The sequence below is a fragment of the Octopus bimaculoides genome, chromosome 10, assembly GCF_046866305.1.
Source record: "Octopus bimaculoides isolate indiv1 chromosome 10, ASM4686630v1, whole genome shotgun sequence".
NCBI classification, from domain to species: Eukaryota; Metazoa; Mollusca; class Cephalopoda; order Octopoda; family Octopodidae; genus Octopus; species Octopus bimaculoides.
This window is the reverse complement of record NC_142937.1, coordinates 31,109,924-31,235,213: the sequence shown is the minus strand read 5'-3', so window position 1 is coordinate 31,235,213 and position 125,290 is coordinate 31,109,924. Positions and strand designations below refer to the sequence as shown.

Here is a 125,290-nt window from a genome sequence, read left to right as displayed (position 1 = left end):
GACATGAGAACACTGCCGCAGATCGATGAGCTGGGAACTGGAATGTCACTTGTCCACAAGGTGCCGTAGTTTTGCTACTAAAGATTTGTTTGTAGGATGGAAATTCTAGTAGCATTTCTCCGTTTACCTTCTCCTTCCCCGTCTCATTAAACCTTTCTCACTACCATTTCTGAAATTCTATCAGTCCACCTACATCTCATTTATGCTGAATGGAAGTTATTTACGTAATAATCACAATTACTTCAATTAAAATTTTGGGATATGTATTTTATAAGTTATTCCCATGTGGTCATTCTTCATGCTAGTAACAAACTATAGAATTTGAAGGAAGCTTATGCATTTATAAACGAAATTTACCTATGCATGGTCTCATGCTAGAAATTGTAGCCAAGCGCATTCAAATTTGTTCTTCATATAAAAATTGAAAGACAACGAAATATGAACAAAATTATTCAATTAGTGTTCTAGCATCATGCTAGAAAATAACAGCCAAGTACCCTGAAATTTGTATGTCCTAATGAAGGCAAACCCTCCAACTTTGTGATCCACTCCACAACACAGTCCGACAGCCGAGACGTGTGACTATCCCCACGTCCGCCTATGCAAACATAGGTGGTTCCACTTGTATCTATGGAAGTCATCTCGTCCTTGATAATGCATTTTTCTTAATTCAATTTAGTTCCTTCATCAAAAATCGATATTCGTGATGGTCGATCAATAAATTTTCGATTTTTTTTTATCGCTTTATGCTGACTTAGTAACATATCTATCGATCAGACTCATAGTTAAGAGAGCGACAACAAGCAGATAAAAATATTGTTGCAAATTCCAGAATAAATGTCAGTCATTCAAAATTAGTTTTTACTATTGAGTTATCTCCCTTCTACTGTTAAGCCAGAATCACATCGTCCCAAATTCACTCCAGCCATTAGCACATTGCCATTCTTGCTGAAAACGAAATTTCTTTCCCCTTTAGCTAAGTAAATTTTGCCATTTAAAGACAGAGTATTTTCTAAAAATGCTCTTTAGATGCTGTAGATTCTGATTATATCGAAATTTGTTGTGGAAAAACTTTTCCCAAGTACGTAGTAGAGGTGTACCATACCCAACCCTTTTCGACTTTTAAAAACGGAATCCGACGTTTCCGCAACGGAGATTCAGATTATGCAAAAGAATTAGTATTTCAAAATTTTAATTCGTCCTTCATTGTTTCATTTTACACATTTCTCAGAATTCTTTGGTAGGGATTCCTCGTAAATAAATACGAGAATTATGATTCTGTAAAGAAAAATAAGCTTTTTGTAAAGTTAATTTTTTTTTAAACTACACCTCTCCCCACCCGCCAGACTCATTCGTGCATGCATGGGTGATTTCCAACTCAACTAAGGAAATGAGCATATATGCGATCTCCACATGCTAGAAATAACAATTAAATCTCTTTTTGACTCCACACATTTCTTTTTCTTCTTTCCGCTTTCGACAATTTTGCAAAAGAAAAAGAAATAAAATTGAATTTAAATCCCTTTCCCATACTTTTTCCAAATTCCATTTTATTTCAAAGTAATATGGGAAAGCCGTTCTTTTTTTTTTATTTTGAGTGGAATCTAATTCATCTTCAACGTAAATACTTTCCCTTTTGTTAGAATTCAGACACATGTACACTAGATAGTAAAGTCTCGTGTTTTGTTATTTAATTTAATTTATCCATACATATATTGAACAGCTCGAAATAGCTGCGTGCAACGAATGAAAGAGACGTGTCTAAAAAAAAAAGTTAAGTCTATGAAATATACTCTTGTATATTTAAGAATTGGAATTTTGAAAAATGCAATTTCTTAAAGCCTTTATTTCCGCATTTGTCAACATGTAATTAAAAAAGATTTGGCTGTTATGTCTAGTAATTCCGAAAGATCGCCCCACAAATCTACCTAAGGATGTAGGGTGCCCTTCTTATGACAAACCCCGAGCAGACGACATTTGAAAGGCTTCAGTGTGGTCGTCCGATATGCCAGAAATAACAGCAAAGTCACCCTCAGGCCATTCACGGGGATGGTGCATTAGTGCCTTAACAGATACTTGTTTCTCTTTTCGTAAAATCATTGAGATTTTTTTTTGCCATGAAGTATGGTAAAAGTACGTTTGCGGGGCAAGTAGTGATTTTGTGGTCAATATGAAAACCTTCATCCAGACAATATAAAGATCTTCACCCTGGAACAAAAAAAAATTAACCAGCCTGGGGGATGTTAACAAGTGTATTGAAACGAATATGGAAAAAAATGCGCGTTGACGACCCTGGGGGTGGGGACGACATTTGGAAAATTCACAAGATCCGATAACTTCGGGTAAAATGGATATATATTGATTTTCTTTTGTTTTATGGAATCCCGTTTTTGGTTATGGAGGATCCGATTCAAAAAATAATTTCAAAAATCGCATTTTCAAAATTTCAATTCCCCCACCCCTCCACCTTCATTTTCAGGAAATTTCGTTTTTTGCGAAATACGAAGATTACGATTCTGACAAAAAATTTGTTTGTAAAATTTCAATTTTTCAAAATGCCTCCAGGCCTTCAAGCAGACTAGCCATATGCTAGAAATCACAGCCAAATTTCATACAATGTAATCAATCTCCTCACCTTTCTGCAAAGATTTCTTTCAGAGTAATTTCCCGCAGTAATGTGAGGACAAAGTAATTCATGTGAAATAGACAAAACAACCGTTCATTTTCGCTTTTAGACAGCGGGATGGCGAGCAGGGGAGGGGGGAATTTGGGGGTCGGAGATTTTCATAAATTTGAAATTCTTAGTCTCCTTATTTTCCTCGCAAAAATTTTAAGTTTTAAAAAAAGAAACCCACTTTAATTTCACATGAATTACTTTCTCATATTACTCTGGAAGAAATCTCCGCAGAAAGGTGAGTAGACTGATTACATTATCGCAGTTTTGAGATTTGGCTGTTATTTCTAGCATGTGGATAGCCTGCTTCAAGGCTTGGGGATTTTTTGTTGAAAAATTGTAATTTTACCAATATTTTTCTACCTATTTCGCAAAAAAAAAGAATTTCCGGAAAAAGTGAAAAATGAAAGGGGTGGGAGAGAACTGAAATTTTGAAAATTGTTTTCAGAATCGGATCCTCCATAGACCAAAAACGTGAAAAAAAAAAATCAATATATATCCGGTCAGTCTTTCCACCCATTTTACTATAAGTTACGACGGAAAAATCGGATCTTGTGAATTTTCCGAAAGTCCCCCCCAGCGCGCATTTTTTTTTTTTTCTTTCATGTTTTCTACATACTTATTAACACACAGGCTGTTTTTCCTTCTTTTGCTCCTAGGTGAAGATCTTAATATTGCCCGAATGTGGCCGAAGTCGCTATACCTACCTTTCCAGACATATCGGCAAATTTATGATGTCGAACATGCATAACCTACATCTATTTTCGTTGCATTCGGATTCCGAGACGCTAAATCGGACGAAAATTTAAACCTTTTTCTAAACTGTACTCTATATTTCCTGAGAAATCCACCCACTTTAAAACGTCTTAACATTACTTTCCCTTACATTTTTTACGGTTAATTCGTTAATCGCATAAATAGAAAATCGGAGGTTACAATCATGAGAATATAGGTGGCCCTTAAAAGGACCGTCTGATAGACAAAATCTAGAATAGATTTACTTGCTGCTGGTGTATTTGGTAACAGCCTTGGTACCTTCAGAGACGGCGTGTTTGGCCAACTCACCAGGGAGAAGCAGACGGACAGCAGTCTGCACCTCACGGCTACTGATGGTTGAACGTTTGTTGTAGTGAGCCAAACGGCTGGCTTCAGAAGCTATTCTTTCGAACAAATCGTTGACAAAACTGTTCATGATAGACATAGCTTTGCTGGAAATACCAGTATCGGGGTGGACTTGTTTCATTACTTTGTAGATGTAGATGGAATAACTTTCCTTCCTCTTCTTCTTGCGCTTCTTGTCTCCGGCGGGACGCGTAGCTTTCGCCTTCGAAGCCTTCTTGGCTCCTTTCGAAGCAGTTGCTGGTGCTGGTGGCATGATGTCACTGGCAGAGATTGACAATACAACCAACTCCACATCCACTCTATTTATAGCTGTCAAGTAGGCTCAGCAGATGAACATTTTTTCTAAACCCGCGCCGTTCATTTTCATTGGTGGAATTTGACGAGTGTATCACGTGACAAAAGCCCGCTTATTTTCACCTGCTTAGTGCAAATCTCGACTGCTGGAGCCTACTTGGCGGTATTTAAAGGCGAAAACCGCTTTTTTATTTCAATTATTCGCTGTTTTGTTGCAAATTAGTATCGAATCTCTAGAAAATGTCTGGTCGTGGTAAAGGAGGTAAAGTGAAGGGAAAGAGCAAGACCCGTTCATCCCGTGCTGGGCTTCAGTTCCCTGTCGGTCGTATCCATCGTCTTCTGCGTAAGGGAAACTATGCCCAACGTGTTGGTGCCGGAGCTCCAGTCTACTTGGCTGCTGTTATGGAATATTTAGCTGCCGAAGTGTTGGAATTGGCAGGAAATGCTGCCAGAGACAACAAGAAATCCAGAATTATTCCCCGTCATTTACAGTTGGCCATCCGTAACGACGAAGAATTAAACAAACTTTTGTCTGGAGTGACCATCGCCCAGGGTGGTGTTCTTCCCAATATCCAGGCTGTTCTTCTCCCCAAGAAGACCCAGAAGCCTTCTAAGTAAGCGCTTTCGGTGATTGCGTTTGACTTAATCTAACGGCCCTTTTCAGGGCCCTCTACATCATAATTTTAGTCTACTTACCGTTTATTTTATTTGCGATTCGATTCTTCATAGCCAGACATGATGCGTCATTCCGTAGATACAGCTTATGGTTATAACCTAGTGCTTCTTAACTATTTTATCTCTGGACGCCTTTGTTTACTTATATTCTGGCGGAATATTTGTATTCTTAACTAGCCAGTCATATCCTAATGACGATCATATTCATAGTGAAAATTTCGCCGAAAACAGTCGCAGTAATGAAAACAGAGATCCATAATTTCATGATTGCAGGCCCGGAATGTTTTTAATTTACTCACGGAGTTAGCCTTTAGATTATAAGAATTGTTATACAAAAAAAATTGTCGAAAAATGTCACGTAAAAAGAAATCTCCGAAAACAATCACAGTAATGAAATCTTGAATCCAATATATCGGGATTGGAATTCTGATCCAAGCACACCATATGCCCCTCGATTTTATTTCACCATACGGTTTAGTAAAATTTTGGCGAAGTTTCGGTTCAGGAATTCCCACATGAGCTGGATTTTTCCATGAACTGATTTTGGAATGCACTTAACCATGGGAGAAGGCTTTTGCAATTAAAAAAAACAGTATTTTCAGGCTGTCGTTTCTAGCACATCCCCCGACTACCTTCACGCTTTTCAGTATTGTTCGCCCCCTATACACATTCGTGCTATTAAACTTTTCCTTTCCATTGTTTAATAAAATATTGGAGAGACTGGGATTTAATTTTTTGCTTCAGTCAAAACTGAGAAAATCCTACTTATGTGGATGTCCTGATAGAAAACTTCTAAGATTTGTGACGAACGTCAGAGATATGTAGCACGTTGGAGATGATTTTTTTTTAACCTCCACCCCTTCTCCGGATCGGTTTTGTGGGCACTACACACTTAAAAACTATAAAAGCCCTTTTGGTAAAAAATATTTTCAGACGAAAAGGTGTGATTTAAAGGGAGATTTGGCTGTTTCTAGAATACCCAGTGACCAGCTTCCACGTTTCTGTCCCACTGACAAGTATTGATGTGTTTCAATATTTTCCTCCCCATTTCCACAAACTGCATAAACTAATGCTATTAAAACATATTTTGGGAGAAATTTATAGTTATCAACCTAACCGGTCATGGGATATGCTAGAAACAACAGCCAAATGTCTATTAAATCGCTCACTCTTTCGTCTATCGAAAAGGCTTCTATAGTTTTTAAAGTGCGTAGTCCGGAGAGCGGAAGGGGGTTAAAACATTTTTCGAGAAAATTATTTTTTTTACTAAAAAGATACTCCAGATCATTTTCAAGAGCACCGTGAAAGTCTGAAAAATTCGTCAAAACGGAGCAATACCAACTTATGTGTGCTACCTATCTCTGATGTCCACCAATTTTTTTCAACCCCACAAATCCTAGTATTTCCACATCGCTTTAAGACAGACAGTCCGAACCTGCAATTTGTTTATAATTTCTAACTAATTTCCAGATGAAAAGCTGTGATTTGAGGGAGATTTAGCTATTTTTAACATCCCACAAACATTTGATGTAATGATGCGGACGTAACACGGTAAGCAAGTAATTTTTAATTTTCACCCCCACCGCTCTAAGCGAGTGTGCGTAAGAAAACATTTGCTAACAGAAAAAGCATGCTATTAAATGGATTACCTTTTCGATAAGATATCAGAAGTTTTGACCTGTTACATGGTGTGCTTCAACCCAAAATCAATAGGCCGTGCACAAATTTTTAAAAGTTTTTAATTTGGAGTCGAAGTTATTTCTGAATTAAATATAATTGCAGATTCGGACTGTCTGAATTTTTAAAATGTGACTAAAAAATTCGAAAGAGTATGAATTTCAGTGTACAACACTAACATTTGGACCCTTAATATACTGTTGTGGGTCCCCAATTCATACTATTTTGCTTCCATGGACCCGAGTCGAGAAGCAGTTCAGATGCTTTATCAACAAATAGCTTTAATGTTTTTGCAAAATCAAAAGTAACCAGATTCTTGTACATGCTCTCCATGTTCGCACACCGGGAGCTTGAGGCTCGGCAGAGAAAAATTGCTAATTCTTCATGCAAATTTGGTAAAATACACTCCGGAGTCGAACAGATTATTTTCAATTAGAATTTAAGCGAACCAGCTATTTGGAATAGAGTTGCTAGTAATTGTAAACAGTTGACGCAATGCTCCCAGATAAAATGGACTAAGTTTAAACAGCGTATCAAATATTGATTTCAAATTACGGCAGAAGTCCCAGCATTCAAGGTGGGAGATGCCGATTACATAGATTCGAGTTTCAAGGAAAAGTCGGCGGAACTTAAACTCAGAACGTAGCGACGGACGAAATGCTGCTAAGCATTTCGCCGGGCGTGCTTATAACTCTGCCAGATCACCGCCTTACAATCATATAATGCGATCTAATGAAGATATGTCCATTGAAAGGGATAAAAAAAATGAAGCTGAAATTCAAAAGTTTTGGTTTAAGCATATCGAAGAGGGCGAGGTTGCTTACATTAAGATATGAATGGCCCTGAAAAGGGCCGGCATTTGTCGCTAGTCACGACCACGAAGTTACTTCCAGTTTAACCTCCGAATCCGTACAGAGTTCTACCTTGTCTCTTGAGAGCATAGACCACATCCATAGCGGTGACAGTCTTCCTCTTGGCATGCTCGGTGTAGGTGACAGCATCACGAATGACGTTCTCCAAGAACACCTTCAACACACCACGGGTCTCTTCGTAGATCAAACCAGAGATACGTTTCACACCACCTCGACGAGCCAGACGACGGATAGCGGGTTTGGTAATACCCTGGATGTTATCTCTCAACACCTTCCTGTGACGCTTGGCGCCTCCTTTTCCTAAACCTTTGCCTCCTTTACCACGTCCAGACATATTTCCAAATATTCAGCAATACAAAACTGCAATGACGTGTGATTCTAGTCGCTAGTATATATACACAGTACGCAGACGTAGCAGAGAACACTACGACTTGGAGATCACGTGCCTAAATCAGCGAATCACAGCAAAGCATTCAGCAGCAGCTGTTGTTTGGCGCTTTCTCTTTGTGTTGTGAGAGCATGTGTGAAGATTTTAGCGCCTGTTGTATATAACACTTTAGCGCCCAGACCCGAGTGTATATAAAGCGTGCCAGTTGCCGGCGCTTATTATTGACATCAGTATGGCTCGTACAAAGCAGACAGCACGTAAATCTACCGGAGGAAAGGCTCCTCGTAAACAACTTGCCACTAAGGCTGCCAGGAAGAGTGCCCCAGCAACTGGCGGTGTGAAAAAACCCCATCGTTACAGGCCTGGTACCGTAGCTCTGCGAGAGATCAGACGTTACCAGAAATCCACTGAACTTCTTATCAGAAAACTTCCCTTCCAACGTCTTGTTCGTGAGATCGCTCAGGACTTCAAGACCGATCTTCGTTTCCAGAGCTCTGCCGTAATGGCTTTACAGGAGGCCAGCGAGGCTTACTTGGTCGGTCTTTTCGAGGATACCAACTTGTGCGCTATCCACGCCAAGAGAGTGACCATCATGCCCAAGGACATTCAGCTTGCTCGCCGTATACGTGGTGAAAGAGCCTAAGTTGAAAATAGTAAAGCTACTGTCTTAGCCCAACGGCCCTTTTAAGGGCCTCTAAATTTTTTCGTAAAGTTCTACTATATCCTCATCATAATGGCTATGTTTCATGTTCTTGTATTATGAATGGTTTCTTTCAGCATTAAACTTCTTGATTCAATGGAGTGTAATTTTAAAATGTAGCAACTTCAGAAATTATATATACATCCGCAAACCACTTGGTTTTGGGTTCAGTCTTCTACTACAGCCTCGAGCCGTAAGTGGATTTGGTATTATGAATGGTTTCTTTCAGCATTAAACTTCTTGATTCAATGGAGTGTAATTTTGAAATGTAGCAACTTCAGAAATTATATATACATCCGCAAACCACTTGGTTTTGGGTTCAGTCTTCTACTACAGCCTCGAGCCGTAAGTGGATTTGATGAGCGAAAACTGAAAGAAGCCCATCGTATGTGTTTGTATTTGTCCCCCAACATCGCTTGACAACCGATGTTGGTGTGTTTACGGCCCCGTAAAAGAGACCGATAGAATAAGTGCTAGGCTTACAAAGTCCTGGGGGTCAATCTCGCCTAAATGCGGCGCTCCAGCATGGCCGCAGTCAAATAACAAATAAGTAAATGAAATAACAAGCCTTCAAGCAGACTATTCACATGCTAGAAATCACAGCCAAATTTCATACAATGTAATCAATCTCACCTTTCTGCAAAGATTTCTTTCAGAGTAATTTCCCGCAGTAATGTGAGGACAAAGTAATTCGTTAATTTTCACTTTTAGACAGGGGGATTTGGGGTCATAAATTTGAATTTGTACTTATTTTTTTCCAATCTCCGTATTTTCCTACGTAGATTGAAAAAGAAAATTCGATCGCAGTTTTGAGATTTGACTGTTATTTCTAGCATGTGAATAGCCTATTTTTACATCTTTTCCGTAATTTTTTTTTTTTTTTTTTTTTTGTGAAATACGTACAAAAATATGGAGATTATGATTCTGAAGAAAAAGAACACTCGGCTGTTTCCGTGACAAGTCGACAGGTCACAACAGGAACTGTCGACATGTGCCTGTTCTGTTTTTATGTATTTGTTTCCTTTTTGGAAATTTGCGGATTTCACATACACACATGAAGCAGGTTACAACAAATATTCAAGGCTTTTTGCTGGCATAATTTCGTTATTTCACAACACATAAATACATAAAACACACAGGTCACGAAGACATCACAAGTGAATTGTCGAGTTTTATCGAAGGATTGCCAAAAAGTTAGAAATAACAGCCAAATCTCACAAAACTGCGTTGACCACCTTTCTGCAAATATTTCGCACAGTAATATGACAAAGTGTTCATTCGAGAAAATATTGAAGCGGCTTGCTCCAAAAACAATGGATTTTTTGAAAACAAACTGCATTATTGCCACAAGTTGTTTATACATTCAATATGCTTTACTATTTTTACTTTTCTTTCAAGAGTTGAGAGATTTGGATGTTATTTCTAGCCTGTTTGTGCAGTCCAAGGCAGTAGAATCGGGAGGAAGGAGGAATTAAGATTATTTTTTTTCAGAATAAGTGAAAAAGAATGAAATTGTGGGTGCGGGTTAAATCTTCATAATTTTTCAGGATCGGAATCTCCTTAAGCTAAAACAGATACCGTAATAAAAAAATTTAAGCGTTTATATCTCCCATGTTATGAAAGCATAAACTTCCAGGAAGAAAATGCGATCGACTGAGATGTGGTTATGAATCGTTGCTTGCCTATAAAGCCCTGAAATGACCACGTACACTTGCATGTATTGAATAAATAAAATCGCAGACCAATATAAAGTCGAAAGTTTACAATCACGAAAATATAGGTGGCCCTTAAAAGGACCGTCTGATAAACAAAATCTAGAATAGATTTACTTGCTGCTGGTGTACTTGGTAACAGCCTTGGTACCTTCAGAGACGGCGTGTTTGGCCAACTCACCAGGGAGAAGCAGACGGACAGCAGTCTGCACCTCACGGCTACTGATGGTTGAACGTTTGTTGTAGTGAGCCAAACGGCTGGCTTCAGAAGCTATTCTTTCGAACAAATCGTTGACAAAACTGTTCATGATAGACATAGCTTTGCTGGAAATACCAGTATCGGGGTGGACTTGTTTCATTACTTTGTAGATGTAGATGGAATAACTTTCCTTCCTCTTCTTCTTGCGCTTCTTGTCTCCGGCGGGACGCGTAGCTTTCGCCTTCGAAGCCTTCTTGGCTCCTTTCGAAGCAGTTGCTGGTGCTGGTGGCATGATGTCACTGGCAGAGATTGACAATACAACCAACTCCACATCCACTCTATTTATAGCTGTCAAGTAGGCTCAGCAGATGAACATTTTTTTCTAAATCCGCGCCGTTCATTTTCATTGGTGGAATTTGACGAGTGTATCACGTGACAAAAGCCCGCTTATTTTCACCTGCTTAGTGCAAATCTCGACTGCTGGAGCCTACTTGGCGGTATTTAAAGGCGAAAACCGCTTTTTATTTCAATTATTCGCTGTTCTGTTGCAAATTAGTATCGAATCTCTATAGAAAATGTCTGGTCGTGGTAAAGGAGGTAAAGTGAAGGGAAAGAGCAAGACCCGTTCATCCCGTGCTGGGCTTCAATTCCCTGTCGGTCGTATCCACCGTCTTCTGCGTAAGGGAAACTATGCCCAACGTGTTGGTGCCGGAGCTCCAGTCTACTTGGCTGCTGTTATGGAATATTTGGCTGCCGAAGTGTTGGAATTGGCAGGAAATGCTGCCAGAGACAACAAGAAATCCAGAATTATTCCCCGTCATTTACAGTTGGCCATCCGTAACGACGAAGAATTGAACAAACTTTTGTCTGGAGTGACCATCGCCCAGGGTGGTGTTCTTCCCAATATCCAGGCTGTTCTTCTGCCCAAGAAGACCCAGAAGCCTTCTTCTAAGTAAGCGCTTTCGGTGATTGCGTTTGACTTAATCTAACGGTCCTTTTCAGGGCCCTCTACATCATAATTTTAGTCTACTTACCGTTTATTTTATTTGCGATTCGATTCTTCATAGCCAGACATGAAGCGTCATTCCGTAGATACAGCTTATATTTATAACCTAATGCTGCTTAACTATTTTATCTCTGGACGCTTTTGTTTACTGATCGTTTTCTGACGGAGCCTCTCTAGCTATTCAATGTTTAAAAATTTTTAATGTCCTTTTATTTCCTTAATCGTAGTTTGTAATGTCTACACCTACTGGTTTAAAAGCTGCCAGGCAGCGCAGCTTTTAAGCAACTGACCTTCAGTGTGAAGGTCTGTAAGCGGATCTCTGATTTGTTTTGGAGAATTTGTTGCAATTGCTTCCCCCAGTCATATCCCAATAATGATCATATTCGTCGTAAAAGTTCATATAGAAGATTTCGCCGAGAACAATCGCAGTGATAAAAACAAATCCAAAATTTCATGATTGCAGGTCCGGTGTGTTTTTAATTTACTCAAGAATTGTTATACAAAAAAATTTGGCGAAAAAGGTCACGTAAAAAAAAATCGCCGAAAGCACCCCATATGCGCCTCGATTTTGTGTCACGACGCTGGAATTCATACGATTTAGCAAAAAGTTTTGGCGCCCCAGCACGGCTGCCGTCTAATGACAGGAACATGTAAACTATATGTCTGGATGAGTTCAAATTAACCTCAGTATATCTAGGACTACATTCCGTCATTTTTTCTTTAAGATTGTAGACTGTAATTTGGGGGGAGGTATGCCGCTACTATTTCTAGCAGATCTAGTGACCACAAATATTGCAGGCGGTGTTTTTTTTAATTTACTCAAGAATTATACAAACAAATTTGTCGAAAAGGGTCACGTAAATAAAATCGCCGAAAACATCACAGTAATGAAATCTTGAATCCAATATATTTTTTTCTGATCCAAGCACACCATATGCCCCTCGATTTTGTGTCACGACGCTGGAATTCATACGATTTAGCAAAAAGTTTTGGCGAAGTTTCGCTTCAAGATGCTCACATGAACTAGATTTTTCTTCGTTTTAACGGATTTTTCCATGGACCGATTTTGGAATGCACTTAAGCATGGGAGAAGGCTTTTGCAGTTAAAAAAAACAGTATTTTCAGGCTGTCGTTTCAAGCACATCCCACGACTACCTTCATGCTTTTCATTATTTTTCGCCCCCTATACACATTCGTGCTATTAAAATTTTCCTTCCCATTGTTTAATAAAATATTGGAGACTGGGAATTAGTTTTTTTTGCTTCAGTCAAAACTGAGAAAATCCAACTTATGTGGATGTCCTGGACGAACGTCAGAGATAGGTAGCACACTTATGTTGGAATTTATCGGTTTTGACGGGGATTTAAGATTTTTCTTTCTTTTCACGGTGCCCTTCGAAATTATGTGGAAAATCTTCAAAAAAAGTAAACTCGAAAAATGATTTTTTTTTTTACCCCCCCCCCCCCTCTCCGGATCGGTTTTGTGGGCACTACGCACTTAAAAACTATAGAAGCCCTTTAGGTAAAAAAAATATTTTCAGACGAAAAGGTGTGATTTAAAGGGAGATTTGGCTGTTGTTTCTAGCATACCCAGTGACCAGCTTCCGCGTTTCTGTCTCACTGACAAGTATTGATGTCTTTCAATATTTTTCTCCCCATTTCCACACTAACTGCATAAACTCATATGCTATTAAAAAATATTTTGGGGGGAAATTTATGGTTTTTATTAACCTAACCGGTCATGGGATATGCTAGAAACAACAGCCAAATGTCTATTTGCGTAGTTCTCATAAAATCAGTCCGGAGAGGGGAAGGGGGTTAAAAAAACATTTTTCGAGAAAATTTTTAACTTGTGTCCGACGTCCACCAATTTTTTTCACTTTTTATCCCCACCCCATAAATCCTAGAATTTTCGAAAATATAAGTCATCGGTTTAAGACACAGACAGTCCGAACCTGCAATTTGTTAATAATTTCAAACTAATTTCCGGATGAAAAGCTGTGTGATTTAAGGGAGATTTAGCTATTTTTTACATCCCACACCTTCCTCGTTTTTTTGTAACTAACATTTGATGTAATGATGCGGACGTAACATGGTAAGCAAGTAATTTTTCATTTTCACCCCCACCGCTCCAAGCGAGTGTACGTAAGAAAACGTTTGCTAACAGAAAAAGCATGCTATTAAATGGATTACCTTTTCGATAAGATATCAGAAGTTTTGACCTGTTACATGGTGTGCTTCAACCCAAAATCAATAGGCCGTGCACTTTTAAAAAGTTTTTAATTTGGAGTCGAAAAATTTCTAGATTAAACAGAAATATAATTGCAGATTCGGACTGTCCGGATTTTTAAAACGTGATTAAAAAATTCGAAAGAGTACGAATTTCAGTGTATAACACTAACATTTGCAAAATAGAAACGTCATGAAGGGTTGGACCGTGGACCCGAGTCGAGCAGTTCAGATGCTTTATCAACAAGTAGCTTTAATGTTTTTGCAAAATCATAAGTAACCAGATTCTTGTACATGCTCTGCATGTTCGCTCACCGAGAGCTTGTATGTAGCTGTTATTTCGGCACTATCATGCTTATTAGCTGTCAGAAGTGAAAGCGCTCACTGCCTGCTAGTGAAGTATCTGCCTGTTGCTGGCCTGTCGATTCTTTGGCTACTGACAGCTAATACCATGACTGGCCGGAGCGAGCTATGTCTGTCTGTCTCTCTCTATCTATCTATCTATTACTCGAAAGTTCGCGCGTCCGCGCTAGCTAGTCGTTTGAGTAGAAAACACAAATTTAATTAGCAGTGAGCACTTTCACTTCTGACAGCTAATAGCATGATAGTGCCGTTATTTCTAGCATAAATGTTGTCTTGTGCTAAACTGAAGTAGCACCCACCCGTAACCATCATTTTTTAAAATAATTTTAAGGATTTTAACAAAATGAGTTGGAAGGTCGGCAGGGAAAAAAATTGCTAATTCTTCATGCAAATTTGGTAAAATACACTCCAGAGTTCGGAGTCTTACAGGTTATTCTCAATTAAAATTTAAACGTACCAGGTATTTGGAATATTGGAGTTGCTAGTAATTGTAAACACTTCACGCAATGCTCCCAGATAAAATGGACTAAGATTAAACAGCGTATCAAATATTGATTTCAAATTATGGCACAAGGCCAGCATTCAGGAGGTGGGAGATGAGTCGATTACAGATTCGTGTTTCAAGGAAAAGTCGACGGAACTTAGACTCAGAACGTAGCGACGGACGAAATGCTAAGCATTTCGCCGAGCGTACTAACTGCCAGATCACCGCCTTACAATCATATAATGCGATCTAATGAAGATATGTCCATTGAAAGGGATAAAAAAATGAAGCTGAAATTCAAACCAAATCTATTTAAGCATATCGAAGAGGGCGAGGTGGCTTACATTAAGATATGAATGGCCCTGAAAAGGGCCGGGATTTGTCGCTACTCTCGACCACGAAGTTACAAAGTTACTTCCAGTTTAACCTCCGAATCCGTACAGAGTTCTACCTTGTCTCTTGAGAGCATAGACCACATCCATAGCGGTGACAGTCTTCCTCTTGGCATGCTCGGTGTAGGTGACAGCATCACGAATGACGTTCTCCAAGAACACCTTCAACACACCACGGGTCTCTTCGTAGATCAAACCAGAGATACGTTTCACACCACCTCGACGAGCCAGACGACGGATAGCGGGTTTGGTAATACCCTGGATGTTATCTCTCAACACCTTCCTGTGACGCTTGGCGCCTCCTTTTCCTAAACCTTTGCCTCCTTTACCACGTCCAGACATATTTCCAAATATTCAGCAATACAAAACTGCAATGACGTGTGATTCTAGTCGCTAGTATATATACACAGTACGCAGACGTAGCAGAGAACACTACGACTTGGAGATCACGTGCCTAAATCAGCGAATCACAGCAAAGCATTCAGCAGCAGCTGTTGTTTGGCGCTTTCTCTTTGTGTTGTGAGAGCATGTGTGAAGATTTTAGCGCCTGTTGTATATAACACTTTAGCGCCCAGACCCGAGTGTATATAAAGCGTGCCAGTTGCCGGCGCTTATTATTGACATCAGTATGGCTCGTACAAAGCAGACAGCACGTAAATCTACCGGAGGAAAGGCTCCTCGTAAACAACTTGCCACTAAGGCTGCCAGGAAGAGTGCCCCAGCAACTGGCGGTGTGAAAAAACCCCATCGTTACAGGCCTGGTACCGTAGCTCTGCGAGAGATCAGACGTTACCAGAAATCCACTGAACTTCTTATCAGAAAACTTCCCTTCCAACGTCTTGTTCGTGAGATCGCTCAGGACTTCAAGACCGATCTTCGTTTCCAGAGCTCTGCCGTAATGGCTTTACAGGAGGCCAGCGAGGCTTACTTGGTCGGTCTTTTCGAGGATACCAACTTGTGCGCTATCCACGCCAAGAGAGTGACCATCATGCCCAAGGACATTCAGCTTGCTCGCCGTATCCGTGGTGAGAGAGCCTAAGTTGAAAATAATGAAGCTTACTGCTTTAGCCCAACGGCCCTTTTCAGGGCCTCTAAATTTTTTCGTAAAGTTCTACTAACCCTCATAATAATGGTATGTTTCAAGTTCTTGTTTCCTGAATTGTTTCTTTCAGCATTAAACTTCTTGATTCAGCCGAATGTAATTTTAAATGTGGCTCGGCAACTTCAGAAATATATATACATCCGCATAAACAAAAAGGTAGCTGGATCTTTATCAGAAAGATAGCCAGTCGGAAGTATCGATCCTAGAATCTTTTGGTCAAACCCTTTAGTTTGACCAATCTTTTTATGTGATTTTCAACCAGTACATGGAGTCAAGCCTAGGAGGTCTCTGCACATGCTAGAAATAACAGCCAAATCTATAAATTTTTTTTTTTTATAATTTCAAATAAAAACGAAAACGAAAATCGTGGTTGTAAAAAAATTATAAGTAAACAAAATATATTCAATCGAAAAATAAAATAGAATAGAATAACATAACTCAAGACTTTACTACTCAATGTGGATATTGTCTGAATTCTAACAAAATGGAAAGTATTTACTACGTTTGAATGACTGCTTCGGCGCCATAATTCTGTTAGACCTTCAATGGTCGAAGAAAGTTTAAAAGGTCACCTGATTCCCATTAATCTGTAAGTGCTGATTTTTCTGCCACAAAAAATTCTTCAAGGTGGTGCCGCAGTCCAATGACTGAAACAAGTAAAAAGATTTTTAGAAAATAATAATAATATCGTTCACGTGATAACAATGGCACTCTTCTTTTTTTTTTTTGCTTCTGTATACTTTCTGGAGGAGTTACCTCAATCCTATAAAATATTACCAAAAATGAAGTAGATTGACAAGTTTACTTTTTGAGCCTGTGGAAGGCGCGCTAGATGCCGAAATATTGTTCACTTGATAACAATGGCACTCTTCTTTTGTTTGCTAATAATAATAATAATAATAATAATTCGTTTTATTGGCCACAAGGGCTAATATCAATTAAAAACATGTAAGGACAAAGACAGGACGAAGGTTACAAAAGGTTTTGTCCGAAAAGGTAGGAAAGTTCGTCTAAACAGAGGAAGAAAATGGAGAAAGATAAATAAATAAATAGAACTCCCAAAGGGGGAGGCGCTTCGAAAAAGGAAAGGTTATACGTGGAAAAACCCATAAAACCACGGGAGCCTGGTCAGAAAAAATAAAGGGGTATAGAGCCCTTTCTCCTTTTACAAAACTTTTTTTTTATTTTTCTACAGGTGTATTCTCAGAATTGGTCCATTTATACTGGCCATTCTTCCAACAGTCACCCATCTTTCAACAAATTTGCTATGAGACAACACTTCCCTCTACTCTCATCTTCCTTTTCAAGTGGAACTTGAAAAAGTTGATGAGGCCTTGGCCAAAGAGGAAAGTGTCTGACTTTAGCTCTTTCAAACGGGTCCACCATATCACCTCTTTCGCTACAGCCACTAGGCATAGGAAAATTGCCTTGCCCTCCCGGTTAAAGGAGGTCGGTGGGTCAATCCTCACGATGGATTCAGCTGATAGCCGGATCCGTCCTACATGTGACAGTAGCTGTTCGATATTAACCCACAGGTCAGCAATACTCGGGCACTGGACGAGTGTGTGCAGAACGGTTTCGTCGTCCTGAGCGCACCTCGGGCAGGCCCAGTTGACGGCACTTCCATGCCGGAAGAGTTTATCTCGAACAGGTAGCGCACCTCGGTAGCACTGCCAGGCGAGGGACCTTTGGAAATTATCCATGGGCCCCGGCCCGAAAGTTCTCCCGAACAGACTGTTCAACTGATTATCTTCAACACCTAGAGTTTCCCCGAGAACGTCGTCGCACTTTTCCTCCACTAACCCTCTATAGAACGCTAGAGTGGAGCTACTACCGATCGCACTGCCCGCCTAACTGAGGGCGGTGAGAGCTTGGTGGCACTCGAGGTGCCAAGCGCCCTTTCTCGGTCTACGTTTGATCCAAGATTGCAGCTCTGTTAAAGAAACGAGCTGCGGAAAATCGCGTCTAACGAACGGCGACCACACCTGTTCACCATCCAGGAAACGCTTGAGATGTCATAGCCTGAGCGCATGTTTGCGCATCAGCAACCACGGCATGCCAAGGCCTCCGTTCAGTAGCTGTTGACAGCAGATGGAGCGCCTGACCAGTGGTACCTGACCCTTCCACAAAAAGTTGAAGAGCAAGCGTACTATCTTGGTTAACCAGCGGTCGGGACAAGGGACGACGGTCAAGCGATAATAGATGACGGATGCGATGTACGCATTCGCCACCTCCGCTCGACCTTTAAAGGAGAGCTTCCTCTCGGCCCATTTCTGGGTGAGGTTGGCCACCCTGTTCGTCACTTCTTCCCAGTTTTTCTCCAACTGGAGGTCTGGACCGAACCAGACCCCGAGCAGTTTAACGGGTCCGTCTGTCCAGCACCCTTCGACGCTGTTGGACGGCATGGACTTGCCCCTCCAGGTGCCCAGTTGCAACCCCACTGACTTTTCCGTGTTAATTTTCACACCTGTCACCGCTTCATACTCGTTTAGTGTCTCGCCAATCAGTTCAATATGCCTGTGGCTCGACACCATCACGGTGACGGCGTCGGCATAAGAAGACACGCTCCTCCCAAATCCCAGATTGCGTGGGACACCCCTCAAAGCCTCCAACTTCTGCAGTAATGGCTCGAGAGTCAATACATACAGAAGGGAGGAGAGAGGACATCCTTGGCGAACCAAATGCGAGATGTTGAACGGTTCCGATAGATGACCGTTCACCCGTATGACCGAGCAGATGCCGCTGTATAAAGCAGCTATCCACCCATGGAAGACCGGACCGAAGCCAGCTGCCAGGTATCGATGGTCGACCCTATCAAAGGCTTTAGACTGATCTAAATTGATCAAAGCACCACCTGCGCCAGCTTCGTTACCCACCCTCTCTATGATGTAGCTCATGAGATGGAGATTGTCGTGGATAGACCTGGTCGGCATGGCGCATGTCTGCACCTTGCTGATCAGTTTGCCCATGACAAGCGCCAATCTCTTGGCTAGCACCTTGGCCAAAATCTTCAACTCTGCATTGAGCAGTGTGATGGGCCTAAAGCTCCTTATAATGACCCCCTTGTTTGGGTCGATAAATACATTCCAGTAGTTATAGGTGCATGACGAACTTTCCCTTAAGATTTGAACAGATGGATAGAGAAAATAGGCATAAAACCCAGTTTAGTAGAGCTTAAGAAAACAGTGTTATTAGGGACAGCTAGGATACTTAGGAGGGTTCTTGGCATCTACATTCACTTGTTGTAGCCCAATGTTAGGAATTTTTCTTTTCCAACAGTCTAATCTGGCGCACATGTACACTTACATTGCACACACACACACACATACGCAAATCAACAGAGAGGGAGTAGAGTTTTTACAGACATTTCCATAGTGAGCAGAAAATCCAAAGTTTTAGACATTCTGTCTTCGGGGAAAAGTTGGCAAAACTAAAATGAAAAGAAATACAGCAGAGTTTTACATCTCTAAGCTAGACAAAAACTGGTTGTTTTTAATCTCACTCCTGTCGACTTCTTCCTGTTGAAGGACTCTCTCTGAAAAGTTGGATTTTCTACTCTCCATGACAATTTCACTGTACTCTTTCCATTCAATATAGTCTTGCCAACACAGACCCTTACCAATTTCTTTGGATTCTGTGAAGGCATTCAACCACATGTTCAACATCTTCACTCAAACTGCCACTTTATATGATATGTAATTATATTGACATGTGTTAATTATTATTTTTATTTAAATATTGTAATTTAAACAGTAATGAATCCTATTGATCAAAGGTAAAATCTGAAAACTCAAAAAGTTTTGTTTCCATCTTTTACAGATTTAACAATTGCAAAAAATTACAAAATTTTCCAAAATGGTAAATGGATTTACAAACCTTTTTCTCCTTTTAAACTAAACGCTGTCTTTTCGGTTCTGTTTCCTATTTTTTTCTTTCTCTCAAAGTTTTTTCTCACTCGGTTTTTTTTAAAACTTTTTCCAATCCGCTCGATTTCCTTTTAAGGAGCACCAACCACAACCATCACCATTTAATGACCTCCTTCCATGCTGGCATGACTTGGACAATTATAAAGGATCCAACAAGCTGCAGGACTGTGTCAAACGCCAATATTTGCTTTGGCATGGTTTCTATGGCTGATTATCTTCCATAATGCCAACCATTTCACAGAGTGTACAGGATGCATTTTCTCATCGCTCCTGCAACTAGGACTATGACAGTCATAATAATTGTGATTGTGGTTATGATATTCATCATCATCAACGTCATTTAGCATCCACATTCCATGCTGGCATAAGTTGGATGTTTTGACAGGATACCACAAGTCCCAGGACTATGTCAGGCTTCAGTGTCTGCTTTGGCGTGGTTTCTACATTTCAATGCCCTTCCTTACACCAATTTAGAGAGAGAGTGCCATATGATATTTTCATGGCATCACCACTGATGAAGTTATCAAGTAATTGGAAGGACGAAAGGAAAAATAAAAATATCACTTGAAGGAAGAGAGTAGGAGAGAGGTGGGTGGCTTTATATCAGGTGTGTTGAAAGGCTAAAATATGACAGAGACAAGAGCACAGGTGTGAAGGTAGATGGGAGTGGCTAGGAAGAAGATAAAAATGGTAGTGACAGGTAGACAATAGATCAGGGGAAGTGAAAAGGGAGGGGGTAGTGTGATAAGAGAGATGTAGGCAGAGGTGAATACAGTGAGTGATGAACAAGGATGGAGGTGCAGTTGATGAGTGGGGGGGGGCAAAGGTGAGAGAGAGAAGGCAGGGGGATGTTGTAGATGCAAGAGTGGTGGGGAGGTAGATGTAGAGGAGGGTACATAAGGGTGGCTATGAGAGGGTGTTGAGAATCACAGCAAACGCTTGAGGGGTTAAGATGAAGTATGGCTGAGGAGAGAGAAGGCACAGAGAGGATGTGATCAGTGAAAATAGTGTGGGAAAGGATAATGGAAATAAGGGAAAAAGTTGTTCTGGCAGAGGGTGGCGGTGGGGGAGTAAGTAGTAGTGGAAAGGAAATGGTGAGGAGTAATATGTGGTAATTTTGCTTCCAAATGAATACAGCCATATGTAGTGATGATGATGAAAAAATCCCTGAAAGAAATCAATGATATTGATTTATCTATTTACTTCAGGACCAGCTGTGTTTGGAGGGAACACAACCCTTCATATCGAAGTGCCAAATATGGAAAGAATTATTGTCTGGAGAAACAAGTATTATAATCTCGAATGTGACTGGACTTGTGATAGGAATGGCAGCCATGAAGTTAGCCATACTAAGAACGTTTCATCTCTTTCAATTCAAAATATCACTGAAAAAGATTTATCTTGGACTTTTTGAGACAGAAATCATTGCTCTCCAGAATTTACTTTGAAGATTAAAGGTAAGGAAATTACTTCTGCTAATAATAATTCTTTCTAAGTTTCATGTGGAAGAGGTTCTTTGATTGCATTAATTTGAGTATATTTGGCTGGTCCTTTATTTCATCAACCCCAAAGGGATGAAAGGCAAAGCTGACCTTAGCAGTATTTGAACTCAGAAGTGAAAGAGGCAGAAGAAATGCCACTGAACATTTTTTTCTGGTGCAGCAACAGTTCTATATTTAAGAGATGAGGAATTATGTACATTATTTACAATATTTACATTTGACGGATATTTGTCCTCATCTTGTTTGTTGTTAACACAACATTTCAGGTGATATACCTTCCAGCCTTCATCAGATGTCTTGGGGAAATTTCAAACCTGGGTTCCCATTCCTAAGGTATTTTTTGATGTTATTATTATTATTATTATCATCATCATCATTATTCAGGTCACTGCTTGGAATCGAAGTCAGAATCTTAGGGTTAGTAGCCCGCGCTCTTAACCACTACACCATATGCGTAGTGGTTAAGAGCACAGGCTACTAACCCCAAGATTCAGAGTTTGATTCCAATTTAAAATTACCACCTTTTTGCTTTCCCCATAGCCCTTAATATTTTCTCAACTGTTTTATCACCTCACAATTCTTTATACCAGCCACTTTCAATGCTATAATTTGTTAACATTTTGTTTGAGTCACCAAATTTAATTACACAAGAATGTTAGGAAGCCTTATACAGAGTTTGCAACTAAGTTAATAAATAGGAAAGTTTCAGTTTCTGTTTGAATAACGAGGAAATTAATTCTGTTTAAATAATGGGTAAATGTATATGCTGCCCCTAGTAAATGATGGACTGATCTGTTGACCATCCATTTTTGTGTTAAAAAAGTCAGTCCCCTTTGTTAATGCTACGTAACCTTTCTAAATGATGGACTGATCTGAAGGGGGCCATTTAATCAGTTAGACATAGTAGTCTAAGATAATTGTGTGTGTTAATCCTTTTCTTACCATATTTTTGTTGAAATGTATTGCCTTTGTTTCAATTAATTTTGGAAATAATAAAGAATTTAGTGAAATAACCTTGTCATTACTAAGTTAGTGTTTGGAACACAAGTTTATTTGAAGTTTTGATGGAAGGTTTTACTTTAGATCTCTTTAAAACAAGGAATTTGTACAATAAAAACAAAAGTAGTTTTGAGCAGGTTGGTACCAAAATGGTTCAGCCTGGTTGATATTACTATCTTTTATTAAAAACAAAAAGTTTGTTTTCTTGTTCATCTTTTGCAGATGAGGAAGCAGGAACCAGCATACCCATCTATGCCATAGTCATCCCTTCTATACTCGACCTTGTAGCCATCCTTTTCATAATCTTCTCTGTCATATTCAAATGGCCTCCTTACATTTGGATCAGGACCCGTGTCATCCAGTGTGTATGTCATGGGAAATACCAGAATCCACCAGAGGCATAAGAATTCTATGATTTGTGATTTTTTTCATGTTTTTCTTAAAGGAGAAATATTGAATATATTTATTAAAATTATATATATCCAGTATACCCATCTATGCCATAGTAATCCCTTCTATAATTGTCCTTGTAGCCTTTCTTTCCACAGCCTTCTTTGTCAATTGGATCAAAACTTGTATCATCCACGATCCACCGGATGTAGTATAAAAATGCTACTTTTTCTTACAATTAAAAACTAAAATTTTTTTTTAAATAATAACCTTGTTATTGTCATTTACAGTACATTGTGCTCAGATTGGCTAACTCAGAAAAATCTCAGGTTAAAATAATCACCTGATAGTGGTTGAGGGCTCATTTGAGCCACAATTTTAAGGACTATCAGCTGGGACCAAAATTATTTGTTTTTTCTTTGTATATAACCAAATCAGAGCATATCTCTGGGAAGTGTTAATCTTGTATTTTTTCTAAAAAACAAAAAAAAAAAAACAGAGAACAGCTTTTCATGAGTTATCTCATTTGTAGCTGTACATAGTAATGATCAGAAAGCATGTAAAGCTTCCATCAGTCTCCCTTTGTTAAAGCTTTAATTTCTTATAAAGAATAAAAGGTTTAGAATGGTACAACAATGCACTATAGAACAAAAAATGGACTATATACCTGTTGTAATTTTTTTATTCCTTACAAACAATACACAATGCTTCAAGCAAACTACAATACTCTCCTATCTTTAATTTCTTATTTTTAAGGGTTAATCTTTCATATGGCTCCATTTGATCCCATAATACTTTTCATTCTACATCCAAATGAGCCTGTTGGTTCATATGACAAATAGAAATTTTTCTAAAAGTTATGCAGAAACAAATTCAGAAGTGGAGGTCACATCTGAATATGACACTGGTGTCCCCTGTTACCATCACCATCATCGGTTAACGTCTGTTCTCCATGCTAGCATGGTTTGGACGGGTCGACTGGTGCTCCAGTCTGATCTGGCAGTTTTTACAGCTGAATACCCTTCCTCACGACAACTTCTCCAAGAGTGTAGTCGGTACTTTTTTTAAGGCATAAGGGCCAGATGGGGTTGGCATCGACCACAACCAGATGGTGCTTTTTACATGCCATGGAAGCCAGTCAAGGCTGCACTGGCATCATAATGTACATAATTCCTCATCTCTCAAATATAGAACTGTAAGATGACTCAAATACAGCATTTTTAAAAGCAGACTACACTAATTCAATATCTGTGTTGTCTGAGATACTTGTCACAGGTTGTTTGAAATGAGGTTAAATTGTCATTGTTCTTCAGCTTTGTCACTTCCACTTTTCCAAATGGTTGAGTGCAATTGTTATGAATAGGATTGCAGATAGTAAAATTCATCTTTGGTAATATCAGTCTATGGTCAGACCAGCACTCTTGCCAAGGAATGTGGTGCAAACAACAAGTTAATTTCCTATCTGATACCATACAAAGTGGAATCTTAGAGGCATATGTTCATAACATCCTGCAGGATAAAAGGTTGAAAATTCCATGTTTATTGCTATTATATGTGATTGCTCTGGAATAGAACACGAATCAGTTATTGTTATGTTTCTGAAAACGAGGATGTCCACGAAGATTTTCTCCTGGAAAACTTCATCGCAAAAACAAGCGAGTAAAGAAAAATTGGCAAAACTACAGTTGTATTACTCTCATCACTACACACACACACACACACTGACTTTGTTGCCTCATAATTTCCAGAAAAAAAATGGACATTTAAAAAAAAAAATTAAAGTTATATGGAAAGAAAATGTCAGGTTGTGAGAATCCTCTCTTCAACACCTAGGAAACATTTTTTTTCCAGCAAATCTTTACATACACTCTATTTACAAGATCAAAGCAATTATTTTTTGAAAGTTTTGTTAAAAGGTATCCATTTTCCCGGAAGTTATGAGGCAACAAAGTCGGTGGGGTATACACCTATACAAGAATTTAGAACATTTCCAGCCACTACTGCTATGTCCACGACATGTCACTTTTAGGTCATTTGGCTATTAAAGAACATTTTATTAACAATCTACTGTAGTACAGCACTCCTGCATTTTTCTGTAATTTTCTTTCTCTCTCTTCTTTCCCTACTCCTACTTCTCCTCTGCCTTCATCTTCTCTTTCTTCTTCTTTTTACTCACCCCCCCCCCCACCCTCGCTCAGCTGCTCCTACTTAAAATGTTTGTGTTTGTATGTGTGTGTGTGCATAATTGAAATGAAATAGAGATTGTATGACTCTGAAAATAAAAAAAAACTGACACTATCCTAATTCTGTTTGATTATGTGTGTGTCATGTGACCTTGAGAAGTATGTGAATGCTTGGATGTGGTTATTCAGTACCTCATTTCATCCTTTATTTAAATAGCAATTAACCGTCATTATAAACGGCACGGAGTCAACTAATAAACAAATAAATAGAATTATGAAAACGGACTATATGTAATTTGAACCTTTCCCCCCCTTATTTATTAATTTTTTTTTTTTACGGAATCCCACGTTTTAGGCTATGGAGATTCCGATTCTGAAAAAATAATTTTTGAAAAATTTCAATTCCCCCCCTCCCCACCAAGCAGGCTATTTACATGCTAGAAATAACAGCCAAATCTCACAAAACTAGTGTTAGGGTTAGGTTTACCCTGTGGATCTATATAAAAACCGGGGGGGGGGGGTCGAAATTTTGAAAATTTTTTTCCGGAATTGGATTCTCCATGGTCTGAAACATAGGATTCCGTAAAAAAAAACAAAATTTAAAAGGGGGGGTATACCCAGATTACATATACTCCATCTCCACCGGGTTCCGTTTATATCTCACATGTTATAAAAGCATAAATTACCAGGAAGAAAATGGGATCGACTGAGATGTGGTCATCAATCGTTGCTTGCCTATAAAGCCCTTTATTCTCTTTACCCTACCTCGGCAATCAAAAGGTCGTTTTTCTTTCAGGAGCGTAACGACCACGTACACTTGCATGTAGTGAATAACTAAAATCGCAGACCAATATAAAGTCGAAAGTTTACAATCACGAAAATATAGGTGGCCCTTAAAAGGACCGTCTGATAAACAAAATCTAGAATAGATTTACTTGCTGCTGGTGTACTTGGTAACAGCCTTGGTACCTTCAGAGACGGCGTGTTTGGCCAACTCACCAGGGAGAAGCAGACGGACAGCAGTCTGCACCTCACGGCTACTGATGGTTGAACGTTTGTTGTAGTGAGCCAAACGGCTGGCTTCAGAAGCTATTCTTTCGAACAAATCGTTGACAAAACTGTTCATGATAGACATAGCTTTGCTGGAAATACCAGTATCGGGGTGGACTTGTTTCATTACCTTGTAGATGTAGATGGAATAACTTTCCTTCCTCTTCTTCTTGCGCTTCTTGTCTCCGGCGGGACGCGTAGCTTTCGCCTTCGAAGCCTTCTTGGCTCCTTTCGAAGCAGTAGCTGGTGCTGGTGGCATGATGTCACTGGCAGAGATTGACAATACAACCAACTCCACATCCACTCTATTTATAGCTGTCAAGTAGGCTCAGCAGATGAACATTTTTTATAAATCCGCGCCCTTCATTTTCATTGGTGGAAATTGACGAGTGTATCACGTGACAAAAGCCCGCTTATTTTCACCTGCTTAGTGCAAATCTCGGATGCTGGAGCCTACTCGGCGGTATTTAAAGGCGAAAAGCACTTTTTATTTCAATTATTCGCTGTTTTGTTGCAAATTAGTATCGAATCTCTATAGAAAATGTCTGGTCGTGGTAAAGGAGGTAAAGTGAAGGGAAAGAGTAAGACCCGTTCATCCCGTGCTGGACTTCAGTTCCCTGTCGGTCGTATCCACCGTCTTCTGCGTAAGGGAAACTATGCCCAACGTGTTGGTGCCGGAGCTCCAGTCTACTTGGCTGCTGTTATGGAATATTTGGCTGCCGAAGTGTTGGAATTGGCAGGAAATGCTGCCAGAGACAACAAGAAATCCAGAATTATTCCCCGTCATTTACAGTTGGCCATCCGTAACGACGAAGAATTAAACAAACTTTTGTCTGGAGTGACCATCGCCCAGGGTGGTGTTCTTCCCAATATTCAGGCTGTTCTTCTCCCCAAGAAGACCCAGAAGCCTTCTTCCAAGTAAGCGCTTTCGGTGATGGTATTTTTGGCTTAATCTAACGGCCCTTTTCAGGGCCCCTCATTTTCTATGCATAGTCTTCTTGCCGGTTTTATTTGCGATTGGTTTGTTTTCCTATCTAGCATACTAGGAATCCGTTACTCTTGTTTTTAAATCCAGATTACCGAAGGGGTCTTATCGTGGCCACTACAATTATTTTCTGATAGTTATTTCTTAGATGCTAAGAGTGTTAGGGGTAGGGGGCCTTACAGTAACCCGATACGGCATCAATGGAGAAGAGCAGACAAGCGGTGCATTGACATGGACAACATTGTTCCTCGCAGCTTGTCCAAATTGCACAGCCTGTACTGGGGGGAGCCTTTGTCTCCTTTTCGCACAGCGGCCACCCATTACTTTATGTTTAGGATGCCCACATCAGTTGCACTCTAATCCGTCTTGACGGATCTTACTATTTTGTTCACCACCGACTTAGAAAGGATTATTTCAAAATTTTCTCTCTGGACCGATTTAGGCCTATTTTTTGGCACGGTGGGAAAGGGCTTTTCGAGTAAAATATTTCTAATGATTTAAGGGTGATTTGGCTGTTACTAGCACATGCTTCGGTTCTTTGTCCCTACGTGCATTGATATTTTTCAGCTGTAACTTAGGCAAACGAACGGGAGAGGACTTTCGGTTAGTATCTTTCAAAGCTTTTCGGTAAGGAAAAAGTGATTTAAGGGAGATTTAGTTGTCGTTTCTTTCTCGCTCGCCATGTATTGATGTTTTTGAATTTTTTTTTTCAATCCTACTCCCTGCCCCTGATTGTTTTAAATTTAAGATATTGGAGAGCCTGGGGGTCATTTCTGGCATTTATCCAGTGACTTTTTAAAAATAGGTATGTATAAGAATTTTAAATAGCATACTTTTCTGTTAAAAAATGTTTTTCTTGGCCTCTGGTACTATTCAAGAAAAGTGGTCCCGTTCCGCGCTAGCGAGTCGTGACTAGTCGATCCTACGACTACCTAGCGTGAATCGGTCTTTCAAAATCTAGTTGTTCTATGGTATCAGTACATGAGGGACATTACAAGTTATTATCTTTTGCGTAACTCCTACCAAATTGGTGCACTTGGGCACATCGTAGAAATAGATAAATCTGTGGTGTGCAAGCGCAAATACAACGGAGGATGGGATAGAGAGGATAAAAATAGGTTTTTAGTCTTTAGACCGTTCTTCTGAAACTCTTCTACCACTTATTAAAAAATTTATCAAACCAGGGACGACTAATATATTCTGATTGTTGGAGTGCGTACAATGGGATTACTGAAATAGATGTGACACCAAAATACACCCTGGAAGAACGTAAAACGACGTTTTAAGAGTAAGATGGAGTATGTCTGTCTCTCTACCTATCTATCTATTACTCGAAAGTTCGCGCGTCCGCGCTAGCTAGTCGTGAGTAGAAAACACAAATTTAATATAAAAACATATTTCCTGAAAAGGTGATTTAAAGGGAGATTTGGCTATTGTTTCTAGCATATCCCATGACCTTCTTTCTCACACTGACAAGTATTGATGCCTTGCAATATTTTTCTTCCCATTAATTGCATAAATTCGTTTTATGCTATTAGAAAATGTTTTTGAAAATTTATGATTTTTATCAATCTTAAAACATTACCGGTCATGGGATATGCTAGAAACAACAACCAAATGTCCCTTAAATCACTCACCTTTCCGTCTGAAAATATGTACTTTTTTTTTTTTTTTCTCACCGAAAAGAATTCAATAGTTTCTAAGTGCGTAGCGCCCACAAAATCGGCCCGGAGAGGAAAAGATCGTGGGTTTACAAAAAAACCATTGGGAAATATTTTTTGTCAAAAATATGCTCCAGATCATTTCCAAGGGCAACGTGAAAAAAAAAGTTTGAAAACTCCCCGTCAAAACAAATTGCAACTTATATGGGCGATCTAGCCCTGACGTCCGCCCACGCACGATGTGTGTGTATGTATATATATATATATATATGCGAGTAAAAAATACAAAAAAGGTGGTTTTTTTGTATGATTGTGTATAGCGGAATATATTATTTTATTTAAAAGAGTTCCAACTGTCTGTTTTTTATGTTTTATTTATATTCCTGCAGAACCAATGTAGGATATGGAATATATAATATAATATAAAATAAAATAAAATAAAAATGGATGGCACCATGAAAGAAAGTATTGAGTGTTCAATATAAAGGATCAAATATATAAATATAAATATATAAAGGCGACTCGAGTTTCAGGGCTATTTCCCTTCGTCATGACCGGTATGACAGACTAAGGGTTTTGTATGATCGTGTATAGAGGAATATATTATTTTATTTAAGAGTTCCAATTCTGTTTTTTATGTTTTATTTACATTCTTGTATATGAGGTGTGGGTACAGAATTAGTAACCGGGATAAAATTAGTAATCGCTGATTTCTCGTTATTTTCCTCCGTCCGTTTGAAATGATTGCATTATTGTTTTGTATGGCTACATTATGTTTGGGAGTAAATATTGATCAGCATAATTGTTGAAAGTGAGAGTACGAAACATAAGTCAGGTGACAGGTACTTTTTTTTTTCCACTTTGATCCAGTTGTTATTGAGAGTGCTAATGAAACATCTGGATAATTTTTGGTATTTAAATATTCTTTTCTTTGGATTCTAAATCAATTTTTTTTCCCCACCAAAATCCAATTTGATAATTTCAAAAATTTTTTTAAATGTCTAAAATGTGGTAAAATGAGTAATGTTCAAGAATTTCTCCGCTTTCACTGCATGCTGTTTAAATATATCAGAAAGAGAGGCACTCCAGCAGATCGTGAAGAATCTATAGAGAATTTTTTATGCTGAGGTTTTTTTTATTATTTATTTAGTCGTCTTTCATATCATGTGCCATTTTTCCCTGATCCTCTCTCATTTGACCTAATTATATATTGTATTTCTGATATTTCTAATGTCTAGAGATAGATATTGATGTGTATGGGTCTGTTTTCTGAGGACTGAAGCGGCAAATTTACCTTATCTAGTCTTACTCATTTTGCCCCAGCCAAATTTGTCTTACGTGCTCAAAGAGGACGGCGATAATTTTCTGAAGTAGTGATCAGATAATGTTATAATGTTTTCAGTGCATTTAGAGAAGGTCATTTACTTAGGTGATTTAGATTTTGTAAGGCAGTGAACATTAAGAAAAATATATTTTGTTTCAAAGTCAAAAATGCAATAAAAACTTCTCATTTTGCTCGCCCTATATATATATATCCATATATATATATATATATATATATATATATATATATATATGTAATGCGAAAACTAATTTGCGTGTGTCACACTTTGACTCCCCACTATTCAATGACACTTCCTCGCGCTGGGGTGAGAGTAATAGTAGGCACAGAGACGGTGAAGGCGGTGGCGAAGACAGAGAAAGAGAGGGAGGAAAGTGAAACAAAGAATTTTAGGGAGAGTTGGTGGTGGCAATGGGAGAAAGAAAGACGGGAGATGATGTACAACTTTCCTGGACAGAAATTCCTGTGGCCAGCATACTGAACACTATCATTTTTGTTTTATTTTTGCTTTCTTTATATATATGTATATATATATATATATATATATATATATATATGTATATATATATATATATGTATATATATATGTATGTATGTTTATATGATATACTTTAATTGAAATACAGTTTCCCCAAAATTAAACATATCTAATATAATAAATGTGAATGTCAGTGTGTCTCAGTTTTTCAACTTTACTCCTAGAGGCCGTAGCCCAACATATCATACCATTTTGGAATCAGGCTGACTCCGTGAGCAAATTAAAAACATTCCGGACCTGCAATCCTGAAAATTTAGATTCCTATTTTTTCATTATTGCCATTGTTTTCGGGAATTTTCTTTACACGATTTTTTGCGACGAATATGATCATCATTATATCGACCCCAGTGTTTGACTGGTACTTAATTTATCTCCGAAAGGATGGAAGGCAAAATTGACCTCGACGGATTTCGAACTGAGAACGTAGCGGCAGACGAAACACCGCTAAGCATTTCGCCCAGCGTTCTAACGATTCTGCCAGCTCACACCCTTAAATAATAATAACAATAATGGTTTCAAATTTCACCACGAGGGCAGCCATTTTAAGGGAGGGGATGAGTCGATCACATCGACCCCAGTGTTCAACTGGTACTTATTTTTTCGACCCCGAAAGGATGAAAGGCAGAGTCACCCTCGGCGGAATTTGAACTCAGAACGTAGTGACGGGCGAAATACCACTAAGCACTTCGTCCAGCGCGCTAATGATTCTGCCAGCTCGCCGCCTTAATAATAATGATTGGAATAAAATTCGGGCAGAAGGTAAAACGCACAAAGAAAAGGCCCCTTGGATTGATAGATTATCTGACTTAGAATTGAACATTTAACCTAGTTAAACTAAAGAGCTGAGGGTATATTATACTTTTTAAAGTCAAAAATATATTTTCTGAGTGTGAGGATTTACATAGCTGTGTAGTAAAAAGCTTATTTCGCAACTGTGGTTCCTGGTTTAAATGCAGAATAGGCTGACGTGAGGCATTTGCCAGTGAAAGCTATACAATGGGACTGAATCTGGGTGATTGCAAAGCAAACTTATGCATTTCCATGAAATTAGATTTCATCGTTGTCTCAATAACGGTAGAGGGGAGATAACTCAGAAGTAAAACCCAACGTTTTAATAGCTGACATTCTGGAATATCAAAAATATTTGTCTGCTTTCATAATTTTATGAATTTGAGACTTTGTTCTGTTCTAAAATATTGAAGGATTTAAACAATGAATAGATAGCAAAAGCTTTATAGCAGATTGTAATCATTACAAAAACTGCAGTAATAATATCTTTCTTCCAGTTGGTTGTGAATCTTCCGTTTGTCCTAGACCAAACGGATCGAGCAGACGCCTGGTCAAGTGTTGTTCCATCCAGTCTTTTCATCACTATTTAGGGATATATTTTATTATATTGTATCCTTTCCCAAAGGGAGTGCGGTCCATGAGCTTTACATCCGTCAACAAAAGTATGCTATTAAAACAAATCTTATATACCTTTTTTTTTTAATCACTGCGGGTAAATCCCAGCAACGACCTCAGGCTCTCCAATGTTTTAAAATTATAAACAGAAACAATGGGTGGGGGTTGAATAGAATGAGTTTTCAAAACTTAATAGCATGTTTATGGAGAGAAAAATATTGAAAGACATCAATACATTTCAATGACGAAAGGTGGTCGTAGGATGTGCTAGAAACAACTAAATTTCCCTTAAATCACACACCCTATCGTCTGAAAACCGAAAGGGCTTCATGGCTTTTTAAGTGCGTAGTAAAAAAAAAAAGTCCAGTGAAAGGGTGGGGTGAAAATGAAATTTCTAGAAATTTTGTTCATAAAAATGCCCTCATTTCGAACAAATCTGTAAAAACCAACTTATGTGGACGTCCTGATCCGAAATCGCACCTTCGTTTGCTTTTTCCTTGTAAATAAATAACTGCTAATGTTTACCTTCAGTTGTGGTTGAAAGGTTCCAGTCAACGATGAAACCAATGTGCGCGAGTGCCTGCTCATATATTTAGGACACCGTCCCACATATTAAATAGCGTTCGGCAGAACTTCTTGTGAAAAGCCGATCACAGATGCGGAAGTAGAAGACGTCTTGTCGTGGGGACAGGTCACCGGGACTAGATGGTCTTCCCTAAGAATTTTATTATAGTATGCCAGAATCGTTTGGGCAATTGTTGGCTTGCGTCTTCACCAACTGGCAACAGAACGGGTTCATACCGAAATCTGTGAGCCGGGGAGTGGTGACGCTGCTAAGGAAGGACCCAAAGGGGATCTAGTGAATAACTCTAAGGCCGGTTCTTTCTACTAGCAGTTGTATATAATAAATAATTAAGGGCGTCATTATTTAGAAAAGCAGAAAGTTGATATTTTCAGAGTAAACGGGCGAATAGGAATGACTACTCTCCTTGGAGAATAATTCTGTCCAGTGCTTCAAAGAACTTACGGGATAACTTTAAAGGGTACCACTTTAGCGTAGGGGTGATAAAAACATTGAAATAGTGAAATGCACGGTAAAAGAGGAAATTATTGTGCTTATTTGTTGATTGCTCTTTTATATAGATTAGTCTGGAGTCAAATGAGTAAAAACAAAAAGTAAGCGTAGATAATGAAGTCACTTCGAAAAAATGCGGTAGACGGCCCTCGAATTTCAAAGAATAAAATTTACACATTTTTGGTAAGTTAGAGTAACCTCCCCTGAAAGTAGCTTTATTCAGAAAACTGACAACCTTATAATGACCACCACAACAACTTAAATATATACATCATCTGTTGTTAGGACCAACTTGTGGCTCAGCAGGTCACTAAAACCATTCTGCAAAATGACCGAAACAATGCGTGTATCTGTTGTATTTCATTATGCGTTCCTTTGTCTGTTAATTCTTAATATCCGAAATGAGACTTCGGCTGATGTATTTTTTGTGTGGCGGAGTTAATTTAGCACATTAATGTTATAAACTAATTAATCCCGGAAGGTAAGACCTATTCAGAATTTCGAATTGAATGCTTGTTCGGCGGAATTTCGGATAAGGACGCTCACATAAGTTGGATTTTCTCCATCTTGGCGGGGATTTTTCAATTTTTTTTTTTCACGGCCCTTCGAAATAAGGGAGAGGTTTTTGTGAAATTTTTTTTTTGTTTTACTCCATCTCCTTCCGGATCGATTTTAGCCAATCTTCTGGCACTACGTACTTTTGTTTCTAGCACATCCTACGACCTTCGTTTCTTTGTCACTGACAAGTGTTGATGTTTTTCAATACTTTTCTCCCAATAAACACATTTTATGGAATGGTGGTCCATTGCTGGGATATAAACGACAAAGAAAAAAAAATGTAATTTAGGTTAACCACCAAAGCAGCCCGTGTGTCTGCACGAAAAAGCATTTACTGACAGTAAAGTATGTTATAAAAATAAACGAGCTATTACATACTTTTTCCCTGCAATGACATCAGGTTCACCAATACTTTTAAAACTGAAACGGACGGGGGCTGCTTTTTCTTTTTAAAAATCATAAATTTTCGTATATTTCATTAGGAAATGTTAGGCACAACTACAGATTCCTGGCCCCCACCCACTTACTTTGGATGATCATAACTTTCAGAAAAATGGATTTTTAAAAATTTTCTACGAATATGCGTTATATCATGTAGATTCCGAATGTACAAAGCTTTTGGGGGCAAAGTGTTTTAAGGAGGGGTTGGGGTGGGAATTTCGGAAAATTCACCGGCGTCCACTTCAATTTGTCTTAACTTTCAAGAAAATAGATATTTTTTAATGAAATTCTCAACAAATATACCTCGGACTATATAGATTCCGAGAACATAGGAATTTGGGAGGGAAACAATTGGGAGTTACTTTTGAGGACTGTTCCCCACTCGGGGGTGTTTCGGGACAAGTTGTCCATATTTGTTTCATTTTCTCCGTTTTGTGCATCCGTAGCAGCAGGCAATGAAGCTGTCACCGGAAAACTCGTTATGCTAAAAATACCAGCTAAAGGTCAAAACGTTTCTAACAGAAAGACATTGAATAGAATAATTCCTTGTTTGAAATTTTTTAATTGCATATATGTGTGAGGACTAGAAATCTACAGATGCACAAACGGAGAAAATGAAACAAATATGGACGACTTGTTCTGAAACATCCCCGAGTGGAGAACGGTCCTCAAAAGTAACCCCCCAAATTCCTATTTTCTCGGAATCTACGTATATTTTCAGAAAACTTCATTAAAAAATCTATTTTCTTGAAAGTTAAGACGAATTGAAATGGACGCCGGTGAATTTTCCGAAATTCCCACCCCACCCACTCCTAAAACTTTCCCCCCCCCCCAAGTTTTGTATATTCGGAATCTACATAACACATATTCGTAAAAACATTTCATCAAAAAATATCAATTTTTCTGGAAGTTACGATCATCTAAAGTTATGGCGGGGGGGGGGGGGGCAGGAATCTGTAGTTATACGTAGACTCGATAGGCACAAAAAAAGAAACGCATTAGGTACCAGGTGGTCGTAGGATGTGCTAGAAACAGCAACCAAATCTCCCTTCTGAAAATATTTTCAATACTTTTTTTTTTTTTACCGAAAAGACTTCATCGTTAAATGCCTAATGCCAACAACGGTCCGAATGGGAGATGGGTTAAAAGACAAATTCCCCAAAAGTTTTCATAAAAACTTCTCCATGTTGAAGGCCGTGGAGTAAAAAAAATGTAAAATCCCTATCCAAACAGAAAATCCAATTTATTTGGGCGTCCTGATCCGATATCAATGGAGGCCACTCCAGCACCAGATTGAAAATCCACCGATACCTAAGCAGTCTTTGTATACAATTTACGCTCCCAGCTGGCTCTCCAACCATGGCCCTCTGCTTCATACTTTCATCACACTATTGTTTTCAACAACATGAAAAAATTTTTAAAGACCGACTTTTTAATGGACTCTTTACCAAAAACAGGTATGTGTATAATTGGCGGAGACGGACTATATGTAATCTTAACCCTTCCCCCCCCTTATTATTTTTTTTACGGAATCCCACGTTTTAGGCTATGGAGATTCCGATTCTGAAAAAATTTTTCAAAAATCTCAATACCCCCACCCCATTCCCTCATTTAAAAATATTTTCCAGAAATTTTTTTCTCTAGAAATGCGTAAAAAAAATACGGAGATTATGATTCTGAAAAAAAATTGTTTGAAAAATTTCAATTCCCCCCACCACCACCACCACCAAGCAGGCTATTTACATGCTAGAAATAACAGCCAAATCTCACAAAACTAGTTAGGGTTAGGTTTACCCTGTGGATCTATATAAAAACCGGGGGGAGGGGGATCGAAATCTCCATAGCTTAAAACGTGGGATTCCGTAAAAAAAAAAAAAAGGGGGGGAAAGGTTCAGATTACATATAGTCCATCTGGACCGTATAATTAATTACTTTGTGTAAAAAAATTATTTACTTTATTTAGAAAAAAAACCCTCATACATGTTTTGCGCATGACGCGCTAGGTAGTCGTAGGATCGACTAGTCACAACTCGCTGGCGCGGATGCGCACCGGGACCACTCTTGAGTAATACCAAATAAGTTTTATAGAAATCGATTTACCATTATTACCTCAGGTTGTGCTGCATTACAGGAAAAAGACTCACTTTCTAGATAACACGAAAAATCGCCCAAACTTCGTTCTCGGAATGTCCTTAGAAACAGGTTTCCGGAGCCGGATAAATTTTATGAAGAATCGGATCGCAAATAAAATAAACAGCAAGTAGACTAAAATTATGATGTAGTGGGCCCTGAAAAGGGCCGTTAGATTAAGTCAAACGCCATCACCGAAAGCGCTTACTTAGAAGGCTTCTGAGTCTTCTTGGGCAGAAGAACAGCCTGGATATTTGGAAGAACACCACCCTGGGCGATGGTCACTCCAGACAAAAGTTTGTTCAATTCTTCGTCGTTACGGATGGCCAACTGTAAATGACGGGGAATGATTCTGGATTTCTTGTTGTCTCTGGCAGCATTTCCTGCCAATTCCAACACTTCGGCAGCCAAATATTCCATAACAGCAGCCAAGTAGACTGGAGCTCCGGCACCAACACGTTGGGCATAGTTTCCCTTACGCAGAAGACGGTGGATACGACCGACAGGGAACTGAAGCCCAGCACGGGATGAACGGGTCTTGCTCTTTCCCTTCACTTTACCTCCTTTACCACGACCAGACATTTTCAGAGTTCGATACTAATTTGCAACAGAACGGCGAATAATTGAAATGAAAAGCGGTTTTCGCCTTTAAATACCGCCGAGTAGGCTCCAGCAGCAGAGATTTGCACTAAGCAGGTGAAAATAAGCGGGCTTTTGTCACGTGATACACCACACGTCAAATTCCACCAATGAAAATGAAGGGCGCAGATTTATAAAAAATGTTCCTCTGCTGAGCCTACTTGACAGCTATAAATAGAGTGGATGTGGAGTTGGTTGTATTGTCAATCTCTGCCAGTGACATCATGCCACCAGCACCAGCTACCGCTTCGAAAGGAGCCAAGAAGGCTTCGAAGGCGAAAGCTACGCGTCCCGCCGGAGACAAGAAGCGCAAGAAGAAGAGGAAGGAAAGTTATTCCATCTACATCTACAAAGTAATGAAACAAGTCCACCCCGACACTGGTATTTCCAGCAAAGCTATGTCTATCATGAACAGTTTTGTCAACGATTTATTCGAAAGAATAGCTTCTGAAGCCAGCCGTTTGGCTCACTACAACAAACGTTCAACCATCAGTAGCCGTGAGGTCCAGACTGCTGTCCGTCTGCTTCTCCCTGGTGAGTTGGCCAAACACGCCGTCTCTGAAGGTACTAAGGCTGTCACCAAATACACCAGCAGCAAGTAAATCTATTTTAGTCTTCGGTTGTTCGACAACGGTCCTTTTTAGGGCCATCCATATTCTCCTGAGGGTAACTTTCGATTCTTTATTGATCTGCGATGCTTGTTATTTACGTAAATGTCGATTTCAAAAAGTTTGGATATAATGGCGTTTGTCATAAATAGTATATTGTAGTTTATAATTTACCTACTAGCAGATGTACCTATGTATACATTGTGGGTATTGGGATATCACCAGAAGATACATGAGACACGTACATAGCCACACAATGCGACGTCACTGTCACATGTATTGATGTTTTTCAATATTTTTATGCTAATTAGAAATAAAAATAGAATTTTTTTTTTCCACACTCTATATTGTTTGTTTATAATTTTAAAATATTGTTGAGCCTGAGAAGATCAGTGTTATGGCTTTTTAGTCAGTAAACGTGTTTTTACACACATGGCCTTGCTTGGGAGTAAGGATTTAAATTTTGTTATTGCTTGGATCCCAGCAATGTAGTATGCGAGTGTTACTTCCGCATCATCATTCCGTAAAATGTGCCTATGAGAAACTCGAACGATTGCTCTTATTGTAGTGGACGAATACTGCTATTTTGGAAATATTACAAGGGCTTTATAAAAAAAAATGCAATGGCAAGAGCAGGTGAAAAGGAATAATAGATAGATAAGTTAGAAAAGACTGCCTGTAGCAATCGAAGTGGTGGTGATATTTTCAACTTTTCTTTTTATTTATTTATTCACCAAAACGTTTTGCTTCAATCATATTTGACTTGTTACTATTAGAAACAGGTATCTATGGCTTTCGATTGGCCAAAACTACCACAATTAAAAAAGTAACATTTTCGTTTTCCTGAAGCAGGTAAGAACTAAGCCCTAGCCTAGCCACTTATACAAAGTATATAAAAATGTATGCATATGCATTTTATGTACGTGTAAGATATGGTACGTGACTAGAAACACATACAGCTGAACACGGCGCACACACACGTCAGTTTCTCACTTCAAAGCTAATGTCGTCTTCTACATGTCCACGGAATTGAACGAACAATCACAATTATGCTGTAAACGTATGAATTTTCCGAGAAAATGATAAACGGTGCTTAAATTAGAATCGTTCAGACTGAAAAAATAAATTTCCTTAAAAAGTATCTTTCTATGACTGTCGGTTAGTCAAAACAAAAACAATTTGTCCTTTACATGAGGGTTTAAGTAGAACTTTACGAAAAAATTTAGAGGCCCTGAAAAGGGCCGTTGGACTAAAGCAGTAGCTTCATTATTTTCAGTTTAGGCTCTCTCACCACGGATACGGCGAGCAAGCTGAATGTCCTTGGGCATGATGGTCACTCTCTTAGCGTGGATAGCGCACAAGTTGGTATCCTCGAAAAGACCGACCAAGTAAGCCTCGCTGGCCTCCTGTAAAGCCATTACGGCAGAGCTCTGGAAACGAAGATCGGTCTTGAAGTCCTGAGCGATCTCACGAACAAGACGTTGGAAGGGAAGTTTTCTGATAAGAAGTTCAGTGGATTTCTGGTAACGTCTGATCTCTCGCAGAGCTACGGTACCAGGCCTGTAACGATGGGGTTTTTTCACACCGCCAGTTGCTGGGGCACTCTTCCTGGCAGCCTTAGTGGCAAGTTGTTTACGAGGAGCCTTTCCTCCGGTAGATTTACGTGCTGTCTGCTTTGTACGAGCCATTCTGATGTCAATACAATAATAAGCGCCGAAAATTGGCACGCTTTATATACACTCCGGTCTGGGCGCTAAAGTGTTATATACAACAAGCGCTAAAATCTTCACACATGCTCTCACAACACAAAGAGAAAGCGCCAAACAACAGCTGCTGCTGAACGCTTTGTTTTGATTCGCTGATTTAGACACGTGATCTCCAAGTCGAAGTGTTCTCTGCTACGTCTGCGTACTGTGTATATATACTAGCGACTAGAATCACACGTCATTGCAGTTTTGTATTGCTGAATATTTAGAAATATGTCTGGACGTGGTAAAGGAGGCAAAGGTTTAGGAAAAGGAGGCGCCAAGCGTCACAGGAAGGTGTTGAGAGATAACATCCAGGGTATTACCAAACCCGCTATCCGTCGTCTGGCTCGTCGAGGTGGTGTGAAACGTATCTCTGGTTTGATCTACGAAGAGACCCGTGGTGTGTTGAAGGTGTTCTTGGAGAACGTCATTCGTGATGCTGTCACCTACACCGAGCATGCCAAGAGGAAGACTGTCACCGCTATGGATGTGGTCTATGCTCTCAAGAGACAAGGTAGAACTCTGTACGGATTCGGAGGTTAAACTGGAAGTGACTTTGTAACTTCGTGGTCGTGACTAGCGACAAATCCCGGCCCTTTTCAGGGCCATTCATATCCTAATGTAAGCCACTTCGCCCTCTTCGATATGCTTGGAGTTTCTCATTTTTTTTCTTTTCTTGTTTGGCAGATACTGCTTGCAACATTTTAAAATCTATCTTGTATATTTTCAATTTCATTGTTTGAGATTTGGCTGTTATTTTTAGCATGTGGATGGCCGGCTTGAGGGTCTTGTATATTTTCAATTTCATTGTTTGAGATTTGGCTGTTATTTTTAGCATGTGGATGGCCGGCTTGAGGGTCTTGTATATTTTCATTTTCATTGTTTGAGATTTGGCTGTTATTTTTAGCATGTGGATGGCCAGCTTGAGGGTATATATTTTTTTTCTTGTTGAGATTTTACATATTTTTTTCAGAATTATAATATTCGTATTTTTTTTTACGTATTTCGCAAAATAAAAGAATATTTCCGGTGGTGGAAACTGATATTTTAAAAATGCGATTTTTGAAAATTTTTTTCAGAATCATATCCTCCATAACCAAAATATATCAATATAGCCATTTTACCCAAAGTTACGACGGCGCTTTTTTTTTTTTTTCATATTCGCTTTCCATATACTTGTTAACATCCCAGGCTGGTTATTTTGTTCCCGAGTGAAGGTCTTTATATTAGCCGTATTTTTTTTACTTCAATACACCAGTTGAAGGGTTACCCCGTTTGGGGTTGGGGTACGTGACTTCAGGTTTAATTATGAAATCAACTTTATTAACCGGAGCCACGATCTTTCTGCTCCATGCTTAGGACATGTTAACGAATAGTAGCATACGTTTGTTAGTAAATAAATGGGCACTGTCATGGTATTAGCTGTCAGAATTGAAAGTAGAACTGACAAGGAACGTTACTCCTGGTTTGAGTTGATTCTTTGACTACTGACTAGCCGGAGCTATCTATCTGTCTGTCTCTCTCTCTCTCTATATATATATATCTATCTATCACTCGTTCACCTCTGTTTGTGTCCGTAGAATTTATCAAATTAGAAAACGCAAATTTAATATAAAAATATTATTTTCAACAGAGAGAATTTATCAAAATAGAAAACAAATGAAGTTTGAAGTTTAAAAATAATAGGATCGACCACTCATGACTAGCTAGCGCGACTGCGCGTTCGGGACCACTCTGCTTTAGTAGTACCCTTATACTCTGTGTGTTTTCAAACGCATGGATATAGGTGTCAAATTTGTTCCAATAACTTTCGAATGGTAGATAGAGAGAGAGACAGACAGACAGCTAGCTCCGGACAGTCCATAGTATTAGCTGTCAGTAGCCAAAGAATCAACTCAAACCAGCAGTAACGTTCCTTGTCAGATTTTTCTACTTTCACTTCTGACAGCTTATACCATGACAGTGCCAATAAATGTTTTTTTCTTACATTTACACGGACTCGCTTGTTTCGGGAAGAAGTGCTTCGTGCAAAAATATTGGCCAAAATCGGTCCGGAGGGGTATATGTGAAACATGAATGTTCAAAAAATTTTTTCATAAGATGTCCCGCTATTATTTTGAAGGCAGTCGTGAAAATAAAGAAATTGAAAAATGCTCGAGAAAATCGAACTAACGTGATCGCGCTGATTCGAAACTCCGTTCAAATGAATGCTACTCCTTTGAACTACAAAGAGGCACATGACATAACGACACACTCCAACATTTACTCTACAAGTGCGGTCTCCTCGCATCTTGTACTGTTAGTCCAAGTCTCTGCTCCTCGGAGATATCTACGAGCACATCGCTGAAATAAAGTCATCAAAATTCTTGGTCAAACAAGTCATTAGTGTAGAAGAGGAAGGGTATGTGGGCGATATTACTGAGAGCAGAGTTGAACGAAGTTTATATGCGAGAAATGTTGATACTTTCCATGTTTGACAGTTAAATGATTTGCTGATATCAATGTCAGCGCTTCAACGCAATAATGATCTAATATTGAAGTAAACCCTAATCCCTATTCTAACAGAAAAACCACTAGACTTGGAAAATTGCGCACAAAGATACGGATCTGGGAACTCTTTCTGCATCTACATCATATTAGCGACAAACTCCAACAAGTTAAATATTACATTCAAAAGTCCGACGAGAAAAAATATTTTTAGTGTTGGTATAATCACGATTTTGTAAATGAGAGACCATTTTAGAAATAATGAGTAATGTTTCTAGTGAATTAATCTGTTCAGAAGAAATAAAAATGGTACAGCTATAGATTGCAAAATAATTATAGTTGGCGATTGGAGGGATAATCTGTATATGTTCTCTCGGCCTGCTAAAAAACTGCCAAATCAACTGTGAACCACATTCTCCCGTCATGAAAAGGAAAGGATACAGTATAATAAAATATATCCCTAAATAGTCATGAAAAGACTGGATGGAACAACACTTGACCAGGCGTCTGCTCGATCCACTTTGACTAGGACGAGAGGAAGATTCACAACCAACTGGAAGAAAGATATTATTACTGCAGTTTTTGTAATGATTATAATCTGCTATAAAGCTTTAGCTATCTGTTCATTGTTTAAATCCATCAATATTTTAGAACAGAACAAGGCCTCAAATTCATAAAATTATCAAAGCAGACAAATATTTTTTGGTATTCCAGAATGTCAGCCATTAAAACGTTAGGTTTTACTTCTGAGTTATCTCCCCTCTACCGTTATTGAGCCGACGATGAAATCTAATTTCATGGGAAAACATAAGTTTGCTTTGCAATCACCAAGTCCCGCCTCACGTCAGCCTATTCCGCATTTGAATCTGGAACTACAGTTGGGAAGTAAGTTTTTTACTACACAGCTATGTAAACCCTCACACCTAGAAAATATATTTATGACTTCAAATAGTCTAATATACTCTCAGCTCATTTAATTAGCTTTAATCCTCAGTTTTCCATTTTATTTTAATTTAATCCTTGGATGCTGAAAATGTTTCCGAGTTTCTCCGTGGTATTAACTAAGAGCAGCAGACATACGCAGGTACTTTGTCGTTGGAGTAAGTGCAGCAAGAGCACACACGAAAACTAAAAGTTGCAGAAGAGGTCACAAATGTGTGGCGAAAGATTTCCGGACAATGGAATTAAAATTAAAAAAGAACAGTAATAAACGATTGAAGAACAAATATATAGTGCGTGTGTTTATTTGGCAAAATAAATAAATAAATAAAAATGACCATCTCGAAATATAATATATAAGTATATATTGATTTGGTAAAATGTTTAACGCAACTGAGTTTAATGTTTCGAGGGTTGATATGGTGAATTTAAATATTATAAATGAAATGATTCAATAGATTTTAACTTATTAACCATCAGGTAACCATTGCGATTGGACCTGTGCAAATCATGCCAAGATACACTGAGTAAGGGATTAAAACAAATAGGTGGTTCACAGTGAGATTACAAGTACTCAGATGAATTGATTAAGATTAACTCCAAATTAAGATGCATTTTTTATGAATAGATTACTTGTTAGTGGAAAATATCGCTTATATATAAGCGATATATACCCATTATTATAAACTATATAAATCCTATACTAATTCTTCTTTACATTATAAAAATAAAGCTTACCTTTTATGTGTCTTCAAAATAGTATTATTATATATATCAGCTTAAATTTTAAAATCATTTTTAAAATAATTCAAAATAGTTTTCCTGGGCCCAATATATATAATATTCTTAGACTTTACACCTTATCTATAGCCTTTGAATTCAAAATTGACATTACTTCAAGATTTTTGTATAAACTAATTACATTACATTTTTATTATTAACATACTTCTTATTATTAAAATATTATTTAAACTAATATTGATATCTGTAAAACAATACTGATGCTTTATTCAGACTAAAGAAAAAGCCCTGTTGACCTAAATGCTTAAGGTTTAATTCCTCAACATTATGATAGCAGTAGAAAAACCCCAACCTATAATAGTGTTGCCACTCTGACCAGAGAAACCTTTATAACCATATCCATGTATAATGCTTACACCTTCCCTTTCCTTAGAAGTGATTGCCCCTTATACTATAACTACTAGATAAGAGGCAATAAAATCAGAGACAGTTAGAATTCTGCCTAGAACTAGTTACTAGCCTGATAGCTTTGGCTATGTCAAGATGGATTTTTATGTATTCTTCTTCCCACTTGGATTTTAAATGTTGCCACAATTATAATATGTCTATTCTACTGTAATTGTCTACATTTTTGTGCAGCTGAAGATTGCTCTACATATTGCATTTAATGTAATGCTCGCATTACTTAAATAAATGGAGTAGCATGAAACGTGCGTACTGCAATCATCTTCAAAATCCATGCTGCTTATTTTGATTTATTATATGAGCAATATATATATATATATATATATATATATACACATGCATACATACAGAGTATGGGGGTTTAATTCACAGGTGATCTAAACGATTAAGTACGCTAGGTAAGTGCTGTAACTGATCCCCATACTCGAGGATATCCCCAAAACAGCTGTAAGACTGAATTTTTTTCCAATAATAATAATAATATTGTATATGACTTGAGATGTTTGCCTTGCCTTAATGTTTGTCCTCTTTAACAATTATATACACAGGGGTTGAACAAAATAATGGAAACACCTAGCATCAAAGCATCATAATTTTGAAATACGTATAAAACCGTCTTTTTATTTATTATTTTTTTATATTTATTATTAGTTTTGCTTAATATGTTTTGCTAAAATTGCTGTTTCTTTTCAGATATCATCAGAAAAAGGCAATTATAATTCATTAAAATGACAGATCTATCGAGCTTTCAAAAAGGTCAAATTGTAGGTGCTCGTATGGCAGTCACTAGCATAACGAAAACAGCCGAAATGTTTGGTGTATCAAGAGGTACTGTCTCGAAAGTAATGACAGCCTTAAAGAAAGAGGGATAAACCTCCTTGTCGAAACAAAACTCCGGAAGAAAACCAAAATTTTCATATAGGGACCGTCGGACTCTTACGCAAATTGTTAGAAAGGATCACAAAAGTACAGCTCCCAAAATTACTGCAAAGCTTAATGACCACCTCGAGAACCCAGTTTCCACAAAAACTGTTCGCCGGGAGCTGCACAAATCCGGATTTCACGGGAGGGCTGCAATCAGAAAACCCTACTTTCAAAAACAAACGTTGCAAAGCGTTTAAAGTGAAGTAAAAACCTACAGAATTGGTCCCTAGAGTAGTGGAAGAATGTTATTTTCTTGGACGAGTCATCCTTACCTTATTCCCGACCACCGGCCAAGTATACGTGTGGAGACAGCCAAAAGAAGCATTTGACCCAGACTGCCTTCTTCCAGTTGTTAAACATGGAGGAGGATCTGTGATGGGGGCAATATCTTGGAAATCCACCGACCCAATGCTTTCCTCTCCCTTTATTCTGGCCACTATCTAACACCCTCCTCACCTCTCCCTTCCTCCTGTCACTTTATTCTGACCACTATCTAACACCCTCCTCACCTCTCCCTTTATTCTGGCCATTAGCTAACACACCCTCTCTCATTTCGTTCCCTCTCTCTTCATTTGTTTTTGTCTCCCTCCCTTTTGCTTCTTCTCTTTTTCTTCCCATTCTCTCTTCATTTGTTTTTGTCTCCCTCCCTTTTGCTTCTTCTCTTTTTCTTCCCATTCTCTCTTCATGTTTTTGATTTGATTTATCTCCTCTTTCTAATCATACACATCTCTCCTTTCTCTCTGTACATTAACACTACCAACATATTTTAATTCACACAAAAAAAAAAAAAAACCTTGATCGACCAACACTTTACAAGGCTCTATGCTTGGAATGACCAAATATAACCACCATTGGAACTCACACACCAGGTACAAGAAAATTTCTTCACCAAAACAATTTTTCTACCACTTTATATACACCATTCTACTTGAATAATGGAACTGCAAATACAATATCCTTATGTATCTCACTTCTATATTCATTCTCTTACTTCCTCTGTATTTCACATCTTCTCTATACTAATTAATACTCAAACATTATATCGCACCGTATAACATATCCCGGAAACAGCTGTAAGTCATTTTCTTGATAAATGTTATGAAATCAATTTACTGCCTTGTATATTTTATCTCATTCTGTCAATTTATATATATATGCATGCTAATACATGACCCATGTTGGACTCCTCACTTGTATCCTTATCGAGCCTGGAACTTAACCATGGCCTATTATCCATAGCACTTAGCAATTACCCGATACCTTTTGGATCTTCCTGACACCAATACCTTTCATACCCCTGATAATACATACATATACATAGGTATATATATATATATATATTTATATACACACATATATATATATATTTATATACACACATATATATATACACATACACACACACATATATATATATATATACATATTTTTTATATATAACGTTGACCACTAAGACCTAAATTGTTCTGTAATTTTCACTGTCTTGCCTGCATACGTTTTGGTACTCCACTGAATTTCGTTTTGAGAACAATTTAGGTCTTAGTAGACACATGTGGTCTATTTCTAGCACATTAAATGTCCACTTTAGTGGTCAACGTTATATATAAAAATATACTTTAATCCCCTAAGATCTCAGATATTTTTTCTGAATCTGATTCTTTAAATGTGCTAGCTTCCTGGTAATAAATCGATATTAATTAATATATGATTTTTTACCGTTATAATTATACATACATATATATATGGATTTACTTTTCATAATGAGATAAAAAAGAAACCAAAGCTGTATATAATATGCTAGAAATTACAGCCAAATCTCCCTTTAATCAAATTCTTTTTTACCGAAAAGGCTTGTAGTTTTTAAGGTGCAGAGTGCCACCAAAATCGATCCGGGGAGGGAAAAAGTGTTTTTAATACTCGTCGACTTTTTCTTTGTTAAAAAGATGCTCTTTAGATCATTTCGAAGGGCACCGTGAAAAAAAAATCTGGAAAATCCCCGTCAAAAGAGAGTAATTGCAACTGATGTGGGCGATCTATCCCTGACGTCCGCCCGTGTGTTCCCCACTTGACAAATGGTTTACGTTCCCGCAACCTAGCAGTTCGGAAAGAGACTGACAAAATACACATTTTACACAATTAAAAATTTGGCTGTTTCTTTATAGCTTTCAAAGTTGTCAACGAACTGTCATCCGTATGTTTTGTTTATTCCCATAAAATTCTTTTATTTACTTTTGCTTTAGAGTGAAAGTTCAAGATACGAACGTGCATATGAAATGGATACGTGTCTGTGAGAAAGAGACTGAGTTCCACTTATACATGAGAACATACGTTCACTCACACTCTCTCATATATACACGCACATTAAAAAATCGCAAATAAAATCGACAAGAAGACTATGTGAAGAAAGTAAGGGGCCCTAAAAAGGCCGTTGGATAAAGCCAAACGGTGATTTCTTTTTACGTGACCTTTTTCGAGAAATTCTTTTGTATGATAACAATTCTTATAATCTAAAGGCTAACTCCGTGAGTAAATTATAAACATTCCGGGCCGAATCCGAACCTGCAATCATGAAATTTTGGATTTGTCTTCATTACTGCGACGGTTTTCGGCGAAATTTTCTGTATGAATTTTTACGATGAATATGATCATGATTGGGATATGACTCTGGGGGAAGCAATTGCAACAAATTCTCCAAAACAAGTCAGCGATCCGTTTACAGACACTCCCACTCAGGGTGGGCAGCTTTTAAGATAGGTGTAGATATTACAAATCACGGTTAAGGAAATAAAAGGATCTGTAAAACTAGTTAAGAGGGGCTCCGTCAAGTAAACAAAGGCGTCCAGGGATAAAATAGTTAAGAAGCACTAGGTTATAACCATAAGCTTCATGTCTTGCTATGAAGAATCGAATCGCAAATAAAATAAACGGTAAGTAGACTAAAATTATGATGTAGAGGGCCCTGAAAAGGGCCGTTAGATTAAGTCAAACGCAATCAACGAAAGCGCTTACTTAGAAGGCTTCTGGGTCTTCTTGGGCAGAAGAACAGCCTGGATATTGGGAAGAACACCACCCTGGGCGATGGTCACTCCAGACAAAAGTTTGTTCAATTCTTCGTCGTTACGGATGGCCAACTGTAAATGACGGGGAATAATTCTGGATTTCTTGTTGTCTCTGGCAGCATTTCCTGCCAATTCCAACACTTCGGCAGCCAAATATTCCATAACAGCAGCCAAGTAGACTGGGGCTCCGGCACCAACACGTTGGGCATAGTTTCCCTTACGCAGAAGACGGTGGATACGACCGACAGGGAACTGAAGCCCAGCACGGGATGAACGGGTCTTGCTCTTTCCCTTCACTTTACCTCCTTTACCACGACCAGACATTTTCAGAGTTCGATACTAATTTGCAACAGAACGGCGAATAATTGAAATAAAAAGCGTTTTTCGCCTTTAAATACCGCCGAGTAGGCTCCAGCAACCGAGATTTGCACTAAGCAGGTGAAATTAAGCGGGCTTTTGTCACGTGATACACCACACGTCAAATTCCACCAATGAAAATGAAGGGCGCGGATTTATAAAAAATGTTCCTCTGCTGAGCCTACTTGACAGCTATAAATAGAGTGGATGTGGAGTTGGTTGTATTGTCAATCTCTGCCAGTGACATCATGCCACCAGCACCAGCAACTGCTTCGAAAGGAGCCAAGAAGGCTTCGAAGGCGAAAGCTACGCGTCCCGCCGGAGACAAGAAGCGCAAGAAGAAGAGGAAGGAAAGTTATTCCATCTACATCTACAAAGTAATGAAACAAGTCCATCCCGACACTGGTATTTCCAGCAAAGCTATGTCTATCATGAACAGTTTTGTCAACGATTTATTCGAAAGAATAGCTTCTGAAGCCAGCCGTTTGGCTCACTACAACAAACGTTCAACCATCAGTAGCCGTGAGGTGCAGACTGCTGTCCGTCTGCTTCTACCTGGTGAGTTGGCCAAACACGCCGTCTCTGAAGGTACCAAGGCTGTCACCAAGTACACCAGCAGCAAGTAAATCTTGCTCTCTCAAAGAAAAAAAAACGGTCCTTTTAAGGGCCACCTATATTTTCGTGATTGTAAACTTTCGATTTTCTATTGGTCTGCGATTTTTATTCACGTACGAGTCTCCACAGGTCCTGAAAGTAGGAAAAAGATTATTAATGGGGCTTTATAGGCTAGCGACGACTGACAAGCACATCTATGAATCATTTTTCCTATTCGTGTACCCCAGCCGCTAACTAGATGGTGCATATATACACAGTTCTATATATATATACCGAGGCATACGTAATTGAACATTTCCCAGTAAATTCTTGTCCCGGGTTTTTCCTTGAATATCTTCACCCAGGAACAGAAAACCGCGCACTGACGACCCTAGGGTGGAGGGAGGGGGACTTTCGGAAATTCACAAGATATGATTTTTCGTCATAACTTACCTTTTTGGTTATGGAGGATCCGATTCTGTAAAGAATTTTCAAAATTTCAATTACCCCCTACTCCCCATTCTTCATTTTTCCGGAATTTTTTTGCGAAGGTTTGTAAAACTTCAATTTTTCAAAAAAGAATAAGATATAGGCGCAGGAGTGTTTGGCACCAGGTAAGTAGAAGCCAAATGCAAAAGCAAGGGGTCTACCCTGGTGGTCGGATGCCTATCCTTCAGGAAAGCCATTACAAATTGCATCTGTAATGAGCAATGCTTTAGTGGAACATTGTAAATATAATCAAATTATTGTATATTTCAAATTGTAAATATTTAATTGATACAGCTACTTCACCGCTTTTATGTTTGTCCTTGTTCATCCCCTCTTGGTAATGCCTTTATGGCAAATATTTATGAAATAAAGTAGCATTGTAATTCTTTTTTGATTTATAATTGATTGTATGATTAATTGTATTTATTATCGAACAATGTTTTCGAGGGGTTATCAGTCGGCGGGCGTCGGTACTTTTGTTATCACCTTCATCTCATTAATGTCTGTCCATAGGTCAATCCGAAATAGCATGTTATCGCAGTTTTGTGAGATTTGGCTGTTATTTCTAGCATGTGGATAGCCTGCGTGATGGCCTGAGGGTATACATTTTTTTTTTTGAGAAATTGAAATTTTAGAATCGTAATCATCTTATTTCGCAAAAACATTCCGGAAAAAGTGAAAAATGAAGGGGTGGGGGTAATTGAAATTACCTTTTTTCAGAATCCCTCCATAACCAAAAACGTGGGGTGGGATTCCGTAAAAAAAAAAAATGGAAGTTATGACGGAAAAATCAGATCTTGTGAATTTTCGGAAAGTCCTCCCCACCCCAGGGTCGTCAGCGCGCATTTTTTCTTTTTTTTCATATTCGTTTTCTACATACTTGTTAACACCCACCAGGCTGTTTTTTTTTTTTTTTTATGGGGAGAAGAATCGGTGAAAAACGTACCCCCAGTCGCTTACTGATAAGGGGTGTATTTTGTACATAACGTCCCATCTAACCATCATACATACAGTAGTGGCGAAAATTAGAGTATGTTTTCTAGTGGGTGGGTCACAAAAGGAAGTGTTTCCGGTAGAGACGGACTATATGTAATCTGAACCTTCCCCCCCCCCTTATTTATTAATTTTTTTTACGGAATCCCACGTTTTAGGCTATGGAGATTTCGATTCTGAAAAAAAATTGTTTGAAAAATTTCAATCCGCCCTTCCACCAAGCAGGCTATTTACATGCTAGAAATAACAGCCAAATCTCACAAAACTAGTGTTAGGGTTAGGTTTACCCTGTAGATCTATATAAAACCGGGGGGGGGGGATCGAAATTTTGAAAAGATTTTCAGAATCGGAATCTCCATAGCCTAAAACGTGGGATTCCGTAAAAAAAAACAAAAAAAATAAGGGCGAAAAGGTTCAGATTACATATAGTCCATGTGGACCTTTGTGCTGCAGGTTCCGTACACAAAAAAAAAAGAGTCGGACACGTTTACAAAAATCAGTTTTGTTTATGTACATGTATGCGTTTGAAGTTGCCGAGTCCCATTTAGAATTTACATTTGGCTGAATGGTTAATCACCGGTTCCAATAGATACAAAACACGAGGGATTAACATTAGCCACAAAAATAAGACGAGCAACAATTATTAAATGTTTAGGGGGGGGGGGGGGTCAATGCCCAGCTTCAGGAAGACAACAAAATTGTTTCAATTCACAAGATGAGAACACGAAACAACCATTATGATGAGGGTGTAGTAGAACTTTACGAAGAAATTTAGAGGCCCTGAAAAGGGCCGTTGGGCTAAAGCAGGAGCTTCATTATTTTCAATTTAGGCTCTCTCACCACGGATACGGCGAGCAAGCTGAATGTCCTTGGGCATGATGGTCACTCTCTTAGCGTGGATAGCGCACAAGTTGGTATCCTCGAAAAGACCGACCAAGTAAGCCTCGCTGGCCTCCTGTAAAGCCATTACGGCAGAGCTCTGGAAACGAAGATCGGTCTTGAAGTCCTGAGCGATCTCACGAACAAGACGCTGGAAGGGAAGTTTTCTGATAAGAAGCTCAGTGGATTTCTGATAACGTCTGATCTCTCGCAGAGCTACGGTACCAGGCCTGTAACGATGGGGTTTTTTCACACCACCAGTTGCCGGGGCACTCTTCCTGGCAGCCTTAGTGGCAAGTTGTTTACGAGGAGCCTTTCCTCCGGTAGATTTACGTGCTGTCTGCTTTGTACGAGCCATACTGATGTCAGTAATAAGCGCCGGCAACTGGCACGCTTTATATACACTCGGGTCTGGGCGCTAAAGTGTTATATACAACAGGCGCTAAAATCTTCACACATGCTCTCACAACACAAAGAGAAAGCGCCAAACAACAGCTGCTGCTGAATGCTTTGCTGTGATTCGCTGATTTAGGCACGTGATCTCCAAGTCGTAGTGTTCTCTGCTACGTCTGCGTACTGTGTATATATACTAGCGACTAGAATCACACGTCATTGCAGTTTTGTATTGCTGAATATTTGGAAATATGTCTGGACGTGGTAAAGGAGGCAAAGGTTTAGGAAAAGGAGGCGCCAAGCGTCACAGGAAGGTGTTGAGAGATAACATCCAGGGTATTACCAAACCCGCTATCCGTCGTCTGGCTCGTCGAGGTGGTGTGAAACGTATCTCTGGTTTGATCTACGAAGAGACCCGTGGTGTGTTGAAGGTGTTCTTGGAGAACGTCATTCGTGATGCTGTCACCTACACCGAGCATGCCAAGAGGAAGACTGTCACCGCTATGGATGTGGTCTATGCTCTCAAGAGACAAGGTAGAACTCTGTACGGATTCGGAGGTTAAACTGGAAGTAACTTCGTGGTCGTGACTAGCGACAAATCCCGGCCCTTTTCAGGGCCATTCATATCCTAATGTAAGCCACCTCACCCTCTTCGATATGCTTATTTCTATTTTATTTTGTAACCTCAACGGAAGGGTGGCCTTATCTTTCATGACATTTCTTTATCTTTCCTTTTAATGTCTTATGGGCTGGTTTTCTGTATAAACTTCAGTCGCCTTAACCATTGTTTTTTGCTATGTACAAAATGTGATTATGGGTTGTGAAAATGCGTGGTATACTTTTGTACGTCGTTAGAATAATTTCTTTTTTTTTTTGTGAACCCTATTATTAACAAATGCAGTTTTCCGGTAATCAGTAAATTGTTTTAGCTGTACATTAGGTTCATTCAAATGATTAATTAGAAAAAGAATGTCATTCCTCGGTGACGATCACCGATTTCTCTTTCGACACGTGAACCGGTCTGTTTTCTGTTAAAATATGCGAAATGTGGCTGCTGTTTCTAGCAGGTAGAGTGACCGCAAAAACATTGAATCATATGATGTAATAGGTTTTTAATTTTCGAGCATGATCAATAATTTTTCTCTTGTTCTGGCAGGTCCGGACGTGAATGTCTCATTAAACATTAACGTTTGAATCTTCCTTATCGAAAACGTACAGCAACGTTATTTGTATAGATTCTCGCTGGTTCAACCCGAGCCAAACATGTCCATGCTGCAGATGATTCTTGTATATTCCGACAGTTCAATATTTTCAGCTGATAACAGGTTCTTCTGTCAGATTATTGTGAAAGAGCTGGGTCAACAGTTGAGGATTTCTTTTACGCACACACAATACTTGTAAAGATAACCGTCTAAAACTGAAGTGATTGGATATATTTACCAATAGTTACCTAATCAACCCGATTGGATTTCATGTGAGGCAAATAAACTAAACGTCAAGGAAATAAATCCATTCTGGTTGCATCAGCCATTAAAGGGAGGTAACTAGGCAGACTTCGTGGGTTTTAATTCCGTCATCCACCTTCTTCCAGGACATTGGTTAATGTGCTGTGCTGATGGTTTGAACCTAGAACCATGGTTGCGAAGTAAACTTCCTACTATATGGCTGCACCCCCCACTCCACCCCATACAATATATATTTTTATTGACTTTAAATACAGTCTAACTTTCTCTTTTTGGTTAATATACTTGAATGTTTTATCTTCAATTTTCCGATTTCTTTTAACTTTAAATTTTAACCCATGAAGTCCCACTGTCTTATAAATAGGACACTAAATGAGAACATTAAATAAGCTATATCACATAAGTACTCTGGGACTTAATGGGTTAATTTAACTCTTTTTAATTCGCCGTGAATTAAATAAAAGCAACAGACCTGCTGGTTAGTTTATTAGATTGGATTAAAGTTGATTTCATATTTCAATGGTTGATGTGGTGAATACATGGCACATCACCAAATGTTAAAAGTAAAACGATTCAAATAGATTTGGTTGAGCAGTTTAACGTAATACCTATCCATGTTAGTGAACAAGTAAACCAGTTTTAAACCTGCTAACCATCAGATTATCTCATGAATGAGATTAGGCTGGGCACATGGGAGGAAGGTAGTATGACCATCTGCCAAAACGAAGAGCTTGTATACATCAACATAAGAGTACCATATATATGGCTTTTCAAAGTTTCTTATAAAATCGAAGCTGTTACAAGTCAAAAAGGTTTACTGAAGTTGCGCTTATGTTTAAAATACTCCATGTTACTCTCCCTTTCACTTATCTAAAACCAAAGAACCTAGCTGTTTAATCATTTTTCTCCAAACCACTTTTCTTATTCAAGGATTCATTATTCTGCATTTTTACAATTTGGCTCATTGAAAACTGGATGAATAGTTTTAGATCTTTATACTTCTGCTGGTTATTTTCCATCTCCAGGAGTTAGGGTCATCCAAATATGTTAACTTATGAGAAGTAGTCAGATTTGGAATTCACTTTGAGTCAATTTGCAGTTAAATTCTTTTGTTTCTTAAATACAAAAACTAACTGGCACTGTGTCGGTTACGACGACGAGCGTTCCAGTTGATCCGATCAACGGAACAGCCTGCTCGTAATATTAGCGTGCAAGTGGCTGAGCACTCCACAGACCAGGGAGATTCACCATAACACAGACTGTCTCAAGGCTAGCCTTTTTAATTACAGGTACAACTCACTATTGCCAGCTGAGTGGATACGCCATCACGTATCAAACTCACAATCGCGAGCTGAATACCCGACCCGCTGAACTGCATGCTTTTTTTCACTCTTGTTTCTACAAACTGGGGGTTCTTACAAAAGGAATTCCTTCTGTATGGAATAGATAAGACATCAGCATTCACCTTCCTCTTGTTGAAATACAATGCCATCATTTTCAATTTGAAAATGAAGAATTTAGTAAAATGTTGATTGGAACAAATTAGCATGAAATTTCGAAAGGTTTTCAAAGCCAAGAGTGGCCTCAAGTGCGTTGGTATCAAAAGATAACATTCTTCAATTATGGCTATCTTCATATTATCTCGGGTGTTTCATAATTGCTTCTACACTCTCTACTTTTAATGTTAGTTCCTTTAAATTAATATACTCTAAATGAATAGCTTTTGGGACATCAAAGAATTTTCGAAGTGCTGTAGCATTTGTTACATGAAATTTTATGGAAACTCCTTTTCAAAGATCAGGCTGTCTTTTAAGTAAGAGGCTCTCTTTCAGGTTCAGTTCCACTGCATAGCACATTAGACAAGTGCCTTCCTTAGACCCAGGCCAACCAAAAAACGCTTGTGTCTAGGTTTGATACACAACTGAAAGGAGCCTGTCGTGTATATATTTCACTGTCATACAATTGGAGATTTCTGCGGGACAACCTGTTGAGTCACCGACCAGATATGTGGCTGGTGTAAAGTTCCCTCTCGACCCAGAGTAACGTGGTGGTGGAACAAGGAGGTAGACAGGGCTATTAGACAAAAGAAACAGGCTTGGAAGGGCTGGAAGAACGGTGGTAGCAGGGAATTGTACCAATGTGCCAAAAGGGAAGCTAGGCGACAGGTTTATTTAGCCAGAGAGGAAGCAGATAAGAAAAGATTTGCCAATGTTCTGCGCCGTGAGGACCAAAGACTTGAGGTATTTCGTGTTGCAAGACAGTGTCGGAGAGAGAATAGTGATGTCGTAGGAGAGAAATGTGTTCGCATGGATGATGGTATGCTTGCACTAAATGAGGCTGCAAAGAAAGAGGTCTGGAGATGCCACTACGATAGATTGCTTAATAAAGAGAATGAATGGGAGAAAGAGAGTCTGCTGTATGTCGACCCAACAGAAGGACCAGCTATCTGAGTTGACAGTACCATGGTAGATAAAGCAATTAAGAGTATGAAGACAGGGAAAGCCCCCGGCCCATCAGGAATCACTGCAGAGATGCTCAAAATATCTGGCAGTGTTGGCTATAGCCTAGTCACCCATATTACGAACCAAGTGATACACGAAGGAGTCCTACCCAATGACTGGTGTAGCAGCACCATAGTCAACTGCTACAAAGGTAAAGGTGACGCTTTAGATACAAATAATTACAGAGGCATTAAGCTGTTAGATCAGGTTATGAAAGTTATGGAGAGGGTCATAGCCCAACTAATTAGGGAGCGAATCAATTTAGATGAGATGCAGTTTGGGTTCGTGCCAGGTAAAAGCACCACTGATGCCATATTTCTAGTAAGACAGCTGCAGGAGAAATACCTAGCTAAGGATAAACCTCTGTACCTGGCTTTCGTTGACATGGAGAAAGCCTTTGACAGGGTCCCCCGATCCCTTATCTGGTAGTCAATGAGGAATACAGTAATGAATTCCGGGTAGAGGTAGGGGTCCACCAAGGTTCCGTCCTCAGCCCCCTCCTATTTATCCTCCAGGCGATCACAGAGGAATTCAAGTCAGGTTGCCTCTGGGAGCTCCTCTATGCTGATGACCTTGCACTAATTGCAGAGTCACTATCAGAACTAGACGAGAAGTTTCAGGTGTGGAAGCAAGGACTAGAATCGAAGGGCCTTAGAGTCAACCTAGCTAAAACCAAAATCCTAATAAGTAGGAAGGTAGATAAAACACAAACCCCTTCAGGTAGATGGCCCTGCTCAGTATGTAGAAAAGGGGTTGGTAGTAACTCTATAAGATGTACCCAGTGCAAGCTACGGACACATAAGAGGTGCAGCAATATCAAAGGCAGGTTAACCATAAAGTTAGTTTTTGTACGTGGCAGATGTTCAGGTGCAATAAACACTGTAAACAAACAGGAAACAACTTCAGTCTCATTCCAGGGAGAAAAACTAGAGGTAGTTGATAACTTCCGCTATCTGGGTGACCAAGTTAGTAGTGGGGGTGGGTGTGCTGAAAGTGTAGCTGCTAGAATAAGAATAGCCTGGGCAAAGTTCAGAAAGCTCTTACCTCTGCTGGCGACAAAGGGACTCTCACTCAGAGTAAAAGGCAGACTGTATGACGCATGTGTACGAACAGCCATGCTACATGGCAGTGAAACATCGGCTGTGACTGCTGAGGACATGCGTAAGCTCGCAAGGAATGAAGCCAGTATGCTCCGCTGGATGTGTAATGTCAGTGTGCATACCCGACAGAGTGTAAGTGCCTTGAGAGAAAAGTTAGACCTAAGAAGCATCAGTTGTGGTGTGCAAGTGAGATGATTGAGCATGGCCGGTGCCAGTACCGCCTAACTGGCCTTCGTGCGGGTGACACGTAAAAGCACCCACTACACTCTGAGTGGTTGGCGTTAGGAAGGGCATCCAGCTGTAGAAACTCTGCCAAATCAGATTGGAGTCTGGTGTTGCCATCCGGTTTCACCAGTCCTCAGTCAAATCGTCCAACCCATGCATGGAAAGCGGACATTAAACGATGATGATGATACAGTTAGTGTCATTCATTTCCGATATTCTGAAAAAAAAAGAAAACATTCTTTGCCATGAGAAAATGTTACTCTGCTTGGAAACAATTGAGTTGATGAGAGGAAGGACAGTCAGCTAAACCATTTCCAACTAAGCATAACATTCACAATTATCAACTATCACAAATTAAAATTCTTTTAACATTTAAACTGGCCATATTCAGCCAAATAAATCTATTTTATGTTCAACGTTGTCAGATCCAGTTTTCCATACCTATCCTGCAATGTAATACCCCATTATTGAAATTTTGAAGCTATGAGATGGATAATTAATTCAAAACAATGGGAATAAAATAAGCTTTACATTTGACAAAGTAATCTGAATGCAAAAGGATTAACTGTTGTCCTTTTAGCTGATATAGTTTACTTTGAACAAAATATTTTCACCATTGTGTAAGCACCCTGAGAGAAATGTTGGACATAAGAAGGATCAGATGTGGCGTGCAAGAGAGAGATGTTTGCGTTGGTATGGTCATGTACTACGGATGGATGAGGAGAGCTGTGTGAAGAAGTGCCACTCCCAAACAGTGGAAAGAATCCAGGGTAGAGGGACACCCAGGAAGACATGGGATGCAGTGAAGCATGACCTTCAAATGTTGGGCCTCACAGAGGCAATGACAAAAGACCGAGACCTCTGGAGCTGGAGATATGATGTGACTGAGAAGACCCGGCAAATAAAGTGTGGTTGGCATTAGGAAGGGCATCCAGCTGTAGAAACTCTGCCAGATGTGCAACCTCCTGGTTTTCCAGACCCCAGTCAAACCGTCCAACCCATGCTAGCATGGAAAACAGACATAAAATGATGATGATCCAACCAATGTTGTCAAAGTAAATCTTAATGCATTATGTGGCTTAAATAATATAAGAGTATCGGACTGTTTTCAACAACCATTTTCTCTATAACTCTACCCTTGTCTTAGACATTTTCATTCAAATCTAGTATCTGTAATCTTCACCCTGTGGTCCCTTCCATAAATGAGAGTATATGTCAGAAATACTGGGAAACACTGTGATACACTTAATGTGTTTTAATACAGCAGCATTAGAATATCTGCCTTAGTTTTCTCACATTCTTTGCCAAAAAGTCTTGTACATATTTGCAGTTTTATACTCTACCATTCAACCAGAACTGATTATGCTTCAAAGTCTGATACAGTTTTGCAGCCAAAATTTTATCCCAAATTGTAATATTTTTCTCAATACAGAAAACTAGCCATGATATGCCAATAAAACTGTAGCAGCAACAAACATGTTCGACTGGACTTTTCATTTCAATGTTTTCCATCATGTTATAGTGTAAAAAGTTTACTTTTGTGATTTTAGTAATAAATACAAATTCTTTGGATTATTCATAAGCTTACCTCTCTACTGCAAACTTTGACTCCAAGAAAGTATCTTTTGTTTTTTAGTCAAGAGGAAAGGTAATAGCCCCTTCACCTGTTAGAGCTTCCAAGACTGGTGGGATGGAAGGCAGTCTCATACTAGAACCACTTGCAACTGAGAGGACTCTGCTAGAAGTATCCAAGGTGCCAGACAAGTGTTAAGCTGGGCAATTAGTCTAATATTTTTACAGGAAGGAAAAAATATAAGCATTAAAAGTAAAAGATTGAATTGTTAAACAGAACGAAACCCCACCAAAGTAAAAACACAACGTGGGGGGTGGGGTGGAAGGTGAGAGCAATGGGTTCTACATACTGGAACAATGGGTGTGTTTAAGGGTTAATAAACCTACCACTCCCAAGGTCTTGGCAGAGTAAGAATTTCAATTCAGAACACAAAGCGCCAGAGCAAATACTGCAAGGCATCTGGTCTGAAATTCTTACTCTGCCAAGACCTTGGGAGTGGTAGGTTTATTAACCCTTAAACACACCCATTGTTCCAGTATGTAGAACCCATTGCTCTCACCTTCCACCCCACCCCCCACGTTGTGTTTTTACTTTGGTGGGGTTTCGTTCTGTTTAACAATTCAATCTTTTACTTTTAATGCTTATATTTTTTCCTTCCTGTAAAAATATTAAAATTTAGTTGACTTCAGCAGGTTTTAAACTCAAAAGTTGGAACTGCCAGATATTGCCAAATCACCTTTAAAGAACTTTCATGTTTGATAGGTTGTCATTCTCCAAGTCAGTCCTTTATTGGAGATCCTCTTCTCAGACAGGTTGGAGGCATTCATAGCTTCATTTTAGGCTTTATTTTTACAGCTAATATCAAATTTGTCACTAGGAACATTACAAGTTGTACTCAGAATCTTATTTGGATTTGATAAAATGCAATCGACATTTATCTTATTTTGATGCTGTGAAGACAGTTCTGCATATTTTTTTTTATCACATCTCCCAAAAAAGGAAAAATTAGTATATTGTTCTGCTTTTAGTTATTTAGCACCAAGTCGCCTTCAAACTGACTTTTTCAGGTTCTCTGCGATTTAGATTACATTATCAGGAATATCTTAAGACAGAACAATTTGAGTGAGATTTAGCTATTCCTAGCATGTCAAGAGCTCAACTCTCGTATGTTGGTGGTTTTGGAAGAAGAGCTGCGAAGTCACTTGAATGTCTGGAATATTTGGAGAAAAAACGGTGTTGGGGTAGGAGTCGAAATACTCAAGGAGTTAATTTAAGGCATAATATTGAAAAACATCAATACATGTGAGAGTAACAAAGAAACGAGGACGTGGTCGTGGGATGTGCTAGAAACAACATCTAAATCTCCCTTAAATCAGACCTTTTCGTTTGAAAATTTTAATGGTTTTAAGTATGTAGTGCCAAAAAATTGACCCAGAAGAGGATGGAGTTAAAATTCTCATATAAAGATGAAAAAATTCGTCAAACCGGAGAAAAATCCAAATTCTTGGGGTGTCCTGATCCGAAACTCAACCGAAAATTGGGGGAAAACCCCCCCCCCCAGCTGTCAGAGTTAAGAAACAGATTGGATGGAGGGCACATAGTATCCCAGATTCAATTGGAAAAAAAATACAAACCTCGGAAAAATACGCGATTTCTATATTAACAGTTCTAGAATTTTGCCAGTATAAAGTAAAACTTTAAGGTATAAGAATTAAGGTTAGCGAATTAGTAAAATGAAAGTGTAATTATTCCACTGTCGTCTGTATTCCGGCGTGATGTTGCTAGACATTTCTTCATTAATGCAGCGGGTTGAGGGAACTGGTGGTTGAAAATGCTTTATAGAAATGAAAACTTAACAAAAATATTAAGTTAAAATAGGAGATAAATACCTCCAATTTTATTTTTTATCCACATCGCTATTCCAACTTTTCACAAGGTGGGAGTGTCTTTGTACAAATACATCGAGTTTATCACATCAATAAAAAAATATTTGTTTTTTCAGTCAAGATTCAGTTTATGCATAAAAAAAAGTATTCGAGATGAAAAATTTAGGATAGAGCAGTTCATTATATCGACCCAGAAGTATGAATAGCAAAGTCGAACACAGCTGGATTTGAACTTAGAACGTGAAAGGCCAGCAAATAAAGAAAACGCTCTAATGATAGATTTAGTTTTTTATTACAACGTTAAAGATAAACATTTAAAATGATCTGAATTCATTGTAGATGAATAAAGTGTTATGATTATTGATTTCAAATATTTTACATTTCAGGAATGGAAAAAAAAAAAGATAAATATAGATGAATGTTCAAATAGCTTTAAAATTTTTCGGACTTTGCTTAGCTCATATAAATGATAATTAGACCAAGTCGACTAACTTTGAAATGTTAAATGGCCCTGAAAAGGGCCGTTGTCAAAGACATTAACAGTAGAATAGTTTTATCTACTTGCTGCTGGTGTATTTGGTGACAGCCTTGGTACCTTCAGAGACGGCGTGTTTGGCCAACTCGCCAGGGAGAAGCAGACGGACAGCAGTCTGGACCTCACGGCTACTGATGGTTGAACGTTTGTTGTAGTGAGCCAAACGGCTGGCTTCAGAAGCTATTCTTTCGAACAAATCGTTGACAAAACTGTTCATGATAGACATAGCTTTGCTGGAAATACCAGTGTCGGGGTGGACTTGTTTCATTACTTTGTAGATGTAGATGGAATAACTTTCCTTCCTCCTTCTCTTACGTTTCTTATCACCCGAAGCTCGAGAAGATTTGGCCTTGGAAGCCTTCTTGGCCCCCTTAGAAGGTGCAGCAGGAGCTGGTGGCATTGCAGTTGTATATTGAATGTTACAATGTCAACAGCTTTCTCTCAGTATTTATATAAACTATGGTAGGCTCCAGACGAGTCTACTCTTACAAAGTAATTTTATTGGCTAAACGTCTTACACCACTAAATGATATCATGTGACCGATTGTAGCTCTCAATTTAATTGGTTAAAATAGTGAAGACGTAAACAGATAGCGAGTTGAGCCACTTTATGCTTATTTAAGCCAAGTAAGCATTTTATTATTCTATTGTCATTAGCTTCGTGTGTTCTTGCTGTCATAATTACCTATAGAAAATGTCTGGTCGTGGTAAAGGAGGTAAAGTGAAGGGAAAGAGTAAAACCCGTTCATCCCGTGCTGGGCTTCAGTTCCCTGTCGGTCGTATCCACCGTCTTCTCCGCAAAGGAAATTATGCCGAACGTGTTGGTGCCGGAGCTCCAGTCTACTTGGCTGCTGTTATGGAATATTTGGCTGCCGAAGTGTTGGAATTGGCAGGAAATGCTGCCAGAGACAACAAGAAATCGAGAATTATTCCCCGTCATTTACAGTTGGCCATCCGTAACGACGAAGAATTAAACAAACTTTTGTCTGGAGTGACCATCGCCCAGGGTGGTGTTCTTCCCAATATTCAGGCTGTTCTTCTCCCCAAGAAGACCCAGAAGGCTTCCAGTTAATCTCTCCCTTGGAACTACAGCATATCGAAAATTTGGCTCTTTTTTTAGGACCATCTGTATTTATGGACGTTCTCGAGTTGATTTATGCGCTTGTAGTTGAGGAATGATTTTGGTCTGTGGAACGACTCTTGGAGTCGCAGGAAGAATAATTACAGCGCTTAAAGATACCAGAACTAATTTACTCCGTCTGTCGGAGGTAAGAGAGACGTTCATGTGTGAACAATGACTTTATTTCTGAATGTATATTTGCAGGAAGGTCTCTTTTGTAAATAACCAACATAAAATATTGTAATAAAACGATTTTTCATTTCATTCTATTTAGAAGAGATGGACCCTGTGCTAGTTATTTTAAACTTGTCAATAAATGATTATACATTTCAGCTTTTCGATTCATTATCCTTAAATCTTTTTTTTTTGACATTTTGTATGTCTTAAAATATATTTACAGTACTAAACTAAAATTGAATAGGCTTTCGTGACATTCTTTTTGAATGATATACGGCGATATTAACAGATTTATGATTAAAGGTGGTTAGACCTGTATAGATATATATATCTAGAATAATCTAATTGATATTAATAATTTATCGTGGCTGACTTGCAAGATAACTGTTGTATATTTCGTTCTAGTTTATCTTTCACTATCAAGCTATATATATATGCTTGTACACTCCTCGGTTTGTCCTGGTGTTGTTTTAAATCGAAATATTGTCATTAATGAGTTTCTGGTGAAACCGATTTTTTTTTTAATAAAAAGCAAGACTATGCAATCAATTATTCACAATTTAATGAAACGATATTATCTTGATTTTTATTTTTCATCAATATTAAGAAAAATTGGAGAGTATTATTACTCAAAATTGATATGTAATAGGCTAGAACTATGTTAATTTTTTTTGTTTTCCATAAATTGCATCATTTAGCTTTTCTTTTTTTTATTAATAAAAATTTCTTCACCTGTAATCGTCATCACCTTTTTGATAATCTGCAGGAATTTCATGAAAGGAAAAAAAAATTACAAAGTTGGCGAAGTGAAAATTAATACAACTTATTGTAAATTAATTTTCCAACCCTAAAAGAATAGTTTGTGAATGTGTGGCGGTGGAAGTTTGATTTTAACATCGTTTTTATTAAAAACTGAATTGTTCAACCTTAATTTTATGGATTTATCGGTTAATATAAAGATCTTCACCCGGGAACAAAAAACTTAGTTAAAAAAAATAAAAGACCGAACTTTTAAATTCATTTATTTAAAGAACATTGTTTCACCTGTGATGAATGATGTTTTAAAGAGAGCAGATCTTACTAGGAAATTATCTTGAGATCTGGAAGTTGACCATAAATTTACATTGTAACATTCCAACAGACTCGTCTTCAGCAGGTTTATTCATGTTTATTATTTCTGTTACCTGGTGAAAAGGAGAAGTCCTCCTCCTTGGTGAAAATAATAGAAATAATTGCTGTTAACATTGGCTAAGTCTACTCTGTTAATGATTTGTGTACCGAATGGTTTTCGTGTGAGCCAGTGCTGCTATATATGAAAGGTAATTTGTGTGAATATATTTAGTGGTATATAGCTAATATTCTTTTAAAGTATTTGACACATGTGAAACTTGCATGTGCTAGAAATAGCAGTAAAACTCTGCCCTATATATCTTTTTTGAGCCCTGAAAGTGTCTAGTAAATCTTAATATGGGATTGAAAGCAGTATATACTCTGCTCTCGATTAGTATACAAAATGGATATCTTTGACCGTGATGGTCACTTCTTAGACTTGCTGACCTACAGATATCAAATAAAGACCAAAGTTGTTAAGCTGATAGTTTCCTAATGAGAAAAGTTTGAAGTAACTTGTAATCTGCGCCAGAAAGGGGAAAAAAAAAAAAAAAAAACGGTTCGCAAATTTGAAATGAATTTCAGATTAAAAAAAAATTTGTCTAAACGTTAAAATCTGTCTTCACATTCAAATTTATGAAGTTTTCTATATTTTGGTAGAATTAAACACTTTGTTTTAGAGAAACCATGGGGTTTCTTTTAGATTCTCCTTTGGCCAAACTTGTTTAAAGGCAACCTTTCCAGTTTCATTTCAACTCTTGGTTGCAGCTTTTGAAAACTAATCCCGGCTCAAACGTCATGCGTTTGAAAGCATTGTGATAGATGAGATTTGGCTGTTATTTCTAGCAACCCTTTCCCTCAGCTGAGTCCTAAAGGCAGTCTGATTGTCCAGTAAAGGAAATTAAATGAAAGTCTAGAAACACTACATTCTTGGCTCAAGAACAAACATTTGACCTATAAAATGGCATAAACTATCATTTAAAGGAAAAGCTTGTCCTTGATAGATTATCATCGAATAAAATTAAAACGCTTTAAAATTAATAAATCACATATTCTTAGGGATACAGTGTAAGGTCCCTAACGACGTTAAATCTGTTTCTAAATTTTAAATTTGATTTTCAAGATTCTTAATGTGAACTTGTGTGTTGACAGGCTTTGTATTCCGAGAGGCTCATTATGCCAATAATACAAGCGCTGTTTCTATTTCACTTCTTTTTATTTATCAACTGGTTAATTATTTAACCAATTAACTGATTGATCAATCAGTTGGTCAGTTGTCTCCCTATAATTGCATCAGCCACTTAAAGCCTAGACACCATATACCAACACACTAACTCTTTGAAGTCATCCTCCGAACTTGTTTCTCTGGACAACAGCAAGAAAACAAACGCTTCTCAAATTCGCAGCAAATATTGATATTCTCCAAAGCTCAACTGAGGCCCTTAAGGTAGTGTTTCTTTCATATCTAAGATAGTATTGCTATTGTAGGTTGACACCCAAAACCGCATTCACGAAAGGATCAACTTTCCGATTGGTACAAAGTAATTCAAAAGACCTACTCCAGCCGTTGATCCACTGATTAGCTCTGTCTCCTCTCTCTACCACTACTCTAATGTCCTCTGCTCCACGGAACCAGCTGGGCTCACGCCCCTTCTGTTCCGATCCCTTTCAACTCTTATCGGTTAAGGTGTTTGGTTCACGCTCGTGAGTTCGATAGCCAGTGGCGTGTTGTGTCCTTGTGCAAGACACTTTATTTCTCATTGCTCCAGTCCACTCAGCTAGCAAAAATGAGTTGTACCTGTAATTCAAATGACCAACCTTGTCAACCTGAATCTCCCTGTACAATAAGGGTACACGTCTCTGGAGTACTCAGCCATTTGCATGTTAATGTCACGAGCAGGTTGTCCCGTTGTTCGGATCAACTGGAACACTCATCGTCGTAACCGACGGAGTGTCAGTCTTTTTTTTTTGTAATCTCCTGACCTTGTGTCCAACTCCAACCCTCTTGGCCAACCACTGATCAGGATGCCCAGATCTCTGTCTTTCCGGTAGGTGTTGATATCGAAGTTCAAAACCGAAACCTATCTATTTCAGTGGTCTACCCTAATGCTCCTCGACTTGTTTTCACTTGCGGTACGCTTATGCTTTTTTTCAAAATTCGGTGGCACACCTGAACTAAAAGTATAGGGGAAAAAATTATATTCGGGTTACACATTGCTGAACACCTAGCGTCATCTCGTGAGACACCAGTGTGCTGCGGCATACCGGTTGCGGAGCATTGGTCTAGATTAGAAAAAAGCCCCGCAGAAGCTATGGGTGCGACCCCTTCGGACCCAGCAAATAGCAAAAAAAACAACTTTCTATTGATCCTGTGAATAATTTTCCACCTTGAAATTTTGATCCTAGTCCAATGTCTCACTTTCCTGAAACCATTTCGTTTTTCGCTTTTTTTTCCGTCTAACACCTTCCTACAAGTCTCGACCTGCTAGAAATGGCAGCCGAATATCCTTCAAAAGATGGTACAGAATAGACATTTTAAAGAAATATAGAAGCGTTAATTATTGAAATAACTCTTAAATATTTATTAAAAAAAAAGTATCGAAAGTCAAGATGAAATAATTCTAACGAAATATTGTTCACTAATTGGTAAAAGTGATGTAGCTGCTCTATGGGGAGTGGGTTGACAAGCTGAAGTGCAACTGTTGAAAAGTAAAATTGTTTTGGTGAAGACGAAAATGAATATCACTGAACTTTTTAATAAAATTTCATTGAAATAATAGACTTTAGAAGATACCTGTTGTGACTTGTCTAAGTAAATATATTGAACAATGTTGACGCTAACAAACTTAGTTACCAAGTGGTTGAAAGACCATTGCTAAACAATATATAGTGTTTAATTATTAGTGTGTATACAGTACACGGTAATCTTTCGGTCTATGATCACAAACTGAAGGTTTCCAACAGCAGATATTTCAATTTTGCCAAAGAAAAAGGCTTTATAAATTTTCAGTTTTCTCGACTTACTAAACTTTTGATTTTTAACTATTTTTCGAAAAAAATGTGAAGGGTGGAGTGGGAGATTCCACCCTTAAAAATACGGAGATGACGATTCTTAAAAAAGAAATCTTTTTTTCAGTATGTAAAACGGTGAGGAAAAGTAAAAATAAGTTCTACTTAGAAATGGAAGTTATTGTAGATAAAAATTGTCTTTAGTTGGTTAATTTCTTAGTTTGCTGGTGCATGAAGTGATTTTTAGATAAGTGAAGGATGTAATGAACTAGATGACAAAAGAAGTGGCACTTGTGTGCAGAGAAGAAAAAAAAGCCAGGGTGTACTTCGCTGTTGGACCGTTGGAACCCAATCCCTGCTTGTTTGAGTTAAGATCGGGCATTTTGTTTTCTTCTTCATGAGCACTCTCATGTTCCTCAGTGTACAAAGACATTAACCAAAATAAAGCCAGTTTATTTTCCTGTCTACTTTTTCCACCACAGATATAAGGAGAGTTTCATGGTGATGTTTTTTTAGGTCACCTCTTTTGTTAGCTGTATTATTTGAATACCAAGTGCAAAGAATCCTACACTGTAACCTGACCTTTAAGAGATTTCAACTAAATCTTTCTCAAAAAATATTTAAATATGTAGGTGTTTGTGTGGTAAGACATTTGCTTCCCAACCTCATTGTTCTGGGTTCACCCCACTGCATGGCACCTTGGGCAAGTGTCTTCTACTATAGCATTGAGCTGACCCAAGCTTTGTGAGTGAACTTGGTAGATAGAAACTGAAAGTGTTGGTGTGTTTACATCCCCATAAGTCAGTAGTTCAGCAAAATAGAATAAGTACCAGGTTTTACACAAAAAATATGCACTGGGTCAATTCATTTGACCAAAAATTCTTCAAAGCATGGCCACAATCTGATGACAGACGCAAGTAAAAGATAAGAGATTCAGGATAAGCTAATACTGAATGTGATATGCATCATGGTCATAGTTTGATTGCTATTTGAACCGTGTGTTCACATCATGAAAATATCTCCTAAGGTGTGTGGATGCTGTCAGGGAAGCTATGAAGCAGGTTCTGAAGCCCCTTTAAAGGGAAGTGTCTTACAAATTAAAAAAAACAAAAAACAAATGTACAATCAAGGCAGTGCTCCAGTATTGCCACAACCAAATGACTGAAACAACTGAAAGAATAAACACCAGCAAACATCGTTTAAAAATTTTCTCATATTGAAGGAAAGAAAAAAAAACAACCCAGTAATGGTGACAGCAATGACAAAAGTTGGAAACAGCATTATTTATCTGTGTTCCAAGCATCATAGATCAACCGAGAGCATATTTAAAAATAAATACTTCCTGCACAAAAATAAATTTTGTTAATATGACACAAAAAAAATTACAGATTAGAAGCGTTAACCAGTGATATGCACAAATATAAACTAACTGCCAGCTCAAATGTGCTTGATACATATTTGAACCTATTGTCCAACATGGAAGGTAAATGTTAAATGAAGAAGAAGAAGAAGAAAGCCACTGTATTTTGTCATGGAGAAAAATTCTTGCTGTTGACAAATAGGTGTAAACACACTGGATCAGGTTGAAGTGCTTCCTACGTAGAGAGATAGACACATGAATTTCAGAGTAGTTATATCTTCTCTTCAGCATTAAACTCTGGAAAGGGAGGCACTGGTCATACCCTTTCACATTAAAGATGACCTTATAACATATATGAAACATTTGCATTTAATATATAAATATCATAAAGACAGAAAAAACGCTTCTTATCATTTTGCCTGGGATGTTAACGGTTTTGCTAACTCACTGCTTTAACATAATCTTTAATAGTACATGCAAATTTCTGTGTGTAAGTCAACATGACTTCCTGGGTTACAGACTCAGCCCTCAGGGGTGGAATTTACCCCAACAAGTGGCACATTTTACAGTTAGAGTAAACCCATGAGTGTTTCTATATCACTTTTGTCCACTGGCCTTGTACCACAAATTCAGATCATTTTTAGTTCTTGCAACCAACAGAATGGGAACCGAAGAAATATAGGCAATGCAAGAAGGAGAGCAAACAAGCTGGAGATTGGTTGCAAGATTTTCTTTTACTCTTTTATTTGTTTCAATCATCAGATTGCAGCCATACTGTAGCACAGCCTTGAAGAATTTTTAGTCAAGTGAATCGACCCTGGTACTTACTCTATCAGTTCCTTTTTGTCAAACCACTAAGTTAGCTAAGTTGCAAGGATGCTAACACACCAACACCAGTTGTCAAGCGGTAGTGGCAGACAAAGACACACACACATAAATATGACAGGCTTCTTTCAGTTTCCATCTATTGAATCCACTCACAAGGCTTTGGTCAGCCCAGAGCTATAGTAGAAGACACTTATCCAAGGTGCTACACATACTATGGAAAATGAACATTAAATGGCAATGATGATGATGATATTGATGGACCATCACTGATCTCTTCCACCAACACTCTCACCTGATAATACTAATCGATTGTGTCACTCACAAACATCATCTTCAGGAGAATCTTCATGCATATGAAACCTGGCACAAAACCACACCCAACTCAACACTAATCCCCACTCCCAGTTGAGGGGGTTCTTATCTTGCAAGGAACTTGTTGATCCTGTCAGTGTTGGTGCCATGTGAAAAGCACTGGTGATGGTGCTGTGTCAAAAGCATTGGTGATGGTGCCATGGTTCTATGACTCAATTTTCCTATTTTAAAGCGATCCAAATTAAAATTTTTCATCAAAATTTCATATTAATTTATGTCCAAAACATCAACTAATTCCTTTCTACTATAAGCACAAGATCTGAAATTTTGGGGAAGAGGGTAGTTGATTTCATCAACCCCAGTGCGTAACTGGCACTTTGACCCTGAAAGGATGAAAGGCAAAGTCAATCTCCGTGGAATTTGAACTCAGAATGTAAATATGGACAAATTGCTCGGCAGCATTTTGTCCAGCACAGTAATGATTCTGCCAGTACACCACCTTGCACAAGCTGACGAATGACATTTATTTTACTAAATTCTTCGTTATTTACAAAATTAATTAAAGCAAAGCAAGAACAGTTAATCTCAGCAAGTTGTTCCAATCAACCTCTCCCACCACCACCATTAGCGTAAGGGAGGGGCTGAAAACGCTGGGGCCACTGTTACTTCTTTCTCGTGATTAACTGCAGAGATATCTCTTGATGGTAGTAGCTACAGAAATGGGTCGGTAGTGATGATTATGGTGTGCTGGTGGTATTAGTGGTTATTAAAAGCATGTCAACTCACTGTTATCTGGTGGTTTACATGATCCAGCAACAGTGTATACAGTTTCTATTGTTGTGTGATAATCTTTTCTAATCTAGGCACAAGGCCTGAAATTTTTGGGGAGGGGATGAGTCGATTAGGTTGACTCCAGTACACAAACTGGTACTTAATTTATTAATCCTGAAACGATGAAAGGCAAAGTCAACCTCAGCGGAATTTAAACTCAGAACGTAAAGACAGATGAAATACCGCTGAGCATTTCGCCTGGGGTGCTAACGTTTCTGCCGGCTTGCTGCCCTATTGTTGTGTGATAATTGACTGTAGATGTTTGACAGAGACTGCAGTGTGAGGATAACAATTGCAGTTGCAAAGAAAACTGTGATGGGAACTGTAGTGATGAGCAGGGTTTAGTCTGTAGCAATGCAGTGGTAGTCTCAGTATTATGAATGAAACTGGTGGTTGTATATACAGAAATATAGTGACAGCTGTAGTACTGTTTGGGATGTTTTGATATGACTGTAGTGGTGTGTTAATGGTTGGGATGATCTTAGTATAGGTTGCAGTGGGACGTGTAGCAGAGTGGTGATGGCCCCTAGCTGTATTGTAATAACTAGAATGATCAGTTAGTTATGCGAGAGAAACATGAAAATGTCTATGATATTGTTGTGTTGTAGCAACTGTAATTCTATTGTAGTAGTACCTGTCATAGTATTATGTTGAATGTGATGTTGTTTTAGTGAATGTGGTACTGTGTGCGAGATGAGGTGGTTGCAGTGGTACTTAACAATGTATTTGTGGTTGTAAGATGTTGATTGCTGTAGTAGAGGTTCCCAACCTTTTCACTACCATGGACCCCTTTTATTCAAATGAGTTTTCCCACCGACCCCAGGATACTGAAAGGTCTGCCAGCTTAACATGTTCACGGACCTGCTATAAAAACATCTCTGGTTATTAAAGAAGGGTTTTGTTAGGGGAGTGGACCCAGAAGTTGCTGTTTGCAAACAGCAGCAGTAATTTTCTTCAGCTGAATACACGTCATTGATTGGTTAAAATTACCCAAATACGACTTTAACATGAAATAACTTCTAAAATACAAAATTTTGTCAAAAACATTAAGAGTAAACCCTGTTCTATGTGACACACTCTACAAGTATCCGACGTTTCAAAGTGTTTAGTTAAATAAAATTAATAAAAAAATCTGGCTGTCAAATTGAAAAGATCCTATTTTTTTTATTTATCATTTAATCGATACTAGACGGGATACAGTCTATGTAAAAAAAAAAAAAACTTGGGTTATAAAGGATAACTGGCAGTAGTGAGTGAAAAAGTTGATAAATCCATGGAGAGAATGGTAATTATAAATAGCAAAAGTAGGACATTTCAGATTTTGTATAGAATGATTTTTCTTTGATGAGGAAAACATGAGTAACCAGTAATATATTGGTCTCAAAGTAAATGGTTTTACATTTGTCATTTCCAAACTGCATTCATTATCCTCTGGAAAAGAAACAAAATACATAATAAAACTACAGTTGTTTTTAAGGCAACAAACAGATGCAATAAAATAATATAATAAACAATTAGAACTATATGTATGATTCCTATTATTCAGATATGGACAAATTTCCAATATCTTAAAGCAAACTTGGATCATTAAACGAGGGAAAGGTGCACGCCAGCATTAGCATATTACGTTTAAGTTTGTTTTCTAAGTCTGCTATTCTCTTCAGCTCTATTATATCTTTAAGATTACGTATCTTGCATAGGAATATATTCAGTTAATATATCGTCTATGAAAAGACTGTCTGGCATATTAACACTGACAAAAGTCTACACAGAATGGCTGCCGCCGACTCCGGAAGCTTTACACGCAGCCGCGCAATGACTTGTGGGAGAAATATTTGTCAGTTTCAGTAAGCTATCATGGCGGACTTTGTTAATGTATTTTGTGTGCAGCTGGTTATTTGGTTGTTGCATGTGTATGACACCTTAGGTAAGTGGCTTTTCCAGTGGATCCAGAAACCCTTGAGTAGCTATCCCGCTAGTGATTCCTAAATCTTCTATCTATTCTCGTGCATTTCCTTGTTTTCTTTATTCCTTTTCAGCCGCATCGTTGTGTACACACACACACACACACACATATATGTATATATATGAGGGATGTTTGTATGTGTTTTTACCGAACGAACAAAAATGTTTTTGCATAAGCTGATTGGAAAAAGAAAAAAAAAGAATATTGTGCATGTGTGTGTAAGTATATATATATATATATATATATATATATATATATATATATATATATATATATATATATATATATATGTTTCTGATGATTCCAACAAAACAACTTCAAGCTGCACACAACTGCATTCGTATGCACACCGAGAAACTATATATATATATATATATATACACACACACACACACATAGCTATTTGCACGTCTATATATTTTGTGTTTCATTGATGTACATAACAATTACAGTTGACCAAGTTTACTGTTGTGGATTAACTTGATGTTGTTTTGGTTTTAAATTACGAGGCACTAACACACACCGTCTTCATTAATGCAACTGTTCTTGTTCCATAACCTCTTCTTGTCTCTTTTTACTGTTCTAAAACCAACCAAGGTTGTTGTTTGGGTGTTAATTTACTTTTAGTCTACAAGTAAGCAATGATGGCCTGCTTTAGCTTTACTAACACTGCTTAATATTACTCATGAGAATTGTTACTTCATCTTTTTGTCCCAATCCTCCTTTTTAAATCTTGCTTGTTTGCTTTTTTTTCATTATTTTCCCTTTCATCCACATAATATTTCACTACTTTTTTTTTTGGTCTGTTTATTTTCCTTCGTTGCAGAAGGAATAAACAAACTTATTGAGGGCATTTCTCCGTTTATTAAATCAATTCCTTACTAAACAACGAAAGGAAGTTCAGACTGACAATGTTTTACAACCTTCCTGTTATTATTTTCTTCTTTCTTATAATTTACATGTTTATATACGAAAACAAAAGATATTAATATTTCCAGGGAACGTAGTAAAGAAATTAGTGGCTTGGTAGGTTCGTTAATACAATGTTTTAGTCTCTGTTATTATTTTCCTCTTGCAGCAGTCATTGGTCACATGTTATAAGATTTAATTCTGCTACGAAAGAAGGCGATCAACTGTCTGCTTCATTTGCTTGCCTCACATATACACCGTTTCTCTTCCCATTTTTTTCTATTATTATTATTATTATTGACTTTGCCATGGTGATTGCTTCGTAGACATATTCCCCCCCCCCCCCTCCTTACTGTTCCCTTGTCTTTCTTCCCTCTTTCCCTTGTCTGTTTTGCTATTACTCAATCACCATATTCACATGCAAGCTAGACATGGTTTTTGATCTGTATAGATTCCCAGCACCACCCTACCATTAATGCCGCCACTTGCCTACTGCTAGATTAAATTCGAAGCAAAGGAATCCACTGTTTACGTTGTCTGCAGTTTGTTATGATGGAGCTTTTGGCCTCCCTTCTCCCCGTCATGTCTGTCTGGCCCTGCCTCCCTCCCTTTCTTTTTTCACCCTCTCATTCTTACTCTTTTCATTTTCCTCTCTTTCTTTCCTCCTATTTTATTCCATTCGGTCGCCCTCTCCGCTTTCTCGTCATTCACTGTCTGCCTGGCTTCTTTATGTGTATAATTTGCGTCGTTAATGACCTTGAAAAGCATGAACATTCCAACTTCCCATGCCTTTATAAATCCATGTAATAAGAGTATCCTCTCATCCATTATTGTATTTTATGCTTAAATCCTCAGAAGGAAAACACAGGAAGTTGTGATATTCATGTCTTTAACAGTTTATATATTATACACAAACCTAGTTATGGTAGTAGTAGTAGTAATAATGATGATGGTGGTGGTGGTGGTATTTTTGCTGCAAATGTGAATCTAATCAGCGCTGGCTTAAAGAGATCAATCTAACGAATGAAGTCAGTTAAATCGAACATTTTGGGTGCGTCATCTAGAGGAGGCCCAGCACTTTGGAGATGGCAGATTTCAGTTTTGTCTGGAACCACGCTCCACATCCTGACATGCCGCCGCCTTCGAGGTGCAGCGTGGCTGTCTGGGAATGTCTGCAGGTTCAAATTGATCCGTTCTGTCTGCAAATTCAAACGTTGTTGTCATGGTGGGTTTGGGTGATGAGTCTTGTTTCTTCAGTCTTCATTGATTGACGTTGGTTGACAACAGAAAAGAATGAACCTTGAAAGGAAAATTGATGAAATGTTTATCTTGATATTTTTGCCTAAGCTGTGGGTCATCTGGGGAAAACCTCAAACAGATAAGTTTTGAAGTTGTATAATTTATTTAATTGGTCAGGATGTGTTTACAAAATGGTAATTGTTTGGGCTGTTGATAAATGTGGCCGTGGGCGTTAATTTAATTTTGTTATTTGTGATTTGCCAAAAAGCTTCGGGATCCAACTCACACCTGCCGTAGTTTATGACTGGCTCAACGCACTATTGTTGGTAATGTTGCTAACAGTGGTGGTGTTAGTGTTGATAATATTGATATCGGCAGTTTTGATAATGTTGTTGTTGGTGATGATGTTATTGTTGATTAGTATTGATGCTGGTTTTGTATGAGGTGCTGAGTGCAGAGTGAATCCTTATTGAACGCTTTTCCATCTGTGACCAAACCATCTCATTCTCTGTGTGTGAGCATGAAAAATGGACGTTAAATGATGACAACGATATCCATATATCTCTGTTCAATGTATTTTTCCATCTTTTTCTAAAGATGGCAGAGTGTGATTTAATGGATATTTGGTTGTTATTTCTAGCAGGTCAAGTGACCACACAAAGGCTCCCTCAGTTGAGTCATTAGAACGGTACACAATACACTCTAGAACGAATGAGTTTGTCGATCACGTTTGGTTGTTCCATTGATTAGCAACATGCCATTGATCTGCTCAATGATGGCTAACCTACCACAACCCTATCACCAACATTACTAAAACAGATATTTGAGCTGTCTAATCCCATTCTCCTATATTCTAGTAGACTTAGTGGAGCAAGTCCAGCTACTCATAATAGGAGCCAGTCTGATACAGCCAAATCGAGCAACTTGCAGCTGTTCTGAAAATGGAAAGTCTTAGTTTGGTTCTAGTGGCTGGTCATACTAATTACAACAGTTTCTATAGTTAAGAGTACTTGTGCTAGATATACATGCTAAATGTAGTTGGTTTGAGTCTGATATGAATAAAAAATAAATTTAAGTCCTAATTTTTCTAGTAGAAATAAATAAAACCAGATATATTTTGAACAGAAGTGAATAAAAATAATTTATTTAGGAAGGGCATCAAGCTGTAGAAACCATGCCAAAGGTGACATTGGTGCATGATGCAACTCAGCAGCTCATCAGGTCCTACTAAGCCATCCAATCCATGCCAGCATGGAAAAAAAATGGATATTAGATGATGATGATTTTATGCAAAATAAAGAAATAAATAGAAGCTCCCTTGCTAATATTTTATGCAAATTAGCAAGGTGTGTGTAGTTTTGAGCTTGCTAATTTTCTTTTCTACTCTAGGCACAAGGCCCAAAATTTTTGGGGGGAGAGAGCCATCCGATTAGATCAACCCAGTATGCAACTGGTACTTAATTTATCGACCCCAAAAGGATGAAAGGCAAAGGTGACCCTGGTGGAATCTGAACTCAGATGAAATACCGCTAAGCATTTCACCCGGCGTGAGAGTTTGCTGATATTTAACACCAATAAGGCAGCAAGCTAGCAGAATTGTTAGGATGTTGGACAAAATGCTTAGTGGCATTTCATCCATTTTTATGTTCTGAGTTCAAATTCAGCTGAGGTCAACTTTACCTTTCACTCTTTCTGGGTTGATAAACTAAGTACCAGTTGCGTACTGGGGTTGATGTAATCAACTTACTCCTCCTCCAAAATTGTTGGTCTCGTGCCAAAATATTTGAGATCAATATTTAATACAAATATTCTTTTAATTATTAAAATAAGGTGTGAGTAATGTATTTCACCCAGGTTTGGTATATTTTGTAATAAATCAATTTAGTATCACTCTCTAAGTCCCACACCTAACAAGGCTAATTAGTAATATTCATTAAATTATGAGGTGTATTAACGAGGAAATGGTTAATTTGATCAACAAAATTTGTGAATGAATAAACTAAAAAGAAAACTATAAATAGTTCACTTGTTTCACAGTATGAGACTTTTGTGAATTAACCATAACCAGACTTGTCTGGAAATCTTGAACAAAGATTGAAGTCATTGAAGCATAAAGTGCTCTCTTTAGTGGAACAGAAAGTAAGATGGTTGAATTGGATTATCTGGTTTGATATGTTTCCTTACTCCTGAGATTAAATCTATTCCAAAGTAGATTTAGCTTTCCAAGCTGTCTGGGTTTCAATTAAATAAAATCCATATATGTATGGGTGGGTGAGGGGGTATTTATACCTTTTTCTTTTTGTTGTTTCAAGCATTAGACTGTGGCCATGCTGGGACACTCACTGCCTTGAAGAATTTTTAGTTGAATGAATTGACCTCAGGACTTGTTTCTTTTTTAAGAATAGTACTTATTCTATTGATTTCTTTTGCCAAACCACTAAGTTACAGGAACATACACACACCAACACTGGTTGTCAAGCAGTGGTGATGGGGAACAAACACACACGAGAAGCTTCTTTCAGTTTCCAGCTACAAAATACATTCACAAGATACATGCCCAAGGTATCACAGTAGAACTGAATCCGGAACCATGTGGTTGGGAAGCAAGCTTCCTATCACACAGCCATGCATGCGCTTAGAGAGAGAGAGTGAGATAAACATTCTGGTTGTGTGGTTAATAAGCTTGCTTTGCAACAGCATGGATTCAGGTTCAGTCCTACTGTATGGTACCTTGGGTAAGTGTCTTCTACTATACCTCTATGCTACCTAATGCCTTGTGAATGAATTTTGTAGATGGAAACTGTGTGGAACCCCATCATGTATGCATGTGTGTGTGTCATTGAGTTTTCCAACCCCCCTCCAACTGCTTCACAATTGGTGTTGGTTTCTTTATGCCCCTGTAATGGAACCATTTGGCAAAAGAGACGGATAAAATAAGTACCAGACTTAAAAAGTTAGTACTGGTGGTCATTTTGTCTGACTAAACCCTTCTAGACTGAGCCCCAGCTTGGCTGCAGTTCAACAACTGGAATAAATTAAAAGAAAAGACCCCTCTGTCCGGCATTCGCCATGATAGATCGTTAGCCACTAAACCTATTTCTGTTTTCTCTCCCTGTTTATTTCTGTGTTCCTTTCTGTCAAACAGCATAGGCTCGAAACCTAAAAGACTATCTCACTTCCCGAGCATTAAACTAATACATCTGTTTGTTGTTTACACACCTGTCTTCGTCTTTTGTTTTTTTTGTAAATTCTCACTATATATATATAAATATAAAAGTATGGAGTGGAGTGAAAGCGTTTCAAGAGGCCAGGCATGCGAGACTTGGGAGATTTCAAGAAGAATGTTCCAATCAAGAAGGTGAATCACAATGACCTTTTTGTGTGCACAATTTATGACAGACCATGCCTTTCTTTTGCTGGGCCCAAATCTCATTTGCGGTCCTATGAAAAACGAACCTCCACCAACTATTCTGCCTTTATGTCTGTGCACACCTTTTAATGCCTTGTATGCCATAAAGTCTGCAAATCTAACAGAAGCCTCAAAAGACATTTTAAGATCCACAAAGATCAGAACTTAACTGCAACTCTTGGTGGTCCAAATCAGATATGCAATCTATGTGGGTGTCTTTTCAGAACATTGTCTGGTTTAAAAAGCCACATCAGACACCATGATGGATCTAAGGTGTACATACAAAAGGTGGTCAGACTCTACATAAGGAGTAGACAACCACCATGTATATATATATGTGAAGGCATGAATGCTAATAGTTATGGTGTTGCACTTATGATTACTAGATGGTGGGTTCAGTTCCTAGACCCGGTGGCACATTGTGTTCTTAAGCAAAACACTTCATTTCACAGTGCTCCAGTTCTTCACTCAGCTGTAAATGATTGACTCTGCGACAGAGGCCATGCTGGAGCACCACCTTTTAGTTGAGGAAATCGAGCCCAGGACTTATTCTTTGTAAGCCTAGTACTTATTCTATCGGTCTCTCTTGCCGAACCGCTAAGTGATGGGGACGTAAACACACCACCATCGGTTGTCAAAGAATGTTGGGGGAACAAACACAGACATACAAACATATACATACATATATATATATATATATATATATATATATATATATATATATATATATATATATATATAAAGATGGGAATGTGTGTCTGTGTGAATCCCTAAAACTTGAGAACGACACAACCAATTTCATTCAAATTTTACACATGCCTTACTTAGGGGCCATGTAGTGTCATAGGCCAAACATTTTTTTAACTTATTGCCTAGTGCGAGCCCAGAGCAATAATCATATCTCCTCCACTATTTCAGTATTACGTGTCAAAAGTGAAACAATAACATCTCTCTATTGTAATGTCAGATATTTTCATTTTAATACTGAAACTATTATCTCACATATATAGGCATACATACATACATACATACTTACATATATATATATATATATGTGTGTGTGTGTGTGTGTATACATCTGCACAAATGTATATATATACATATACATGTATGTATATATATATATATGTGTGTGTAGTATGGGATACATGTATCATGATTAGAATTTTTTTAGGGTGAGTAAAGAGGGAAAGAACCCTCATCTGCAATTTTGATGAAATTTGAATCATATGTATTCCAGTTCATTAGAGAAAATATAACAGAAAAGTCTAATTCTTCCATTGCATGTAACATGGGCAACGCTGGGTATCTCTGCTAGTATATATATATATATATATATATATATATATATATATATATATATGACGGGCTTCTTTTTGTTTCCGTCTACCAAATCCACTCACAAGGCTATAGTAGAAGACACTTGCCCAAGGTGCCACGCAGTGGGACTGAACCCAGAACCATGTGGTTAGTAAGCAAGCTACTTACCACACATCCACTCCTGCGCCTATATGCATACACACAACCAAGATAATTGGCCATGTTTCTATAAATTGATTCTTGTACTTGTTTCAGTCCTTTGACTGTGGCCATGCTGTAGCACCACCTTTTAGTTAAAGAAATTGACCCCTGGACTTATTCTTTGCATGCCTGGTACTTACTCTACAGACCCTTTTGTGGAACTGCTAAATTATGGGGACGTAAACACACCAAATTCAGTTGTCAAGCGATGGTGGAGGAATAAAGACAGACACAAATACACACACACACACACACACATATATACACAACAGGTTTCTTTCAGTTTCCACCTAACAAATCCACACACAAGGCTTTGGTTGGCCTGAGGCTATAGAAGACTCTTGCCCAAGGTGCTACGCAGTGGAATTGGACCCAGAATCATGTGGTTGGGAAGCGAGCTTCATACCACATAGCCACACCTGTGTCTGATAGCAGACATTTTTTGTTTAAGGTCTTAGACTAGGGATTGTTGCATTTGGTTGGCTCCCAATGATATTATGTGATGTTTTTTCTTATATTTCTTACATTAAAACTATAAAAACAATGGGCAGTACCCATAAACTTTTGAAAACTGGTAAGGTCAATGTGGTTGAGGTTCACTTTGAATATAGACTGAAAGAGAGTTCCTAAGGGTTGCACTTTTGGGGTCAGTTGTTTACTGTAGATGTTTTGATGTTAGAAGAGAAGATAGAGGAGGAAACATGTGGAAAATGTTTGGCAGATCAGAGAGCAGAAACTGTTGTTGTAGTCAGAGAAGAGATAGAAAGAGGATAAGAGATGTTGGTGGAGTCGGTGCTTGCAATGTGGAGGAGAGAGTGAAGCTTTGTCAATCAGTTGGATGACCTTTTATGAGATGTAGTTGAGAATGAGTTTGTGTTGCAGCTGCTCTTGTCACAGATATTAGTGATTCCTAACAAAGATGTATACCAGTTCAATTTTAACTAGTATTTTTTATCTTTTACTTGTTTCAGTCATTAGACTGTGGCCATGCTGGGGCACTGCCTTGAAGAATTTTTAGTCAAACGGGTCAACCTCAAAACCTATTTTCTTTAAGAAAAGAAAAAATGCTGTTGGTATCTTTTGTTGAACTGCTAAGTTACAGGGATGTAAACAAACCAACACCAGTTGTTAAGTGGTAGTGGTGGACAAGCATAGACACACACACACAAGCTTCTTTCAGTTTCTGTTTATCAAATCTACTCACAAGACTTAGGTTGGCCTGAGGGTATAGTAACAAGGTGCCATGCAGTAGGACTGAACCTGGAACCATGTGGTTGGGAAGCAAACTTCTTACCACACAGCTGTGCCTGTGCCTATCATAGTTTATTATTTGTCTAGCTTATGAGATATCCTTTCTATTTGACACTATTTGTCTTTTGGAATTAAATTACTTTTACAGATCTTGTAGCTGAGATTTCACACTCAAAGTACTTCTCTATTTTGTTTTTTGCTCTCATATTTTAGTAGTTGTTGTTGTTTAATTTGATCCAGTTGTGTATTGACTGAATATATCAATATTCATGTTGTGACAATTTCATCCTTTTTTAGGCATAGGGTAAATAGGACTACACTATCCAGTGTGTCCTTTCTTGTTCTTCATTCCTTGGTCATTCCTGTAAAATGGCAGGGAGTAATTTGTGTGAGATTTGGCTGCTGTTTTTAGAAGGTTGGGTATCCATGGTAAGGCTTCTTTGGTGGTTTGTCTCAATCAGAGTCGTTCTGAGGTAGCAAACCAAAGTTATGACTAAAACATTACAAATGTGACAATTTCATCCTTTTTTGTATTTAAGTCATTGTCAGTATGTGTTTTTTTTTTTTGAGGTGATTTGAGGAATTTAGCTACTATTGTTAGCAAATTGAGCTACCATGTAGAGACTCTGTCATTAGCATATCTTGATTGTTGTTGGTTAGTTCCTGATCAGTTTTGATTGAGAAAACCCTTGATGAAAGGCTTTCCAGCCATGACCATACTGTCTATATATGAGGGACTTCATTGTACAGTGAATGACAAATTTTTTTAGCTGATAGAAGGCAATTTGATGGAAATTTGGTTGCTATATTTAGCAGGTCAAGTGTCTTTCCCTTGTCTATTTGTTATGTGCTGGGTACACTACGGTGTGAGTATCACTGATTATTTTTGGCAAGTTATTCATCTCTCTCACATCAATAAAAATATGTACCAGTCATTTATTTGGGGATTTATCTAGTCAAAATTTAGCCATCCTCTACAAACTTTTGACCTTATGACAAAATATATGTACATACACATACACACACAATCCACATATTTCATCATCATCATCATTGTATATCCATTTTCCATGCTGGCATGGGTTGGACAGTTGACAGGAACAAGCAAATCAGATGACTACACCAAGCTCTGCTGTTTGTTTTGGCATTATTTCTATAGCTGGATGCCCTTCCTAACGCCAACCACTCCAAGAGTGTAGTGGGTGCATTTTACATGTCACCAACACGAGCCAGTCAGGTGGCCCTGGCATCGATCACGTTCAGATAGTGCTTTTTGCATGCCACCAGCACGGGAGCCAGTCAGGGAGCACAGGCATCGGCCACATTCGGATGATGCTTTTTACATTTCACCAGCACAGGAGCCAGTCAGGTAGACCTGGCATCAACCATGTTTGGATGGTGCTTTTTACATGACACCAGCACAGGAGCTAGTCAGAGGGCACTGGCCACAGCTATGATTTTGGCTTTACTTGACTCAACAGGTCTTCTCAAGCATATCATATCACCTGATGCATCAAGAGTACTTTTAAATGGGCCAGTCATGCAACACTGGCATCAGCCATGGCTGTGATCTCACTTTAGTTGCCGAGTCTTCTCAGTCACAGCATATATAAGTTGATTTTGGTGGAACAATTACCATAAGGTATTTTATTTGATTCTCTAACATTCTTGTCAAATAATAATAACAATAATAATAATAATGCTTTCTACTATAGGCACAAGGCCTGAAATTTGTGGTGGGGCAGCTGTAAGTCAATTGCATCGACCCCAGTGCGCAACTGGTATTTATTTTATTGACCCTTATTTATTTTATTGAAAGTACGAAAGGCACAGTCGACCCTGGTGGAGTTTGAATTTAGAATGTAAAGATGAACAAAATGCTGAATTTTGCCTGGCAATGCTAATAATGATCCTGCCATCTTGGTGCTGTCTCATAGCAATATTGTGTAACCACTAATGTTAGTTGATTGAGAACCCTGATTCCCTGTTTCAGACTCCCTGTTATCACACATTCCATTTGAAAACTCTCATCTTTAATTGATTTCAAGTCATTCTTTGGATAGATTCCATTAAATTCTTGTTGATCTTCTTCATAAGAATCTTTTAAAATTTACAGTCCCTTATCACTTATAAAAGAAAAAAAAAAGCATTGTCTTTGTATTGATGCTGTAAACAATTGACTGAGAATGTTCATCATTGTCATCATCGTTATCATCACTTAACATCCATGTTGTATGCTAGCATAGGTTGGACAGTTTGGCAGGATCCAGTGGCTTCAAGAACTGTATTGTGTTCCCATGTCTACTTTGGTGTGGTTTCTATGGCTGGATGGTGTTGCAGAGTGCACAGGGTACACTTTTGTGTGCTACCAGCTCTCTCAAGAGTACGAAACAATAGGAGTAAGAGTGGTGGGGGGATTGGGGTTTAGGGACAGCTTTATGCTAGTAGATGAGGGGGTTAAAGTATGAGTTGGTGTGGGGTGGGGGAGGCAAGCAAGTTCTTTTAAAGGAGCTACATGGCTACTGACTTTTAGAAAAGAGGATGAGAATGTTTTGCAGGAGCTGCAAAAAAGTAGTTGAAAAATTGGAAAAAATACTCCAAAAGAATATCTAAAACAGTGCTTGTATGTGAACCGACATTTGTAAACAACCTAATTCTGCACTGACGGCCTATCTTTACTCAGATTGGCTGATCTATTTTTGGTTTGACTGCATTTGAAGAGGGTGGGGTGGGGGTTGGGATCGCACATTCTTGCTTTATCATGAATTTGGCTGAATGTCAAGTCTGAAATTGCCAGTAAGCCTAGAATACAGCCTGAGCAGGTTATGGTTGTTTCTCCCCATGGCCAGACATGTTTTCATGGAATATTGGAAATGAATGACACCACTTCAGTAACGATGAAACTTGTTTACAGCCATCATGTGACGTCAAGACAAAGGGATATAAAAACACTCATTGTTTTGGTTGGCTATAGCTGGGGCTATAGTCGAAGACACCTGCCCAAGGTATTTTGCAGTGGGACTGAACCCCAAATCATGTGGTTTGGGAGTGAACATGTTAACCACACAGCCATGTCTGCATCTATATATACATCTTCATGCACACATATACACCAGTGCTAACATGCTATCTTAAAGATAGCATTTGAGCAGTGACGTGGATTTTGTCATGCAGAGACTATATAGGGACATGTTTCTGAGTCATCATCAGCCTGAAGTAGCCGACCAGGTGGTTGAAAAAGCATGTCTAGCCTTCACAAATATATATATTTTCAGTGAAAACACATTCACTGGTTACAAAATTAGAAATGATCTAATTATAAATCTCACAGAGAGACATAGGCAGCAGTGTTACGATAAAGCAGTTGTTTACTGTCAACTGTTTTTGTTGAGGTGTTTTTCTATGTCCATTCTATATATATATATATATATATATAATATAATATAGGATAAAATCTTTATAAGAATTTATCAAGTAGTCAGCGTGAAAAAACCTCGTAAATATGTTGCTTATTTTTTGGTAGTTTTTGACTTATTTAGTCCCTCTGAGCGTGAGGCATTACTATATAGTGAATGCCCTTATATAAATTATATATATATATATATATATATATATATATATATATATATATATATATATTTATATATATATATATTTATATATATATATATTTATATATATATATATTTATATATATATATATATATATATATATATATATATATTTATATATATATATATATATATATATTTATATATATATATATTTATATATATATATATTTATATATATATATATATATATATATATATATATATATTTATATATATATACATATATATATATATATATATATATATATATACATATATACATATATATATATATATATATATATATATATATATATATAATCATCGTCGTCGTTTAATGTCCACTTTCCCTGCTGGCATGGGTTGGACTGTTTGAGGACTGGTGAGCCAGAAGGCTGCACTAGGCTCCAATCTGATCTGGCAAAATTTCTACAGCTGGATGTCCTTCCTAATGCCAACCATTCTGAGAGTGTAGTGGGTGCTTTTACATGCCATCGGCATGAGGGCCAGTCAGGCGGTACTGGCAACGGCCATGCTTTAAAAGGTGTTTTTTATGTGCCACCTGCATGGGAGCCAGTACCAAATGTTGATTTTCATGTGCCAGTAAGGCGACACAGGCAACGATCACACTCGAATGATGCTTTTTACGTGCCACCGGTATGGGAGCCAGTTAGTGGCCCTGGCAGTGATCACGCTCAGATGGTGCTTTTAACGTTCCACTGGCACGAGTGCCAATCAGGTGGTACTGTCATTGGCCTATCATCATCATCATTTAACGTCTGTTTTCCATGCTGGCATAGGTTGGATGGTTTGACAGGAGCTGACCATCTGGAGAGCTGCACCAAGCTTCATTTGTGTTTTGGTATGGTTTCTGTGGCCGGATGCCCTTCCCAATGTTGGCCATTTTACAGAGTGTGGACCAGGTGCTTTTTATATGGCACCAGCACACGTATATATTGTATATATGCAGCTGTGTGGTTATGAAGTGCTCTTCACAACCATATGATTTTGAGTTGGATTTCACTATATGCTACTAAGTGATACACTAAACTGACATTTACACACGCACACGGCTTCTTTGAGTTTCCATCTGCCAAATCCATTCAGAAGGGCTGTAATAAAAGATGCTGGTAGGTACCTTCTACTGCACCCCTGAGCTATTCAGTGGGACTGAACCCAAGACCACATGGTTGGGAAGCAAGCTTCTTAACCACACAACTTGATCCAAGTCCTGTATTTATATTTTTTCTTTTGCTTCTTCCCTTCATTTGTGATTCTTATTCTCCATCTGGTCTGACGAAGATAACAAGGAGACTGGTTTGCATGGCTGTGGAAATGCAATGTGCCAGTAACTTGATACTGAGTATTTGGTTGTTTCTTCAGCCAGCCGTGTCAACTGTGTGTCAATGTATTATTTTATTTCCTGTGTTTCTAGAGTACAAATGAGCTGGTGGTTATTTTCTATTATTTTAAATGGATGAGGAAAGAATCTCTTCCTGGATAGGACACCAATCTGTTGGAAGTAAGTTTACCATTGAGGAGAATTTAATCTAGCACAGCATGCGAAATAATAGCAGTGTAGCCATTGTTTACGGAGGGGAACAAACAATAGCACTCTGTGCTAACTTACTTCACATTTAATGGACTCCTGACAGTAATTGTTTATTAATATCCACTTTTCCATACATCTGCTTGGAACATGATACAGAATGATGATCTCTTGGCTGGTTATCCATCATCATCATCATCTTAGCGTTCACTTTTCAATGCAGGCATGGAACATATGGAGGTTATTGATTTTTTAATGTCACCAACCCTCACCTGTTTCCAAGTAAGGTAATATTTCCCCCTGACCAGACATCTTCTTGCACAATATCGGAAATGAATAACACTGCATATATGACAATGACACTCATTTACATCATGTGATGTCAAGACGAGGAATAAATGCACACACAACAAGCTTCTTTCAGTTTCCATCTACCAAGTTCACTCACAAGGCTTTGGTCGATCTGGAACTATTGTAAAAGACACTTGTCTAAAGTGTCACACAGTGGGACTGAACCTGGAACTGTGTAGCTGGGAAGCAAACCACTTAGCACTCAGTCATTTATGCCTTAGTCATTTATTCAAGACGCCTGTGCTTGCTCAGATTTTCATATAAATAGGTTTGTATGAAGGAATTTTCTAAAAACATTATTTATCCTAAAAAAGAAGAAATTACATTTGTTTTCTCATGTTTGTAAAATGAGCTTGGTTTGTAAGGCTTTAGTAGGACAGGGGACATGTGTGAGGTCTAGGTACGAAGAGGAAGTTTGTAAGGACTAGGTAGAGCTTGAGGGTAAGAGATTAGTCAGGTGATGAGAAGTTGTGGCCAAGGGTTGACAAGTACAGAAAACTGATATTGTTTGCTAAATAAAAGATAATGTGTTTGAGTGATTATATATTTTGGTATAATTGTGGAGCAGTGAAAGGGAAGTGCACTGTGAAACTCCTCCTTGCTGTCCATATGTAATTAACTGCTACTTCAACACTGAACCTGCTAACTTTTGTAAGATATTTTTGATGAATATTTGCAATTAGAAAACAAAAGGACAAACAGTTGTATGTTTCTTTTAATAGATTATCATTCATGAAGATGTCATGCACTATCTGTGTGTGTGTGTGTGTGGAGAGAGATGAAAATAGAAAGAAAGTCAATGAAGAGACATGTAAACTAGATATAATATTGATGGAAATATTAATTTTTGATTCAATTTTTAGTAGAAGCAGTTGGGTTTTCCTTTGTTTATTTTCCCCTAAATCAGTAGAGGAGCATTGCTTATAAACTTTTCAAACTCACTCAGATTGAAATAGCAAACCTTCACACATACACAGGAGCTCAACTTTAACCCCTTAGCATTTAAACCAGGCCATGTCAAGCCCAAATGTTTTACCTGATTTGTGTTCAAAATGGACAGATTCAGCCTCTCACACCTACCTTACAATGTTATTCTTAAAATAAGCTCTCACATCATCAAAATCTTGAAGCTACAAGATGATACATGATTTATTATAAACAATGTGAATCAATAAGCTTCACATTTGACAGAGTAATCTGAATGCTAAATGGCTAAACTAAGAACTTTCAGTGTGTTTAGAGGTTAAATGTTGGCATTAAGAGAGTTCCAGGTAAATGTTGTTGAGAAGAGAGTGGATAGAGTGTTGATATGGAGGTGTAAAAGTATTTGGGGATGATGAGGGTAAGGTAGAAATTGGTCTCTTGATTATGTTGTGGTATGAGTGGTATAAAGTGTGCTAGTAGTGAGGAAGAGCAGAGGTCAGCAACAAGTTGGTGCTAACACTTCTGTACTTGAGGTGTAGCTGTGTCGTTAAGTAACTTGCTTCTCAAACTCATGGTTTTCTGTTCAGTCTCATTCTGTGGCACCTTGGACAAGTGTCTTCTACTATATGCCTGAGTTAACCAAAGCCTGGTCAGTGGATTTGGTTGATGGAAACTGAAAGAAACCTGTCATATATATATATATATATATATATATATATATATATATTGTGTCATCCTATTAATAAAGCAACCTCTGACAATCTTCCTCGCCAACCTCCGAAAACCTCTCTTGCCAACCTCCAACAAGCTCTTTCACCTTCAGCTGACAATTTTTGATATATGATATGGATTTGTTTGGCTTACGAAATGGGTAGTGTAAACCCATATCCAAACATAATGTAACGTCCAGGAAATTCACCACTCTGGAGTTAATATCAAATATAATGTTAAGATTAAAGAAATCCTTTAAGAAACCTCTCAGGTATTTTCTCATTCTATTCAATGCAGTTTTAGACTGGCTACATACAGCTAGAAGTGCATCATCCCTATACAGTCCCCCAGTGAGGAGAGGAAAACTATCCTTAATCTGCGAAAGGAGGTATAGGCCCACTAAGTCAGTCACCTGTGCAGAATCCGATGACCCCATGGTTATATCGAAGAAATTGGTGGAATCAACTCTCTGCCAATCACACTCATTGTAGGAGATGAGGGTCTCCCTTGCCACTAAAATTACATCAATATCCGAACTAAGTGTATCTGCAAATTTGCAGGTCATTTGGTAGACGAAAACTAAAAGAAGCTTGCAAGCTATGGACATTTAAAAAGTGCAGTGGAATTACAAGCAGGTTAATAGAGAAAGACGTCTTTGTATGGGGCAGATGCTAAGGAACAATAAGCACCAAAGACATATGGGAATTAGACTCTCTCAAATGCCCAGGAGGCTCTCTCAAGGTTGTAGATAGTTTTTATTACCTAGGTGACCAAATTATCAGTGGTGGAGGATGTTCTGAAAGTATTGTTGCTAGAATAAGAATAAGAATCCTAAGAAAAGGATGGAGGAAATTCAGAGAGCTATTACCTCTGTTGGTAACTAAAGGACTCTCTCTCAGTGTGAAAGGCAAATTGTATGAGGCTTGTGTATGAACAGCTATACTCCATGGTTGTGGGTTCTGAATGCAAAAGACATGACTAGACTAGAGAAGAACAAAGCTAGTATGCTCCAATGGATCTGAAACATCAGTGTGCACGTATGACAAAGTGTAAATGGACTGAGAGTAAAGTTGGGCAGAAGAAGAATCAGATGCAGCATGGATAAGAGAAGAATCTGCTGGCTTGGACATGTAATGCATATGAATGAAGACAGCTGTATAAAGAAGTGCTGATCGCTTAAAGTGGATGGCATCTATGGAAGGGGATGAAGTAGTGAGGGCCAATCTCAAGATGTTGGTCCTCACAGACGAGATGACAACAGACTGAGATATCTGGCAATATGAGGTTCTGGAAGTACTGTGTTCCACTCACATGTAACATTTTTTCACACACCTTACCCCAATAAACCAAACTACCTCTCCTCTTCCTCACATCTCTTCTTCATGCGCTATGCTTATCTCTCCCTCCCCTCTCCTGCAGCCCAATCCTTTCCTCCCTGCCCACTGCTATCTTTTGCATTCACATGAATTACCTACTCATGCACTCTGGTCAGTCCTCTACCATCCCATTGATATTCACATCCTCATGGCTTGAGAGTATGTCCTGGCACATTGCCACCATCTTTCTTGCTCCCCCTCTCTCTCTCACTCCCCCCTATCTTTCTGATTGAGGTTACCATGTATCTTCTCTACAGCAGGACACCTGTTTCTGTCCCTCTGTCATACTCTAACCTCTCATCACCTGGCACAAATCCACCTCCTTCAGTACCACTCCTGTTTTGACATCACCTGATGGTTGTAAAGGAGTAGCTTCAGGATACAAGCAAAGTTGTTTATTTCCCGTCTTGTACATCTGGCTATGGAAATATTAACCATGTTTGGAAGCAGGTGGAGGTTGGTGACAGGAAGGGCATCCAACTGTAGAAAATCTTCCTCGATAAATTCCTCAAACCCATGGAAAAGTGGACGTTCAACAGTGACAATGATGACAAATTTTACTGACGTAAACCACCCCCAGGTCCTTTGGATTTTGATCTTTTTATCTTTTCTAGAATCAGTTGTGTTATGGAATTTTTCTCATCATTGTCAGTCTTTCTGCAGTCGTTCCACATTGTTACACAACCGTTTGATGTGTTAACAGAAAATATAAATTCAATTAGAAAGAATTGTTCAGTAAATAAGTAATATTTCTTTGGAATTAACAGAACTTTGTTACCAATATCCACATTGCCTTTTTTAAACTGATATTATAAAATTTAACTTGAAATAACATGAATTTTTCTTGCTTTTTCCCAATACATTTGGTTCCTGTTAGTGCCTTCATCATCTATTCATTCAACATATTCCACAATTTTCTTTTTAAAATGACAAAACTGACTGAAAGTGTTTTTTTCCTTTTTGGCTGTGTTAAAAATTTTGCTTCCCAACCACATGGTACCAGGTTCAATCCCACTGTTTGGCCCCCTTGGGTAAATTTCTTGTATTCTAGCCTCTCAGCTTCACCAAAGCCTTGTGAGTGGATTTGGTAGATGGAAACCTAAAGTAGCCTGTTATATATATATGTGTGTGTGTCTCACCATCACATGAAAACCAGTGTTGGTGTGTTTACACCCCCATAACTTAGCAATTTGGCAAAGCGACTAATACGAATAAGTAGCAGGCTTTAAAAATGTAAGTACTGGGGTCAATTACTTGACTGAAAGCTCTTCAGTGCAGTGCCCCAGCATGGCCACAGTCTAATGACTGAAACAACTAAAAGATATAAGAAAAATTTACATGTTTTTCTTCCTAAATTTCTTGAATAAATAAATGTTCATAACTGTACAATTTGCTCTAAGAAAATGTCTTCATTATAACGATGAGATAAACGTTGGCAAGTTTTGTCCCTTTTTCAAGTAAAATATTGATCCTGTTAAGAGGTGATATTGCCTTTAATGACACATTTCCCTACAGGAGTTGTTTCAAATATTCTTGATCTATGGGGACATGTGACACCCATACTTCCAGCAGGGTTTTTTTTGTGTCCAGCACTTCTCTCATCTTGACCCAACTCGTCAAACTCACAATATCCCTTACTTTTACTTCTTACAGTCAGCTGTGTGTGGCCATGCTGGGACAGCACTGCATTGAAGAAGTTTAGTCAAATGGATCATTAACCCTAGTACTTATTCTTTTAAAGCTTGATGCTTATTCTGTCAATCTCTTTTGCTGAACCGCTAAGTTATGGGGACATAAACACATCAACACCTGTTGTCAAGCAGTACTAGGGGACAAACACAGACAGAAAGACATGTGCACACACTCACACACACACACACACACACACACACACATATACAACAGGTTTCTTTCAGTTTCCATCTACCAAATCCACTCACAAGGCTTTGACCAAGTGTCTTTTATAGCAGATGACACTTGCCCAAGGTGTCATGCAGTGGGGCTGAACCTAGAACCATGTGGTTGTGAAGCAAGTTTCTTTATTTCATAAAAATTTGCCATGCAGGCATTACACAGAGGGGACAAACAAGGACAGACAAACATAAAAGGGTGAAGAAGCTTTGTTGATTAAAAGTTCTGTTTTAAATGAACGGTGAAATGCGATTAAAAATTGTGATTACAATAAAAAAATTAAAAGGAAGTGGCACAATCTCGATGATAGACTCAGCTGATAGCTGTACTCTTCCCATCGATGACAACAGTTGTTCTGCAAAAGCTATCAGTCCCGTTAATTCCGGACACTCCACAAATGCGTGCAAGACGGTTTCCCTGTTCTGCCCGCACCTTGGACATGTCGCCAAGACAGCACTTCTGTGCCTTGACAGTTTATCATGAACAGGTAACACCATATGGAAGCATTGCCAAGCCAGTTACTACACAGCTACTCTTGCACCTCTACAAAGATGTCAAGATATTTTACAGAATTCTTGATGCAGGGACATAAAACTCGTTTGTTGGGCAATGGCCAACTTTCTTTCAGTCACACATTATTCATTGTTGTCTGTTGTGTTTCTCTGAAACACATGTCCTCTGTTAGTGACCCTTTCAGTATAATCTCACTGCTGGCCCTGATTAAAACCAAACTCTTATCTCTTGCAGACCACCATATTCATCATTATTTTTTCCCCCCTTCTTGAAGGGGCTACAAAAGGTTAGCGTCAGTTTCTACCCTTGGTGGCAATGCTTTTGTTATTCTGTAAATAATTCATGAAGATATAACTATAAATAGTTGTACAAAGACCATTTACATATGAGATAAAAATACAATAGGTAGCATATATAAACAGTCACTTGAACTGTTGTAGGTTAAGAGGTCTTCAACTTATCAAACTGTAATCCATCTTGGCTTCTCAACCATATAGCAATGACTGTCTCAACATATACATTACTCTCTCTCCCTCCCTCTCTCTCTCACAAGCATGTGTGTGTGTGTACGTATTGAGAGAGAGTCTACAGCATGTAGTCAAAAGGTGCTTGAAACAGGTATCCTTTCTTTTCTTGTTTCTTTTTTCTTGCCTTAATCTCTTTTATTATGCCCTCATGTTCCACTGAAACATTCTTCTGCGTCTTTCCCTTTCTTTTGACACACAATTCACTGGAAACATTTTTTTATGTTCATTCTTTTGTGTTTACATTTTGTCCATTACCTTTTGAATTTTTGTTTACCTCTTGTAGCTTATGTTCTCAAACTGTCTCTCTCTCTCTCTCTTATCCTCCTCATTCTGTTTAGGCTGTTTACAAACATATATATGTGGAGGTGCATTGGCCCAGTGGTTAGGACAGTGGACTCGCGGTTGTAGGATTGCAGTTTCGATTCCCAGACCAGCTGTTGTGAGTGTTTATTGAGCGAAAACACTTAAAGCTCCACGAGGCTTCAGCAGGGGGTGGTAGCAAACCCTGCTGTACTCTTTCACCACAACTTTCTCTCATCCTTTCTTCCTGTTTCTGTTGTACCTGTATTTCAAAGGGTCAACCATGTCACACTCTGCGTCACGTTCAATCTCCCTGAGAACTACATTAAGGGTACATGTGTCTGCGGAGTGGTCAGCCACTTGCACATTAATTTCACGAGCAGGCTGTTCCGTTGATCAGATCAACTGGAACCCTCATCATCATAACCGATGGAGTGCCACAGTACATACATATATACATATACATATATATATATATATATATATATATATATATATATATATATATATATATATATATATATATATATATATACACTAGCAGAGATACCCACCATTGCTTGAGATTAAAGTGGCAGAGTTTTTAATTGCTTTACTTGTTTCATTAGTACCCAACATCTGGGTATTTATTGTCCACCCACACCACTAACTCTTCTTTTCCTCTCCAGTAAACACAACACTTCAGGTTGATGAGTGCAGATTAACAGAAATACATACGACACCCAAATATTTTATTGTATGACAAACATTTTCACTGACCAGGTTTTCACAATAAATCCCAGTGATCCTACCTTGCTTGTTGCACAATGGGAGAGGCATGTCTTATCATTCATCAATGGGAAACAGGCTTCTTGTTTCATTTACAATGTTGTTTTTATTTTTGCTTCATTTTATATCAGAACCAGGCTTTTTTAGGTGGGCCAAATATTTTATTGGTTCGCCCCCCCCCCTGGTTTCTCTTTAAAACTAAACACAATGACATATTTAATTTTAATTTTATTTTTACAAATGATACTATTGCAACTTTGTGTCTTTCTCTTTGTATTACAGGTTTGTTGTGTTCCTGTAATGAATGTACAAACACAAGCACATGTAATACAACAGGAGTGTGCTATGCACTCATGACGCGGAGAAAACAGGGCAAGAAACTTATCTATAAGTGAGTGTTTGTATAATGATTTTCACCTCTTTTCACTTATTTGCATCATTAGAGATAGTATGCTGATTGATGTTGTTGTTTGTGTTGGTGTCAAGTAACTTCCGTCAGCTTTGCTCAAACTGATCTCTAAAGGTATGAGATGTTTTGGCACAGTCATTTTTGTATCATCATAATTGACATCATTGATTTGATGTTGACTTATTGACATGAGACATTTTTATGTGACTCTTATTCTTTTCTGCCTCTGTTATGTGTGTGCGCTGAGCATATTTCTCTTTGAGGAGAGGAAAAGTATTTACATCAATTCTGTTCAATTAATAAATTGTTCTGTGTTTGTGTGTGGAACTCAAGATTACTTTTGTCAAAACAGGCTGAATATCCAGTCAGCCATGCCAAATTACCTGCATCCAGACAGCTGCACTTTATCATTTCATTCTAGAATTCTGAAATAGAGATGGATTGAATCATCATCACCATTTCCCATGCTGGCATGGGTTACACAATATGACAGGAGCTGGCAAGGCTGGAGAGCTGCACCAGGTTCCAGTTGTCTCTTTTGGCATGGTTACTGTAGCTAGATATCCTTCCTAATGCCAACCACTTTACAGTGTCGAGTGGATGCTCTATACATTGCATCAGCACAGGTGTGTTATATGTGAGTGTTTTACCTGGCTCCAGCTTGGGTGGGGGGATATTTTTTATGTGGTACCAGCCCAGGTGCTTTTTGCAATCTATCAATGCTTCAGTTCACTTTGGAACTATCATGTTATTATATACTATTACTTTGTGAAGGCGCATGGCTCAGTGGTTAGAGTGTCGAGCTTACGATCATGAGGTTGTGAGTTTGATTCCTAGACCAGGCTGCGTGTTGTGTTCTTGAGCAAGACACTTTATTTCACGTTGCTCCAGTTAACTCAGCTGTAGAAATGAGTTGTGACATCACTGGTGCCAAGCAGTATCGGCCCCTTTGCCTTTCCCTTGGATAACATCAGTGGTGTGGAGAGGGGAGGCTGGTATGCATGGGCGACTGCTGGCCTTCTACAAACAACCTTACCTCAGAGGGTAACTTTCTAGGTGCAATCCTTACTTTGTGAAAGTTAGGTTATGTTAAACCAAACTCTTTAGTCTTTGCAGAGATAACCCCTTTAGGGCTGGTGCTGGTAGAACAGCAAAATCTTCTCAGCAGACCATAAAGTGGTTGGCAAATGACAAGAGAGAGCAGAGGGTAGAAGGGTTCTTTAGTTTTGTGTGGAACATCACAACCTGGTCCCACATTAAAATGCTTCTTGTACATTCTTGTAAAGTGATTGGTGTTAGGAAGAGCATTCCTCATCCAGTCAAAGAAGCCATGTCAGAGTGGTATGTATGAACAAAATGTGGTCCCTTGATCTATGAGGGTAATAACTGAATAAGAACTAACTTGAATTCTGACAACTTGCCCAATCTATGCCAGCAGGGTAAGCAGACATAAGGTGGTGGTGATGGTGAACTTGTCATAATGGAGCTCAAGGATAAGTTAAACACAACACAAAGCAGCAAGTTAAAACTTCAAGTTTTATCATTGTCACCATTTACAAGAGCAGAAATGGAGACATTCTTTCGAGCATCGAATTACATGTAAAAAGTCGCTGGTGAGTCGATAGCTGGGCTAGTCATAAAATGTCAACTTTCTAAGCATGTTATTAATTGGTGTTAACCTTGAAACTACATACTTGGGAACTTTGGCATAATCATACACTTAACTACATGGCAGTGTGTAGAATAATATTTATATATATATATATATATATATATATATATAAATATTAATATTAATAGTGAAGTAATTCAGAATGGTTTTGGTCATGGCAGCAAGGTCTTGTTGACTGACCACTATCTGAATGTTTTACTCCATATATATACACTTTCTATAGATTTCTTTATATTGTTCTGAAAATATTTGAAGGTTTATATCAGTGGTTCTCATTCAAGGTCTATAGAAGATTTTTAAGGGTCCCTGCAAGCAAAATAGTCAATTGGGGATCCACGATAAGATTTTAAGGGTCCATGAAAAAAATTTTGCTTTAAATGTATTTATTGTACGAAATAGCTAGATTTCTTTCATTGTCATCATCATTGTTTAACGTCCGCTTTCCATGCTGGCATGGGTTGGTTGGTTTGAATGAAAACTGGTAAGCTGGGGAGCTGCACCAGGTTCCAATCTGATTTGGCAAGATTTCTATGGCTGGATGCCCTTCCTAATGCCAACCACTCCGAGAGTGTAGTGAGTGCTTTTTAGACACCACCATCATGGATGCCATTGACCTGATACTGGCATTGGCCACGGCTATAATCTCACTTGGCTTGACAGGTCAACATAAGCATGGCATATCGCCAAGGGTCTTGGTCACCTGTCACTACCTCCATGAGGTCCCAGTAGCATTTCTTTCTCTCACATTTTACATAGTTCAACATGTTTCTGGCCACTGAATCATGTTCTCCTAGAGACTATAACTGCAAACCTACACAAGTGGATGGACAGAAAACAAATTAAACATTGAATGGCTAGTGGGTGGTGGTCCACCAGAATAAAATAGTAATCCAAGGGGTCCATAGATAAAAAAAAAAAATGGTTGAAAAACACTGCTTTATGTTTTATGTTTTATTTAGTGGCCTACACTAAGGAATATCAACTACAAAGACTGTTATTTATTCAATAGAGCTATAATAGACGCATGAGGAACTGTATAGGTTTATGCTAAGTATTATTTAATGTGCAAATGTTTATTTAATTATATTAGCTTATCAACAAAGAAGATAATAATTATTACTTAATTAGTTTTATTTGTATCAAAGTGGCTTTGTTTTAATTGGACTATCTTCCAAGTAGGGAAGACTCTTCTCATAGTGTATGTCTTTCCTTGGAAAACTGTCTAGATCCTTTTGAAGACATATTTGAACAACTGGAAAGACTTAAGATGAGGCACGTGAATCTTCATTGTCTTCCATTTGTGAATTGTCTCTTACTGTTGCTTGCCAAAGATTAATTCTTCAATATTATTGTCAGGGATTGATAAATTAAGTCCCAGGTGAGCCACAGGATCAATGAAATCTGCTATCCTCATCCCCCAAAGTGTCAGGCCTTGTGCCTAGAAGCACCGTGATCTACACTATAATCTTTCACTATAGCTTTGCAAAATAGGAATAATGACAGTACAAGACTTGTGGAAGGAAACGGTAAATTTAAAGTTGATTACAATAGGAAACTTTTAGGGGAACATTTTTATCATTAAGGAATTTTACCAAAATCCAATCACCAAGAAATCAAATAGTTACCTTAAACATTCAGTTATTAATGAATTTTTTTTTTCCATTTTATATCAAAATTAATGACAGTTTGGGAATTTCGAGTCATTCCATTTCCAAACATGGATACTTTTATTTTATGCTGCTGCTGCAACAGGAGTAAGTTATGGTTATCTGAATAATGAAAGGTCAACAGCTGACCTTAAAATGACCTTGCCAGTAACTTTTGAACTGTTGGTCAGATTTAGCTGCAAACTTAAGAATTGTGCTTTTGGGTCAAAACCCAGACCCTGTGTTCAATTTCAGTAAATTTCGGAAGGTAATGATGTTATTGTCCAACTTCAATGAGTGATCTGTTTTGAAATCCTTCAAGCACTCAAGTTATCTCTGTCTTCTCTCTTCTCTTCTTTTTAGCAGATATTAAATAATCAGAATAGAATTGCCAAATGGTCAGTTAGTTACATAGATCTGAGTAAACACAAAGAAACAGCAATTGTGATGATGGTGATGGTGATCATCATTGTCATCACTATCGTTTGTTGGCATTGCAAGCTTTTGTTTTTTTCTATTAAGATCACCACCATTACCACTGTATTCACAGATTGCACTGGATGCATCAAGACTTTGTATAATATAGTATGCAGTTAGATCTTAGACCATACAGAAGCTTGGCATACTTGATAAGATTGATCCAGGAGGCAGACTCAAAGAATTTAACCAGTTCTCATTGACTGAGTTAGTTGGGACTCCTCAACAATGATTTCTGTCTTTGAATACATTACCAAAATCTGCATAACATTTGTTGCATCAGCCCAGATCATAAGACCAGAAGTGTAAATCTTGATCCTAACATCAGCCTGAGTGTCCAGTGTTGTGAATTAATTTACTTTTATTCATTTGATCTGTTACTTGTGTATCATTAATCTACCGATGTTTATTAACAATAGTTTCATAGAATTTGCAGAGTAATCCTGAATTAAAGCCGTAATATGTCTTAGATGTTGGATTCATGTGGTATGTCTTAATATGTATTCTATTGTTGTAGTTTTAGTGTAGTTTTGCTTCAGGTGATCTGACAGACACTACACTGACAATTAAAGCAGCAGTGGTTTTGTCCTACTTCATCCCTCACCGAACTGTTATGACCACCACAATGTAGTTAAGTCATTTTCATATTACTACAGCTGTAATGTAACAGCCGTTCTCACTCTCACAGATAACATTGCAATGTTACTGCTGTTACCATAACAACCAACATTGCAACTTTACAACCTGTCACATACCACACCACTTGGTATCACTACAATACCATTATACTGTAATGATTACAGTGTAGTCTTGAGCCTAGGCAACAATTTGCAAAATTGTTAGAAGGTTTGCTAGATTGCTTTGTATTCATTCCAGCTCTGAGTTCAAATCTTGCTGAGGTTGACATAAACTTTCTTTGTCTTTTAGGATCATCATCGTCATCATCATTTAGTGTCCGTTTTTCCATACTAGCATTGGTAAAGACAGTTTGACTGGGGCTGGTAAGCCGGAGAGCTGCACTAGGCTCCAGTATGGGTGGGTGTGTGGAGACATCCCTTTTTATTCTCTCTGGCTTCTACATATAATTTGAAGAATTGTGATAAGGGTGCCTGGAATACTTAGCTGCTTAGACATTTAAGGAAATAACTTTGATATTGTTAAACTGGGGTTTAAGACTTAACACAAAATTTTTATGGTGGGTTTTCATTCAGAACACCTTAAAAAAAGGGAAAGTTTGTATCATAGAACGAGGAGTGGTACCAGGTGAGATGGTATCAAGAGGGTTCTTTACACCTTTTGTTATGAAGTATTGCAGCCTTGCAAATATCTGCTGCCAGTACTGTATTTCATGGATATTTAGTCTCTGTTGGTAGTGACATCATCATCGTTTAACATCCGTTTTCCATGCTGGCATGGGTTGGACAATTTGAGGTATGGAGAGCTAGTTGTTGCACTAGGCTCCAATCTGATCTGGCAAGGTTTCTACAGCTGGATGTCCTTCCTAACGCCAACCACTCTAAGCATGTAGTGGGTGCTTTTTATGTGCCACAAGCCCAGGAGCCAGTCAGGTGGGCCTGGCATTGATCACATTCGGATAGTGCTTTTTACATGCCACCGGCACGGGGGCCAGTCAGTGGGTACTGGCATACACAGTTCATAATTTTAAATGTGTATTAAAATAAACCTCATGATTTTGTAATGTTTTTTAGTTGACATCATGAGACTTTGAACAAATACCTGTTGTTATCTCTTCTATAGATACCTTTTTTTTCTTTTTCTGTCCACAGAATTGATAAACTCATTTGTTTACATTCGTCCAGTCTCACAGTATCAGCTGAGACAGACTTTAGTTTTACTTTGACAGGCATTTCAACATTATCTACACATGCTGTTTTATATTTGAACAATTTTTATTTTGTATTAAAATAAACAATTAAAAAGGAGCCAGTCGGAGCGGAGGGAACTGGCATCGAACACATTCAGATGGTGCTTTTTACAGGCCATCAGCACGGGGAGCCAGACAGTTGGCACTGGCAACGACCCATGCATGTATGGTGCTTATTGCATGGCACCAGCATGAGAGCCAGTCATTTGATTTGATTTTGATTTACTTGGCTCAATAGGTCTCCTCAAGCATGGCATGTCACTCGACGATCCAAAGGTACTTTTAAAATGGGCTGGTTATGTGACACTGGTGTAGGTTACAGCTGTGATCTCACTTTACTTGCTGAGTCTTCTCAATCACAGCATATCTCCAGAGGTCTCGGTCTTTCGTCATTGCCTCTGTGAGGCCCAATGTTCGAAGGTCATGCTTCATCACCTCATCCCATATCTTCCTGGGTCTACTTGACTGTGGCCATGCTGGGGCACTCCCTCGAAGGGTTTTAGTCTATCATATTGACACTAGTACTTAGTTTTACTAAATACATTCTGATACGTCAATGTACATACAGGTGCATATCTATATTTTCGCATATGCATCTGTGCCTGCAGAATTTATTTTTGTCCCTTGAATAAATACAGTTGAGAAACTGTTGGTTATCACTGCTCATGCATGGCTCAAAGGTCCAGATATAGCTGTGTGTTTAAGTGTTTCACTTTGGAACCACATGCTTAGGGGTTTGACTGGTATCCTGCACTCTAGCTGTGGGTTGACCAGTGCTTTCGGAATGAAACTTGGTCAGCAGAAACTGGGAAAAACCTGTAATATATACATAGACGGCTCAGAAGTAAATAGACAGCATCATTTTTGAAAGATTTATTTCTTGAAATGAAATAATGTCATTTGATGGGGTTGGATGGTTTGACAGGAGGTGGCAAGCTGGTGGGCTGCACCATTCTCTAGTTGTCTGCTTTGGCATGGTTTCTAATGATGGATGCTCTTCCTAATGAGTGTACCAGGTGCTTTTAAGTGCAGCTTCAGTACAAGTGCTTTTTATGTGGTGCCAATATGTTTGCTTTTTATTCAGCACAACCAGCACGAAAACAACACCTGCATTGGTCCCATACAGACATGCGTGTGTGACTGAGTGCATATCCCTTCTAATCTGGGCATGAATGGTGACAAAGCGCCACGATTCCTACAAATGGTATTGTTTGCAGTCATTCCTGTATGCACATCCAGGCAGTTTGTCATACGGTAGGGTGGGGGTGGGGTATTGTCTTGCATGGAAACCGGTGAGGAAGAGCATCCAGCCATAGACATTTCTGTCTCTGCAAAACCTTATCTAATCCAAACAAGACTGGCAAAATGGAAGCTAACACAACAGAGAGAGAGAGAGAGAGAGAGAGAGTGAAGCAGGTGTTAACAGAGATAATGTAGTGAGCCAAAAAGTTTTAATTGCTGAAATTTACATGTTGATTAGTAATGATAACATGTCATTATGCTAATTCGTAATTCTGATGAAGCAAGCGGTGGGGTGGGTAACCTTTGAACAGAAATTATAATTAATCAAATATAGAATAGAGAAGGGGAGTGAGTTTAGTACTATAAATAGCGAAGGCACATGCTTAAGTGGTTAGAGTATTCAGCTCAAAATCATAAGGTCATGAGTTCAATACCTGGCAATACATTGTGTCCTTGGACAAGACACTTTATTTCAGATTGTTCCAGTCCACTCAGCTGGCAAAAATGTGTTGTACCTGCATTTTAAAGGGCCAGCCTAGCCTCCCTGAGAACTACGTTAAAGGTATATATGTCTGTGGAGTACTCAGCCACTTACATGGTAATTTCACAAGCAGTCTGTTTTGTCGACCAGATCAACTGGAACACTCACTATTGTAACCAACGAAATGCCAATTTTACTTATATAGACATGTTTGTGTTTTGTTAGTCCTTATCTTATACAGGTAGAATGCCACCACCACCACCACCAACAACAACAACAGAAGTAAATTAATTGCACTATACATTGACAGAGGTGGTGAAAACAAGCCCAGGCAGGAGACTAACTATTTATGACTAGAGTAGATATGTTGTTGGCAGAGAAATAGGGAGATAAAGTATTTGTAGTAGGCAGGTTATATAATAGAAATAATAAGTTTAGACTAGTTGTGGACAATGTGAGAGTGACCTCTGTGGTAGTATAGTTCCTGCTTTGTATCATGATGGAGTAGTTATGGTTGGAATACCTTTAATCACAGGTCAGATCGATTAGGGCTGACCTGGGGCTAAACAGTTGCACCAAATTTATGGTTGTGTCAGATTTTTTAATTTGTGAGTTTCTAAGGTCGGTAATCAAAGAATATAACCTTACAGGCACTGTAAGGTTAAAATTACATTATATGTAACTTTATATATGTGTATGTGCATGTATGCACATGTGTGTGCATGTGTGTGCACACATCTGTGTATTTAATAGAGTTTTGAAAACAGTTTCTTGATTAATCTGTTTGCATTTAAAGCAGTCCACATGCGGGCCAAATACTTGTTTTATGTTCAAACCAACCAGTTCTGGCCTCTCACACCTACCCAACAATGTCATTCTAAAACAATACAATCACATCATTGAAATCTCAAAGTTCTAAGATAATCCATGGCTAATTCAAAAGAATAGGAATAAATCAGCATTACATTTGAGAGAGTAAACTGAATGCTAAACAGTTAAGCGTGCTCCTCAATTCTCTCTTTCTTGCTTATATTCCCTTCTTTATCTGTCTGTCTCTTGTATATTGAGTACTTTCCTTCTTTTGTTTAGTTGCCATCATAAGCCAGTGCCCAAAGATCGGCCGTTTTTCTGTGAGAACAGTAATGTACGAAAGTATGACTGGAACATATCTTGTTGCTCGGACTCTGCGTTTTGCAACAAAAAACTCCACCCTGTTCTTGAACCATACAAACCAGATCCATGTAAGTATTGTCAGATCTTGAAATATTCTTGGACAGTTTATTCACAGAATGTTTTTTTACTTGCAGCTTGGAAGGTGTTTATAAGCCATTTAAAAACACACAAAAACTGTTAGATTCATTTCAACATTTAAATTTAATTTGTCAAAATATTTTTGTCGCTTTGAGATCACAACCTGTTCACTGACAAAATTCCGTGCTGCAACACAGAATTTTGCAGCTTCAAAGTGATGAAAATATTTTGGCAAATTAAATTTAAATGTTGAAGTGAATCTAACGGCTTTTGTGTGTTTTTAAATGGCTTATAAACACCTCCCATGCTGCAATTGTTTTTGTTTCAGCACACAATATCAGATCAGGTCATTTGCTATGCAAGTACATCTCCATAATATATATATATATATATATATATATATATATATATATATGCAAACCTACATAGTAGGCATATAGACATTACAAATTTAACTGTTTCTCCTATTTAACAGCCATGCATGCATGACAGCATCAGATGAATATACACACATGCACACATTAATTAATTTAATTAGTTTATCTGTTGTTGTCAATGATGACCAAAAATATCACATTGTAGAAGACAGAGCATAGTGTGTTTGGCTGTGGCCACTCAGTCCAATGCATGCCAGGAAGGCTCTACTACAGTTCAGGCACTGGTGGCCTGCTGCGATGGAAGGCAAGGAGTTGGCTCTGGATTTGTGCAGTTCATGTTTTCTTTGTGCTTCTGCAACCTGCACTCCTATTTTGTTTGTTGGAGGTGGAACCTCTGGTGGTACAGCTTTGCCAGGTAGGGTGGTTATGTGCCTGCTTTGTCCAGGTGTCGCGATTGATCCCAAAGCTCTTTACTGAGACTTTGAGTGTATCCTTAAAGAACTTTTTCTGCCCACCTTGCATGCACATATCTTCCACAGTCTCTTGTGGAGATGCGTGTCAGACATTCAAACAAAGTGGCTTGCCCACCTGGCCTCTGCTCTCCTCAGCACCACCACCACCACCACCACCACCACCACACAAGTGCATGTAGACACACATGCGGTCACATAATTCTTATATAGATAGCTCTCATCTGTCTCCTCAATGTATACTTTACAACATTAGAGGAACACACACACACACACACACACAAACACATATATAGATACATGTAGGCCCACACTACAGCCACATAGCTCTTATATAAATAGTTGCCATCTATTAGGTTGTCAAGAAAGTTCCTGCGGAATTTTTAATTTTGGTTTTAAATGATGTATTTTCAAATTAATTTTCGTTAAATTACTTTGACTTTATATATCATTTTAAAGCCCGTTTTTCGCTCTATCCAATCGTGTTACTCTTTTTCTTTTTGAATAATTAGGCCATTTTTTTCCGGAACGTTGAATACAACATGAACAAAAAGCAAATTTGCACAATTTTCTTATTCCAGTTCAAGCTAGGCCGAGAAGCTGCTGAAACAGCTCACGATATCAATGATGCATTTGGCCCAGGAACCACTAATGAACGTACAGTGCAATGGTGGTTCAAGAAATTTCATAGCGGTGACGAGAATCTTGAAATGCATAAGAAACTCTGACAACAACAGCCAGCATTGGTCAATAGAAAAGGACCAATTCTTCTCCACGACAATGCTCGGCCGCATGTCATACAACTGACCCTGCAGAAGTTGAACGAATTGGGCTATAAAACTCTGCCTCGTTCGCCAGACCTCTCGCCTACTGACTACCACTTTTTTAAGCATCTCGACAACTTCCTGCGTGGGAAATGCTTCAAAAGCCAAGACGATGCCAAACACACCTTCAATGACTTCATTACCACCAGAACGCAGGATTTTTATGTTACTGGCATAAATAAACTTGTTTCATGTTGGCAAAAGTGTGTTGATTCTGATAGTGTTTATTTCGATTAATAAAGTTTTCTTTGAGCCGAGATATGTGCATCTGAATTTAAAGGTTAAAAACCGCAAGACCTTTCTTGACAACCTAATACATTTCTTCAACTAATATTTTACTGAAGTCGGCAAGCTTTCAGAATTGTTAGCATACTGGGCACAATACTTAGCAACATTTCAACTCTCCTTATGTTCCGAGTTCAAATTCTGCAGAGGTTTGACTTTACCTTTCATCATTTCAGGGTTGATAAAGTAAGTACCAGTGTAATCGACCCCTGCCTTGCGCCAAAATTTGAAATCAAAATTTTACTTGTTTGTTTCAGCAAGAGGAGGATCTGAAGGAATGGACCTAACTAATACCGTAGTCATCACAATATGTGTTGGAGTGATCCTTCTGTTGCTGCTTATTGCATTCATCTACTTCTGCCAACGCCGGTCACAGATCTACTTGCCTGCTAACTCCACAGTTGACCGCTTCCAGGCCATGCAATGTGGCAGTCTGCGCAGTCTTATTGAAGACTGGTCCCCTTCTGGTTCTGGTTCAGGTCAGTTTGGACATTTTTGATGTTTTGTTTTTCTTTGTTGATAGTATTTATGATAATGCTGATGGTGATGATAGTCATCATTATCATTATCATCAGCATTATCATTATTGCTATTTGTGTATGTGTACCCTCTACAAACACCACCACCACCACATCCAGCTGTAGAATCCATGCTGTAACTGACATTTGGCGCTTGGTGCAGTTCCGGTCAAACTGTCCAACCCATGCCAGCATGGAGAATGGATGTTAAATGATGATGATGTAATTTGTAGTTTTGGTGTGTCTGTGTGTGTCACATGTATATGTAATTGTTTGTGTAGTGTGTATGTTTGTGTGTAATATATGTATTTGCGTGTGTGTAAGGATAGGCAGCAGGCATTGTCACGTGGCTAAGAAGTTTGCTTTGCCAGCATCTGGTTCCAGGTTCATTCCCATCATGTGGCACTATGGACAAGGGTCTCCTATTATAGCCTTGAAACTGGAAATGGTTGGCAGAAACGGTTTGGAAAGCCATAGTGAGTGTGTTTGTGTATGAGTGTGTTTGTGTGTGAGTGTTATGTGTGAGTGTGTTTATGTGTGTGTTTGTGTTTATGTGTGAGTGTTATGTGTGTCTCTACCTTCCCGGTTGTGTGTTGATATTGTGTACATCCTGAAAAGATGGAAAACCTTGACCCCATTTAGACCAGTGATTCTCAACCATATTATACCTATGGATCTCTTTGATCCTTATTTTACTCTACTGGACCCTTACAACTATTTAATGTTTAAAGAGAAACTTACATTTTTTTAATTATATATTATTAGGAATTTTATGAGAAAATTCTTAGAATATGTTGTGTATTGTAGAAGTATAACCGATTTGGTAGTGACATAAAACTGCCTCAGCAAGTTTTGTTTGCTATCATAGAAAAGGCAGATGTATAAAAGATGATGATGATGAAGTTGGTGGTTGTATGACTTCAGCATGTTGAACAAATAGTTAAGTGCATGTTGCTATAGGGAGCACTCCGTCGGCTACGAGGGAACTGCTTGCTCGTGAAATTAATGTGCAAGTGGCTGAGCACTCCACAGACACGTACGTGTACTCTTAACGTAATTCTCAGGGAGATTCAACGTGACACAGTGTGACAAGGCTGGCCCTTTGAAATTCAGGTACTACTCATTTTTGCCAGCTGAGTGGACTGGAGCAACGTGAAATAAAGTGTCTTGCTAAAGGACACAACACATCGCTGGGAATTGAAATCACGACCTTACAATCGTGAGCCGAATGCCCTAACCACTAAGCCACATACCTTCCCATGCATGTTGCTATATATAGGTGATAAGTGCAAAATAATTTTTAATCAGTTGAAATTGTAGCTAGAATGAGAAGAAAATTATTTTGTGTTGATGAAGTCTCACAAGGGATGAGAGAGAGAGAGAGAGAGAGAACTTTCTGAAATTTCAATTGACCAAAATTTAAAAGGTGGTGTTAATTTTTTGGCAACTCCCAGTATTTCTGCTATAGAGTTCTTTGGTCATTTGGCAAGCAATACTGGACAGGTAATAGCTTCTATGTCAGTGTGCTGTGTCCGAGTGATGAAACTGTTGGCTTGTCTCTTGTATGATAAAAACAAACAAACTGGCACTGGTTATGATGACAAAGGTTCCAGTTGATTTGATCAACAGAACAGCCCACTCATGAAATTAACGTGCAAGTGGCTGAGTACTCCATAGACACGCATGCCCATAACATAGTTCTCAAGGAGATTCAGTGTGATACAGCGTGACAAGGCTGACTCTTTGAATTACAGGTACAACTCATTTTTGCCATCTGTGTGGACTGGAGCAATGTGAAAATGGACTCGGCATGCTGCTAGGAACTGAACTCACGACCTTACGGTCATGATCTGAATACCCCTAACCACTTGACCACATACCTTCACTAACAGTTATATACTGGTGTCAATCCAATCTATCCCATCCTGTTTCTCCACAAAACTTTGTGTGTCAGTATGAACAACCCTTATCTGTCAGTTGTGTCACGATGCAATCTTCTCTTCTTGTTGCAGGTCTTCCTCTCCTTGTTCAACGAACCATAGCAAGACAGATACGGCTAATAGAGATTATTGGAAAAGGCCGTTATGGTGAAGTGTGGCGGGGACAGTGGCGAGGGGAGTCGGTGGCGGTGAAGATCTTCTCCTCACGAGATGAACGTTCGTGGTTTCGTGAGGCTGAAATTTACCAAACAGTGATGCTTCGTCATGAGAACATTCTTGGTTTTGTTGGAGCTGATAATAAGGGTAAGAAACTGGATTTTGGTAAAGTAAATATTGGTTCAGTCTCAGTGGCAGCTTAAGAAATTCTTTAAAAATATCCCTTTAAAAAAAAAAAAAAAATTTTTAAGCAGCAATGTGGCCAATGCTGGTGTTGTGTAACTGGCAGCCATGCTGCTGTCTTGGAACTAGCACCCATGCTGGTGGCATGTAAAAAGCACTTTTCAAGTGCTGGGCCTCATGGGGGCAATAACAAATGACAGAACTTTGACAATTTGCTGTGCTTGAGAAGGAAGATCTATCAAGCCAAGTGAAATTGTAGTCGTGGTAGATATTGGTGTTATGCAACTGTTAACCTGTGCTGGTGGTGCATAAAAGCATCTGTTACACTCTTGGGAGTGGTTGGTATTAGGAAGGGCATCCAGCCATAGAAACCAGCCCCCTCACCTTACCAACCCTGACCAAACTGTCTAACCCATGCCAGCATGGACAACGGATGTTAAATGATGATGACATCAGAATTTAATCGCTCCCTGAAATTTTCCATCCTAATCTTATGGTGGTTACTATGGTGTTAGAGCATCATCTGCCACTAGGTTGCCTAGGTAACAAAAGCTATCAACAACTACTGTGGAGTTTACTAATCACTGAAAAATATTTAATCTCACTAATGTTTAACTGAATAAATATATTATCATTGTAGCGTGGAAGGTGTTTATAAGCCATTTAAAATAACACACAAAAACCGTTAGATTCACTTCCGAAATATATTATCATTTATTTCATTTAAATTGTTTTGTCCACCTAAAATTCTTCAAGGCAGTGTCCCAGCATGGCCACAGTCTAATGAGTGAAACCATGCCAGATCATATTGGAGCCTGGTACAGCCTTCTCTCTTGCCAGCCCTCAGTGAAACCATCCAACCCATGCCAGCATGGAAAGTGGACGTTAAACGATGATGATGATGATGATGATGCTGTTGCTCTACTCATAGCGATGTATGACTGGCTGTGTGTAAACATCGGACTGAGTAAAAATACTCCTACATGATCTAAAGTCTGGCCCTGTGCCTTGTTTGCTGTGAATGCGTGAGCGGAATCTTTAGGATTGCAAAAAATCAAACTAAGACTTACCTCCCACTGTTCTATGCGAATAATGTCTGGATGTTCTGGTACCATTTTAATGAAAATGCAAAGGTGGTTTATCAATTCAAAAATCGATCTCCATGAAATAATCATACTTTCTGATTTTTGAATGCTAAAAACCTTCTTCATGAACGTCTTTGTAATCCTGAAAAATATTGTAACCCTTGGTCCAGCTGTCTGGCCATGGAGAGGGAACAAACAAAGAGACAGACATACACCCATTATAGTAAGATAGCAAATCTGCCCATTTACAATAGGAAATAAAGGGATAGTATCACAAATTTAAACCCTCTAAATTTATGAACTATATAGGGATGGGGGTGGAAATTTTAACCCCCCCCCCCAAAGATGATTTATTAATACAAAATTCAATATCCACTAAATAATCATACTTTTTCACATTTTTTTTTCCTGCTAAAAACCTTTCTGATTACCTCCTTTGTAATCCCGAAAAACATTGCGACCATTGGTTCAGCCGTTTGAGCGTGAAGAGAGAACAGACAAACAGACAGACATAATGCCCATTATAGTAAGATTATTGGTACAATAAATTGGTGGAAGTTGGCATGAAAATGCCCTGAGGTAGTTATGGTTTTACATTGAGAGTTCAAATCTTGTCAAGATCAACTTTGCCTTTCATCCTTTTAGGATCGATAAAATAAAATACTAGTCAAATGCTAGGGTCGACTGAACTGACTAACCTGCTCCCTCAAAAATTACTGGCATCGTGCCACAATGAAAAATTATCATTATTGACACAATTGCCCTGAGATTGCGTTAGGTTGCTCGTGAGATGCTTATTTCTATCATAATTCTGCCTTGAGTAAGGGACATAACTCTGTATGAACCAGTATTTCTTAAGAAGAACAGCTTCTACTTCACGAGTGAATTAATTAACAGTAAGAAAAGCATCGAAGCGTACAGTCTTATAAAAATCCATGCAGCCACGGAAAAGCGATGTAAAAAAAAAAAAAGAAGCGAAAATATAATAATTAAAACTGTGTGTCCTCCTCGCTTACATTCTAACTTTACCTTTCTTCCAATATTAATAAAATACACTCATTTCTAGGTTCAGATCAATAATAGACAGCTCCTTTACAACTTTGTAGCCTTTTACCAGTGCTACAGAATGCTGTTGTAAATAAATTTCTCAATCTGATATTAAAACGAAAAACATTTTCTTTTTTTCAGATGATGGTACCTGGACTCAGTTGTGGCTGGTTACTGATTATCACGAAAATGGTTCACTTTATGATTTTTTAAACAAGAATGTTATTACAAAACAAGATTTGATCAAAATAGCTCTTTCAATTGCTTGTGGTTTGGCTCATTTGCATATGCAGATATTAGGGGTACAAGGTAAGTGTGAATTACACTGATATCTGAAACTGGGTGGAGGGATAAAAATACGCACCCCACCTCATTTTGCCTTTTTTTCTTTCTTCTTCATTTCAAAATTTAACTCCACTCCCTCCTGATGAGAAAATCTTTTTCTGAAATAGCAATTTTTTTTTTACAAAATTTACCACCCTTCCTACCCCAAGTTGGAATCTGTAGAGGAAAAAAGCGAAAAGGGATGAGGTGTGTATTCTACACCTCTGCTTGAAATTGGTAATTAATTTTATTAGTGTTTCATAACTTTCACAGAGGTTTGTCAGTTGAGGTGGGCATCTACGAAGCCAAGATATTGTAAATTCATCCATTTTTACCATCAACAAAGTGCTTCCTTCTACAGAACTCAGTCAGTCACATTTGTATGGTTTAGAAGTCAATTCGGATCTTTTTTAAAACGGGGGCCACATTTTTCATTAACGAAACACTTTGAAACTTGGAACACTGGTAGAATGTGTCATATAAAACATCTTTTTCTCTTAGTCTTCTTAAAAAAAAAAAGAAATCCATAAATTATTCCATGTTAAAGTTGTCGTATTTCTGTAATTTCAACCAATCACTGACGTCCATTCAGCCGATATACATTAAGCGCCGACTACATAAACAAACGATTCTGAAACAATTAACCCTAACCCTAACTCTAACCCTAACCCTAACCCTAGGGTTAGGGTTAGGGTTAAAGCAAATTTAAAATGAAAAAAGCAAATAAAACAAAGAATCGTTTGTTTATGTAGTCGGCACTTAATGTATATCGGCTGAATGGACGTCAGTGATTGGTTGAAATTATCGAAATAAGACAATTTTTTACATGAAATAAATTCGAATACAAAAATATTTTTCTGTTCTATAACACAAAATAGATAAGTATACGAAGTTTGAAAGTCTTTTGGTACCAAAAACACTACGTAAAACATTAATGAAAAATGTGGCCCTCGTTTTAAAAAAGATCCGTCAATTCTTTGAGCAACTCATCCAGCCATTAGCCCGTTTTTGTTTTTTTACCAGAGCTAAACAACAACCGTCCTATTTGAAAACTTTAACTCTGAAATAGAGATATTTTTTCCATTCCAGCATATATATTATTTTATTTTGTTTTTACTGGAAGCAATCATTGGACTGTGACCATGCTGGAGTACTGCTGGTATTTATTTTAGTCAGAAACATATTTTATTGGAAAGACAAAAGGCAAAGTGGGCCAGAATGTATTAACGGGACCTAAGCAAATACCACAAGGTGTTTGGATACACTCTTCTGATTCTGCTATCCACCAGTCATAGGATATTCTAAATGAAATTAAAAAACATTTTTTTTCTAAATTTAGACATTTACATATTAGAAGTATTATTGTCGATCTCCAAGTCAGCCCTGATTGAACAGACCTATAATCAGAGGCATTCCAACCATGACCCTTCCATTTTTGTTTTAGCCACAGTCTACCTAACACTAAATTAGCCAATGCATTCTTCCCTTATACGTGTGCGTATATATATATACATAAATACATACATAGATATGCAACTGTGTGTGTGTGTGTGTGTGTGTGTGTGTGTGTGTGTACAGTGATGGATTCGAGGGTTTCATTTATTTATGACTTGATTTCTTAATTTCACCAGAGTATAAATACCTATAATGGTGATACTTAAAAAAAAAAAAAATTTTAAAATCAATCTTACAAATTTCCCAATAAGCAAGTGGTCATATTTTGTTCGCTGTCTTTTTCATATGAATCGACCCTCATCTGCGTGTGTATAAATCATGGTGTACCTATGTGTATATACATGTGTGCGTACATACGTAGATATGCAACTGTTTGTGTCTGTGTGTGTACAGTGATGGATTCAAGGGTTTTGTTTATTTATAAGTTAATTTCTTAATTTCACCGGAGTATAAATACCTAAAATGGTGATGCTTAAAGGAAAAAAGAAATTCAGTTCACTTAAAAAGCATGGGTAAGCAACAGATTGTAAGCCATACTATAACTTGTGAAAAAATTTATCTGCTCGCAGGGTATGCATTGCCCCTCCGATGCTTTTTTTTTCATCTATATTGCACATTGTTTCCCTGAATCATTTGATATCATTAAGGATTGTTTTATTTTCCAGGTAAACCTGCCATTGCCCATCGAGATTTAAAAAGTAAGAATATTTTAGTAAAAAGAAATATAACCTGTTGTATTGCTGATTTAGGTAAGTATTGCTATCTTGACAAATTAATTTTAACCATTCTGTTACCATGTTTCTGTTGACATAAACTACCTTTGTCTCAGTTTTGAAAATAATGTAAAATTTAGTAAATTAACTTTGTCATTATAAACCCTTTCATCACCTCATTCCTGTTGGGGGTTGTTGGGAGCCTGTGTCATCAGACGTCATCTGATGTTTCGTCAATGCTGCTATAATAGCTGGTTAAGTTAATGAATGAAAGCATACTTCTTGGCTGCATGAAAAGTAACTGAACCACATCTGCAGACATTTAACAGAAGAATTTATTGCTGTACATAAGACAAATTGCATTGGTCTTTTACAGTTAACAACAATAATTACAGACTGGGAGAGAGATATTTATCCGAGCTTACAACATGCTATTGGTGTGGCAACATGCAGCTTGTTCAACATAACTGGAAACAATTGTGCTATATTCATGGTGATGGAGGTTTCTGGTCATTTGTCTGCACCACCTGGCTTAGCCATCTTCTTGGGTTGTCTTAGCCCATCTTCTTGGTTGCTTGCCTTGGAAAACAGGGAGGGGTTAGTGATAGGAAGAGCATCTCGCTGTAAAATAATGCATCTGTTGGCAAGAGAGGAGATGCATATTGCTTAGTCACCTTTCAACACTCTTTGATTAATTATTGCCAAAAGTAGCTTTTATAGAGTACAAGAAGGAGATTCAATTAGATTGAATCATACAATAGCTTCATGCTGATTGGCTGCTTAATAAACCAATCATGTGAAACTATTGTGGTTTGGTTGTGGCATCTGAGCAATTACTGAGCAGTTTGGTTTTTGAATCACCACTACAAAGGATACTGCCTTGGAAAACTGGGAGGGGTTAATGATTGGAAGAGCACCTGGCTGTAAAATAAATGCCTTAATGATTTGTATTCATCCAACCCATGCTGGCATGAAACAAAAAAAACAATTGTAAAATAAATGAATATATATATATATATATATATATATATATATATATATATATATATATATAAAGAATAAGATAAAGAGACCAGTGGCATAAATAAATTTATATTTTATGTAGAATGTCTTACAACTGTTTCAGGGAAAATTCAATGTATCCCTTCATCGGAGACGGTGATAGTAGAAGTTAAGGATTATTAAATCTGTATGAGGAGATTTTGCAGTAAGAAATGAGAGCGATGCGGAGAAGAAAAAACAAAGAAGAAAAAGTACTTGGAGTATAGTTCCATTCCAAAAGTAAATATCCATGTATAGAATCCGTTTGGGTATTTTCCAGTGATAATTATAGTTATATTGGTAGATATACATCATTTTACATCCATTTTACTTTGTGCATTGTTTACTTAAAAGACAGCCCGAAGTGAGTGGAAGATGTGTGTGGGATTGTGAGATCAAGTCATAAGACAGGAAGGAAGGAGGGGGAAATAGTTAAGGGAGAAATGAAGGTAGTGTGCCACTAAGGTAGAATTTTCTTTCATTTCATTTCCAGTCTCACGATTGAGATTATGAAATTTAAGTAACTGGATTTGAGGTGCCAACTCCAGTAAAGAGCCCACCACCACCACCACCACCACCACACATATGCACAATGACAAGTACCTTAAATTTTCTTTCTTGCTGATAGGTTTGGCTGTGCGACATGATTCAGAGACCGACAAGATTGATATACCCCACAACACACGGGTTGGAACTAAGCGTTATATGGCACCAGAAGCGCTGGATGAAACGATAAATGTTAATCAATTTGATTCATTTAAACGAGCTGATGTTTATTCCTATGGTTTGGTTTTGTGGGAAACTGCAAGACGGTGCAATGGGTTTAGTAAGTATTGTGAAAATTCTTCACATTAATCTCTTCCTGACCACCTCTTCTTTTTTACCCCCCCCACCTTCTCACTCTCTCTCTCTACCAAGTCTTGCTTTATCTTTTTCCACTTCTCTCAACTTTTCTCTATCTTTCTCTCACTCTCACCCCTACTCATTCTCTCTTTTTCTCTGCACCACTCTCTGTTTCTTTCTTTACCTCCTCTTCTCTTTCTTCTCAGTTCCCCTCTTTTTCTGTTTGTCCATTAATGCAACACCCTCTCTCTCACTCTCTTTTCCCCCCCCTATTCACTTTCACTCCTCCTCTTTCTCTCACATTATTAGATGCATTATCATAAATCTCTCTACACACTCTCACCTACAACTTCATACAAACCTTCTCTGTGTTGCAGAATACAACATTCTCCTCCACCACCACCACCACCACCACCATTGATATTTCAACCAAAGCTACAAAGCACAAACGGTCCTCTATGTAGCCACTCAGCTTGCTAGAAATAATAGCTAAATCTTTGTCAAATCATGAGAGTGTTTAGAACAAGTCGTTGTTTACAAAACTTAATGCCATACACATTCACCCTCCCCTGCCCTTAATCCAAGGCCTACTCATGTTATTAACCTGACCCATGGATACTCTTTGCAGAGGTCACCCTGTTGCAAGCATTGGAAGCTGTTCTCTGCCCTGAGGATATGCTCCCACTTACTTTTTTTTCTCTCCAACCCTGAAGGCCCTGAGAAAGCTCATGTTTGCTGCCCTTCAGTTTCTAAAGTTTAAACCATTCAAGACATATTGGTCATTACAGTTGTGAACATACACAAAATGACATGTTGGTCACAAGGTAAAACATTTTTGATCATAGATCTGTCCAATCAGGACTGATCCAAGCCTAATCAACAACAACAACAACACTGACTTTCACATTGAAAATCCAACCACCATCACTACTTTTTCCATACAAAACTCTCCCCCTCTCCCCAAAAGCCATTTTGTTCTTCTTATTTGATTTTATGGAGAACAAGTGCAGGTGTGGCTGTGTGGCAAGAAGCTTGTTTCTCAAACACATGGTTCTAGGTTCAGTCCCACTGTGTAGAACCTTGGACATGTGTCTTCTGCTGTAGCCTCGGTCTGACTAAAGCTCTGTCAGTGGATTTGGTAGATGGAAACTGAAAGAAGCCTGTTGTATATGTGTTTGTGTGTGTCTGAGTTTGTCCCCCACCACTGCTTGACAACTGATGTTGATGTGTTTACGTCCACATAACTTAGCTGTTTGGCAATAGAGTGTGATAAAATAAATACCAGGCATAAAAATAAATACCGGGGGTCAATTTATTTGATTAAAATTCTTCAAGGTGGTACGCTAGCATGGCTGCAGTCTAATGATTGAAACAAGGAATGGATAAAAAGAAAAGATAAACTGTTGTTTAAATTTGTGTTTTTCAGATTATTATTCATCATATGAAGAATATGAGCTGCCATTCTATGACATGGTGCCATCGGACCCAACCCTTGAGGACATGAGGAAAGTGGTTTGTGTTGAACGACTCCGCCCAACCATACCTAATAGATGGCACACAAACGAGGTGAGGACTGTTTATGTTACCACTTGATGATTGTATGTCCATACTGAATCTTCTTCAGTAGAACTGGCCATATTAACAAATTACCATAATAAGTAATGTTGTAACTATGTTTAGAAGGTTATAGTCTGGAGAAGCATGGGATCTGCCAGGTGGACTTAGATGCAATAACCGACAGAACGACTTCAGTGATTTCTCTGTGAACCAAGAGACTTTATAGAAAGAAAACTAATATTCATCATTAATCTCTCAGAAGAAACTTTTTGCTATATATTGGCTGTTCCTCAGAGATAATTAGTACCACCAGCATATCTTTATGCTAAATTAGTTACTATTTAACCCTTTAGGATTTAAACTAGTCATATCTGGCTTGAATATCCTACTTGTTTTATGTTCAAACAAGCCAGATCTGGACTTTCACACCCACCCTATAATTTCATTCTAAATATGAATAATCATACTGAAATCTTAAAGCTATGAGGTAATGCATGATTAATTTGAAGCAATCTGAATAAATAAGCATTACATTTAACGGAACAATCTGAATGCCAAATGGTCAATTAACTAAGTCTTTCTTTGTTATTTTAATTCTATTTTCCTCTATTTTTATTCACAGACTGCCAGTCACATGGCTCGACTGATGAAAGAATGCTGGTACCACAGTGCTGCTGCTCGCCTTACAGCTCTACGCATCAAGAAGACATTGACAAATATGGCTCTAAGGGAGGACTTCAAGATTTAAGGGCTATTTGGATGTTTTTTTAGGGGTAATATTTCTGTTTTTCTTTTACCATGTATCATCAATGGAGAGTAAGCAGCTTTGTCTCTATAAAGCTAGCATCACATCATACACCGATTTGCTGCTCCCCCTTCCTCACCGAATTGGTGTGCAGTTGGTTCCTGCTCTGCTGGATGCTTGCTGGCTCTACAACAACAACAACAACAAAAAAGACAACTACAAACAAGAAGGAAATGGAAAAAAACAATAATGGCATTTGCCAAAAAATGGTTGGAAGAAATATGTAAACTCCTATTCTACCCACTCCTAGATATTCTGTGTCTGAAGCAAAAACTGTGAGATGGTCATGGCTGGAATGCCTTTGGCTTTAACATAATTAATAGGTCTGCTGATCAGGCCCGATGTGAGGCTAACAAACTCTTTTTTTTAACCAGCTCAATTTTTCAGAGTTGCTCACCATAATAGCAAACAGCAACCAAGTAGCGAACGAAAGCCATCTTCAACATCTACTTCTTCAACAATATGTAACAACAAAAACAGGAACAGCAGCAACAATTTTATCAGCAGAAAGAGCAACAATGTGCTCACACACACACACACACACACACACACACCAAGCAGCAAGGGGTGGAAAACTGTCTTGCCCAAACAAACCAAAGAATTTTAAACCAAGTTAAAGCCAGATGGTTGTATTGAAGAAAAAGAAAAAGAAAAAAAAATTGATTAAACCATTTAAATGGGTCTTTGTACCATTTTGGGTTGATAAACTCCTTGCCACAGATTGACCCATTGTGGATGTTTTTAGTCTTTACAACATTTCAAAAGAAAAAAAAAAAACAAAGAAATTCTAACCTTTCTGTCAAATCACACTCAGAAATCCGCCCTCACCATTTTCTTACAAGATTTGGCTGCAAGGTTACAACAAGAACAATCTCAACAACCAATAATCTATCGTAGATAATTTTCAAATATAAACCACGACATATTTTTTCCCTTGCCTTAGTTTGTACAAATTTTACAGCTGAACAATGAATCATTTGGAATTGTCCCTCACACCACACAACACATCATCATTGTTATCATTTTCATCAGCATTGTCATCATCATCACCATCAGTCATTATCAATTATCATTAACATCATTACCATTTTACTGAACATGTTTCTTTTTTTCCAATGACTGTCACCATAGCAACTTTCCAGAGATATCATGTACCAAAGTAACAATCTTTTTTTTTTTTTAACGACTTGATGTCTTTTCTTCAACACCAATTATGGTACATGCGAAAGGGTGGATAAGCATGACCTATTATTGTTATTATTATTTTTATTATTATTATTATTATTATTGTTATTATTATTATTATTATTATTGAGGCGGCAAACTGGCAGAATCGTTAGCATGCTGGGCAAAATGTTTCACGGAATTTTGTCTATTTTTACGTTCTGGGTTCAAATTCCGCCAAGGTTGACTTTGCCTTTCATCCTCTCAGGATCAATAAGTACCAGTTATGCACTGGGGTTGATGTAATCGACTAGCCCCCTTCCCACAAAATTTCAAGTCTTGTGTCTATAGTAGAAAGGATTATTATTATTATTATTATTATTATTATTATTATTATTATTATTATTATTATTATTATTATTATAAAGGCGGCAGGCTGGCAGAATTGTTGAAATGCTGGGCAAAATGCTTAGTGGGATTTCATCCATCTTGATGATGTTTGGAGTTCAAATTCCACCAAGGTTGACTTTGCTTTTCATTCTTTCGGGGTTGATAAAATAAGTACCAGTTAAATACTGGTACTTATGAAGTTGCTGGCCTTGTGCCTTTATTAGAAATTATTATTATCAATATTATTTGTTTTGTTTCTGATTTGAACAGTTAACATCAGTATTTTCCTTGTTTCTATCATGAATATTGAGATGCACGTTGTCAAGAAAACCAACCTTGTTCATTCGGATGTCCTATAAGAATGGTTTGGCAACATTTAAACATTGCTATTATGATGGGACTACTGTGTCTCCACTTAACAACAACAACAACAACAACTTGTTGATGTCTTTACAAAGAGATGCTGTACCGAATCCAGATAGAAATATGGAATCTGATTATAATACTACTACTAATAATAATAACAATCATTATTATTATTATTATTATTATTATTTTAGGCAAAGGTGGCAAGCTGGTAGAATTGTTAGAGTGTTGGATAAAATGTATTTTTTTCCGATTCTCTATGCTCTGAGTTCAAATCCCACTGGAGTCAACTTTGCCTTTCTTTCCTCCAAGGTCGATGAAATAAAGTACCAGCTGATTATATCGATTGGGTTTGATATAACTGACTAGTCTCCCTCCCTTCAAAACTGCTGGCTTGTGCCTAAATCAGAAACAATTATTATTATTATTATTATTATTATTATTATTATTATTATTATTATTATTATTATTATTATTGAGGGTATTGATTGGCAGAAACAGTAGGACAACAAACAATACTCCTGGCAGTTATCTAGTTAAGTCCCTTCTTTTGAATTCAAATCTTGTAAGGGGTTGACTTTGCAGTTCATCTCTCAGGGTTTGATAAATTAAGTCTTAGTCAAGTACTAGAGTCAATTTAATCAACTCCCATGCACCACTCCAAATTGGAATTTGTGATCTTCTGCTTAAGTTAGAAATTTATTATTATTATTATTTCATTTACACACGACAGATTAAACTGTTGGAAAAAATACCTAACACTGGACTACAAGTAACCTTGGATGCCAAGAACCTTCCTAGTTGTCCCTAATAACACTGTTTTCTGGAGTTGCACTAAAGTAGGTGTGATGCCTATTTCTCTATCCGTCTGTTGAAATCGTTAGGAATATTTACTAATGCACCTATAACTACTGGGATACATTTTACCCCCACTTTCCATAGTCTCTGGCTAGGGTCTGATACTTTGCTATTTTCTTTATACCTCTCATATCACTTCATTATTATTATTATTATTATTATTTTTAAGGCGGTGAGCTGGCAGAGTCGTTAGCACGCTGGGCGAAATGCTTAGCAGTATTTCATCTGCCATAACATTCTGAGTTCAAATTCCGCCAAGGTTGACTTTGCTTTTCATCCTTTTGGGGACAATAAATTAATTACCAGTGAAACACTGGGGTCAATGTAATCGACTAGTCCCCTCCCCACCAATCTGAGGCCTTGTGCCTTCAGTAGAAAGGATTATTATTATTAAGAAAGTGTAGCGGAAATGGCTGAGAGAGTTGTTTGTCAGGCTAAATCTTTATGGTATTTGGCATGTTATGTCTTTGTTCTGAGTTCAGTTTCTGCCAGGGTTGACTTTTCTTTAGGGTCAAGAAAATAAGTACCAGGCATACACTGGTGTGTAATTCACCCCTTCACATATTTGTGACACTGTTCAATATAAGAGATCCTTATCTTCTAGGATTGGCAGAATTATTAGAGAACTGGGTAAGAATGCTTTTTTGTGTGTTGTGGCTCTTTATGTTCAGGTATCAAATCCTGCTGCGATTAGTTTTGCTTTCATCCTCCCCAATGTCAATGAAATATGTAGCAGTCACGCATCGGTCATGGTTGGGGGTTTGATAGAATTAACTACTCTCCCCACCCACCTCCCAAAATTCCTGGTTTTGTGTCTCACTAAGAAATTATTTTTATTATAGCAAATATTGTCAAGTTGACAATCCAACTTTTGATTCCTGGCTATAAGCTGTTTCATTTTATTTATGCTCCTAATGTCTTCATGAATGTTACAAAAATCCTAGTTTGCCATCTGCTAAAATTCAGGGCCTTGAGGCCAATCAAAAAGAAAAAAAACACACCTTTATTGTTATGAAAATTTGAAGGGCAAAATTCCACATTGTATGTAGTTATACCAACAGGAATGGTTGTGTGCTTGTCAGTGCTTACCTCACTGTATTTAGCATCACTTTATGTTTTAAGTTCAAATTGCAATGTTGCTAGCTTTGCTTTTCATCTTTTTAACTTTCAGTTATGTGAGAAATAATCATCATCATCATTAAGGCAGTGAGTTAGCTGAATTGTTTACATGATGTGCATTTCGTCTGTCCTAACATTCTGAGTTCAAATTCGACCGAGTTCAACTTTACCTTTCATCCTTTTGAGGTTGATAAAATAAGTACCAGTGAAACACTGAGGGTCAATGTAATCAACACATCTCTCTTCCACCAAATTTCAGGCCTTGTGCCTATAGTAGAAAGGATTATCATCATTATTATTATTATTATTATTATTATTATTATTATTATTAATTAAGGTGGCAAACTGGCAGAATCGTTAGCACGCTGGGCGAAATGCTTAACAGTATTTTGTGTGTCTTCATGTTCTGAGTTCAAATGCTGCCATGGTCGACTTTGCCTTTCATCCTTTTGGGGGTCAATAAAATAAGTACCAGTGAAACACTGGGGATCAATGTAATTGATTTGCCCTCTCCCTCCGAACTTGCTGGCTTTGGGAATGGGTTGCAGACTCGATCCAGTGAGATATTGGGTTGTATTCCTTTATGTTTTCAAGTTCAGTCCCTGCTCGAGTTGACTTTGTTTTCCATTCTTTTAGGTCAGTGAAATAAGCACCATCCAATTACTAGCTTTGATATAATTTAGTGTTCCCTCCCCCCCAAATTAGTGACCTTGTGTCTGTGTTAGAAGTCATCATCATCATCGTCATCATTATTGTTTTCAGGAAAGGCAGAAAGTGGGCAGAATCGTTGGCATGCAGGGCAAAATGCTTAGCAGCATTTCATCTGTCTTTATGTTTGAAGTTCAAATTTTACTGCAGTCCTTTCAAGATCGATAAAATAAGTACCAGTTGCGTACTGAGGTTGATGTAATCGACTAGACTCCCTCCTCAAAATTTCAGGCCTAGTACCAATAGTGCAGAGATTATTATGATTGTTATTTAAGACGTTGCACAGTATAAAATATCTTGATGTTGATTATTATTATTATTATTATTATTATTATCATCATCATTATCATCATGATAAGCATTGCCATGATCATTATTATTATCAGTATTTATTTCCTAATATATTTCCTATCTTTTACTTTACGGCTGCTCATCAGCGCTTTTGCCTTCCTTCGCACTAACATCGCATCCTCTTTTAATGCTATCACTATTGCTGCTGCTGCTGTTCCTCCCCCTCCCCCCTCCTCCTCCTACTACTACTGTTATTATTATTATTATTATTATTATTATTATTATTATTATAGGGCAGTGGAGCATCTGAATTGTTGGTGTCTGACAAAATGCTTTGTGCTATTTACTTGCTTGCAGCTCTTTACATTGTGAATTCAAATGCTACTTTGGTCAGCTTCACCTTTCATCCTTCTGTGTTCAATAAAATATCATACCCTCTCCCCCTCTGTGCCTATGTAAAAAAATTAAGGATGGTGGATTGGCAAAATTTTCAAGGTGTTGGACAAAATATCTTGCAGTTTTTATTGTGGCTCTTTACTTCCTGGGTCCAAATCCTCCTCAGGTTAATTTTGCCCTTTGTTCCTCTGTCAAGTACTGAGGTTGGTCAATTTGACTCCTGAATATGTGGCTTTGTGCCTATGTTACCAATTAGTATCAATCATTTTAATTATTCAAATGATCACTAACTGATACATTAATTAACTCATATTTTACTTGATATTTTTTTTTCTTCATCTTTAATTTTTGTGAAATTGATCGAGTGAGTCAGTTTGTTAAATAGCTCTAGATATCTCTAGAAGGCCTTTTTCTAGCCTTTTCTTATCCTTATAGCTAATGAAGCCCATTAGAAAGAGCTGCAAGTCTTTAGCATCACCGCACCTGTCAGTCATCTCAAAACAAAAGGATGTCTTTAGCCCTGTGTGTCCCCAGTCAGGCTGTTGACTGAATGATCCATTTTTTTTTAGCTCTTCTCTGGATTCTTGTGTTCAGTCAAAAGGGAAGATTGATGTTCATCTCATGTTCACACAATCATACAGTAACATGTCTTCAACCCTTTTAACCTTTCCTGGTGACTCTGTGTCCTTAGCCCCCCCTCCCCTTATTCCATTCCTCTTCATCTTTGTATGGCTGCTACCTTAGCTTCAGCCTTTCTTACCTTCAACAAGAGAGAGGTCCAATTGGTTTCAATAACAGTTTTTTTTTCCCCTTTAGTTTTTTTTTTTTACCTCTTCTCCTACTCAGCCTTTCTTTTCCCTTGGTGTGCTCCCTCCCAGCAAATGTGAGACGAGTGATAGATTCAGAGATAGTGGTGATGGATTTGCATTTTATTTTAATTGTCATTGTTTTTTTAAATTTCATTTTTTCTCTTTTTTTTTTACATTTCTTTTTCTTTCATTTCAGCTTGTAACTATGGTTAACTATGTAGATACCACACACACATGTATATATATATTGCAAATTGCTTTAAAGCATAACATATCACGTGCATTGGAAATGTGTTTATATCTGTGCAAAGAGAGAAAGAAATACAATTTTTGTATATAAATATATTTGTGTGTGAAAGTCCATATGTTTATGTATGTATGTATATATATATATATATATATATATATATATATATATATATATATATCTACCACTATGTATGCCTATGCTTTTCTGTAAACATGTGTGTTTCAAATGTTTTCTATGTTAATCGTGTTTATGAGAACTGATCCTCCTCAAATCTCCAAAGTTTGATCCTTTTGATATGAACCCACCTGAGACTGCTTCACACTTTTCCATACAAAACAGCCGGTTCTAAATGACCTTCCATCTTATTTGCCGAACATTATTTTAAGCTGTGTTCCTAACATCAGGTGAATAATGGAATAGGTTATTTCTTTTATTAAATCCCTCTAAATGAACTAAAATATTTGGGAAATTAATAGAAACACACAGTAGTAAGAAGCTTGCTTCCTAACCACATAGTTGCAGGTTCTGTCCCACTGCATGTCACCTTGGGCAAGTGTCTTCTATGGCCTCAGGCTTACCAAAGCCTTGTGAGTGGATTTGGTAGATAGAAACTGTAAGAACCTTATCGTTTATATGTGTGTGTGTGTGTGTCTTTGTTCTGTGTTTGTCCCCTACCACCATTTGACAATTGGTGTAGCGGTTCGGCAAAAAGAGACCAATAGAATTAAGTGCCAGACTTAAAAAAAAAATATAAAATAAGTCCTGGGGTCCATCCATTCAACTAAATAAGTAAAATATAAAGAGATAAGAGTTAAGTAGTGATAATGTAGGTTGTTACAGGAACTTGTCTATAAGGGTATTTTGCAATCTGAGTTCAAATCCTGTTGTGGTTGACTTTGATCTTTCTGGGGTTGATGAAATAAGTAGCAGTGAAAAGGTGAGTGGAAGGGGTGAGCTTATAAGTTAATCAGAGGAGAAGGAGGAGTAGTAGTACCCATGACCTTTGCAGGCCCTCCCAGACAAGTGCTAGCGCTATGACAGATGCCCAGCCTGAAGATCTACAGAAAAACAAAGCAAAAATCCTGTGGGCAGGAAAGGATCTGGAGATTTGGTTTGGATGCTTACAACAGGGTGAAGTCTGTTGAAGGCATCCAAGGATCAGGCAGTAGTGTTAGACTGGGTCATGTGTTTGGCCTATTGTTCAGATTGATTGCGCTGTGGTCGCTTGACCTGTTAGAAATGACAGCCAAATTTTGCTCAAATGACACATTGGATAATGTAGTCTTAGATATGCTGTATCAGCAAACAAGATGGGATGATCATGGCTGGAATGCTTTTGATTATAGGTCTGCTCAAACCAGACTGACCTGGGGCTAAACAACAACTGTACTCTTCTTCTATAGTTTGTGACCTTGTACCAAACTTAGCAGTTATTATTATTATTATCATCATCAACATGCTGCCAAGGTTGACTTTGCCTTTCATCCTTTCAGGGTTGGTAAACTAAGGACCGGTTGAGCAGGGGGGGGGGGGCATTGAAATTGACTTAATCTTTCCTCAAAATTGCTGGCTTTGTACCAAAATTTGAAATTATTATTATTATTATTATTATTATTATCGATTATTGTTCTCAGCAGAATCGTTACTGTATTGGAAAAGATTCCTTGTGATATTTCTTCTGTAGTCAATATAAGAAGTTCTCTTCAAACACTGAGGTCATTGCAATCAACTAACAGCAGCCCTCCCTAAATCAGAACCCATTATTAAAGGTGGTACAAGTCGCTCCAGTTCTTTATACACTCAGTTCAAATCCAGCCAGGGTCAACTTTTCCTTTCATTATATTGAGGTTGATAAAATAAAGGGCCAGTCAAATACTAGTGTTAATGGCAACAACTATACCCCTCCCCACTTCAATTTACTGGCCTTGTACTTCAATCAGAAATCATCATTGTTGTTGTTGTTATTATTATTATTATTATTATTATTATTATTATTATTATTATTATTATACTTAAATGCAATGAGCATATAAGCTCCTTGCAAACTGAGCCTGTGATCCAGTTGCAATTTCCCATTTAGAGTTCTTTTGCTTACAGACCTTACACCATTGGGAAAGGTATTACTATCTCACCAACTCAGTTTCCTCTCTTGGATATATCTCAGGCATCATATCTATGTATTGCCATTGATTTGCTTCTCATAACTTATTTTCTCTTGTACATTTCATATATATATATATATGTATATGTATGTACACACATATCCATTCTTGAAAAAAGTATTTCAAGGAACCAACGAAAAACCCAATGTAATTCTTCACTCTACAAGAAAAAGGAGGCAAATATCCCTCGCAGCACAATGTTCTGTCTTCAAAGAGAACAACACTTAGACACGGTAATCCTACAAATCTTATCTCTAACAGAAAACGAAACAGGATGGTCACATCTGGAATACTTTCGATTATATGTCTGCTCCACCAGTGTTGACTTGGAGCAAGATGTTCTTGTTTGTGGATTATATTTTGTGTCACAGTTTATCATGGAACTGTTCTTGACTTTTATTTCTAACAAATGATTCACTAAAATTTTTTAAATATGAAGAATTTGAAGAGATTTAGAGTAAAACGAACAACTTTTCCATTCATCGAAAGCCAGCAATATTTGGTTTGTAAGTCACTTTTTATTTAGAAAATCATTTCACACACCACTATAGCTCCAGCGAATTTATATGCACGCGCGTGTGCACACACACACGGGTTCAGCTAAAGACTGCCTCAAAAGCAATAACTTGAGAGTAGTGATTATGTGAACTTGAATTTCTCAAAATATAAAATGCATTTTAAAAGGGACAATATTTGGTGATATTTTCTCGTGGCTGAGAATTAGAATCTTTGCATTTTTCCAAGCATTTTTTTTCTATTTTCTTATTCTTTTTTCTTTGTTCTTTAATTAATGAATATTTTGAAATGAATTTGCTTCTGTAAGTAGCTTAATTGAGTTTTCTATGAAATATTAATTATCATTATTATGACATTTATTATCAAAATGGTGTGATGGCAGAATTGTTAACACACCGAGCTCAATGTTTGGTGGCATTTTGTCCATCTTTACATTCTAAGTTCAAATTCTGCCATGGTTGACTTTGCCTATCATCCTTTCGAGGTTGATAGAATAAGTACCTGTTAAATACTGGGGTCAATGTAATTGACTAACCCCCTCCCTTGAAATTGCTGGCCTTGTACCAAACTTTGGAGCAATTGTAATTTGTTCAGCGCTTTAACTAGAAAAGATTATAAACTCACTATAGTTTCATTTAAAATCTCTCATAGCATGTTAGTTGTTTCATCATCATCATCGTTTAATGTTCGCTTTCCATGCTAGCATGGGTTGGACAATTTGACTGAGGACTGGTGGACCAGGTGGCTGCACCAGGCTCCAATCTGATCTGGCAGAGTTTCTACAGCTGGATGTCCTTCCTAACGTCAACCTCTCCGAGAGTGTAGTGGGTGCTTTTACGTGCCACCGGCACGGGGGCCAGTCAGGTGGTACTGGCAATGGCCACGCTCGAAATGGTGTTTCTTTACGTGCCACCTGCACAGGAGCCAGTCCAGTGGCACTGGCAACGACCTCGCTCGAATGTTTTTTCACGTGCCACCTTGTGGGAATGATGGAAATAACTGAATTAGCAGAGCATGAAACTAAATGGTATTTTAGATTCATCTCACTTTAATTGCCAATACAACTGCTCCCTATTTCAATAACCACTCTTCGTTCTAATCTTATCACTAATATGCTGAGGTTGATTTATTCAACTGTTCTTTTTCCTTACAAATATTGATCTTATTTCTAATTAATGAATATTTTCTTTTCATGTAAGCCACCTCCCAACCTAGAACAATAAGACCTCATGTTCTGACCATTCTTCACCAAATACCGCAACCTGTGGGCCTGAATCTTTAGGCCAGGTGTTATAATTCTTAGTCTTTGCTTCACTCAACAGAAGTGAAAGACCCCTGT

The 125,290-nt window shown here is 38.1% G+C and overlaps 17 protein-coding genes and 4 pseudogenes across 19 annotated transcripts; 11 read left to right on the top strand and 10 right to left on the bottom strand.

Moving 5' to 3' along the window:
* Positions 1-3,656: 3,656 nt before the first annotated feature.
* Positions 3,657-4,122, bottom strand: LOC149133517 (histone H2B, gonadal pseudogene; annotated as a pseudogene).
* A 24-nt stretch (positions 4,123-4,146) lies between these two features.
* On the top strand, positions 4,147-5,542 carry LOC149133516 (histone H2A-like). The gene has a single exon (XM_089358503.1). It carries the CDS (start codon positions 4,331-4,333, stop codon positions 4,706-4,708), a length of 378 nt encoding a protein of 125 aa, XP_089214629.1. The 5' UTR covers positions 4,147-4,330; the 3' UTR covers positions 4,709-5,542.
* On the bottom strand, positions 5,162-7,648 carry LOC149133515 (histone H4). Its single transcript, XM_089358505.1, has one exon. The coding sequence runs from the start codon at positions 7,646-7,648 to the stop codon at positions 7,337-7,339; it is 312 nt and encodes a 103-aa protein (XP_089214631.1). The 3' UTR covers positions 5,162-7,336.
* Positions 7,649-7,934: 286 nt separating this feature from the next.
* On the top strand, positions 7,935-8,928 carry LOC149133514 (histone H3). Its single transcript, XM_089358501.1, has one exon. It carries the CDS (start codon positions 7,935-7,937, stop codon positions 8,343-8,345), a length of 411 nt encoding a protein of 136 aa, XP_089214627.1. The 3' UTR covers positions 8,346-8,928.
* A 131-nt stretch (positions 8,929-9,059) lies between these two features.
* On the bottom strand, positions 9,060-10,625 carry LOC149133513 (histone H2B, gonadal pseudogene; annotated as a pseudogene). The gene has a single exon (XR_016243374.1). The product of XR_016243374.1 is annotated as a histone H2B, gonadal pseudogene (transcript).
* A 109-nt stretch (positions 10,626-10,734) lies between these two features.
* Positions 10,735-13,187, top strand: LOC149133512 (histone H2A-like). Its single transcript, XM_089358502.1, has one exon. It carries the CDS (start codon positions 10,889-10,891, stop codon positions 11,267-11,269), a length of 381 nt encoding a protein of 126 aa, XP_089214628.1. The 5' UTR covers positions 10,735-10,888; the 3' UTR covers positions 11,270-13,187.
* Positions 13,188-13,330: 143 nt separating this feature from the next.
* On the bottom strand, positions 13,331-15,128 carry LOC149133511 (histone H4). The gene has a single exon (XM_089358504.1). It carries the CDS (start codon positions 15,126-15,128, stop codon positions 14,817-14,819), a length of 312 nt encoding a protein of 103 aa, XP_089214630.1. The 3' UTR covers positions 13,331-14,816.
* Positions 15,129-15,414: 286 nt separating this feature from the next.
* On the top strand, positions 15,415-16,721 carry LOC149133510 (histone H3). The gene has a single exon (XM_089358500.1). It carries the CDS (start codon positions 15,415-15,417, stop codon positions 15,823-15,825), a length of 411 nt encoding a protein of 136 aa, XP_089214626.1. The 3' UTR covers positions 15,826-16,721.
* An 8,017-nt stretch (positions 16,722-24,738) lies between these two features.
* On the bottom strand, positions 24,739-26,242 carry LOC149133509 (histone H2B, gonadal pseudogene; annotated as a pseudogene).
* Positions 26,243-26,339: 97 nt separating this feature from the next.
* LOC106868202 (histone H2A) lies at positions 26,340-27,615 on the top strand. The gene has a single exon (XM_014913364.3). It carries the CDS (start codon positions 26,480-26,482, stop codon positions 26,858-26,860), a length of 381 nt encoding a protein of 126 aa, XP_014768850.2. The 5' UTR covers positions 26,340-26,479; the 3' UTR covers positions 26,861-27,615.
* Positions 27,616-35,006: 7,391 nt separating this feature from the next.
* LOC149133508 (histone H2A-like) lies at positions 35,007-36,656 on the bottom strand. Its single transcript, XM_089358522.1, has one exon. The coding sequence runs from the start codon at positions 36,652-36,654 to the stop codon at positions 36,277-36,279; it is 378 nt and encodes a 125-aa protein (XP_089214648.1). The 5' UTR covers positions 36,655-36,656; the 3' UTR covers positions 35,007-36,276.
* A 279-nt stretch (positions 36,657-36,935) lies between these two features.
* Positions 36,936-37,659, top strand: LOC128248887 (histone H2B, gonadal). Its single transcript, XM_052971102.2, has one exon. The coding sequence runs from the start codon at positions 36,936-36,938 to the stop codon at positions 37,311-37,313; it is 378 nt and encodes a 125-aa protein (XP_052827062.2). The 3' UTR covers positions 37,314-37,659.
* A 255-nt stretch (positions 37,660-37,914) lies between these two features.
* On the bottom strand, positions 37,915-39,141 carry LOC106868203 (histone H3). The gene has a single exon (XM_014913365.3). The coding sequence runs from the start codon at positions 39,005-39,007 to the stop codon at positions 38,597-38,599; it is 411 nt and encodes a 136-aa protein (XP_014768851.2). The 5' UTR covers positions 39,008-39,141; the 3' UTR covers positions 37,915-38,596.
* Positions 39,142-39,829, top strand: LOC149133507 (histone H4). The gene has a single exon (XM_089358523.1). The coding sequence runs from the start codon at positions 39,299-39,301 to the stop codon at positions 39,608-39,610; it is 312 nt and encodes a 103-aa protein (XP_089214649.1). The 5' UTR covers positions 39,142-39,298; the 3' UTR covers positions 39,611-39,829.
* A 7,549-nt stretch (positions 39,830-47,378) lies between these two features.
* Positions 47,379-48,027, bottom strand: LOC149133506 (histone H2A-like). Its single transcript, XM_089358521.1, has one exon. The coding sequence runs from the start codon at positions 48,004-48,006 to the stop codon at positions 47,629-47,631; it is 378 nt and encodes a 125-aa protein (XP_089214647.1). The 5' UTR covers positions 48,007-48,027; the 3' UTR covers positions 47,379-47,628.
* On the top strand, positions 48,014-49,690 carry LOC149133505 (histone H2B, gonadal pseudogene; annotated as a pseudogene). Its single transcript, XR_016243377.1, has one exon. The product of XR_016243377.1 is annotated as a histone H2B, gonadal pseudogene (transcript).
* Positions 48,654-51,480, bottom strand: LOC149133504 (histone H3-like). The gene is made up of 2 exons (XM_089358519.1): positions 50,956-51,480; positions 48,654-48,786 (listed from the first exon to the last, which is right to left on the bottom strand). Exons 1-2 carry the CDS (start codon positions 51,350-51,352, stop codon positions 48,764-48,766), a joined length of 420 nt encoding a protein of 139 aa, XP_089214645.1. The 5' UTR covers positions 51,353-51,480; the 3' UTR covers positions 48,654-48,763.
* A 158-nt stretch (positions 51,481-51,638) lies between these two features.
* LOC128248921 (histone H4) lies at positions 51,639-54,861 on the top strand. The gene is made up of 2 exons (XM_052971307.2): positions 51,639-52,020; positions 52,544-54,861. The coding sequence occupies exon 1, from the start codon at positions 51,639-51,641 to the stop codon at positions 51,948-51,950; it is 312 nt and encodes a 103-aa protein (XP_052827267.2). The 3' UTR covers positions 51,951-52,020; positions 52,544-54,861.
* A 5,252-nt stretch (positions 54,862-60,113) lies between these two features.
* Positions 60,114-61,128, bottom strand: LOC106868196 (histone H2B). The gene has a single exon (XM_014913359.3). The coding sequence runs from the start codon at positions 61,068-61,070 to the stop codon at positions 60,693-60,695; it is 378 nt and encodes a 125-aa protein (XP_014768845.1). The 5' UTR covers positions 61,071-61,128; the 3' UTR covers positions 60,114-60,692.
* A 121-nt stretch (positions 61,129-61,249) lies between these two features.
* Positions 61,250-62,122, top strand: LOC106868195 (histone H2A). The gene has a single exon (XM_014913358.3). It carries the CDS (start codon positions 61,365-61,367, stop codon positions 61,740-61,742), a length of 378 nt encoding a protein of 125 aa, XP_014768844.1. The 5' UTR covers positions 61,250-61,364; the 3' UTR covers positions 61,743-62,122.
* Positions 62,123-71,257: 9,135 nt separating this feature from the next.
* Positions 71,258-115,707, top strand: LOC106868204 (TGF-beta receptor type-1). The gene is made up of 10 exons (XM_089358518.1): positions 71,258-71,344; positions 92,519-92,627; positions 101,138-101,289; positions 103,513-103,734; positions 105,786-106,016; positions 108,326-108,493; positions 110,629-110,712; positions 112,346-112,543; positions 113,987-114,126; positions 114,740-115,707. The coding sequence occupies exons 1-10, from the start codon at positions 71,275-71,277 to the stop codon at positions 114,863-114,865; spliced, it is 1,500 nt and encodes a 499-aa protein (XP_089214644.1). The 5' UTR covers positions 71,258-71,274; the 3' UTR covers positions 114,866-115,707.
* The last annotated feature ends 9,583 nt before the right edge of the window (positions 115,708-125,290 follow it).

Coding starts and splice junctions, on each gene's coding strand:
- LOC149133516 (XM_089358503.1), top strand. CDS start 4,331: ATGTCTGGTCGTGGTAAAGGAGGTAAAGTGAAGGGAAAGAGCAAGACC.
- LOC149133515 (XM_089358505.1), bottom strand. CDS start 7,648: ATGTCTGGACGTGGTAAAGGAGGCAAAGGTTTAGGAAAAGGAGGCGCC.
- LOC149133514 (XM_089358501.1), top strand. CDS start 7,935: ATGGCTCGTACAAAGCAGACAGCACGTAAATCTACCGGAGGAAAGGCT.
- LOC149133512 (XM_089358502.1), top strand. CDS start 10,889: ATGTCTGGTCGTGGTAAAGGAGGTAAAGTGAAGGGAAAGAGCAAGACC.
- LOC149133511 (XM_089358504.1), bottom strand. CDS start 15,128: ATGTCTGGACGTGGTAAAGGAGGCAAAGGTTTAGGAAAAGGAGGCGCC.
- LOC149133510 (XM_089358500.1), top strand. CDS start 15,415: ATGGCTCGTACAAAGCAGACAGCACGTAAATCTACCGGAGGAAAGGCT.
- LOC106868202 (XM_014913364.3), top strand. CDS start 26,480: ATGTCTGGTCGTGGTAAAGGAGGTAAAGTGAAGGGAAAGAGTAAGACC.
- LOC149133508 (XM_089358522.1), bottom strand. CDS start 36,654: ATGTCTGGTCGTGGTAAAGGAGGTAAAGTGAAGGGAAAGAGCAAGACC.
- LOC128248887 (XM_052971102.2), top strand. CDS start 36,936: ATGCCACCAGCACCAGCTACCGCTTCGAAAGGAGCCAAGAAGGCTTCG.
- LOC106868203 (XM_014913365.3), bottom strand. CDS start 39,007: ATGGCTCGTACAAAGCAGACAGCACGTAAATCTACCGGAGGAAAGGCT.
- LOC149133507 (XM_089358523.1), top strand. CDS start 39,299: ATGTCTGGACGTGGTAAAGGAGGCAAAGGTTTAGGAAAAGGAGGCGCC.
- LOC149133506 (XM_089358521.1), bottom strand. CDS start 48,006: ATGTCTGGTCGTGGTAAAGGAGGTAAAGTGAAGGGAAAGAGCAAGACC.
- LOC149133504 (XM_089358519.1), bottom strand. CDS start 51,352: ATGGCTCGTACAAAGCAGACAGCACGTAAATCTACCGGAGGAAAGGCT. Junction 48,787..50,955: donor GCTTGCTCGCCGTATCCGTG/GTGAGAGAGCCT, acceptor TCCTACTTTCAG/GACCTGTGGAGACTCGTACG.
- LOC128248921 (XM_052971307.2), top strand. CDS start 51,639: ATGTCTGGACGTGGTAAAGGAGGCAAAGGTTTAGGAAAAGGAGGCGCC.
- LOC106868196 (XM_014913359.3), bottom strand. CDS start 61,070: ATGCCACCAGCTCCTGCTGCACCTTCTAAGGGGGCCAAGAAGGCTTCC.
- LOC106868195 (XM_014913358.3), top strand. CDS start 61,365: ATGTCTGGTCGTGGTAAAGGAGGTAAAGTGAAGGGAAAGAGTAAAACC.
- LOC106868204 (XM_089358518.1), top strand. CDS start 71,275: ATGGCGGACTTTGTTAATGTATTTTGTGTGCAGCTGGTTATTTGGTTG. Junction 71,345..92,518: donor GCATGTGTATGACACCTTAG/GTAAGTGGCTTT, acceptor TTTGTATTACAG/GTTTGTTGTGTTCCTGTAAT. Junction 112,544..113,986: donor AAGACGGTGCAATGGGTTTA/GTAAGTATTGTG, acceptor TGTGTTTTTCAG/ATTATTATTCATCATATGAA.